Consider the following 135,950-nt stretch of genomic DNA (forward strand, 5'->3'; position numbering starts at 1 on the left):
GACAGTTTGTTTCAAGTGAGGCCGCCATCTACAGAAGCGATTTGGCAGGGCCCACTGGAGAGACTTGACTTTGCAGCCATCCGTCGCTAGTGGCCGACCAAACACCAAGCTCCATCGCAAACAGCAGGACAATCTTGGGCTAGGGGGAACGTCAAAACCTTGCAAGCAATATCAGTGTAGCGTATCGAGCTGTACGTTTCGTTGCAGTAAGTCTTGGAAAAGAATGCACAGCACCTTTCTCATTTGCATTAGACGACACTGCATGTCGATACAATGCTTATTCCTGCAGTAAATAGGTGGGCCGGTGATTTTGCCCCGATCGGATATCGACGTGGACGGATGCTGTCATTAAACGATTCGCGAGTGGGAGCTTGGTCGGCTGCACTGCGGCTTGGAATTAGACGTTAACACCGGCCCAGTACGATGTTTTGAATGCGTTTTCGAATCGACAAATGTCTTCTTTCCGCAAGCACTAGCCCAAGACACAGCTGTTGTACCAGCAGACGAGGTGGCCGAGTGGTTAAGGCGTTGGACTGCTAATCCAATGTGCTCTGCACGCGTGGGTTCGAATCCCATCCTTGTCGATGCATTTTACGTGAAGCACGCGTTTGCGGTCACTCCTCCGTGCGAAACGCCACTCAGTAGTAACAACAACGCGTGTACGTGGCAAATAGCGTGTGAATGAAATACGAGACAAAACTGCCCACCAGATGAAAGCGCACAACATTCCATAGCGTATGCCCTTCGAATTAAACATCATTTCGAGATCTACAAACCAATCAAATTTCGGCTGCAGCTACGAGTATGTTGGTATTTGCGAACGACGAGCTCTAATTTATATTTAAGTGCATACCTGTCGCAGTCATTTTAACGTATCGAGCCTATAATAATCCATCTGTAGCACAACTGTCGCCTTACGACAGTTTGTTTCAAGTGAGGCCGCCATCTACAGAAGCGATTTGGCAGGGCCCACTGGAGAGACTTGACTTTGCAGCCATCCGTCGCTAGTGGCCGACCAAACACCAAGCTCCATCGCAAACAGCAGGACAATCTTGGGCTAGGGGGAACGTCAGTCAAAACCTTGCAAGCAATATCAGTGTAGCGTATCGAGCTGTACGTTTCGTTGCAGTAAGTCTTGGAAAAGAATGCACAGCACCTTTCTCATTTGCATTAGACGACACTGCATGTCGATACAATGCTTATTCCTGCAGTAAATAGGTGGGCCGGTGATTTTGCCCCGATCGGATATCGACGTGGACGGATGCTGTCATTAAACGATTCGCGAGTGGGAGCTTGGTCGGCTGCACTGCGGCTTGGAATTAGACGTTAACACCGGCCCAGTACGATGTTTTGAATGCGTTTTCGAATCGACAAATGTCTTCTTTCCGCAAGCACTAGCCCAAGACACAGCTGTTGTACCAGCAGACGAGGTGGCCGAGTGGTTAAGGCGTTGGACTGCTAATCCAATGTGCTCTGCACGCGTGGGTTCGAATCCCATCCTTGTCGATGCATTTTACGTGAAGCACGCGTTTGCGGTCACTCCTCCGTGCGAAACGCCACTCAGTAGTAACAACAACGCGTGTACGTGGCAAATAGCGTGTGAATGAAATACGAGACAAAACTGCCCACCAGATGAAAGCGCACAACATTCCATAGCGTATGCCCTTCGAATTAAACATCATTTCGAGATCTACAAACCAATCAAATTTCGGCTGCAGCTACGAGTATGTTGGTATTTGCGAACGACGAGCTCTAATTTATATTTAAGTGCATACCTGTCGCAGTCATTTTAACGTATCGAGCCTATAATAATCCATCTGTAGCACAACTGTCGCCTTACGACAGTTTGTTTCAAGTGAGGCCGCCATCTACAGAAGCGATTTGGCAGGGCCCACTGGAGAGACTTGACTTTGCAGCCATCCGTCGCTAGTGGCCGACCAAACACCAAGCTCCATCGCAAACAGCAGGACAATCTTGGGCTAGGGGGAACGTCAAAACCTTGCAAGCAATATCAGTGTAGCGTATCGAGCTGTACGTTTCGTTGCAGTAAGTCTTGGAAAAGAATGCACAGCACCTTTCTCATTTGCATTAGACGACACTGCATGTCGATACAATGCTTATTCCTGCAGTAAATAGGTGGGCCGGTGATTTTGCCCCGATCGGATATCGACGTGGACGGATGCTGTCATTAAACGATTCGCGAGTGGGAGCTTGGTCGGCTGCACTGCGGCTTGGAATTAGACGTTAACACCGGCCCAGTACGATGTTTTGAATGCGTTTTCGAATCGACAAATGTCTTCTTTCCGCAAGCACTAGCCCAAGACACAGCTGTTGTACCAGCAGACGAGGTGGCCGAGTGGTTAAGGCGTTGGACTGCTAATCCAATGTGCTCTGCACGCGTGGGTTCGAATCCCATCCTTGTCGATGCATTTTACGTGAAGCACGCGTTTGCGGTCACTCCTCCGTGCGAAACGCCACTCAGTAGTAACAACAACGCGTGTACGTGGCAAATAGCGTGTGAATGAAATACGAGACAAAACTGCCCACCAGATGAAAGCGCACAACATTCCATAGCGTATGCCCTTCGAATTAAACATCATTTCGAGATCTACAAACCAATCAAATTTCGGCTGCAGCTACGAGTATGTTGGTATTTGCGAACGACGAGCTCTAATTTATATTTAAGTGCATACCTGTCGCAGTCATTTAACGTATCGAGCCTATAATAATCCATCTGTAGCACAACTGTCGCCTTACGACAGTTTGTTTCAAGTGAGGCCGCCATCTACAGAAGCGATTTGGCAGGGCCCACTGGAGAGACTTGACTTTGCAGCCATCCGTCGCTAGTGGCCGACCAAACACCAAGCTCCATCGCAAACAGCAGGACAATCTTGGGCTAGGGGGAACGTCAAAACCTTGCAAGCAATATCAGTGTAGCGTATCGAGCTGTACGTTTCGTTGCAGTAAGTCTTGGAAAAGAATGCACAGCACCTTTCTCATTTGCATTAGACGACACTGCATGTCGATACAATGCTTATTCCTGCAGTAAATAGGTGGGCCGGTGATTTTGCCCCGATCGGATATCGACGTGGACGGATGCTGTCATTAAACGATTCGCGAGTGGGAGCTTGGTCGGCTGCACTGCGGCTTGGAATTAGACGTTAACACCGGCCCAGTACGATGTTTTGAATGCGTTTTCGAATCGACAAATGTCTTCTTTCCGCAAGCACTAGCCCAAGACACAGCTGTTGTACCAGCAGACGAGGTGGCCGAGTGGTTAAGGCGTTGGACTGCTAATCCAATGTGCTCTGCACGCGTGGGTTCGAATCCCATCCTTGTCGATGCATTTTACGTGAAGCACGCGTTTGCGGTCACTCCTCCGTGCGAAACGCCACTCAGTAGTAACAACAACGCGTGTACGTGGCAAATAGCGTGTGAATGAAATACGAGACAAAACTGCCCACCAGATGAAAGCGCACAACATTCCATAGCGTATGCCCTTCGAATTAAACATCATTTCGAGATCTACAAACCAATCAAATTTCGCTGCAGCTACGAGTATGTTGGTATTTGCGAACGACGAGCTCTAATTTATATTTAAGTGCATACCTGTCGCAGTCATTTTAACGTATCGAGCCTATAATAATCCATCTGTAGCACAACTGTCGCCTTACGACAGTTTGTTTCAAGTGAGGCCGCCATCTACAGAAGCGATTTGGCAGGGCCCACTGGAGAGACTTGACTTTGCAGCCATCCGTCGCTAGTGGCCGACCAAACACCAAGCTCCATCGCAACAGCAGGACAATCTTGGGCTAGGGGGAACGTCAAAACCTTGCAAGCAATATCAGTGTAGCGTATCGAGCTGTACGTTTCGTTGCAGTAAGTCTTGGAAAAGAATGCACAGCACCTTTCTCATTTGCATTAGACGACACTGCATGTCGATACAATGCTTATTCCTGCAGTAAATAGGTGGGCCGGTGATTTTGCCCCGATCGGATATCGACGTGGACGGATGCTGTCATTAAACGATTCGCGAGTGGGAGCTTGGTCGGCTGCACTGCGGCTTGGAATTAGACGTTAACACCGGCCCAGTACGATGTTTTGAATGCGTTTTCGAATCGACAAATGTCTTCTTTCCGCAAGCACTAGCCCAAGACACAGCTGTTGTACCAGCAGACGAGGTGGCCGAGTGGTTAAGGCGTTGGACTGCTAATCCAATGTGCTCTGCACGCGTGGGTTCGAATCCCATCCTTGTCGATGCATTTTACGTGAAGCACGCGTTTGCGGTCACTCCTCCGTGCGAAACGCCACTCAGTAGTAACAACAACGCGTGTACGTGGCAAATAGCGTGTGAATGAAATACGAGACAAAACTGCCCACCAGATGAAAGCGCACAACATTCCATAGCGTATGCCCTTCGAATTAAACATCATTTCGAGATCTACAAACCAATCAAATTTCGGCTGCAGCTACGAGTATGTTGGTATTTGCGAACGACGAGCTCTAATTTATATTTAAGTGCATACCTGTCGCAGTCATTTTAACGTATCGAGCCTATAATAATCCATCTGTAGCACAACTGTCGCCTTACGACAGTTTGTTTCAAGTGAGGCCGCCATCTACAGAAGCGATTTGGCAGGGCCCACTGGAGAGACTTGACTTTGCAGCCATCCGTCGCTAGTGGCCGACCAAACACCAAGCTCCATCGCAAACAGCAGGACAATCTTGGGCTAGGGGGAACGTCAAAACCTTGCAAGCAATATCAGTGTAGCGTATCGAGCTGTACGTTTCGTTGCAGTAAGTCTTGGAAAAGAATGCACAGCACCTTTCTCATTTGCATTAGACGACACTGCATGTCGATACAATGCTTATTCCTGCAGTAAATAGGTGGGCCGGTGATTTTGCCCCGATCGGATATCGACGTGGACGGATGCTGTCATTAAACGATTCGCGAGTGGGAGCTTGGTCGGCTGCACTGCGGCTTGGAATTAGACGTTAACACCGGCCCAGTACGATGTTTGAATGCGTTTTCGAATCGACAAATGTCTTCTTTCCGCAAGCACTAGCCCAAGACACAGCTGTTGTACCAGCAGACGAGGTGGCCGAGTGGTTAAGGCGTTGGACTGCTAATCCAATGTGCTCTGCACGCGTGGGTTCGAATCCCATCCTTGTCGATGCATTTTACGTGAAGCACGCGTTTGCGGTCACTCCTCCGTGCGAAACGCCACTCAGTAGTAACAACAACGCGTGTACGTGGCAAATAGCGTGTGAATGAAATACGAGACAAAAACTGCCCACCAGATGAAAGCGCACAACATTCCATAGCGTATGCCCTTCGAATTAAACATCATTTCGAGATCTACAAACCAATCAAATTTCGGCTGCAGCTACGAGTATGTTGGTATTTGCGAACGACGAGCTCTAATTTATATTTAAGTGCATACCTGTCGCAGTCATTTTAACGTATCGAGCCTATAATAATCCATCTGTAGCACAACTGTCGCCTTACGACAGTTTGTTTCAAGTGAGGCCGCCATCTACAGAAGCGATTTGGCAGGGCCCACTGGAGAGACTTGACTTTGCAGCCATCCGTCGCTAGTGGCCGACCAAACACCAAGCTCCATCGCAAACAGCAGGACAATCTTGGGCTAGGGGGAACGTCAAAACCTTGCAAGCAATATCAGTGTAGCGTATCGAGCTGTACGTTTCGTTGCAGTAAGTCTTGGAAAAGAATGCACAGCACCTTTCTCATTTGCATTAGACGACACTGCATGTCGATACAATGCTTATTCCTGCAGTAAATAGGTGGGCCGGTGATTTTGCCCCGATCGGATATCGACGTGGACGGATGCTGTCATTAAACGATTCGCGAGTGGGAGCTTGGTCGGCTGCACTGCGGCTTGGAATTAGACGTTAACACCGGCCCAGTACGATGTTTTGAATGCGTTTTCGAATCGACAAATGTCTTCTTTCCGCAAGCACTAGCCCAAGACACAGCTGTTGTACCAGCAGACGAGGTGGCCGAGTGGTTAAGGCGTTGGACTGCTAATCCAATGTGCTCTGCACGCGTGGGTTCGAATCCATCCTTGTCGATGCATTTTACGTGAAGCACGCGTTTGCGGTCACTCCTCCGTGCGAAACGCCACTCAGTAGTAACAACAACGCGTGTACGTGGCAAATAGCGTGTGAATGAAATACGAGACAAAACTGCCCACCAGATGAAAGCGCACAACATTCCATAGCGTATGCCCTTCGAATTAAACATCATTTCGAGATCTACAAACCAATCAAATTTCGGCTGCAGCTACGAGTATGTTGGTATTTGCGAACGACGAGCTCTAATTTATATTTAAGTGCATACCTGTCGCAGTCATTTTAACGTATCGAGCCTATAATAATCCATCTGTAGCACAACTGTCGCCTTACGACAGTTTGTTTCAAGTGAGGCCGCCATCTACAGAAGCGATTTGGCAGGGCCCACTGGAGAGACTTGACTTTGCAGCCATCCGTCGCTAGTGGCCGACCAAACACCAAGCTCCATCGCAAACAGCAGGACAATCTTGGGCTAGGGGGAACGTCAAAACCTTGCAAGCAATATCAGTGTAGCGTATCGAGCTGTACGTTTCGTTGCAGTAAGTCTTGGAAAAGAATGCACAGCACCTTTCTCATTTGCATTAGACGACACTGCATGTCGATACAATGCTTATTCCTGCAGTAAATAGGTGGGCCGGTGATTTTGCCCCGATCGGATATCGACGTGGACGGATGCTGTCATTAAACGATTCGCGAGTGGGAGCTTGGTCGGCTGCACTGCGGCTTGGAATTAGACGTTAACACCGGCCCAGTACGATGTTTTGAATGCGTTTTCGAATCGACAAATGTCTTCTTTCCGCAAGCACTAGCCCAAGACACAGCTGTTGTACCAGCAGACGAGGTGGCCGAGTGGTTAAGGCGTTGGACTGCTAATCCAATGTGCTCTGCACGCGTGGGTTCGAATCCCATCCTTGTCGATGCATTTTACGTGAAGCACGCGTTTGCGGTCACTCCTCCGTGCGAAACGCCACTCAGTAGTAACAACAACGCGTGTACGTGGCAAATAGCGTGTGAATGAAATACGAGACAAAACTGCCCACCAGATGAAAGCGCACAACATTCCATAGCGTATGCCCTTCGAATTAAACATCATTTCGAGATCTACAAACCAATCAAATTTCGGCTGCAGCTACGAGTATGTTGGTATTTGCGAACGACGAGCTCTAATTTATATTTAAGTGCATACCTGTCGCAGTCATTTTAACGTATCGAGCCTATAATAATCCATCTGTAGCACAACTGTCGCCTTACGACAGTTTGTTTCAAGTGAGGCCGCCATCTACAGAAGCGATTTGGCAGGGCCCACTGGAGAGACTTGACTTTGCAGCCATCCGTCGCTAGTGGCCGACCAAACACCAAGCTCCATCGCAAACAGCAGGACAATCTTGGGCTAGGGGGAACGTCAAAACCTTGCAAGCAATATCAGTGTAGCGTATCGAGCTGTACGTTTCGTTGCAGTAAGTCTTGGAAAAGAATGCACAGCACCTTTCTCATTTGCATTAGACGACACTGCATGTCGATACAATGCTTATTCCTGCAGTAAATAGGTGGGCCGGTGATTTTGCCCCGATCGGATATCGACGTGGACGGATGCTGTCATTAAACGATTCGCGAGTGGGAGCTTGGTCGGCTGCACTGCGGCTTGGAATTAGACGTTAACACCGGCCCAGTACGATGTTTTGAATGCGTTTTCGAATCGACAAATGTCTTCTTTCCGCAAGCACTAGCCCAAGACACAGCTGTTGTACCAGCAGACGAGGTGGCCGAGTGGTTAAGGCGTTGGACTGCTAATCCAATGTGCTCTGCACGCGTGGGTTCGAATCCCATCCTTGTCGATGCATTTTACGTGAAGCACGCGTTTGCGGTCACTCCTCCGTGCGAAACGCCACTCAGTAGTAACAACAACGCGTGTACGTGGCAAATAGCGTGTGAATGAAATACGAGACAAAACTGCCCACCAGATGAAAGCGCACAACATTCCATAGCGTATGCCCTTCGAATTAAACATCATTTCGAGATCTACAAACCAATCAAATTTCGGCTGCAGCTACGAGTATGTTGGTATTTGCGAACGACGAGCTCTAATTTATATTTAAGTGCATACCTGTCGCAGTCATTTTAACGTATCGAGCCTATAATAATCCATCTGTAGCACAACTGTCGCCTTACGACAGTTTGTTTCAAGTGAGGCCGCCATCTACAGAAGCGATTTGGCAGGGCCCACTGGAGAGACTTGACTTTGCAGCCATCCGTCGCTAGTGGCCGACCAAACACCAAGCTCCATCGCAAACAGCAGGACAATCTTGGGCTAGGGGGAACGTCAAAACCTTGCAAGCAATATCAGTGTAGCGTATCGAGCTGTACGTTTCGTTGCAGTAAGTCTTGGAAAAGAATGCACAGCACCTTTCTCATTTGCATTAGACGACACTGCATGTCGATACAATGCTTATTCCTGCAGTAAATAGGTGGGCCGGTGATTTTGCCCCGATCGGATATCGACGTGGACGGATGCTGTCATTAAACGATTCGCGAGTGGGAGCTTGGTCGGCTGCACTGCGGCTTGGAATTAGACGTTAACACCGGCCCAGTACGATGTTTTGAATGCGTTTTCGAATCGACAAATGTCTTCTTTCCGCAAGCACTAGCCCAAGACACAGCTGTTGTACCAGCAGACGAGGTGGCCGAGTGGTTAAGGCGTTGGACTGCTAATCCAATGTGCTCTGCACGCGTGGGTTCGAATCCCATCCTTGTCGATGCATTTTACGTGAAGCACGCGTTTGCGGTCACTCCTCCGTGCGAAACGCCACTCAGTAGTAACAACAACGCGTGTACGTGGCAAATAGCGTGTGAATGAAATACGAGACAAAACTGCCCACCAGATGAAAGCGCACAACATTCCATAGCGTATGCCCTTCGAATTAAACATCATTTCGAGATCTACAAACCAATCAAATTTCGGCTGCAGCTACGAGTATGTTGGTATTTGCGAACGACGAGCTCTAATTTATATTTAAGTGCATACCTGTCGCAGTCATTTTAACGTATCGAGCCTATAATAATCCATCTGTAGCACAACTGTCGCCTTACGACAGTTTGTTTCAAGTGAGGCCGCCATCTACAGAAGCGATTTGGCAGGGCCCACTGGAGAGACTTGACTTTGCAGCCATCCGTCGCTAGTGGCCGACCAAACACCAAGCTCCATCGCAAACAGCAGGACAATCTTGGGCTAGGGGGAACGTCAAAACCTTGCAAGCAATATCAGTGTAGCGTATCGAGCTGTACGTTTCGTTGCAGTAAGTCTTGGAAAAGAATGCACAGCACCTTTCTCATTTGCATTAGACGACACTGCATGTCGATACAATGCTTATTCCTGCAGTAAATAGGTGGGCCGGTGATTTTGCCCCGATCGGATATCGACGTGGACGGATGCTGTCATTAAACGATTCGCGAGTGGGAGCTTGGTCGGCTGCACTGCGGCTTGGAATTAGACGTTAACACCGGCCCAGTACGATGTTTTGAATGCGTTTTCGAATCGACAAATGTCTTCTTTCCGCAAGCACTAGCCCAAGACACAGCTGTTGTACCAGCAGACGAGGTGGCCGAGTGGTTAAGGCGTTGGACTGCTAATCCAATGTGCTCTGCACGCGTGGGTTCGAATCCCATCCTTGTCGATGCATTTTACGTGAAGCACGCGTTTGCGGTCACTCCTCCGTGCGAAACGCCACTCAGTAGTAACAACAACGCGTGTACGTGGCAAATAGCGTGTGAATGAAATACGAGACAAAACTGCCCACCAGATGAAAGCGCACAACATTCCATAGCGTATGCCCTTCGAATTAAACATCATTTCGAGATCTACAAACCAATCAAATTTCGGCTGCAGCTACGAGTATGTTGGTATTTGCGAACGACGAGCTCTAATTTATATTTAAGTGCATACCTGTCGCAGTCATTTTAACGTATCGAGCCTATAATAATCCATCTGTAGCACAACTGTCGCCTTACGACAGTTTGTTTCAAGTGAGGCCGCCATCTACAGAAGCGATTTGGCAGGGCCCACTGGAGAGACTTGACTTTGCAGCCATCCGTCGCTAGTGGCCGACCAAACACCAAGCTCCATCGCAAACAGCAGGACAATCTTGGGCTAGGGGGAACGTCAAAACCTTGCAAGCAATATCAGTGTAGCGTATCGAGCTGTACGTTTCGTTGCAGTAAGTCTTGGAAAAGAATGCACAGCACCTTTCTCATTTGCATTAGACGACACTGCATGTCGATACAATGCTTATTCCTGCAGTAAATAGGTGGGCCGGTGATTTTGCCCCGATCGGATATCGACGTGGACGGATGCTGTCATTAAACGATTCGCGAGTGGGAGCTTGGTCGGCTGCACTGCGGCTTGGAATTAGACGTTAACACCGGCCCAGTACGATGTTTTGAATGCGTTTTCGAATCGACAAATGTCTTCTTTCCGCAAGCACTAGCCCAAGACACAGCTGTTGTACCAGCAGACGAGGTGGCCGAGTGGTTAAGGCGTTGGACTGCTAATCCAATGTGCTCTGCACGCGTGGGTTCGAATCCCATCCTTGTCGATGCATTTTACGTGAAGCACGCGTTTGCGGTCACTCCTCCGTGCGAAACGCCACTCAGTAGTAACAACAACGCGTGTACGTGGCAAATAGCGTGTGAATGAAATACGAGACAAAACTGCCCACCAGATGAAAGCGCACAACATTCCATAGCGTATGCCCTTCGAATTAAACATCATTTCGAGATCTACAAACCAATCAAATTTCGGCTGCAGCTACGAGTATGTTGGTATTTGCGAACGACGAGCTCTAATTTATATTTAAGTGCATACCTGTCGCAGTCATTTTAACGTATCGAGCCTATAATAATCCATCTGTAGCACAACTGTCGCCTTACGACAGTTTGTTTCAAGTGAGGCCGCCATCTACAGAAGCGATTTGGCAGGGCCCACTGGAGAGACTTGACTTTGCAGCCATCCGTCGCTAGTGGCCGACCAAACACCAAGCTCCATCGCAAACAGCAGGACAATCTTGGGCTAGGGGGAACGTCAAAACCTTGCAAGCAATATCAGTGTAGCGTATCGAGCTGTACGTTTCGTTGCAGTAAGTCTTGGAAAAGAATGCACAGCACCTTTCTCATTTGCATTAGACGACACTGCATGTCGATACAATGCTTATTCCTGCAGTAAATAGGTGGGCCGGTGATTTTGCCCCGATCGGATATCGACGTGGACGGATGCTGTCATTAAACGATTCGCGAGTGGGAGCTTGGTCGGCTGCACTGCGGCTTGGAATTAGACGTTAACACCGGCCCAGTACGATGTTTTGAATGCGTTTTCGAATCGACAAATGTCTTCTTTCCGCAAGCACTAGCCCAAGACACAGCTGTTGTACCAGCAGACGAGGTGGCCGAGTGGTTAAGGCGTTGGACTGCTAATCCAATGTGCTCTGCACGCGTGGGTTCGAATCCCATCCTTGTCGATGCATTTTACGTGAAGCACGCGTTTGCGGTCACTCCTCCGTGCGAAACGCCACTCAGTAGTAACAACAACGCGTGTACGTGGCAAATAGCGTGTGAATGAAATACGAGACAAAACTGCCCACCAGATGAAAGCGCACAACATTCCATAGCGTATGCCCTTCGAATTAAACATCATTTCGAGATCTACAAACCAATCAAATTTCGGCTGCAGCTACGAGTATGTTGGTATTTGCGAACGACGAGCTCTAATTTATATTTAAGTGCATACCTGTCGCAGTCATTTTAACGTATCGAGCCTATAATAATCCATCTGTAGCACAACTGTCGCCTTACGACAGTTTGTTTCAAGTGAGGCCGCCATCTACAGAAGCGATTTGGCAGGGCCCACTGGAGAGACTTGACTTTGCAGCCATCCGTCGCTAGTGGCCGACCAAACACCAAGCTCCATCGCAAACAGCAGGACAATCTTGGGCTAGGGGGAACGTCAAAACCTTGCAAGCAATATCAGTGTAGCGTATCGAGCTGTACGTTTCGTTGCAGTAAGTCTTGGAAAAGAATGCACAGCACCTTTCTCATTTGCATTAGACGACACTGCATGTCGATACAATGCTTATTCCTGCAGTAAATAGGTGGGCCGGTGATTTTGCCCCGATCGGATATCGACGTGGACGGATGCTGTCATTAAACGATTCGCGAGTGGGAGCTTGGTCGGCTGCACTGCGGCTTGGAATTAGACGTTAACACCGGCCCAGTACGATGTTTTGAATGCGTTTTCGAATCGACAAATGTCTTCTTTCCGCAAGCACTAGCCCAAGACACAGCTGTTGTACCAGCAGACGAGGTGGCCGAGTGGTTAAGGCGTTGGACTGCTAATCCAATGTGCTCTGCACGCGTGGGTTCGAATCCCATCCTTGTCGATGCATTTTACGTGAAGCACGCGTTTGCGGTCACTCCTCCGTGCGAAACGCCACTCAGTAGTAACAACAACGCGTGTACGTGGCAAATAGCGTGTGAATGAAATACGAGACAAAACTGCCCACCAGATGAAAGCGCACAACATTCCATAGCGTATGCCCTTCGAATTAAACATCATTTCGAGATCTACAAACCAATCAAATTTCGGCTGCAGCTACGAGTATGTTGGTATTTGCGAACGACGAGCTCTAATTTATATTTAAGTGCATACCTGTCGCAGTCATTTTAACGTATCGAGCCTATAATAATCCATCTGTAGCACAACTGTCGCCTTACGACAGTTTGTTTCAAGTGAGGCCGCCATCTACAGAAGCGATTTGGCAGGGCCCACTGGAGAGACTTGACTTTGCAGCCATCCGTCGCTAGTGGCCGACCAAACACCAAGCTCCATCGCAAACAGCAGGACAATCTTGGGCTAGGGGGAACGTCAAAACCTTGCAAGCAATATCAGTGTAGCGTATCGAGCTGTACGTTTCGTTGCAGTAAGTCTTGGAAAAGAATGCACAGCACCTTTCTCATTTGCATTAGACGACACTGCATGTCGATACAATGCTTATTCCTGCAGTAAATAGGTGGGCCGGTGATTTTGCCCCGATCGGATATCGACGTGGACGGATGCTGTCATTAAACGATTCGCGAGTGGGAGCTTGGTCGGCTGCACTGCGGCTTGGAATTAGACGTTAACACCGGCCCAGTACGATGTTTTGAATGCGTTTTCGAATCGACAAATGTCTTCTTTCCGCAAGCACTAGCCCAAGACACAGCTGTTGTACCAGCAGACGAGGTGGCCGAGTGGTTAAGGCGTTGGACTGCTAATCCAATGTGCTCTGCACGCGTGGCTTCGAATCCCATCCTTGTCGATGCATTTTACGTGAAGCACGCGTTTGCGGTCACTCCTCCGTGCGAAACGCCACTCAGTAGTAACAACAACGCGTGTACGTGGCAAATAGCGTGTGAATGAAATACGAGACAAAACTGCCCACCAGATGAAAGCGCACAACATTCCATAGCGTATGCCCTTCGAATTAAACATCATTTCGAGATCTACAAACCAATCAAATTTCGGCTGCAGCTACGAGTATGTTGGTATTTGCGAACGACGAGCTCTAATTTATATTTAAGTGCATACCTGTCGCAGTCATTTTAACGTATCGAGCCTATAATAATCCATCTGTAGCACAACTGTCGCCTTACGACAGTTTGTTTCAAGTGAGGCCGCCATCTACAGAAGCGATTTGGCAGGGCCCACTGGAGAGACTTGACTTTGCAGCCATCCGTCGCTAGTGGCCGACCAAACACCAAGCTCCATCGCAAACAGCAGGACAATCTTGGGCTAGGGGGAACGTCAAAACCTTGCAAGCAATATCAGTGTAGCGTATCGAGCTGTACGTTTCGTTGCAGTAAGTCTTGGAAAAGAATGCACAGCACCTTTCTCATTTGCATTAGACGACACTGCATGTCGATACAATGCTTATTCCTGCAGTAAATAGGTGGGCCGGTGATTTTGCCCCGATCGGATATCGACGTGGACGGATGCTGTCATTAAACGATTCGCGAGTGGGAGCTTGGTCGGCTGCACTGCGGCTTGGAATTAGACGTTAACACCGGCCCAGTACGATGTTTTGAATGCGTTTTCGAATCGACAAATGTCTTCTTTCCGCAAGCACTAGCCCAAGACACAGCTGTTGTACCAGCAGACGAGGTGGCCGAGTGGTTAAGGCGTTGGACTGCTAATCCAATGTGCTCTGCACGCGTGGGTTCGAATCCCATCCTTGTCGATGCATTTTACGTGAAGCACGCGTTTGCGGTCACTCCTCCGTGCGAAACGCCACTCAGTAGTAACAACAACGCGTGTACGTGGCAAATAGCGTGTGAATGAAATACGAGACAAAACTGCCCACCAGATGAAAGCGCACAACATTCCATAGCGTATGCCCTTCGAATTAAACATCATTTCGAGATCTACAAACCAATCAAATTTCGGCTGCAGCTACGAGTATGTTGGTATTTGCGAACGACGAGCTCTAATTTATATTTAAGTGCATACCTGTCGCAGTCATTTTAACGTATCGAGCCTATAATAATCCATCTGTAGCACAACTGTCGCCTTACGACAGTTTGTTTCAAGTGAGGCCGCCATCTACAGAAGCGATTTGGCAGGGCCCACTGGAGAGACTTGACTTTGCAGCCATCCGTCGCTAGTGGCCGACCAAACACCAAGCTCCATCGCAAACAGCAGGACAATCTTGGGCTAGGGGGAACGTCAAAACCTTGCAAGCAATATCAGTGTAGCGTATCGAGCTGTACGTTTCGTTGCAGTAAGTCTTGGAAAAGAATGCACAGCACCTTTCTCATTTGCATTAGACGACACTGCATGTCGATACAATGCTTATTCCTGCAGTAAATAGGTGGGCCGGTGATTTTGCCCCGATCGGATATCGACGTGGACGGATGCTGTCATTAAACGATTCGCGAGTGGGAGCTTGGTCGGCTGCACTGCGGCTTGGAATTAGACGTTAACACCGGCCCAGTACGATGTTTTGAATGCGTTTTCGAATCGACAAATGTCTTCTTTCCGCAAGCACTAGCCCAAGACACAGCTGTTGTACCAGCAGACGAGGTGGCCGAGTGGTTAAGGCGTTGGACTGCTAATCCAATGTGCTCTGCACGCGTGGCTTCGAATCCCATCCTTGTCGATGCATTTTACGTGAAGCACGCGTTTGCGGTCACTCCTCCGTGCGAAACGCCACTCAGTAGTAACAACAACGCGTGTACGTGGCAAATAGCGTGTGAATGAAATACGAGACAAAACTGCCCACCAGATGAAAGCGCACAACATTCCATAGCGTATGCCCTTCGAATTAAACATCATTTCGAGATCTACAAACCAATCAAATTTCGGCTGCAGCTACGAGTATGTTGGTATTTGCGAACGACGAGCTCTAATTTATATTTAAGTGCATACCTGTCGCAGTCATTTTAACGTATCGAGCCTATAATAATCCATCTGTAGCACAACTGTCGCCTTACGACAGTTTGTTTCAAGTGAGGCCGCCATCTACAGAAGCGATTTGGCAGGGCCCACTGGAGAGACTTGACTTTGCAGCCATCCGTCGCTAGTGGCCGACCAAACACCAAGCTCCATCGCAAACAGCAGGACAATCTTGGGCTAGGGGGAACGTCAAAACCTTGCAAGCAATATCAGTGTAGCGTATCGAGCTGTACGTTTCGTTGCAGTAAGTCTTGGAAAAGAATGCACAGCACCTTTCTCATTTGCATTAGACGACACTGCATGTCGATACAATGCTTATTCCTGCAGTAAATAGGTGGGCCGGTGATTTTGCCCCGATCGGATATCGACGTGGACGGATGCTGTCATTAAACGATTCGCGAGTGGGAGCTTGGTCGGCTGCACTGCGGCTTGGAATTAGACGTTAACACCGGCCCAGTACGATGTTTTGAATGCGTTTTCGAATCGACAAATGTCTTCTTTCCGCAAGCACTAGCCCAAGACACAGCTGTTGTACCAGCAGACGAGGTGGCCGAGTGGTTAAGGCGTTGGACTGCTAATCCAATGTGCTCTGCACGCGTGGGTTCGAATCCCATCCTTGTCGATGCATTTTACGTGAAGCACGCGTTTGCGGTCACTCCTCCGTGCGAAACGCCACTCAGTAGTAACAACAACGCGTGTACGTGGCAAATAGCGTGTGAATGAAATACGAGACAAAACTGCCCACCAGATGAAAGCGCACAACATTCCATAGCGTATGCCCTTCGAATTAAACATCATTTCGAGATCTACAAACCAATCAAATTTCGGCTGCAGCTACGAGTATGTTGGTATTTGCGAACGACGAGCTCTAATTTATATTTAAGTGCATACCTGTCGCAGTCATTTTAACGTATCGAGCCTATAATAATCCATCTGTAGCACAACTGTCGCCTTACGACAGTTTGTTTCAAGTGAGGCCGCCATCTACAGAAGCGATTTGGCAGGGCCCACTGGAGAGACTTGACTTTGCAGCCATCCGTCGCTAGTGGCCGACCAAACACCAAGCTCCATCGCAAACAGCAGGACAATCTTGGGCTAGGGGGAACGTCAAAACCTTGCAAGCAATATCAGTGTAGCGTATCGAGCTGTACGTTTCGTTGCAGTAAGTCTTGGAAAAGAATGCACAGCACCTTTCTCATTTGCATTAGACGACACTGCATGTCGATACAATGCTTATTCCTGCAGTAAATAGGTGGGCCGGTGATTTTGCCCCGATCGGATATCGACGTGGACGGATGCTGTCATTAAACGATTCGCGAGTGGGAGCTTGGTCGGCTGCACTGCGGCTTGGAATTAGACGTTAACACCGGCCCAGTACGATGTTTTGAATGCGTTTTCGAATCGACAAATGTCTTCTTTCCGCAAGCACTAGCCCAAGACACAGCTGTTGTACCAGCAGACGAGGTGGCCGAGTGGTTAAGGCGTTGGACTGCTAATCCAATGTGCTCTGCACGCGTGGCTTCGAATCCCATCCTTGTCGATGCATTTTACGTGAAGCACGCGTTTGCGGTCACTCCTCCGTGCGAAACGCCACTCAGTAGTAACAACAACGCGTGTACGTGGCAAATAGCGTGTGAATGAAATACGAGACAAAACTGCCCACCAGATGAAAGCGCACAACATTCCATAGCGTATGCCCTTCGAATTAAACATCATTTCGAGATCTACAAACCAATCAAATTTCGGCTGCAGCTACGAGTATGTTGGTATTTGCGAACGACGAGCTCTAATTTATATTTAAGTGCATACCTGTCGCAGTCATTTTAACGTATCGAGCCTATAATAATCCATCTGTAGCACAACTGTCGCCTTACGACAGTTTGTTTCAAGTGAGGCCGCCATCTACAGAAGCGATTTGGCAGGGCCCACTGGAGAGACTTGACTTTGCAGCCATCCGTCGCTAGTGGCCGACCAAACACCAAGCTCCATCGCAAACAGCAGGACAATCTTGGGCTAGGGGGAACGTCAAAACCTTGCAAGCAATATCAGTGTAGCGTATCGAGCTGTACGTTTCGTTGCAGTAAGTCTTGGAAAAGAATGCACAGCACCTTTCTCATTTGCATTAGACGACACTGCATGTCGATACAATGCTTATTCCTGCAGTAAATAGGTGGGCCGGTGATTTTGCCCCGATCGGATATCGACGTGGACGGATGCTGTCATTAAACGATTCGCGAGTGGGAGCTTGGTCGGCTGCACTGCGGCTTGGAATTAGACGTTAACACCGGCCCAGTACGATGTTTTGAATGCGTTTTCGAATCGACAAATGTCTTCTTTCCGCAAGCACTAGCCCAAGACACAGCTGTTGTACCAGCAGACGAGGTGGCCGAGTGGTTAAGGCGTTGGACTGCTAATCCAATGTGCTCTGCACGCGTGGCTTCGAATCCCATCCTTGTCGATGCATTTTACGTGAAGCACGCGTTTGCGGTCACTCCTCCGTGCGAAACGCCACTCAGTAGTAACAACAACGCGTGTACGTGGCAAATAGCGTGTGAATGAAATACGAGACAAAACTGCCCACCAGATGAAAGCGCACAACATTCCATAGCGTATGCCCTTCGAATTAAACATCATTTCGAGATCTACAAACCAATCAAATTTCGGCTGCAGCTACGAGTATGTTGGTATTTGCGAACGACGAGCTCTAATTTATATTTAAGTGCATACCTGTCGCAGTCATTTTAACGTATCGAGCCTATAATAATCCATCTGTAGCACAACTGTCGCCTTACGACAGTTTGTTTCAAGTGAGGCCGCCATCTACAGAAGCGATTTGGCAGGGCCCACTGGAGAGACTTGACTTTGCAGCCATCCGTCGCTAGTGGCCGACCAAACACCAAGCTCCATCGCAAACAGCAGGACAATCTTGGGCTAGGGGGAACGTCAAAACCTTGCAAGCAATATCAGTGTAGCGTATCGAGCTGTACGTTTCGTTGCAGTAAGTCTTGGAAAAGAATGCACAGCACCTTTCTCATTTGCATTAGACGACACTGCATGTCGATACAATGCTTATTCCTGCAGTAAATAGGTGGGCCGGTGATTTTGCCCCGATCGGATATCGACGTGGACGGATGCTGTCATTAAACGATTCGCGAGTGGGAGCTTGGTCGGCTGCACTGCGGCTTGGAATTAGACGTTAACACCGGCCCAGTACGATGTTTTGAATGCGTTTTCGAATCGACAAATGTCTTCTTTCCGCAAGCACTAGCCCAAGACACAGCTGTTGTACCAGCAGACGAGGTGGCCGAGTGGTTAAGGCGTTGGACTGCTAATCCAATGTGCTCTGCACGCGTGGGTTCGAATCCCATCCTTGTCGATGCATTTTACGTGAAGCACGCGTTTGCGGTCACTCCTCCGTGCGAAACGCCACTCAGTAGTAACAACAACGCGTGTACGTGGCAAATAGCGTGTGAATGAAATACGAGACAAAACTGCCCACCAGATGAAAGCGCACAACATTCCATAGCGTATGCCCTTCGAATTAAACATCATTTCGAGATCTACAAACCAATCAAATTTCGGCTGCAGCTACGAGTATGTTGGTATTTGCGAACGACGAGCTCTAATTTATATTTAAGTGCATACCTGTCGCAGTCATTTTAACGTATCGAGCCTATAATAATCCATCTGTAGCACAACTGTCGCCTTACGACAGTTTGTTTCAAGTGAGGCCGCCATCTACAGAAGCGATTTGGCAGGGCCCACTGGAGAGACTTGACTTTGCAGCCATCCGTCGCTAGTGGCCGACCAAACACCAAGCTCCATCGCAAACAGCAGGACAATCTTGGGCTAGGGGGAACGTCAAAACCTTGCAAGCAATATCAGTGTAGCGTATCGAGCTGTACGTTTCGTTGCAGTAAGTCTTGGAAAAGAATGCACAGCACCTTTCTCATTTGCATTAGACGACACTGCATGTCGATACAATGCTTATTCCTGCAGTAAATAGGTGGGCCGGTGATTTTGCCCCGATCGGATATCGACGTGGACGGATGCTGTCATTAAACGATTCGCGAGTGGGAGCTTGGTCGGCTGCACTGCGGCTTGGAATTAGACGTTAACACCGGCCCAGTACGATGTTTTGAATGCGTTTTCGAATCGACAAATGTCTTCTTTCCGCAAGCACTAGCCCAAGACACAGCTGTTGTACCAGCAGACGAGGTGGCCGAGTGGTTAAGGCGTTGGACTGCTAATCCAATGTGCTCTGCACGCGTGGCTTCGAATCCCATCCTTGTCGATGCATTTTACGTGAAGCACGCGTTTGCGGTCACTCCTCCGTGCGAAACGCCACTCAGTAGTAACAACAACGCGTGTACGTGGCAAATAGCGTGTGAATGAAATACGAGACAAAACTGCCCACCAGATGAAAGCGCACAACATTCCATAGCGTATGCCCTTCGAATTAAACATCATTTCGAGATCTACAAACCAATCAAATTTCGGCTGCAGCTACGAGTATGTTGGTATTTGCGAACGACGAGCTCTAATTTATATTTAAGTGCATACCTGTCGCAGTCATTTTAACGTATCGAGCCTATAATAATCCATCTGTAGCACAACTGTCGCCTTACGACAGTTTGTTTCAAGTGAGGCCGCCATCTACAGAAGCGATTTGGCAGGGCCCACTGGAGAGACTTGACTTTGCAGCCATCCGTCGCTAGTGGCCGACCAAACACCAAGCTCCATCGCAAACAGCAGGACAATCTTGGGCTAGGGGGAACGTCAAAACCTTGCAAGCAATATCAGTGTAGCGTATCGAGCTGTACGTTTCGTTGCAGTAAGTCTTGGAAAAGAATGCACAGCACCTTTCTCATTTGCATTAGACGACACTGCATGTCGATACAATGCTTATTCCTGCAGTAAATAGGTGGGCCGGTGATTTTGCCCCGATCGGATATCGACGTGGACGGATGCTGTCATTAAACGATTCGCGAGTGGGAGCTTGGTCGGCTGCACTGCGGCTTGGAATTAGACGTTAACACCGGCCCAGTACGATGTTTTGAATGCGTTTTCGAATCGACAAATGTCTTCTTTCCGCAAGCACTAGCCCAAGACACAGCTGTTGTACCAGCAGACGAGGTGGCCGAGTGGTTAAGGCGTTGGACTGCTAATCCAATGTGCTCTGCACGCGTGGGTTCGAATCCCATCCTTGTCGATGCATTTTACGTGAAGCACGCGTTTGCGGTCACTCCTCCGTGCGAAACGCCACTCAGTAGTAACAACAACGCGTGTACGTGGCAAATAGCGTGTGAATGAAATACGAGACAAAACTGCCCACCAGATGAAAGCGCACAACATTCCATAGCGTATGCCCTTCGAATTAAACATCATTTCGAGATCTACAAACCAATCAAATTTCGGCTGCAGCTACGAGTATGTTGGTATTTGCGAACGACGAGCTCTAATTTATATTTAAGTGCATACCTGTCGCAGTCATTTTAACGTATCGAGCCTATAATAATCCATCTGTAGCACAACTGTCGCCTTACGACAGTTTGTTTCAAGTGAGGCCGCCATCTACAGAAGCGATTTGGCAGGGCCCACTGGAGAGACTTGACTTTGCAGCCATCCGTCGCTAGTGGCCGACCAAACACCAAGCTCCATCGCAAACAGCAGGACAATCTTGGGCTAGGGGGAACGTCAAAACCTTGCAAGCAATATCAGTGTAGCGTATCGAGCTGTACGTTTCGTTGCAGTAAGTCTTGGAAAAGAATGCACAGCACCTTTCTCATTTGCATTAGACGACACTGCATGTCGATACAATGCTTATTCCTGCAGTAAATAGGTGGGCCGGTGATTTTGCCCCGATCGGATATCGACGTGGACGGATGCTGTCATTAAACGATTCGCGAGTGGGAGCTTGGTCGGCTGCACTGCGGCTTGGAATTAGACGTTAACACCGGCCCAGTACGATGTTTTGAATGCGTTTTCGAATCGACAAATGTCTTCTTTCCGCAAGCACTAGCCCAAGACACAGCTGTTGTACCAGCAGACGAGGTGGCCGAGTGGTTAAGGCGTTGGACTGCTAATCCAATGTGCTCTGCACGCGTGGGTTCGAATCCCATCCTTGTCGATGCATTTTACGTGAAGCACGCGTTTGCGGTCACTCCTCCGTGCGAAACGCCACTCAGTAGTAACAACAACGCGTGTACGTGGCAAATAGCGTGTGAATGAAATACGAGACAAAACTGCCCACCAGATGAAAGCGCACAACATTCCATAGCGTATGCCCTTCGAATTAAACATCATTTCGAGATCTACAAACCAATCAAATTTCGGCTGCAGCTACGAGTATGTTGGTATTTGCGAACGACGAGCTCTAATTTATATTTAAGTGCATACCTGTCGCAGTCATTTTAACGTATCGAGCCTATAATAATCCATCTGTAGCACAACTGTCGCCTTACGACAGTTTGTTTCAAGTGAGGCCGCCATCTACAGAAGCGATTTGGCAGGGCCCACTGGAGAGACTTGACTTTGCAGCCATCCGTCGCTAGTGGCCGACCAAACACCAAGCTCCATCGCAAACAGCAGGACAATCTTGGGCTAGGGGGAACGTCAAAACCTTGCAAGCAATATCAGTGTAGCGTATCGAGCTGTACGTTTCGTTGCAGTAAGTCTTGGAAAAGAATGCACAGCACCTTTCTCATTTGCATTAGACGACACTGCATGTCGATACAATGCTTATTCCTGCAGTAAATAGGTGGGCCGGTGATTTTGCCCCGATCGGATATCGACGTGGACGGATGCTGTCATTAAACGATTCGCGAGTGGGAGCTTGGTCGGCTGCACTGCGGCTTGGAATTAGACGTTAACACCGGCCCAGTACGATGTTTTGAATGCGTTTTCGAATCGACAAATGTCTTCTTTCCGCAAGCACTAGCCCAAGACACAGCTGTTGTACCAGCAGACGAGGTGGCCGAGTGGTTAAGGCGTTGGACTGCTAATCCAATGTGCTCTGCACGCGTGGGTTCGAATCCCATCCTTGTCGATGCATTTTACGTGAAGCACGCGTTTGCGGTCACTCCTCCGTGCGAAACGCCACTCAGTAGTAACAACAACGCGTGTACGTGGCAAATAGCGTGTGAATGAAATACGAGACAAAACTGCCCACCAGATGAAAGCGCACAACATTCCATAGCGTATGCCCTTCGAATTAAACATCATTTCGAGATCTACAAACCAATCAAATTTCGGCTGCAGCTACGAGTATGTTGGTATTTGCGAACGACGAGCTCTAATTTATATTTAAGTGCATACCTGTCGCAGTCATTTTAACGTATCGAGCCTATAATAATCCATCTGTAGCACAACTGTCGCCTTACGACAGTTTGTTTCAAGTGAGGCCGCCATCTACAGAAGCGATTTGGCAGGGCCCACTGGAGAGACTTGACTTTGCAGCCATCCGTCGCTAGTGGCCGACCAAACACCAAGCTCCATCGCAAACAGCAGGACAATCTTGGGCTAGGGGGAACGTCAAAACCTTGCAAGCAATATCAGTGTAGCGTATCGAGCTGTACGTTTCGTTGCAGTAAGTCTTGGAAAAGAATGCACAGCACCTTTCTCATTTGCATTAGACGACACTGCATGTCGATACAATGCTTATTCCTGCAGTAAATAGGTGGGCCGGTGATTTTGCCCCGATCGGATATCGACGTGGACGGATGCAGTCATTAAACGATTCGCGAGTGGGAGCTTGGTCGGCTGCACTGCGGCTTGGAATTAGACGTTAACACCGGCCCAGTACGATGTTTTGAATGCGTTTTCGAATCGACAAATGTCTTCTTTCCGCAAGCACTAGCCCAAGACACAGCTGTTGTACCAGCAGACGAGGTGGCCGAGTGGTTAAGGCGTTGGACTGCTAATCCAATGTGCTCTGCACGCGTGGGTTCGAATCCCATCCTTGTCGATGCATTTTACGTGAAGCACGCGTTTGCGGTCACTCCTCCGTGCGAAACGCCACTCAGTAGTAACAACAACGCGTGTACGTGGCAAATAGCGTGTGAATGAAATACGAGACAAAACTGCCCACCAGATGAAAGCGCACAACATTCCATAGCGTATGCCCTTCGAATTAAACATCATTTCGAGATCTACAAACCAATCAAATTTCGGCTGCAGCTACGAGTATGTTGGTATTTGCGAACGACGAGCTCTAATTTATATTTAAGTGCATACCTGTCGCAGTCATTTTAACGTATCGAGCCTATAATAATCCATCTGTAGCACAACTGTCGCCTTACGACAGTTTGTTTCAAGTGAGGCCGCCATCTACAGAAGCGATTTGGCAGGGCCCACTGGAGAGACTTGACTTTGCAGCCATCCGTCGCTAGTGGCCGACCAAACACCAAGCTCCATCGCAAACAGCAGGACAATCTTGGGCTAGGGGGAACGTCAAAACCTTGCAAGCAATATCAGTGTAGCGTATCGAGCTGTACGTTTCGTTGCAGTAAGTCTTGGAAAAGAATGCACAGCACCTTTCTCATTTGCATTAGACGACACTGCATGTCGATACAATGCTTATTCCTGCAGTAAATAGGTGGGCCGGTGATTTTGCCCCGATCGGATATCGACGTGGACGGATGCTGTCATTAAACGATTCGCGAGTGGGAGCTTGGTCGGCTGCACTGCGGCTTGGAATTAGACGTTAACACCGGCCCAGTACGATGTTTTGAATGCGTTTTCGAATCGACAAATGTCTTCTTTCCGCAAGCACTAGCCCAAGACACAGCTGTTGTACCAGCAGACGAGGTGGCCGAGTGGTTAAGGCGTTGGACTGCTAATCCAATGTGCTCTGCACGCGTGGGTTCGAATCCCATCCTTGTCGATGCATTTTACGTGAAGCACGCGTTTGCGGTCACTCCTCCGTGCGAAACGCCACTCAGTAGTAACAACAACGCGTGTACGTGGCAAATAGCGTGTGAATGAAATACGAGACAAAACTGCCCACCAGATGAAAGCGCACAACATTCCATAGCGTATGCCCTTCGAATTAAACATCATTTCGAGATCTACAAACCAATCAAATTTCGGCTGCAGCTACGAGTATGTTGGTATTTGCGAACGACGAGCTCTAATTTATATTTAAGTGCATACCTGTCGCAGTCATTTTAACGTATCGAGCCTATAATAATCCATCTGTAGCACAACTGTCGCCTTACGACAGTTTGTTTCAAGTGAGGCCGCCATCTACAGAAGCGATTTGGCAGGGCCCACTGGAGAGACTTGACTTTGCAGCCATCCGTCGCTAGTGGCCGACCAAACACCAAGCTCCATCGCAAACAGCAGGACAATCTTGGGCTAGGGGGAACGTCAAAACCTTGCAAGCAATATCAGTGTAGCGTATCGAGCTGTACGTTTCGTTGCAGTAAGTCTTGGAAAAGAATGCACAGCACCTTTCTCATTTGCATTAGACGACACTGCATGTCGATACAATGCTTATTCCTGCAGTAAATAGGTGGGCCGGTGATTTTGCCCCGATCGGATATCGACGTGGACGGATGCTGTCATTAAACGATTCGCGAGTGGGAGCTTGGTCGGCTGCACTGCGGCTTGGAATTAGACGTTAACACCGGCCCAGTACGATGTTTTGAATGCGTTTTCGAATCGACAAATGTCTTCTTTCCGCAAGCACTAGCCCAAGACACAGCTGTTGTACCAGCAGACGAGGTGGCCGAGTGGTTAAGGCGTTGGACTGCTAATCCAATGTGCTCTGCACGCGTGGGTTCGAATCCCATCCTTGTCGATGCATTTTACGTGAAGCACGCGTTTGCGGTCACTCCTCCGTGCGAAACGCCACTCAGTAGTAACAACAACGCGTGTACGTGGCAAATAGCGTGTGAATGAAATACGAGACAAAACTGCCCACCAGATGAAAGCGCACAACATTCCATAGCGTATGCCCTTCGAATTAAACATCATTTCGAGATCTACAAACCAATCAAATTTCGGCTGCAGCTACGAGTATGTTGGTATTTGCGAACGACGAGCTCTAATTTATATTTAAGTGCATACCTGTCGCAGTCATTTTAACGTATCGAGCCTATAATAATCCATCTGTAGCACAACTGTCGCCTTACGACAGTTTGTTTCAAGTGAGGCCGCCATCTACAGAAGCGATTTGGCAGGGCCCACTGGAGAGACTTGACTTTGCAGCCATCCGTCGCTAGTGGCCGACCAAACACCAAGCTCCATCGCAAACAGCAGGACAATCTTGGGCTAGGGGGAACGTCAAAACCTTGCAAGCAATATCAGTGTAGCGTATCGAGCTGTACGTTTCGTTGCAGTAAGTCTTGGAAAAGAATGCACAGCACCTTTCTCATTTGCATTAGACGACACTGCATGTCGATACAATGCTTATTCCTGCAGTAAATAGGTGGGCCGGTGATTTTGCCCCGATCGGATATCGACGTGGACGGATGCTGTCATTAAACGATTCGCGAGTGGGAGCTTGGTCGGCTGCACTGCGGCTTGGAATTAGACGTTAACACCGGCCCAGTACGATGTTTTGAATGCGTTTTCGAATCGACAAATGTCTTCTTTCCGCAAGCACTAGCCCAAGACACAGCTGTTGTACCAGCAGACGAGGTGGCCGAGTGGTTAAGGCGTTGGACTGCTAATCCAATGTGCTCTGCACGCGTGGGTTCGAATCCCATCCTTGTCGATGCATTTTACGTGAAGCACGCGTTTGCGGTCACTCCTCCGTGCGAAACGCCACTCAGTAGTAACAACAACGCGTGTACGTGGCAAATAGCGTGTGAATGAAATACGAGACAAAACTGCCCACCAGATGAAAGCGCACAACATTCCATAGCGTATGCCCTTCGAATTAAACATCATTTCGAGATCTACAAACCAATCAAATTTCGGCTGCAGCTACGAGTATGTTGGTATTTGCGAACGACGAGCTCTAATTTATATTTAAGTGCATACCTGTCGCAGTCATTTTAACGTATCGAGCCTATAATAATCCATCTGTAGCACAACTGTCGCCTTACGACAGTTTGTTTCAAGTGAGGCCGCCATCTACAGAAGCGATTTGGCAGGGCCCACTGGAGAGACTTGACTTTGCAGCCATCCGTCGCTAGTGGCCGACCAAACACCAAGCTCCATCGCAAACAGCAGGACAATCTTGGGCTAGGGGGAACGTCAAAACCTTGCAAGCAATATCAGTGTAGCGTATCGAGCTGTACGTTTCGTTGCAGTAAGTCTTGGAAAAGAATGCACAGCACCTTTCTCATTTGCATTAGACGACACTGCATGTCGATACAATGCTTATTCCTGCAGTAAATAGGTGGGCCGGTGATTTTGCCCCGATCGGATATCGACGTGGACGGATGCTGTCATTAAACGATTCGCGAGTGGGAGCTTGGTCGGCTGCACTGCGGCTTGGAATTAGACGTTAACACCGGCCCAGTACGATGTTTTGAATGCGTTTTCGAATCGACAAATGTCTTCTTTCCGCAAGCACTAGCCCAAGACACAGCTGTTGTACCAGCAGACGAGGTGGCCGAGTGGTTAAGGCGTTGGACTGCTAATCCAATGTGCTCTGCACGCGTGGGTTCGAATCCCATCCTTGTCGATGCATTTTACGTGAAGCACGCGTTTGCGGTCACTCCTCCGTGCGAAACGCCACTCAGTAGTAACAACAACGCGTGTACGTGGCAAATAGCGTGTGAATGAAATACGAGACAAAACTGCCCACCAGATGAAAGCGCACAACATTCCATAGCGTATGCCCTTCGAATTAAACATCATTTCGAGATCTACAAACCAATCAAATTTCGGCTGCAGCTACGAGTATGTTGGTATTTGCGAACGACGAGCTCTAATTTATATTTAAGTGCATACCTGTCGCAGTCATTTTAACGTATCGAGCCTATAATAATCCATCTGTAGCACAACTGTCGCCTTACGACAGTTTGTTTCAAGTGAGGCCGCCATCTACAGAAGCGATTTGGCAGGGCCCACTGGAGAGACTTGACTTTGCAGCCATCCGTCGCTAGTGGCCGACCAAACACCAAGCTCCATCGCAAACAGCAGGACAATCTTGGGCTAGGGGGAACGTCAAAACCTTGCAAGCAATATCAGTGTAGCGTATCGAGCTGTACGTTTCGTTGCAGTAAGTCTTGGAAAAGAATGCACAGCACCTTTCTCATTTGCATTAGACGACACTGCATGTCGATACAATGCTTATTCCTGCAGTAAATAGGTGGGCCGGTGATTTTGCCCCGATCGGATATCGACGTGGACGGATGCTGTCATTAAACGATTCGCGAGTGGGAGCTTGGTCGGCTGCACTGCGGCTTGGAATTAGACGTTAACACCGGCCCAGTACGATGTTTTGAATGCGTTTTCGAATCGACAAATGTCTTCTTTCCGCAAGCACTAGCCCAAGACACAGCTGTTGTACCAGCAGACGAGGTGGCCGAGTGGTTAAGGCGTTGGACTGCTAATCCAATGTGCTCTGCACGCGTGGGTTCGAATCCCATCCTTGTCGATGCATTTTACGTGAAGCACGCGTTTGCGGTCACTCCTCCGTGCGAAACGCCACTCAGTAGTAACAACAACGCGTGTACGTGGCAAATAGCGTGTGAATGAAATACGAGACAAAACTGCCCACCAGATGAAAGCGCACAACATTCCATAGCGTATGCCCTTCGAATTAAACATCATTTCGAGATCTACAAACCAATCAAATTTCGGCTGCAGCTACGAGTATGTTGGTATTTGCGAACGACGAGCTCTAATTTATATTTAAGTGCATACCTGTCGCAGTCATTTTAACGTATCGAGCCTATAATAATCCATCTGTAGCACGACAGTTTGTTTCAAGTGAGGCCGCCATCTACAGAAGCGATTTGGCAGGGCCCACTGGAGAGACTTGACTTTGCAGCCATCCGTCGCTAGTGGCCGACCAAACACCAAGCTCCATCGCAAACAGCAGGACAATCTTGGGCTAGGGGGAACGTCAAAACCTTGCAAGCAATATCAGTGTAGCGTATCGAGCTGTACGTTTCGTTGCAGTAAGTCTTGGAAAAGAATGCACAGCACCTTTCTCATTTGCATTAGACGACACTGCATGTCGATACAATGCTTATTCCTGCAGTAAATAGGTGGGCCGGTGATTTTGCCCCGATCGGATATCGACGTGGACGGATGCTGTCATTAAACGATTCGCGAGTGGGAGCTTGGTCGGCTGCACTGCGGCTTGGAATTAGACGTTAACACCGGCCCAGTACGATGTTTTGAATGCGTTTTCGAATCGACAAATGTCTTCTTTCCGCAAGCACTAGCCCAAGACACAGCTGTTGTACCAGCAGACGAGGTGGCCGAGTGGTTAAGGCGTTGGACTGCTAATCCAATGTGCTCTGCACGCGTGGGTTCGAATCCCATCCTTGTCGATGCATTTTACGTGAAGCACGCGTTTGCGGTCACTCCTCCGTGCGAAACGCCACTCAGTAGTAACAACAACGCGTGTACGTGGCAAATAGCGTGTGAATGAAATACGAGACAAAACTGCCCACCAGATGAAAGCGCACAACATTCCATAGCGTATGCCCTTCGAATTAAACATCATTTCGAGATCTACAAACCAATCAAATTTCGGCTGCAGCTACGAGTATGTTGGTATTTGCGAACGACGAGCTCTAATTTATATTTAAGTGCATACCTGTCGCAGTCATTTTAACGTATCGAGCCTATAATAATCCATCTGTAGCACAACTGTCGCCTTACGACAGTTTGTTTCAAGTGAGGCCGCCATCTACAGAAGCGATTTGGCAGGGCCCACTGGAGAGACTTGACTTTGCAGCCATCCGTCGCTAGTGGCCGACCAAACACCAAGCTCCATCGCAAACAGCAGGACAATCTTGGGCTAGGGGGAACGTCAAAACCTTGCAAGCAATATCAGTGTAGCGTATCGAGCTGTACGTTTCGTTGCAGTAAGTCTTGGAAAAGAATGCACAGCACCTTTCTCATTTGCATTAGACGACACTGCATGTCGATACAATGCTTATTCCTGCAGTAAATAGGTGGGCCGGTGATTTTGCCCCGATCGGATATCGACGTGGACGGATGCTGTCATTAAACGATTCGCGAGTGGGAGCTTGGTCGGCTGCACTGCGGCTTGGAATTAGACGTTAACACCGGCCCAGTACGATGTTTTGAATGCGTTTTCGAATCGACAAATGTCTTCTTTCCGCAAGCACTAGCCCAAGACACAGCTGTTGTACCAGCAGACGAGGTGGCCGAGTGGTTAAGGCGTTGGACTGCTAATCCAATGTGCTCTGCACGCGTGGGTTCGAATCCCATCCTTGTCGATGCATTTTACGTGAAGCACGCGTTTGCGGTCACTCCTCCGTGCGAAACGCCACTCAGTAGTAACAACAACGCGTGTACGTGGCAAATAGCGTGTGAATGAAATACGAGACAAAACTGCCCACCAGATGAAAGCGCACAACATTCCATAGCGTATGCCCTTCGAATTAAACATCATTTCGAGATCTACAAACCAATCAAATTTCGGCTGCAGCTACGAGTATGTTGGTATTTGCGAACGACGAGCTCTAATTTATATTTAAGTGCATACCTGTCGCAGTCATTTTAACGTATCGAGCCTATAATAATCCATCTGTAGCACAACTGTCGCCTTACGACAGTTTGTTTCAAGTGAGGCCGCCATCTACAGAAGCGATTTGGCAGGGCCCACTGGAGAGACTTGACTTTGCAGCCATCCGTCGCTAGTGGCCGACCAAACACCAAGCTCCATCGCAAACAGCAGGACAATCTTGGGCTAGGGGGAACGTCAAAACCTTGCAAGCAATATCAGTGTAGCGTATCGAGCTGTACGTTTCGTTGCAGTAAGTCTTGGAAAAGAATGCACAGCACCTTTCTCATTTGCATTAGACGACACTGCATGTCGATACAATGCTTATTCCTGCAGTAAATAGGTGGGCCGGTGATTTTGCCCCGATCGGATATCGACGTGGACGGATGCTGTCATTAAACGATTCGCGAGTGGGAGCTTGGTCGGCTGCACTGCGGCTTGGAATTAGACGTTAACACCGGCCCAGTACGATGTTTTGAATGCGTTTTCGAATCGACAAATGTCTTCTTTCCGCAAGCACTAGCCCAAGACACAGCTGTTGTACCAGCAGACGAGGTGGCCGAGTGGTTAAGGCGTTGGACTGCTAATCCAATGTGCTCTGCACGCGTGGGTTCGAATCCCATCCTTGTCGATGCATTTTACGTGAAGCACGCGTTTGCGGTCACTCCTCCGTGCGAAACGCCACTCAGTAGTAACAACAACGCGTGTACGTGGCAAATAGCGTGTGAATGAAATACGAGACAAAACTGCCCACCAGATGAAAGCGCACAACATTCCATAGCGTATGCCCTTCGAATTAAACATCATTTCGAGATCTACAAACCAATCAAATTTCGGCTGCAGCTACGAGTATGTTGGTATTTGCGAACGACGAGCTCTAATTTATATTTAAGTGCATACCTGTCGCAGTCATTTTAACGTATCGAGCCTATAATAATCCATCTGTAGCACAACTGTCGCCTTACGACAGTTTGTTTCAAGTGAGGCCGCCATCTACAGAAGCGATTTGGCAGGGCCCACTGGAGAGACTTGACTTTGCAGCCATCCGTCGCTAGTGGCCGACCAAACACCAAGCTCCATCGCAAACAGCAGGACAATCTTGGGCTAGGGGGAACGTCAAAACCTTGCAAGCAATATCAGTGTAGCGTATCGAGCTGTACGTTTCGTTGCAGTAAGTCTTGGAAAAGAATGCACAGCACCTTTCTCATTTGCATTAGACGACACTGCATGTCGATACAATGCTTATTCCTGCAGTAAATAGGTGGGCCGGTGATTTTGCCCCGATCGGATATCGACGTGGACGGATGCTGTCATTAAACGATTCGCGAGTGGGAGCTTGGTCGGCTGCACTGCGGCTTGGAATTAGACGTTAACACCGGCCCAGTACGATGTTTTGAATGCGTTTTCGAATCGACAAATGTCTTCTTTCCGCAAGCACTAGCCCAAGACACAGCTGTTGTACCAGCAGACGAGGTGGCCGAGTGGTTAAGGCGTTGGACTGCTAATCCAATGTGCTCTGCACGCGTGGGTTCGAATCCCATCCTTGTCGATGCATTTTACGTGAAGCACGCGTTTGCGGTCACTCCTCCGTGCGAAACGCCACTCAGTAGTAACAACAACGCGTGTACGTGGCAAATAGCGTGTGAATGAAATACGAGACAAAACTGCCCACCAGATGAAAGCGCACAACATTCCATAGCGTATGCCCTTCGAATTAAACATCATTTCGAGATCTACAAACCAATCAAATTTCGGCTGCAGCTACGAGTATGTTGGTATTTGCGAACGACGAGCTCTAATTTATATTTAAGTGCATACCTGTCGCAGTCATTTTAACGTATCGAGCCTATAATAATCCATCTGTAGCACAACTGTCGCCTTACGACAGTTTGTTTCAAGTGAGGCCGCCATCTACAGAAGCGATTTGGCAGGGCCCACTGGAGAGACTTGACTTTGCAGCCATCCGTCGCTAGTGGCCGACCAAACACCAAGCTCCATCGCAAACAGCAGGACAATCTTGGGCTAGGGGGAACGTCAAAACCTTGCAAGCAATATCAGTGTAGCGTATCGAGCTGTACGTTTCGTTGCAGTAAGTCTTGGAAAAGAATGCACAGCACCTTTCTCATTTGCATTAGACGACACTGCATGTCGATACAATGCTTATTCCTGCAGTAAATAGGTGGGCCGGTGATTTTGCCCCGATCGGATATCGACGTGGACGGATGCTGTCATTAAACGATTCGCGAGTGGGAGCTTGGTCGGCTGCACTGCGGCTTGGAATTAGACGTTAACACCGGCCCAGTACGATGTTTTGAATGCGTTTTCGAATCGACAAATGTCTTCTTTCCGCAAGCACTAGCCCAAGACACAGCTGTTGTACCAGCAGACGAGGTGGCCGAGTGGTTAAGGCGTTGGACTGCTAATCCAATGTGCTCTGCACGCGTGGGTTCGAATCCCATCCTTGTCGATGCATTTTACGTGAAGCACGCGTTTGCGGTCACTCCTCCGTGCGAAACGCCACTCAGTAGTAACAACAACGCGTGTACGTGGCAAATAGCGTGTGAATGAAATACGAGACAAAACTGCCCACCAGATGAAAGCGCACAACATTCCATAGCGTATGCCCTTCGAATTAAACATCATTTCGAGATCTACAAACCAATCAAATTTCGGCTGCAGCTACGAGTATGTTGGTATTTGCGAACGACGAGCTCTAATTTATATTTAAGTGCATACCTGTCGCAGTCATTTTAACGTATCGAGCCTATAATAATCCATCTGTAGCACAACTGTCGCCTTACGACAGTTTGTTTCAAGTGAGGCCGCCATCTACAGAAGCGATTTGGCAGGGCCCACTGGAGAGACTTGACTTTGCAGCCATCCGTCGCTAGTGGCCGACCAAACACCAAGCTCCATCGCAAACAGCAGGACAATCTTGGGCTAGGGGGAACGTCAAAACCTTGCAAGCAATATCAGTGTAGCGTATCGAGCTGTACGTTTCGTTGCAGTAAGTCTTGGAAAAGAATGCACAGCACCTTTCTCATTTGCATTAGACGACACTGCATGTCGATACAATGCTTATTCCTGCAGTAAATAGGTGGGCCGGTGATTTTGCCCCGATCGGATATCGACGTGGACGGATGCTGTCATTAAACGATTCGCGAGTGGGAGCTTGGTCGGCTGCACTGCGGCTTGGAATTAGACGTTAACACCGGCCCAGTACGATGTTTTGAATGCGTTTTCGAATCGACAAATGTCTTCTTTCCGCAAGCACTAGCCCAAGACACAGCTGTTGTACCAGCAGACGAGGTGGCCGAGTGGTTAAGGCGTTGGACTGCTAATCCAATGTGCTCTGCACGCGTGGGTTCGAATCCCATCCTTGTCGATGCATTTTACGTGAAGCACGCGTTTGCGGTCACTCCTCCGTGCGAAACGCCACTCAGTAGTAACAACAACGCGTGTACGTGGCAAATAGCGTGTGAATGAAATACGAGACAAAACTGCCCACCAGATGAAAGCGCACAACATTCCATAGCGTATGCCCTTCGAATTAAACATCATTTCGAGATCTACAAACCAATCAAATTTCGGCTGCAGCTACGAGTATGTTGGTATTTGCGAACGACGAGCTCTAATTTATATTTAAGTGCATACCTGTCGCAGTCATTTTAACGTATCGAGCCTATAATAATCCATCTGTAGCACAACTGTCGCCTTACGACAGTTTGTTTCAAGTGAGGCCGCCATCTACAGAAGCGATTTGGCAGGGCCCACTGGAGAGACTTGACTTTGCAGCCATCCGTCGCTAGTGGCCGACCAAACACCAAGCTCCATCGCAAACAGCAGGACAATCTTGGGCTAGGGGGAACGTCAAAACCTTGCAAGCAATATCAGTGTAGCGTATCGAGCTGTACGTTTCGTTGCAGTAAGTCTTGGAAAAGAATGCACAGCACCTTTCTCATTTGCATTAGACGACACTGCATGTCGATACAATGCTTATTCCTGCAGTAAATAGGTGGGCCGGTGATTTTGCCCCGATCGGATATCGACGTGGACGGATGCTGTCATTAAACGATTCGCGAGTGGGAGCTTGGTCGGCTGCACTGCGGCTTGGAATTAGACGTTAACACCGGCCCAGTACGATGTTTTGAATGCGTTTTCGAATCGACAAATGTCTTCTTTCCGCAAGCACTAGCCCAAGACACAGCTGTTGTACCAGCAGACGAGGTGGCCGAGTGGTTAAGGCGTTGGACTGCTAATCCAATGTGCTCTGCACGCGTGGGTTCGAATCCCATCCTTGTCGATGCATTTTACGTGAAGCACGCGTTTGCGGTCACTCCTCCGTGCGAAACGCCACTCAGTAGTAACAACAACGCGTGTACGTGGCAAATAGCGTGTGAATGAAATACGAGACAAAACTGCCCACCAGATGAAAGCGCACAACATTCCATAGCGTATGCCCTTCGAATTAAACATCATTTCGAGATCTACAAACCAATCAAATTTCGGCTGCAGCTACGAGTATGTTGGTATTTGCGAACGACGAGCTCTAATTTATATTTAAGTGCATACCTGTCGCAGTCATTTTAACGTATCGAGCCTATAATAATCCATCTGTAGCACAACTGTCGCCTTACGACAGTTTGTTTCAAGTGAGGCCGCCATCTACAGAAGCGATTTGGCAGGGCCCACTGGAGAGACTTGACTTTGCAGCCATCCGTCGCTAGTGGCCGACCAAACACCAAGCTCCATCGCAAACAGCAGGACAATCTTGGGCTAGGGGGAACGTCAAAACCTTGCAAGCAATATCAGTGTAGCGTATCGAGCTGTACGTTTCGTTGCAGTAAGTCTTGGAAAAGAATGCACAGCACCTTTCTCATTTGCATTAGACGACACTGCATGTCGATACAATGCTTATTCCTGCAGTAAATAGGTGGGCCGGTGATTTTGCCCCGATCGGATATCGACGTGGACGGATGCTGTCATTAAACGATTCGCGAGTGGGAGCTTGGTCGGCTGCACTGCGGCTTGGAATTAGACGTTAACACCGGCCCAGTACGATGTTTTGAATGCGTTTTCGAATCGACAAATGTCTTCTTTCCGCAAGCACTAGCCCAAGACACAGCTGTTGTACCAGCAGACGAGGTGGCCGAGTGGTTAAGGCGTTGGACTGCTAATCCAATGTGCTCTGCACGCGTGGGTTCGAATCCCATCCTTGTCGATGCATTTTACGTGAAGCACGCGTTTGCGGTCACTCCTCCGTGCGAAACGCCACTCAGTAGTAACAACAACGCGTGTACGTGGCAAATAGCGTGTGAATGAAATACGAGACAAAACTGCCCACCAGATGAAAGCGCACAACATTCCATAGCGTATGCCCTTCGAATTAAACATCATTTCGAGATCTACAAACCAATCAAATTTCGGCTGCAGCTACGAGTATGTTGGTATTTGCGAACGACGAGCTCTAATTTATATTTAAGTGCATACCTGTCGCAGTCATTTTAACGTATCGAGCCTATAATAATCCATCTGTAGCACAACTGTCGCCTTACGACAGTTTGTTTCAAGTGAGGCCGCCATCTACAGAAGCGATTTGGCAGGGCCCACTGGAGAGACTTGACTTTGCAGCCATCCGTCGCTAGTGGCCGACCAAACACCAAGCTCCATCGCAAACAGCAGGACAATCTTGGGCTAGGGGGAACGTCAAAACCTTGCAAGCAATATCAGTGTAGCGTATCGAGCTGTACGTTTCGTTGCAGTAAGTCTTGGAAAAGAATGCACAGCACCTTTCTCATTTGCATTAGACGACACTGCATGTCGATACAATGCTTATTCCTGCAGTAAATAGGTGGGCCGGTGATTTTGCCCCGATCGGATATCGACGTGGACGGATGCTGTCATTAAACGATTCGCGAGTGGGAGCTTGGTCGGCTGCACTGCGGCTTGGAATTAGACGTTAACACCGGCCCAGTACGATGTTTTGAATGCGTTTTCGAATCGACAAATGTCTTCTTTCCGCAAGCACTAGCCCAAGACACAGCTGTTGTACCAGCAGACGAGGTGGCCGAGTGGTTAAGGCGTTGGACTGCTAATCCAATGTGCTCTGCACGCGTGGGTTCGAATCCCATCCTTGTCGATGCATTTTACGTGAAGCACGCGTTTGCGGTCACTCCTCCGTGCGAAACGCCACTCAGTAGTAACAACAACGCGTGTACGTGGCAAATAGCGTGTGAATGAAATACGAGACAAAACTGCCCACCAGATGAAAGCGCACAACATTCCATAGCGTATGCCCTTCGAATTAAACATCATTTCGAGATCTACAAACGAATCAAATTTCGGCTGCAGCTACGAGTATGTTGGTATTTGCGAACGACGAGCTCTAATTTATATTTAAGTGCATACCTGTCGCAGTCATTTTAACGTATCGAGCCTATAATAATCCATCTGTAGCACAACTGTCGCCTTACGACAGTTTGTTTCAAGTGAGGCCGCCATCTACAGAAGCGATTTGGCAGGGCCCACTGGAGAGACTTGACTTTGCAGCCATCCGTCGCTAGTGGCCGACCAAACACCAAGCTCCATCGCAAACAGCAGGACAATCTTGGGCTAGGGGGAACGTCAAAACCTTGCAAGCAATATCAGTGTAGCGTATCGAGCTGTACGTTTCGTTGCAGTAAGTCTTGGAAAAGAATGCACAGCACCTTTCTCATTTGCATTAGACGACACTGCATGTCGATACAATGCTTATTCCTGCAGTAAATAGGTGGGCCGGTGATTTTGCCCCGATCGGATATCGACGTGGACGGATGCTGTCATTAAACGATTCGCGAGTGGGAGCTTGGTCGGCTGCACTGCGGCTTGGAATTAGACGTTAACACCGGCCCAGTACGATGTTTTGAATGCGTTTTCGAATCGACAAATGTCTTCTTTCCGCAAGCACTAGCCCAAGACACAGCTGTTGTACCAGCAGACGAGGTGGCCGAGTGGTTAAGGCGTTGGACTGCTAATCCAATGTGCTCTGCACGCGTGGGTTCGAATCCCATCCTTGTCGATGCATTTTACGTGAAGCACGCGTTTGCGGTCACTCCTCCGTGCGAAACGCCACTCAGTAGTAACAACAACGCGTGTACGTGGCAAATAGCGTGTGAATGAAATACGAGACAAAACTGCCCACCAGATGAAAGCGCACAACATTCCATAGCGTATGCCCTTCGAATTAAACATCATTTCGAGATCTACAAACCAATCAAATTTCGGCTGCAGCTACGAGTATGTTGGTATTTGCGAACGACGAGCTCTAATTTATATTTAAGTGCATACCTGTCGCAGTCATTTTAACGTATCGAGCCTATAATAATCCATCTGTAGCACAACTGTCGCCTTACGACAGTTTGTTTCAAGTGAGGCCGCCATCTACAGAAGCGATTTGGCAGGGCCCACTGGAGAGACTTGACTTTGCAGCCATCCGTCGCTAGTGGCCGACCAAACACCAAGCTCCATCGCAAACAGCAGGACAATCTTGGGCTAGGGGGAACGTCAAAACCTTGCAAGCAATATCAGTGTAGCGTATCGAGCTGTACGTTTCGTTGCAGTAAGTCTTGGAAAAGAATGCACAGCACCTTTCTCATTTGCATTAGACGACACTGCATGTCGATACAATGCTTATTCCTGCAGTAAATAGGTGGGCCGGTGATTTTGCCCCGATCGGATATCGACGTGGACGGATGCTGTCATTAAACGATTCGCGAGTGGGAGCTTGGTCGGCTGCACTGCGGCTTGGAATTAGACGTTAACACCGGCCCAGTACGATGTTTTGAATGCGTTTTCGAATCGACAAATGTCTTCTTTCCGCAAGCACTAGCCCAAGACACAGCTGTTGTACCAGCAGACGAGGTGGCCGAGTGGTTAAGGCGTTGGACTGCTAATCCAATGTGCTCTGCACGCGTGGGTTCGAATCCCATCCTTGTCGATGCATTTTACGTGAAGCACGCGTTTGCGGTCACTCCTCCGTGCGAAACGCCACTCAGTAGTAACAACAACGCGTGTACGTGGCAAATAGCGTGTGAATGAAATACGAGACAAAACTGCCCACCAGATGAAAGCGCACAACATTCCATAGCGTATGCCCTTCGAATTAAACATCATTTCGAGATCTACAAACCAATCAAATTTCGGCTGCAGCTACGAGTATGTTGGTATTTGCGAACGACGAGCTCTAATTTATATTTAAGTGCATACCTGTCGCAGTCATTTTAACGTATCGAGCCTATAATAATCCATCTGTAGCACAACTGTCGCCTTACGACAGTTTGTTTCAAGTGAGGCCGCCATCTACAGAAGCGATTTGGCAGGGCCCACTGGAGAGACTTGACTTTGCAGCCATCCGTCGCTAGTGGCCGACCAAACACCAAGCTCCATCGCAAACAGCAGGACAATCTTGGGCTAGGGGGAACGTCAAAACCTTGCAAGCAATATCAGTGTAGCGTATCGAGCTGTACGTTTCGTTGCAGTAAGTCTTGGAAAAGAATGCACAGCACCTTTCTCATTTGCATTAGACGACACTGCATGTCGATACAATGCTTATTCCTGCAGTAAATAGGTGGGCCGGTGATTTTGCCCCGATCGGATATCGACGTGGACGGATGCTGTCATTAAACGATTCGCGAGTGGGAGCTTGGTCGGCTGCACTGCGGCTTGGAATTAGACGTTAACACCGGCCCAGTACGATGTTTTGAATGCGTTTTCGAATCGACAAATGTCTTCTTTCCGCAAGCACTAGCCCAAGACACAGCTGTTGTACCAGCAGACGAGGTGGCCGAGTGGTTAAGGCGTTGGACTGCTAATCCAATGTGCTCTGCACGCGTGGGTTCGAATCCCATCCTTGTCGATGCATTTTACGTGAAGCACGCGTTTGCGGTCACTCCTCCGTGCGAAACGCCACTCAGTAGTAACAACAACGCGTGTACGTGGCAAATAGCGTGTGAATGAAATACGAGACAAAACTGCCCACCAGATGAAAGCGCACAACATTCCATAGCGTATGCCCTTCGAATTAAACATCATTTCGAGATCTACAAACCAATCAAATTTCGGCTGCAGCTACGAGTATGTTGGTATTTGCGAACGACGAGCTCTAATTTATATTTAAGTGCATACCTGTCGCAGTCATTTTAACGTATCGAGCCTATAATAATCCATCTGTAGCACAACTGTCGCCTTACGACAGTTTGTTTCAAGTGAGGCCGCCATCTACAGAAGCGATTTGGCAGGGCCCACTGGAGAGACTTGACTTTGCAGCCATCCGTCGCTAGTGGCCGACCAAACACCAAGCTCCATCGCAAACAGCAGGACAATCTTGGGCTAGGGGGAACGTCAAAACCTTGCAAGCAATATCAGTGTAGCGTATCGAGCTGTACGTTTCGTTGCAGTAAGTCTTGGAAAAGAATGCACAGCACCTTTCTCATTTGCATTAGACGACACTGCATGTCGATACAATGCTTATTCCTGCAGTAAATAGGTGGGCCGGTGATTTTGCCCCGATCGGATATCGACGTGGACGGATGCTGTCATTAAACGATTCGCGAGTGGGAGCTTGGTCGGCTGCACTGCGGCTTGGAATTAGACGTTAACACCGGCCCAGTACGATGTTTTGAATGCGTTTTCGAATCGACAAATGTCTTCTTTCCGCAAGCACTAGCCCAAGACACAGCTGTTGTACCAGCAGACGAGGTGGCCGAGTGGTTAAGGCGTTGGACTGCTAATCCAATGTGCTCTGCACGCGTGGGTTCGAATCCCATCCTTGTCGATGCATTTTACGTGAAGCACGCGTTTGCGGTCACTCCTCCGTGCGAAACGCCACTCAGTAGTAACAACAACGCGTGTACGTGGCAAATAGCGTGTGAATGAAATACGAGACAAAACTGCCCACCAGATGAAAGCGCACAACATTCCATAGCGTATGCCCTTCGAATTAAACATCATTTCGAGATCTACAAACCAATCAAATTTCGGCTGCAGCTACGAGTATGTTGGTATTTGCGAACGACGAGCTCTAATTTATATTTAAGTGCATACCTGTCGCAGTCATTTTAACGTATCGAGCCTATAATAATCCATCTGTAGCACAACTGTCGCCTTACGACAGTTTGTTTCAAGTGAGGCCGCCATCTACAGAAGCGATTTGGCAGGGCCCACTGGAGAGACTTGACTTTGCAGCCATCCGTCGCTAGTGGCCGACCAAACACCAAGCTCCATCGCAAACAGCAGGACAATCTTGGGCTAGGGGGAACGTCAAAACCTTGCAAGCAATATCAGTGTAGCGTATCGAGCTGTACGTTTCGTTGCAGTAAGTCTTGGAAAAGAATGCACAGCACCTTTCTCATTTGCATTAGACGACACTGCATGTCGATACAATGCTTATTCCTGCAGTAAATAGGTGGGCCGGTGATTTTGCCCCGATCGGATATCGACGTGGACGGATGCTGTCATTAAACGATTCGCGAGTGGGAGCTTGGTCGGCTGCACTGCGGCTTGGAATTAGACGTTAACACCGGCCCAGTACGATGTTTTGAATGCGTTTTCGAATCGACAAATGTCTTCTTTCCGCAAGCACTAGCCCAAGACACAGCTGTTGTACCAGCAGACGAGGTGGCCGAGTGGTTAAGGCGTTGGACTGCTAATCCAATGTGCTCTGCACGCGTGGGTTCGAATCCCATCCTTGTCGATGCATTTTACGTGAAGCACGCGTTTGCGGTCACTCCTCCGTGCGAAACGCCACTCAGTAGTAACAACAACGCGTGTACGTGGCAAATAGCGTGTGAATGAAATACGAGACAAAACTGCCCACCAGATGAAAGCGCACAACATTCCATAGCGTATGCCCTTCGAATTAAACATCATTTCGAGATCTACAAACCAATCAAATTTCGGCTGCAGCTACGAGTATGTTGGTATTTGCGAACGACGAGCTCTAATTTATATTTAAGTGCATACCTGTCGCAGTCATTTTAACGTATCGAGCCTATAATAATCCATCTGTAGCACAACTGTCGCCTTACGACAGTTTGTTTCAAGTGAGGCCGCCATCTACAGAAGCGATTTGGCAGGGCCCACTGGAGAGACTTGACTTTGCAGCCATCCGTCGCTAGTGGCCGACCAAACACCAAGCTCCATCGCAAACAGCAGGACAATCTTGGGCTAGGGGGAACGTCAAAACCTTGCAAGCAATATCAGTGTAGCGTATCGAGCTGTACGTTTCGTTGCAGTAAGTCTTGGAAAAGAATGCACAGCACCTTTCTCATTTGCATTAGACGACACTGCATGTCGATACAATGCTTATTCCTGCAGTAAATAGGTGGGCCGGTGATTTTGCCCCGATCGGATATCGACGTGGACGGATGCTGTCATTAAACGATTCGCGAGTGGGAGCTTGGTCGGCTGCACTGCGGCTTGGAATTAGACGTTAACACCGGCCCAGTACGATGTTTTGAATGCGTTTTCGAATCGACAAATGTCTTCTTTCCGCAAGCACTAGCCCAAGACACAGCTGTTGTACCAGCAGACGAGGTGGCCGAGTGGTTAAGGCGTTGGACTGCTAATCCAATGTGCTCTGCACGCGTGGGTTCGAATCCCATCCTTGTCGATGCATTTTACGTGAAGCACGCGTTTGCGGTCACTCCTCCGTGCGAAACGCCACTCAGTAGTAACAACAACGCGTGTACGTGGCAAATAGCGTGTGAATGAAATACGAGACAAAACTGCCCACCAGATGAAAGCGCACAACATTCCATAGCGTATGCCCTTCGAATTAAACATCATTTCGAGATCTACAAACCAATCAAATTTCGGCTGCAGCTACGAGTATGTTGGTATTTGCGAACGACGAGCTCTAATTTATATTTAAGTGCATACCTGTCGCAGTCATTTTAACGTATCGAGCCTATAATAATCCATCTGTAGCACAACTGTCGCCTTACGACAGTTTGTTTCAAGTGAGGCCGCCATCTACAGAAGCGATTTGGCAGGGCCCACTGGAGAGACTTGACTTTGCAGCCATCCGTCGCTAGTGGCCGACCAAACACCAAGCTCCATCGCAAACAGCAGGACAATCTTGGGCTAGGGGGAACGTCAAAACCTTGCAAGCAATATCAGTGTAGCGTATCGAGCTGTACGTTTCGTTGCAGTAAGTCTTGGAAAAGAATGCACAGCACCTTTCTCATTTGCATTAGACGACACTGCATGTCGATACAATGCTTATTCCTGCAGTAAATAGGTGGGCCGGTGATTTTGCCCCGATCGGATATCGACGTGGACGGATGCTGTCATTAAACGATTCGCGAGTGGGAGCTTGGTCGGCTGCACTGCGGCTTGGAATTAGACGTTAACACCGGCCCAGTACGATGTTTTGAATGCGTTTTCGAATCGACAAATGTCTTCTTTCCGCAAGCACTAGCCCAAGACACAGCTGTTGTACCAGCAGACGAGGTGGCCGAGTGGTTAAGGCGTTGGACTGCTAATCCAATGTGCTCTGCACGCGTGGGTTCGAATCCCATCCTTGTCGATGCATTTTACGTGAAGCACGCGTTTGCGGTCACTCCTCCGTGCGAAACGCCACTCAGTAGTAACAACAACGCGTGTACGTGGCAAACAGCGTGTGAATGAAATACGAGACAAAACTGCCCACCAGATGAAAGCGCACAACATTCCATAGCGTATGCCCTTCGAATTAAACATCATTTCGAGATCTACAAACCAATCAAATTTCGGCTGCAGCTACGAGTATGTTGGTATTTGCGAACGACGAGCTCTAATTTATATTTAAGTGCATACCTGTCGCAGTCATTTTAACGTATCGAGCCTATAATAATCCATCTGTAGCACAACTGTCGCCTTACGACAGTTTGTTTCAAGTGAGGCCGCCATCTACAGAAGCGATTTGGCAGGGCCCACTGGAGAGACTTGACTTTGCAGCCATCCGTCGCTAGTGGCCGACCAAACACCAAGCTCCATCGCAAACAGCAGGACAATCTTGGGCTAGGGGGAACGTCAAAACCTTGCAAGCAATATCAGTGTAGCGTATCGAGCTGTACGTTTCGTTGCAGTAAGTCTTGGAAAAGAATGCACAGCACCTTTCTCATTTGCATTAGACGACACTGCATGTCGATACAATGCTTATTCCTGCAGTAAATAGGTGGGCCGGTGATTTTGCCCCGATCGGATATCGACGTGGACGGATGCTGTCATTAAACGATTCGCGAGTGGGAGCTTGGTCGGCTGCACTGCGGCTTGGAATTAGACGTTAACACCGGCCCAGTACGATGTTTTGAATGCGTTTTCGAATCGACAAATGTCTTCTTTCCGCAAGCACTAGCCCAAGACACAGCTGTTGTACCAGCAGACGAGGTGGCCGAGTGGTTAAGGCGTTGGACTGCTAATCCAATGTGCTCTGCACGCGTGGGTTCGAATCCCATCCTTGTCGATGCATTTTACGTGAAGCACGCGTTTGCGGTCACTCCTCCGTGCGAAACGCCACTCAGTAGTAACAACAACGCGTGTACGTGGCAAATAGCGTGTGAATGAAATACGAGACAAAACTGCCCACCAGATGAAAGCGCACAACATTCCATAGCGTATGCCCTTCGAATTAAACATCATTTCGAGATCTACAAACCAATCAAATTTCGGCTGCAGCTACGAGTATGTTGGTATTTGCGAACGACGAGCTCTAATTTATATTTAAGTGCATACCTGTCGCAGTCATTTTAACGTATCGAGCCTATAATAATCCATCTGTAGCACAACTGTCGCCTTACGACAGTTTGTTTCAAGTGAGGCCGCCATCTACAGAAGCGATTTGGCAGGGCCCACTGGAGAGACTTGACTTTGCAGCCATCCGTCGCTAGTGGCCGACCAAACACCAAGCTCCATCGCAAACAGCAGGACAATCTTGGGCTAGGGGGAACGTCAAAACCTTGCAAGCAATATCAGTGTAGCGTATCGAGCTGTACGTTTCGTTGCAGTAAGTCTTGGAAAAGAATGCACAGCACCTTTCTCATTTGCATTAGACGACACTGCATGTCGATACAATGCTTATTCCTGCAGTAAATAGGTGGGCCGGTGATTTTGCCCCGATCGGATATCGACGTGGACGGATGCTGTCATTAAACGATTCGCGAGTGGGAGCTTGGTCGGCTGCACTGCGGCTTGGAATTAGACGTTAACACCGGCCCAGTACGATGTTTTGAATGCGTTTTCGAATCGACAAATGTCTTCTTTCCGCAAGCACTAGCCCAAGACACAGCTGTTGTACCAGCAGACGAGGTGGCCGAGTGGTTAAGGCGTTGGACTGCTAATCCAATGTGCTCTGCACGCGTGGGTTCGAATCCCATCCTTGTCGATGCATTTTACGTGAAGCACGCGTTTGCGGTCACTCCTCCGTGCGAAACGCCACTCAGTAGTAACAACAACGCGTGTACGTGGCAAATAGCGTGTGAATGAAATACGAGACAAAACTGCCCACCAGATGAAAGCGCACAACATTCCATAGCGTATGCCCTTCGAATTAAACATCATTTCGAGATCTACAAACCAATCAAATTTCGGCTGCAGCTACGAGTATGTTGGTATTTGCGAACGACGAGCTCTAATTTATATTTAAGTGCATACCTGTCGCAGTCATTTTAACGTATCGAGCCTATAATAATCCATCTGTAGCACAACTGTCGCCTTACGACAGTTTGTTTCAAGTGAGGCCGCCATCTACAGAAGCGATTTGGCAGGGCCCACTGGAGAGACTTGACTTTGCAGCCATCCGTCGCTAGTGGCCGACCAAACACCAAGCTCCATCGCAAACAGCAGGACAATCTTGGGCTAGGGGGAACGTCAAAACCTTGCAAGCAATATCAGTGTAGCGTATCGAGCTGTACGTTTCGTTGCAGTAAGTCTTGGAAAAGAATGCACAGCACCTTTCTCATTTGCATTAGACGACACTGCATGTCGATACAATGCTTATTCCTGCAGTAAATAGGTGGGCCGGTGATTTTGCCCCGATCGGATATCGACGTGGACGGATGCTGTCATTAAACGATTCGCGAGTGGGAGCTTGGTCGGCTGCACTGCGGCTTGGAATTAGACGTTAACACCGGCCCAGTACGATGTTTTGAATGCGTTTTCGAATCGACAAATGTCTTCTTTCCGCAAGCACTAGCCCAAGACACAGCTGTTGTACCAGCAGACGAGGTGGCCGAGTGGTTAAGGCGTTGGACTGCTAATCCAATGTGCTCTGCACGCGTGGGTTCGAATCCCATCCTTGTCGATGCATTTTACGTGAAGCACGCGTTTGCGGTCACTCCTCCGTGCGAAACGCCACTCAGTAGTAACAACAACGCGTGTACGTGGCAAATAGCGTGTGAATGAAATACGAGACAAAACTGCCCACCAGATGAAAGCGCACAACATTCCATAGCGTATGCCCTTCGAATTAAACATCATTTCGAGATCTACAAACCAATCAAATTTCGGCTGCAGCTACGAGTATGTTGGTATTTGCGAACGACGAGCTCTAATTTATATTTAAGTGCATACCTGTCGCAGTCATTTTAACGTATCGAGCCTATAATAATCCATCTGTAGCACAACTGTCGCCTTACGACAGTTTGTTTCAAGTGAGGCCGCCATCTACAGAAGCGATTTGGCAGGGCCCACTGGAGAGACTTGACTTTGCAGCCATCCGTCGCTAGTGGCCGACCAAACACCAAGCTCCATCGCAAACAGCAGGACAATCTTGGGCTAGGGGGAACGTCAAAACCTTGCAAGCAATATCAGTGTAGCGTATCGAGCTGTACGTTTCGTTGCAGTAAGTCTTGGAAAAGAATGCACAGCACCTTTCTCATTTGCATTAGACGACACTGCATGTCGATACAATGCTTATTCCTGCAGTAAATAGGTGGGCCGGTGATTTTGCCCCGATCGGATATCGACGTGGACGGATGCTGTCATTAAACGATTCGCGAGTGGGAGCTTGGTCGGCTGCACTGCGGCTTGGAATTAGACGTTAACACCGGCCCAGTACGATGTTTTGAATGCGTTTTCGAATCGACAAATGTCTTCTTTCCGCAAGCACTAGCCCAAGACACAGCTGTTGTACCAGCAGACGAGGTGGCCGAGTGGTTAAGGCGTTGGACTGCTAATCCAATGTGCTCTGCACGCGTGGGTTCGAATCCCATCCTTGTCGATGCATTTTACGTGAAGCACGCGTTTGCGGTCACTCCTCCGTGCGAAACGCCACTCAGTAGTAACAACAACGCGTGTACGTGGCAAATAGCGTGTGAATGAAATACGAGACAAAACTGCCCACCAGATGAAAGCGCACAACATTCCATAGCGTATGCCCTTCGAATTAAACATCATTTCGAGATCTACAAACCAATCAAATTTCGGCTGCAGCTACGAGTATGTTGGTATTTGCGAACGACGAGCTCTAATTTATATTTAAGTGCATACCTGTCGCAGTCATTTTAACGTATCGAGCCTATAATAATCCATCTGTAGCACAACTGTCGCCTTACGACAGTTTGTTTCAAGTGAGGCCGCCATCTACAGAAGCGATTTGGCAGGGCCCACTGGAGAGACTTGACTTTGCAGCCATCCGTCGCTAGTGGCCGACCAAACACCAAGCTCCATCGCAAACAGCAGGACAATCTTGGGCTAGGGGGAACGTCAAAACCTTGCAAGCAATATCAGTGTAGCGTATCGAGCTGTACGTTTCGTTGCAGTAAGTCTTGGAAAAGAATGCACAGCACCTTTCTCATTTGCATTAGACGACACTGCATGTCGATACAATGCTTATTCCTGCAGTAAATAGGTGGGCCGGTGATTTTGCCCCGATCGGATATCGACGTGGACGGATGCTGTCATTAAACGATTCGCGAGTGGGAGCTTGGTCGGCTGCACTGCGGCTTGGAATTAGACGTTAACACCGGCCCAGTACGATGTTTTGAATGCGTTTTCGAATCGACAAATGTCTTCTTTCCGCAAGCACTAGCCCAAGACACAGCTGTTGTACCAGCAGACGAGGTGGCCGAGTGGTTAAGGCGTTGGACTGCTAATCCAATGTGCTCTGCACGCGTGGGTTCGAATCCCATCCTTGTCGATGCATTTTACGTGAAGCACGCGTTTGCGGTCACTCCTCCGTGCGAAACGCCACTCAGTAGTAACAACAACGCGTGTACGTGGCAAACAGCGTGTGAATGAAATACGAGACAAAACTGCCCACCAGATGAAAGCGCACAACATTCCATAGCGTATGCCCTTCGAATTAAACATCATTTCGAGATCTACAAACCAATCAAATTTCGGCTGCAGCTACGAGTATGTTGGTATTTGCGAACGACGAGCTCTAATTTATATTTAAGTGCATACCTGTCGCAGTCATTTTAACGTATCGAGCCTATAATAATCCATCTGTAGCACAACTGTCGCCTTACGACAGTTTGTTTCAAGTGAGGCCGCCATCTACAGAAGCGATTTGGCAGGGCCCACTGGAGAGACTTGACTTTGCAGCCATCCGTCGCTAGTGGCCGACCAAACACCAAGCTCCATCGCAAACAGCAGGACAATCTTGGGCTAGGGGGAACGTCAAAACCTTGCAAGCAATATCAGTGTAGCGTATCGAGCTGTACGTTTCGTTGCAGTAAGTCTTGGAAAAGAATGCACAGCACCTTTCTCATTTGCATTAGACGACACTGCATGTCGATACAATGCTTATTCCTGCAGTAAATAGGTGGGCCGGTGATTTTGCCCCGATCGGATATCGACGTGGACGGATGCTGTCATTAAACGATTCGCGAGTGGGAGCTTGGTCGGCTGCACTGCGGCTTGGAATTAGACGTTAACACCGGCCCAGTACGATGTTTTGAATGCGTTTTCGAATCGACAAATGTCTTCTTTCCGCAAGCACTAGCCCAAGACACAGCTGTTGTACCAGCAGACGAGGTGGCCGAGTGGTTAAGGCGTTGGACTGCTAATCCAATGTGCTCTGCACGCGTGGGTTCGAATCCCATCCTTGTCGATGCATTTTACGTGAAGCACGCGTTTGCGGTCACTCCTCCGTGCGAAACGCCACTCAGTAGTAACAACAACGCGTGTACGTGGCAAATAGCGTGTGAATGAAATACGAGACAAAACTGCCCACCAGATGAAAGCGCACAACATTCCATAGCGTATGCCCTTCGAATTAAACATCATTTCGAGATCTACAAACCAATCAAATTTCGGCTGCAGCTACGAGTATGTTGGTATTTGCGAACGACGAGCTCTAATTTATATTTAAGTGCATACCTGTCGCAGTCATTTTAACGTATCGAGCCTATAATAATCCATCTGTAGCACAACTGTCGCCTTACGACAGTTTGTTTCAAGTGAGGCCGCCATCTACAGAAGCGATTTGGCAGGGCCCACTGGAGAGACTTGACTTTGCAGCCATCCGTCGCTAGTGGCCGACCAAACACCAAGCTCCATCGCAAACAGCAGGACAATCTTGGGCTAGGGGGAACGTCAAAACCTTGCAAGCAATATCAGTGTAGCGTATCGAGCTGTACGTTTCGTTGCAGTAAGTCTTGGAAAAGAATGCACAGCACCTTTCTCATTTGCATTAGACGACACTGCATGTCGATACAATGCTTATTCCTGCAGTAAATAGGTGGGCCGGTGATTTTGCCCCGATCGGATATCGACGTGGACGGATGCTGTCATTAAACGATTCGCGAGTGGGAGCTTGGTCGGCTGCACTGCGGCTTGGAATTAGACGTTAACACCGGCCCAGTACGATGTTTTGAATGCGTTTTCGAATCGACAAATGTCTTCTTTCCGCAAGCACTAGCCCAAGACACAGCTGTTGTACCAGCAGACGAGGTGGCCGAGTGGTTAAGGCGTTGGACTGCTAATCCAATGTGCTCTGCACGCGTGGGTTCGAATCCCATCCTTGTCGATGCATTTTACGTGAAGCACGCGTTTGCGGTCACTCCTCCGTGCGAAACGCCACTCAGTAGTAACAACAACGCGTGTACGTGGCAAATAGCGTGTGAATGAAATACGAGACAAAACTGCCCACCAGATGAAAGCGCACAACATTCCATAGCGTATGCCCTTCGAATTAAACATCATTTCGAGATCTACAAACCAATCAAATTTCGGCTGCAGCTACGAGTATGTTGGTATTTGCGAACGACGAGCTCTAATTTATATTTAAGTGCATACCTGTCGCAGTCATTTTAACGTATCGAGCCTATAATAATCCATCTGTAGCACAACTGTCGCCTTACGACAGTTTGTTTCAAGTGAGGCCGCCATCTACAGAAGCGATTTGGCAGGGCCCACTGGAGAGACTTGACTTTGCAGCCATCCGTCGCTAGTGGCCGACCAAACACCAAGCTCCATCGCAAACAGCAGGACAATCTTGGGCTAGGGGGAACGTCAAAACCTTGCAAGCAATATCAGTGTAGCGTATCGAGCTGTACGTTTCGTTGCAGTAAGTCTTGGAAAAGAATGCACAGCACCTTTCTCATTTGCATTAGACGACACTGCATGTCGATACAATGCTTATTCCTGCAGTAAATAGGTGGGCCGGTGATTTTGCCCCGATCGGATATCGACGTGGACGGATGCTGTCATTAAACGATTCGCGAGTGGGAGCTTGGTCGGCTGCACTGCGGCTTGGAATTAGACGTTAACACCGGCCCAGTACGATGTTTTGAATGCGTTTTCGAATCGACAAATGTCTTCTTTCCGCAAGCACTAGCCCAAGACACAGCTGTTGTACCAGCAGACGAGGTGGCCGAGTGGTTAAGGCGTTGGACTGCTAATCCAATGTGCTCTGCACGCGTGGGTTCGAATCCCATCCTTGTCGATGCATTTTACGTGAAGCACGCGTTTGCGGTCACTCCTCCGTGCGAAACGCCACTCAGTAGTAACAACAACGCGTGTACGTGGCAAATAGCGTGTGAATGAAATACGAGACAAAACTGCCCACCAGATGAAAGCGCACAACATTCCATAGCGTATGCCCTTCGAATTAAACATCATTTCGAGATCTACAAACCAATCAAATTTCGGCTGCAGCTACGAGTATGTTGGTATTTGCGAACGACGAGCTCTAATTTATATTTAAGTGCATACCTGTCGCAGTCATTTTAACGTATCGAGCCTATAATAATCCATCTGTAGCACAACTGTCGCCTTACGACAGTTTGTTTCAAGTGAGGCCGCCATCTACAGAAGCGATTTGGCAGGGCCCACTGGAGAGACTTGACTTTGCAGCCATCCGTCGCTAGTGGCCGACCAAACACCAAGCTCCATCGCAAACAGCAGGACAATCTTGGGCTAGGGGGAACGTCAAAACCTTGCAAGCAATATCAGTGTAGCGTATCGAGCTGTACGTTTCGTTGCAGTAAGTCTTGGAAAAGAATGCACAGCACCTTTCTCATTTGCATTAGACGACACTGCATGTCGATACAATGCTTATTCCTGCAGTAAATAGGTGGGCCGGTGATTTTGCCCCGATCGGATATCGACGTGGACGGATGCTGTCATTAAACGATTCGCGAGTGGGAGCTTGGTCGGCTGCACTGCGGCTTGGAATTAGACGTTAACACCGGCCCAGTACGATGTTTTGAATGCGTTTTCGAATCGACAAATGTCTTCTTTCCGCAAGCACTAGCCCAAGACACAGCTGTTGTACCAGCAGACGAGGTGGCCGAGTGGTTAAGGCGTTGGACTGCTAATCCAATGTGCTCTGCACGCGTGGGTTCGAATCCCATCCTTGTCGATGCATTTTACGTGAAGCACGCGTTTGCGGTCACTCCTCCGTGCGAAACGCCACTCAGTAGTAACAACAACGCGTGTACGTGGCAAATAGCGTGTGAATGAAATACGAGACAAAACTGCCCACCAGATGAAAGCGCACAACATTCCATAGCGTATGCCCTTCGAATTAAACATCATTTCGAGATCTACAAACCAATCAAATTTCGGCTGCAGCTACGAGTATGTTGGTATTTGCGAACGACGAGCTCTAATTTATATTTAAGTGCATACCTGTCGCAGTCATTTTAACGTATCGAGCCTATAATAATCCATCTGTAGCACAACTGTCGCCTTACGACAGTTTGTTTCAAGTGAGGCCGCCATCTACAGAAGCGATTTGGCAGGGCCCACTGGAGAGACTTGACTTTGCAGCCATCCGTCGCTAGTGGCCGACCAAACACCAAGCTCCATCGCAAACAGCAGGACAATCTTGGGCTAGGGGGAACGTCAAAACCTTGCAAGCAATATCAGTGTAGCGTATCGAGCTGTACGTTTCGTTGCAGTAAGTCTTGGAAAAGAATGCACAGCACCTTTCTCATTTGCATTAGACGACACTGCATGTCGATACAATGCTTATTCCTGCAGTAAATAGGTGGGCCGGTGATTTTGCCCCGATCGGATATCGACGTGGACGGATGCTGTCATTAAACGATTCGCGAGTGGGAGCTTGGTCGGCTGCACTGCGGCTTGGAATTAGACGTTAACACCGGCCCAGTACGATGTTTTGAATGCGTTTTCGAATCGACAAATGTCTTCTTTCCGCAAGCACTAGCCCAAGACACAGCTGTTGTACCAGCAGACGAGGTGGCCGAGTGGTTAAGGCGTTGGACTGCTAATCCAATGTGCTCTGCACGCGTGGGTTCGAATCCCATCCTTGTCGATGCATTTTACGTGAAGCACGCGTTTGCGGTCACTCCTCCGTGCGAAACGCCACTCAGTAGTAACAACAACGCGTGTACGTGGCAAATAGCGTGTGAATGAAATACGAGACAAAACTGCCCACCAGATGAAAGCGCACAACATTCCATAGCGTATGCCCTTCGAATTAAACATCATTTCGAGATCTACAAACCAATCAAATTTCGGCTGCAGCTACGAGTATGTTGGTATTTGCGAACGACGAGCTCTAATTTATATTTAAGTGCATACCTGTCGCAGTCATTTTAACGTATCGAGCCTATAATAATCCATCTGTAGCACAACTGTCGCCTTACGACAGTTTGTTTCAAGTGAGGCCGCCATCTACAGAAGCGATTTGGCAGGGCCCACTGGAGAGACTTGACTTTGCAGCCATCCGTCGCTAGTGGCCGACCAAACACCAAGCTCCATCGCAAACAGCAGGACAATCTTGGGCTAGGGGGAACGTCAAAACCTTGCAAGCAATATCAGTGTAGCGTATCGAGCTGTACGTTTCGTTGCAGTAAGTCTTGGAAAAGAATGCACAGCACCTTTCTCATTTGCATTAGACGACACTGCATGTCGATACAATGCTTATTCCTGCAGTAAATAGGTGGGCCGGTGATTTTGCCCCGATCGGATATCGACGTGGACGGATGCTGTCATTAAACGATTCGCGAGTGGGAGCTTGGTCGGCTGCACTGCGGCTTGGAATTAGACGTTAACACCGGCCCAGTACGATGTTTTGAATGCGTTTTCGAATCGACAAATGTCTTCTTTCCGCAAGCACTAGCCCAAGACACAGCTGTTGTACCAGCAGACGAGGTGGCCGAGTGGTTAAGGCGTTGGACTGCTAATCCAATGTGCTCTGCACGCGTGGGTTCGAATCCCATCCTTGTCGATGCATTTTACGTGAAGCACGCGTTTGCGGTCACTCCTCCGTGCGAAACGCCACTCAGTAGTAACAACAACGCGTGTACGTGGCAAATAGCGTGTGAATGAAATACGAGACAAAACTGCCCACCAGATGAAAGCGCACAACATTCCATAGCGTATGCCCTTCGAATTAAACATCATTTCGAGATCTACAAACCAATCAAATTTCGGCTGCAGCTACGAGTATGTTGGTATTTGCGAACGACGAGCTCTAATTTATATTTAAGTGCATACCTGTCGCAGTCATTTTAACGTATCGAGCCTATAATAATCCATCTGTAGCACAACTGTCGCCTTACGACAGTTTGTTTCAAGTGAGGCCGCCATCTACAGAAGCGATTTGGCAGGGCCCACTGGAGAGACTTGACTTTGCAGCCATCCGTCGCTAGTGGCCGACCAAACACCAAGCTCCATCGCAAACAGCAGGACAATCTTGGGCTAGGGGGAACGTCAAAACCTTGCAAGCAATATCAGTGTAGCGTATCGAGCTGTACGTTTCGTTGCAGTAAGTCTTGGAAAAGAATGCACAGCACCTTTCTCATTTGCATTAGACGACACTGCATGTCGATACAATGCTTATTCCTGCAGTAAATAGGTGGGCCGGTGATTTTGCCCCGATCGGATATCGACGTGGACGGATGCTGTCATTAAACGATTCGCGAGTGGGAGCTTGGTCGGCTGCACTGCGGCTTGGAATTAGACGTTAACACCGGCCCAGTACGATGTTTTGAATGCGTTTTCGAATCGACAAATGTCTTCTTTCCGCAAGCACTAGCCCAAGACACAGCTGTTGTACCAGCAGACGAGGTGGCCGAGTGGTTAAGGCGTTGGACTGCTAATCCAATGTGCTCTGCACGCGTGGGTTCGAATCCCATCCTTGTCGATGCATTTTACGTGAAGCACGCGTTTGCGGTCACTCCTCCGTGCGAAACGCCACTCAGTAGTAACAACAACGCGTGTACGTGGCAAATAGCGTGTGAATGAAATACGAGACAAAACTGCCCACCAGATGAAAGCGCACAACATTCCATAGCGTATGCCCTTCGAATTAAACATCATTTCGAGATCTACAAACCAATCAAATTTCGGCTGCAGCTACGAGTATGTTGGTATTTGCGAACGACGAGCTCTAATTTATATTTAAGTGCATACCTGTCGCAGTCATTTTAACGTATCGAGCCTATAATAATCCATCTGTAGCACAACTGTCGCCTTACGACAGTTTGTTTCAAGTGAGGCCGCCATCTACAGAAGCGATTTGGCAGGGCCCACTGGAGAGACTTGACTTTGCAGCCATCCGTCGCTAGTGGCCGACCAAACACCAAGCTCCATCGCAAACAGCAGGACAATCTTGGGCTAGGGGGAACGTCAAAACCTTGCAAGCAATATCAGTGTAGCGTATCGAGCTGTACGTTTCGTTGCAGTAAGTCTTGGAAAAGAATGCACAGCACCTTTCTCATTTGCATTAGACGACACTGCATGTCGATACAATGCTTATTCCTGCAGTAAATAGGTGGGCCGGTGATTTTGCCCCGATCGGATATCGACGTGGACGGATGCTGTCATTAAACGATTCGCGAGTGGGAGCTTGGTCGGCTGCACTGCGGCTTGGAATTAGACGTTAACACCGGCCCAGTACGATGTTTTGAATGCGTTTTCGAATCGACAAATGTCTTCTTTCCGCAAGCACTAGCCCAAGACACAGCTGTTGTACCAGCAGACGAGGTGGCCGAGTGGTTAAGGCGTTGGACTGCTAATCCAATGTGCTCTGCACGCGTGGGTTCGAATCCCATCCTTGTCGATGCATTTTACGTGAAGCACGCGTTTGCGGTCACTCCTCCGTGCGAAACGCCACTCAGTAGTAACAACAACGCGTGTACGTGGCAAATAGCGTGTGAATGAAATACGAGACAAAACTGCCCACCAGATGAAAGCGCACAACATTCCATAGCGTATGCCCTTCGAATTAAACATCATTTCGAGATCTACAAACCAATCAAATTTCGGCTGCAGCTACGAGTATGTTGGTATTTGCGAACGACGAGCTCTAATTTATATTTAAGTGCATACCTGTCGCAGTCATTTTAACGTATCGAGCCTATAATAATCCATCTGTAGCACAACTGTCGCCTTACGACAGTTTGTTTCAAGTGAGGCCGCCATCTACAGAAGCGATTTGGCAGGGCCCACTGGAGAGACTTGACTTTGCAGCCATCCGTCGCTAGTGGCCGACCAAACACCAAGCTCCATCGCAAACAGCAGGACAATCTTGGGCTAGGGGGAACGTCAAAACCTTGCAAGCAATATCAGTGTAGCGTATCGAGCTGTACGTTTCGTTGCAGTAAGTCTTGGAAAAGAATGCACAGCACCTTTCTCATTTGCATTAGACGACACTGCATGTCGATACAATGCTTATTCCTGCAGTAAATAGGTGGGCCGGTGATTTTGCCCCGATCGGATATCGACGTGGACGGATGCTGTCATTAAACGATTCGCGAGTGGGAGCTTGGTCGGCTGCACTGCGGCTTGGAATTAGACGTTAACACCGGCCCAGTACGATGTTTTGAATGCGTTTTCGAATCGACAAATGTCTTCTTTCCGCAAGCACTAGCCCAAGACACAGCTGTTGTACCAGCAGACGAGGTGGCCGAGTGGTTAAGGCGTTGGACTGCTAATCCAATGTGCTCTGCACGCGTGGGTTCGAATCCCATCCTTGTCGATGCATTTTACGTGAAGCACGCGTTTGCGGTCACTCCTCCGTGCGAAACGCCACTCAGTAGTAACAACAACGCGTGTACGTGGCAAATAGCGTGTGAATGAAATACGAGACAAAACTGCCCACCAGATGAAAGCGCACAACATTCCATAGCGTATGCCCTTCGAATTAAACATCATTTCGAGATCTACAAACCAATCAAATTTCGGCTGCAGCTACGAGTATGTTGGTATTTGCGAACGACGAGCTCTAATTTATATTTAAGTGCATACCTGTCGCAGTCATTTTAACGTATCGAGCCTATAATAATCCATCTGTAGCACAACTGTCGCCTTACGACAGTTTGTTTCAAGTGAGGCCGCCATCTACAGAAGCGATTTGGCAGGGCCCACTGGAGAGACTTGACTTTGCAGCCATCCGTCGCTAGTGGCCGACCAAACACCAAGCTCCATCGCAAACAGCAGGACAATCTTGGGCTAGGGGGAACGTCAAAACCTTGCAAGCAATATCAGTGTAGCGTATCGAGCTGTACGTTTCGTTGCAGTAAGTCTTGGAAAAGAATGCACAGCACCTTTCTCATTTGCATTAGACGACACTGCATGTCGATACAATGCTTATTCCTGCAGTAAATAGGTGGGCCGGTGATTTTGCCCCGATCGGATATCGACGTGGACGGATGCTGTCATTAAACGATTCGCGAGTGGGAGCTTGGTCGGCTGCACTGCGGCTTGGAATTAGACGTTAACACCGGCCCAGTACGATGTTTTGAATGCGTTTTCGAATCGACAAATGTCTTCTTTCCGCAAGCACTAGCCCAAGACACAGCTGTTGTACCAGCAGACGAGGTGGCCGAGTGGTTAAGGCGTTGGACTGCTAATCCAATGTGCTCTGCACGCGTGGGTTCGAATCCCATCCTTGTCGATGCATTTTACGTGAAGCACGCGTTTGCGGTCACTCCTCCGTGCGAAACGCCACTCAGTAGTAACAACAACGCGTGTACGTGGCAAATAGCGTGTGAATGAAATACGAGACAAAACTGCCCACCAGATGAAAGCGCACAACATTCCATAGCGTATGCCCTTCGAATTAAACATCATTTCGAGATCTACAAACCAATCAAATTTCGGCTGCAGCTACGAGTATGTTGGTATTTGCGAACGACGAGCTCTAATTTATATTTAAGTGCATACCTGTCGCAGTCATTTTAACGTATCGAGCCTATAATAATCCATCTGTAGCACAACTGTCGCCTTACGACAGTTTGTTTCAAGTGAGGCCGCCATCTACAGAAGCGATTTGGCAGGGCCCACTGGAGAGACTTGACTTTGCAGCCATCCGTCGCTAGTGGCCGACCAAACACCAAGCTCCATCGCAAACAGCAGGACAATCTTGGGCTAGGGGGAACGTCAAAACCTTGCAAGCAATATCAGTGTAGCGTATCGAGCTGTACGTTTCGTTGCAGTAAGTCTTGGAAAAGAATGCACAGCACCTTTCTCATTTGCATTAGACGACACTGCATGTCGATACAATGCTTATTCCTGCAGTAAATAGGTGGGCCGGTGATTTTGCCCCGATCGGATATCGACGTGGACGGATGCTGTCATTAAACGATTCGCGAGTGGGAGCTTGGTCGGCTGCACTGCGGCTTGGAATTAGACGTTAACACCGGCCCAGTACGATGTTTTGAATGCGTTTTCGAATCGACAAATGTCTTCTTTCCGCAAGCACTAGCCCAAGACACAGCTGTTGTACCAGCAGACGAGGTGGCCGAGTGGTTAAGGCGTTGGACTGCTAATCCAATGTGCTCTGCACGCGTGGGTTCGAATCCCATCCTTGTCGATGCATTTTACGTGAAGCACGCGTTTGCGGTCACTCCTCCGTGCGAAACGCCACTCAGTAGTAACAACAACGCGTGTACGTGGCAAATAGCGTGTGAATGAAATACGAGACAAAACTGCCCACCAGATGAAAGCGCACAACATTCCATAGCGTATGCCCTTCGAATTAAACATCATTTCGAGATCTACAAACCAATCAAATTTCGGCTGCAGCTACGAGTATGTTGGTATTTGCGAACGACGAGCTCTAATTTATATTTAAGTGCATACCTGTCGCAGTCATTTTAACGTATCGAGCCTATAATAATCCATCTGTAGCACAACTGTCGCCTTACGACAGTTTGTTTCAAGTGAGGCCGCCATCTACAGAAGCGATTTGGCAGGGCCCACTGGAGAGACTTGACTTTGCAGCCATCCGTCGCTAGTGGCCGACCAAACACCAAGCTCCATCGCAAACAGCAGGACAATCTTGGGCTAGGGGGAACGTCAAAACCTTGCAAGCAATATCAGTGTAGCGTATCGAGCTGTACGTTTCGTTGCAGTAAGTCTTGGAAAAGAATGCACAGCACCTTTCTCATTTGCATTAGACGACACTGCATGTCGATACAATGCTTATTCCTGCAGTAAATAGGTGGGCCGGTGATTTTGCCCCGATCGGATATCGACGTGGACGGATGCTGTCATTAAACGATTCGCGAGTGGGAGCTTGGTCGGCTGCACTGCGGCTTGGAATTAGACGTTAACACCGGCCCAGTACGATGTTTTGAATGCGTTTTCGAATCGACAAATGTCTTCTTTCCGCAAGCACTAGCCCAAGACACAGCTGTTGTACCAGCAGACGAGGTGGCCGAGTGGTTAAGGCGTTGGACTGCTAATCCAATGTGCTCTGCACGCGTGGGTTCGAATCCCATCCTTGTCGATGCATTTTACGTGAAGCACGCGTTTGCGGTCACTCCTCCGTGCGAAACGCCACTCAGTAGTAACAACAACGCGTGTACGTGGCAAATAGCGTGTGAATGAAATACGAGACAAAACTGCCCACCAGATGAAAGCGCACAACATTCCATAGCGTATGCCCTTCGAATTAAACATCATTTCGAGATCTACAAACCAATCAAATTTCGGCTGCAGCTACGAGTATGTTGGTATTTGCGAACGACGAGCTCTAATTTATATTTAAGTGCATACCTGTCGCAGTCATTTTAACGTATCGAGCCTATAATAATCCATCTGTAGCACAACTGTCGCCTTACGACAGTTTGTTTCAAGTGAGGCCGCCATCTACAGAAGCGATTTGGCAGGGCCCACTGGAGAGACTTGACTTTGCAGCCATCCGTCGCTAGTGGCCGACCAAACACCAAGCTCCATCGCAAACAGCAGGACAATCTTGGGCTAGGGGGAACGTCAAAACCTTGCAAGCAATATCAGTGTAGCGTATCGAGCTGTACGTTTCGTTGCAGTAAGTCTTGGAAAAGAATGCACAGCACCTTTCTCATTTGCATTAGACGACACTGCATGTCGATACAATGCTTATTCCTGCAGTAAATAGGTGGGCCGGTGATTTTGCCCCGATCGGATATCGACGTGGACGGATGCTGTCATTAAACGATTCGCGAGTGGGAGCTTGGTCGGCTGCACTGCGGCTTGGAATTAGACGTTAACACCGGCCCAGTACGATGTTTTGAATGCGTTTTCGAATCGACAAATGTCTTCTTTCCGCAAGCACTAGCCCAAGACACAGCTGTTGTACCAGCAGACGAGGTGGCCGAGTGGTTAAGGCGTTGGACTGCTAATCCAATGTGCTCTGCACGCGTGGGTTCGAATCCCATCCTTGTCGATGCATTTTACGTGAAGCACGCGTTTGCGGTCACTCCTCCGTGCGAAACGCCACTCAGTAGTAACAACAACGCGTGTACGTGGCAAATAGCGTGTGAATGAAATACGAGACAAAACTGCCCACCAGATGAAAGCGCACAACATTCCATAGCGTATGCCCTTCGAATTAAACATCATTTCGAGATCTACAAACCAATCAAATTTCGGCTGCAGCTACGAGTATGTTGGTATTTGCGAACGACGAGCTCTAATTTATATTTAAGTGCATACCTGTCGCAGTCATTTTAACGTATCGAGCCTATAATAATCCATCTGTAGCACAACTGTCGCCTTACGACAGTTTGTTTCAAGTGAGGCCGCCATCTACAGAAGCGATTTGGCAGGGCCCACTGGAGAGACTTGACTTTGCAGCCATCCGTCGCTAGTGGCCGACCAAACACCAAGCTCCATCGCAAACAGCAGGACAATCTTGGGCTAGGGGGAACGTCAAAACCTTGCAAGCAATATCAGTGTAGCGTATCGAGCTGTACGTTTCGTTGCAGTAAGTCTTGGAAAAGAATGCACAGCACCTTTCTCATTTGCATTAGACGACACTGCATGTCGATACAATGCTTATTCCTGCAGTAAATAGGTGGGCCGGTGATTTTGCCCCGATCGGATATCGACGTGGACGGATGCTGTCATTAAACGATTCGCGAGTGGGAGCTTGGTCGGCTGCACTGCGGCTTGGAATTAGACGTTAACACCGGCCCAGTACGATGTTTTGAATGCGTTTTCGAATCGACAAATGTCTTCTTTCCGCAAGCACTAGCCCAAGACACAGCTGTTGTACCAGCAGACGAGGTGGCCGAGTGGTTAAGGCGTTGGACTGCTAATCCAATGTGCTCTGCACGCGTGGGTTCGAATCCCATCCTTGTCGATGCATTTTACGTGAAGCACGCGTTTGCGGTCACTCCTCCGTGCGAAACGCCACTCAGTAGTAACAACAACGCGTGTACGTGGCAAATAGCGTGTGAATGAAATACGAGACAAAACTGCCCACCAGATGAAAGCGCACAACATTCCATAGCGTATGCCCTTCGAATTAAACATCATTTCGAGATCTACAAACCAATCAAATTTCGGCTGCAGCTACGAGTATGTTGGTATTTGCGAACGACGAGCTCTAATTTATATTTAAGTGCATACCTGTCGCAGTCATTTTAACGTATCGAGCCTATAATAATCCATCTGTAGCACAACTGTCGCCTTACGACAGTTTGTTTCAAGTGAGGCCGCCATCTACAGAAGCGATTTGGCAGGGCCCACTGGAGAGACTTGACTTTGCAGCCATCCGTCGCTAGTGGCCGACCAAACACCAAGCTCCATCGCAAACAGCAGGACAATCTTGGGCTAGGGGGAACGTCAAAACCTTGCAAGCAATATCAGTGTAGCGTATCGAGCTGTACGTTTCGTTGCAGTAAGTCTTGGAAAAGAATGCACAGCACCTTTCTCATTTGCATTAGACGACACTGCATGTCGATACAATGCTTATTCCTGCAGTAAATAGGTGGGCCGGTGATTTTGCCCCGATCGGATATCGACGTGGACGGATGCTGTCATTAAACGATTCGCGAGTGGGAGCTTGGTCGGCTGCACTGCGGCTTGGAATTAGACGTTAACACCGGCCCAGTACGATGTTTTGAATGCGTTTTCGAATCGACAAATGTCTTCTTTCCGCAAGCACTAGCCCAAGACACAGCTGTTGTACCAGCAGACGAGGTGGCCGAGTGGTTAAGGCGTTGGACTGCTAATCCAATGTGCTCTGCACGCGTGGGTTCGAATCCCATCCTTGTCGATGCATTTTACGTGAAGCACGCGTTTGCGGTCACTCCTCCGTGCGAAACGCCACTCAGTAGTAACAACAACGCGTGTACGTGGCAAATAGCGTGTGAATGAAATACGAGACAAAACTGCCCACCAGATGAAAGCGCACAACATTCCATAGCGTATGCCCTTCGAATTAAACATCATTTCGAGATCTACAAACCAATCAAATTTCGGCTGCAGCTACGAGTATGTTGGTATTTGCGAACGACGAGCTCTAATTTATATTTAAGTGCATACCTGTCGCAGTCATTTTAACGTATCGAGCCTATAATAATCCATCTGTAGCAAGCAATATCAGTGTAGCGTATCGAGCTGTACGTTTCGTTGCAGTAAGTCTTGGAAAAGAATGCACAGCACCTTTCTCATTTGCATTAGACGACACTGCATGTCGATACAATGCTTATTCCTGCAGTAAATAGGTGGGCCGGTGATTTTGCCCCGATCGGATATCGACGTGGACGGATGCTGTCATTAAACGATTCGCGAGTGGGAGCTTGGTCGGCTGCACTGCGGCTTGGAATTAGACGTTAACACCGGCCCAGTACGATGTTTTGAATGCGTTTTCGAATCGACAAATGTCTTCTTTCCGCAAGCACTAGCCCAAGACACAGCTGTTGTACCAGCAGACGAGGTGGCCGAGTGGTTAAGGCGTTGGACTGCTAATCCAATGTGCTCTGCACGCGTGGGTTCGAATCCCATCCTTGTCGATGCATTTTACGTGAAGCACGCGTTTGCGGTCACTCCTCCGTGCGAAACGCCACTCAGTAGTAACAACAACGCGTGTACGTGGCAAATAGCGTGTGAATGAAATACGAGACAAAACTGCCCACCAGATGAAAGCGCACAACATTCCATAGCGTATGCCCTTCGAATTAAACATCATTTCGAGATCTACAAACCAATCAAATTTCGGCTGCAGCTACGAGTATGTTGGTATTTGCGAACGACGAGCTCTAATTTATATTTAAGTGCATACCTGTCGCAGTCATTTTAACGTATCGAGCCTATAATAATCCATCTGTAGCACAACTGTCGCCATCTACAGAAGCGATTTGGCAGGGCCCACTGGACAGACTTGACTTTGCAGCCATCCGTCGCTAGTGGCCGACCAAACACCAAGCTCCATCGCAAACAGCAGGACAATCTTGGGCTAGGGGGAACGTCAAAACCTTGCAAGCAATATCAGTGTAGCGTATCGAGCTGTACGTTTCGTTGCAGTAAGTCTTGGAAAAGAATGCACAGCACCTTTCTCATTTGCATTAGACGACACTGCATGTCGATACAATGCTTATTCCTGCAGTAAATAGGTGGGCCGGTGATTTTGCCCCGATCGGATATCGACGTGGACGGATGCTGTCATTAAACGATTCGCGAGTGGGAGCTTGGTCGGCTGCACTGCAGCTTGGAATTAGACGTTAACACCGGCCCAGTACGATGTTTTGAATGCGTTTTCGAATCGACAAATGTCTTCTTTCCGCAAGCACTAGCCCAAGACACAGCTGTTGTACCAGCAGACGAGGTGGCCGAGTGGTTAAGGCGTTGGACTGCTAATCCAATGTGCTCTGCACGCGTGGGTTCGAATCCCATCCTCGTCGATGAATTTTACGTGAAGCACGCGTTTGCGGTCACTCCTTCTCCGTGCGAAACGCCACTCAGTAGTAACAACGACGCGTGTACGTGGCAAATAGCGTGTGTATGAAATACGAGACAAAACTGCCCACCAGATGAAAGCGCACAACATTCCATAGCGTATGCCCTTCGAATTAAACATCATTTCGAGATCTACAAACCAATCAAATTTCGGCTGCAGCTACGAGTATGTTGGTATTTGCGAACGACGAGCTCTAATTTATATTTAAGTGCATACCTGTCGCAGTCATTTTAACGTATCGAGCCTATAATAATCCATCTGTAGCACAACTGTCGCCTTACGACAGTTTGTTTCAAGTGAGGCCGCCATCTACAGAAGCGATTTGGCAGGGCCCACTGGAGAGACTTGACTTTGCAGCCATCCGTCGCTAGTGGCCGACCAAACACCAAGCTCCATCGCAAACAGCAGGACAATCTTGGGCTAGGGGGAACGTCAAAACCTTGCAAGCAATATCAGTGTAGCGTATCGAGCTGTACGTTTCGTTGCAGTAAGTCTTGGAAAAGAATGCACAGCACCTTTCTCATTTGCATTAGACGACACTGCATGTCGATACAATGCTTATTCCTGCAGTAAATAGGTGGGCCGGTGATTTTGCCCCGATCGGATATCGACGTGGACGGATGCTGTCATTAAACGATTCGCGAGTGGGAGCTTGGTCGGCTGCACTGCGGCTTGGAATTAGACGTTAACACCGGCCCAGTACGATGTTTTGAATGCGTTTTCGAATCGACAAATGTCTTCTTTCCGCAAGCACTAGCCCAAGACACAGCTGTTGTACCAGCAGACGAGGTGGCCGAGTGGTTAAGGCGTTGGACTGCTAATCCAATGTGCTCTGCACGCGTGGGTTCGAATCCCATCCTTGTCGATGCATTTTACGTGAAGCACGCGTTTGCGGTCACTCCTCCGTGCGAAACGCCACTCAGTAGTAACAACAACGCGTGTACGTGGCAAATAGCGTGTGAATGAAATACGAGACAAAACTGCCCACCAGATGAAAGCGCACAACATTCCATAGCGTATGCCCTTCGAATTAAACATCATTTCGAGATCTACAAACCAATCAAATTTCGGCTGCAGCTACGAGTATGTTGGTATTTGCGAACGACGAGCTCTAATTTATATTTAAGTGCATACCTGTCGCAGTCATTTTAACGTATCGAGCCTATAATAATCCATCTGTAGCACAACTGTCGCCTTACGACAGTTTGTTTCAAGTGAGGCCGCCATCTACAGAAGCGATTTGGCAGGGCCCACTGGAGAGACTTGACTTTGCAGCCATCCGTCGCTAGTGGCCGACCAAACACCAAGCTCCATCGCAAACAGCAGGACAATCTTGGGCTAGGGGGAACGTCAAAACCTTGCAAGCAATATCAGTGTAGCGTATCGAGCTGTACGTTTCGTTGCAGTAAGTCTTGGAAAAGAATGCACAGCACCTTTCTCATTTGCATTAGACGACACTGCATGTCGATACAATGCTTATTCCTGCAGTAAATAGGTGGGCCGGTGATTTTGCCCCGATCGGATATCGACGTGGACGGATGCTGTCATTAAACGATTCGCGAGTGGGAGCTTGGTCGGCTGCACTGCGGCTTGGAATTAGACGTTAACACCGGCCCAGTACGATGTTTTGAATGCGTTTTCGAATCGACAAATGTCTTCTTTCCGCAAGCACTAGCCCAAGACACAGCTGTTGTACCAGCAGACGAGGTGGCCGAGTGGTTAAGGCGTTGGACTGCTAATCCAATGTGCTCTGCACGCGTGGGTTCGAATCCCATCCTTGTCGATGCATTTTACGTGAAGCACGCGTTTGCGGTCACTCCTCCGTGCGAAACGCCACTCAGTAGTAACAACAACGCGTGTACGTGGCAAATAGCGTGTGAATGAAATACGAGACAAAACTGCCCACCAGATGAAAGCGCACAACATTCCATAGCGTATGCCCTTCGAATTAAACATCATTTCGAGATCTACAAACCAATCAAATTTCGGCTGCAGCTACGAGTATGTTGGTATTTGCGAACGACGAGCTCTAATTTATATTTAAGTGCATACCTGTCGCAGTCATTTTAACGTATCGAGCCTATAATAATCCATCTGTAGCACAACTGTCGCCTTACGACAGTTTGTTTCAAGTGAGGCCGCCATCTACAGAAGCGATTTGGCAGGGCCCACTGGAGAGACTTGACTTTGCAGCCATCCGTCGCTAGTGGCCGACCAAACACCAAGCTCCATCGCAAACAGCAGGACAATCTTGGGCTAGGGGGAACGTCAAAACCTTGCAAGCAATATCAGTGTAGCGTATCGAGCTGTACGTTTCGTTGCAGTAAGTCTTGGAAAAGAATGCACAGCACCTTTCTCATTTGCATTAGACGACACTGCATGTCGATACAATGCTTATTCCTGCAGTAAATAGGTGGGCCGGTGATTTTGCCCCGATCGGATATCGACGTGGACGGATGCTGTCATTAAACGATTCGCGAGTGGGAGCTTGGTCGGCTGCACTGCGGCTTGGAATTAGACGTTAACACCGGCCCAGTACGATGTTTTGAATGCGTTTTCGAATCGACAAATGTCTTCTTTCCGCAAGCACTAGCCCAAGACACAGCTGTTGTACCAGCAGACGAGGTGGCCGAGTGGTTAAGGCGTTGGACTGCTAATCCAATGTGCTCTGCACGCGTGGGTTCGAATCCCATCCTTGTCGATGCATTTTACGTGAAGCACGCGTTTGCGGTCACTCCTCCGTGCGAAACGCCACTCAGTAGTAACAACAACGCGTGTACGTGGCAAATAGCGTGTGAATGAAATACGAGACAAAACTGCCCACCAGATGAAAGCGCACAACATTCCATAGCGTATGCCCTTCGAATTAAACATCATTTCGAGATCTACAAACCAATCAAATTTCGGCTGCAGCTACGAGTATGTTGGTATTTGCGAACGACGAGCTCTAATTTATATTTAAGTGCATACCTGTCGCAGTCATTTTAACGTATCGAGCCTATAATAATCCATCTGTAGCACAACTGTCGCCTTACGACAGTTTGTTTCAAGTGAGGCCGCCATCTACAGAAGCGATTTGGCAGGGCCCACTGGAGAGACTTGACTTTGCAGCCATCCGTCGCTAGTGGCCGACCAAACACCAAGCTCCATCGCAAACAGCAGGACAATCTTGGGCTAGGGGGAACGTCAAAACCTTGCAAGCAATATCAGTGTAGCGTATCGAGCTGTACGTTTCGTTGCAGTAAGTCTTGGAAAAGAATGCACAGCACCTTTCTCATTTGCATTAGACGACACTGCATGTCGATACAATGCTTATTCCTGCAGTAAATAGGTGGGCCGGTGATTTTGCCCCGATCGGATATCGACGTGGACGGATGCTGTCATTAAACGATTCGCGAGTGGGAGCTTGGTCGGCTGCACTGCGGCTTGGAATTAGACGTTAACACCGGCCCAGTACGATGTTTTGAATGCGTTTTCGAATCGACAAATGTCTTCTTTCCGCAAGCACTAGCCCAAGACACAGCTGTTGTACCAGCAGACGAGGTGGCCGAGTGGTTAAGGCGTTGGACTGCTAATCCAATGTGCTCTGCACGCGTGGGTTCGAATCCCATCCTTGTCGATGCATTTTACGTGAAGCACGCGTTTGCGGTCACTCCTCCGTGCGAAACGCCACTCAGTAGTAACAACAACGCGTGTACGTGGCAAATAGCGTGTGAATGAAATACGAGACAAAACTGCCCACCAGATGAAAGCGCACAACATTCCATAGCGTATGCCCTTCGAATTAAACATCATTTCGAGATCTACAAACCAATCAAATTTCGGCTGCAGCTACGAGTATGTTGGTATTTGCGAACGACGAGCTCTAATTTATATTTAAGTGCATACCTGTCGCAGTCATTTTAACGTATCGAGCCTATAATAATCCATCTGTAGCACAACTGTCGCCTTACGACAGTTTGTTTCAAGTGAGGCCGCCATCTACAGAAGCGATTTGGCAGGGCCCACTGGAGAGACTTGACTTTGCAGCCATCCGTCGCTAGTGGCCGACCAAACACCAAGCTCCATCGCAAACAGCAGGACAATCTTGGGCTAGGGGGAACGTCAAAACCTTGCAAGCAATATCAGTGTAGCGTATCGAGCTGTACGTTTCGTTGCAGTAAGTCTTGGAAAAGAATGCACAGCACCTTTCTCATTTGCATTAGACGACACTGCATGTCGATACAATGCTTATTCCTGCAGTAAATAGGTGGGCCGGTGATTTTGCCCCGATCGGATATCGACGTGGACGGATGCTGTCATTAAACGATTCGCGAGTGGGAGCTTGGTCGGCTGCACTGCGGCTTGGAATTAGACGTTAACACCGGCCCAGTACGATGTTTTGAATGCGTTTTCGAATCGACAAATGTCTTCTTTCCGCAAGCACTAGCCCAAGACACAGCTGTTGTACCAGCAGACGAGGTGGCCGAGTGGTTAAGGCGTTGGACTGCTAATCCAATGTGCTCTGCACGCGTGGGTTCGAATCCCATCCTTGTCGATGCATTTTACGTGAAGCACGCGTTTGCGGTCACTCCTCCGTGCGAAACGCCACTCAGTAGTAACAACAACGCGTGTACGTGGCAAATAGCGTGTGAATGAAATACGAGACAAAACTGCCCACCAGATGAAAGCGCACAACATTCCATAGCGTATGCCCTTCGAATTAAACATCATTTCGAGATCTACAAACCAATCAAATTTCGGCTGCAGCTACGAGTATGTTGGTATTTGCGAACGACGAGCTCTAATTTATATTTAAGTGCATACCTGTCGCAGTCATTTTAACGTATCGAGCCTATAATAATCCATCTGTAGCACAACTGTCGCCTTACGACAGTTTGTTTCAAGTGAGGCCGCCATCTACAGAAGCGATTTGGCAGGGCCCACTGGAGAGACTTGACTTTGCAGCCATCCGTCGCTAGTGGCCGACCAAACACCAAGCTCCATCGCAAACAGCAGGACAATCTTGGGCTAGGGGGAACGTCAAAACCTTGCAAGCAATATCAGTGTAGCGTATCGAGCTGTACGTTTCGTTGCAGTAAGTCTTGGAAAAGAATGCACAGCACCTTTCTCATTTGCATTAGACGACACTGCATGTCGATACAATGCTTATTCCTGCAGTAAATAGGTGGGCCGGTGATTTTGCCCCGATCGGATATCGACGTGGACGGATGCTGTCATTAAACGATTCGCGAGTGGGAGCTTGGTCGGCTGCACTGCGGCTTGGAATTAGACGTTAACACCGGCCCAGTACGATGTTTTGAATGCGTTTTCGAATCGACAAATGTCTTCTTTCCGCAAGCACTAGCCCAAGACACAGCTGTTGTACCAGCAGACGAGGTGGCCGAGTGGTTAAGGCGTTGGACTGCTAATCCAATGTGCTCTGCACGCGTGGGTTCGAATCCCATCCTTGTCGATGCATTTTACGTGAAGCACGCGTTTGCGGTCACTCCTCCGTGCGAAACGCCACTCAGTAGTAACAACAACGCGTGTACGTGGCAAATAGCGTGTGAATGAAATACGAGACAAAACTGCCCACCAGATGAAAGCGCACAACATTCCATAGCGTATGCCCTTCGAATTAAACATCATTTCGAGATCTACAAACCAATCAAATTTCGGCTGCAGCTACGAGTATGTTGGTATTTGCGAACGACGAGCTCTAATTTATATTTAAGTGCATACCTGTCGCAGTCATTTTAACGTATCGAGCCTATAATAATCCATCTGTAGCAAGCAATATCAGTGTAGCGTATCGAGCTGTACGTTTCGTTGCAGTAAGTCTTGGAAAAGAATGCACAGCACCTTTCTCATTTGCATTAGACGACACTGCATGTCGATACAATGCTTATTCCTGCAGTAAATAGGTGGGCCGGTGATTTTGCCCCGATCGGATATCGACGTGGACGGATGCTGTCATTAAACGATTCGCGAGTGGGAGCTTGGTCGGCTGCACTGCGGCTTGGAATTAGACGTTAACACCGGCCCAGTACGATGTTTTGAATGCGTTTTCGAATCGACAAATGTCTTCTTTCCGCAAGCACTAGCCCAAGACACAGCTGTTGTACCAGCAGACGAGGTGGCCGAGTGGTTAAGGCGTTGGACTGCTAATCCAATGTGCTCTGCACGCGTGGGTTCGAATCCCATCCTTGTCGATGCATTTTACGTGAAGCACGCGTTTGCGGTCACTCCTCCGTGCGAAACGCCACTCAGTAGTAACAACAACGCGTGTACGTGGCAAATAGCGTGTGAATGAAATACGAGACAAAACTGCCCACCAGATGAAAGCGCACAACATTCCATAGCGTATGCCCTTCGAATTAAACATCATTTCGAGATCTACAAACCAATCAAATTTCGGCTGCAGCTACGAGTATGTTGGTATTTGCGAACGACGAGCTCTAATTTATATTTAAGTGCATACCTGTCGCAGTCATTTTAACGTATCGAGCCTATAATAATCCATCTGTAGCACAACTGTCGCCATCTACAGAAGCGATTTGGCAGGGCCCACTGGACAGACTTGACTTTGCAGCCATCCGTCGCTAGTGGCCGACCAAACACCAAGCTCCATCGCAAACAGCAGGACAATCTTGGGCTAGGGGGAACGTCAAAACCTTGCAAGCAATATCAGTGTAGCGTATCGAGCTGTACGTTTCGTTGCAGTAAGTCTTGGAAAAGAATGCACAGCACCTTTCTCATTTGCATTAGACGACACTGCATGTGGTTACAATGCTTATTCCTGCAGTAAATAGGTGGGCCGGTGATTTTGCCCCGATCGGATATCGACGTGGACGGATGCTGTCATTAAACGATTCGCGAGTGGGAGCTTGGTCGGCTGCACTGCAGCTTGGAATTAGACGTTAACACCGGCCCAGTACGATGTTTTGAATGCGTTTTCGAATCGACAAATGTCTTCTTTCCGCAAGCACTAGCCCAAGACACAGCTGTTGTACCAGCAGACGAGGTGGCCGAGTGGTTAAGGCGTTGGACTGCTAATCCAATGTGCTCTGCACGCGTGGGTTCGAATCCCATCCTCGTCGATGAATTTTACGTGAAGCACGCGTTTGCGGTCACTCCTTCTCCGTGCGAAACGCCACTCAGTAGTAACAACGACGCGTGTACGTGGCAAATAGCGTGTGTATGAAATACGAGACAAAACTGCCCACCAGAAGAAAGCGCACAACATTCCATAGCGTATGCCCTTCGAATTAAACATCATTTCGAGATCTACAAACCAATCAAATTTCGGCTGCAGCTACGAGTATGTTGGTATTTGCGAACGACGAGCTCTAATTTATATTTAAGTGCATACCTGTCCCAGTCATTTTAACGTATCGAGCCTATAATAATCCATCTGTAGCACAACTGTCGCCATCTACAGAAGCGATTTGGCAGGGCCCACTGGAGAGACTTGACTTTGCAGCCATCCGTCGCTAGTGGCCGACCAAACACCAAGCTCCATCGCAAACAGCAGGACAATCTTGGGCTAGGGGGAACGTCAAAACCTTGCAAGCAATATCAGTGTAGCGTATCGAGCTGTACGTTTCGTTGCAGTAAGTCTTGGAAAAGAATGCACAGCACCTTTCTCATTTGCATTAGACGACACTGCATGTCGATACAATGCTTATTCCTGCAGTAAATAGGTGGGCCGGTGATTTTGCCCCGATCGGATATCGACGTGGACGGATGCTGTCATTAAACGATTCGCGAGTGGTAGCTTGGTCGGCTGCACTGCAGCTTGGAATTAGACGTTAACACCGGCCCAGTACGATGTTTTGAATGCGTTTTCGAATCGACAAATGTCTTCTTTCCGCAAGCACTAGCCCAAGACACAGCTGTTGTACCAGCAGACGAGGTGGCCGAGTGGTTAAGGCGTTGGACTGCTAATCCAATGTGCTCTGCACGCGTGGGTTCGAATCCCATCCTCGTCGATGAATTTTACGTGAAGCACGCGTTTGCGGTCACTCCTTCTCCGTGCGAAACGCCACTCAGTGGTAACAACGACGCGTGTACGTGGCAAATAGCGTGTGTATGAAATACGAGACAAAACTGCCCACCAGAAGAAAGCGCACAACATTCCATAGCGTATGCCCTTCGAATTAAACATCATTTCGAGATCTACAAACCAATCAAATTTCGGCTGCAGCTACGAGTATGTTGGTATTTGCGAACGACGAGCTCTAATTTATACTTAAGTGCATACCTGTCCCAGTCATTTTAACGTATCGAGCCTATAATAATCCATCTGTAGCACAACTGTCGCCATCTACAGAAGCGATTTGGCAGGGCCCACTGGAGAGACTTGACTTTGCAGCCATCCGTCGCTAGTGGCCGACCAAACACCAAGCTCCATCGCAAACAGCAGGACAATCTTGGGCTAGGGGGAACGTCAAAACCTTGCAAGCAATATCAGTGTAGCGTATCGAGCTGTACGTTTCGTTGCAGTAAGTCTTGGAAAAGAATGCACAGCACCTTTCTCATTTGCATTAGACGACACTGCATGTCGATACAATGCTTATTCCTGCAGTAAATAGGTGGGCCGGTGATTTTGCCCCGATCGGATATCGACGTGGACGGATGCTGTCATTAAACGATTCGCGAGTGGGAGCTTGGTCGGCTGCACTGCGGCTTGGAATTAGACGTTAACACCGGCCCAGTACGATGTTTTGAATGCGTTTTCGAATCGACAAATGTCTTCTTTCCGCAAGCACTAGCCCAAGACACAGCTGTTGTACCAGCAGACGAGGTGGCCGAGTGGTTAAGGCGTTGGACTGCTAATCCAATGTGCTCTGCACGCGTGGGTTCGAATCCCATCCTTGTCGATGCATTTTACGTGAAGCACGCGTTTGCGGTCACTCCTCCGTGCGAAACGCCACTCAGTAGTAACAACAACGCGTGTACGTGGCAAATAGCGTGTGAATGAAATACGAGACAAAACTGCCCACCAGATGAAAGCGCACAACATTCCATAGCGTATGCCCTTCGAATTAAACATCATTTCGAGATCTACAAACCAATCAAATTTCGGCTGCAGCTACGAGTATGTTGGTATTTGCGAACGACGAGCTCTAATTTATATTTAAGTGCATACCTGTCGCAGTCATTTTAACGTATCGAGCCTATAATAATCCATCTGTGTGAGGCCGCCATCTACAGAAGCGATTTGGCAGGGCCCACTGGAGAGACTTGACTTTGCAGCCATCCGTCGCTAGTGGCCGACCAAACACCAAGCTCCATCGCAAACAGCAGGACAATCTTGGGCTAGGGGGAACGTCAAAACCTTGCAAGCAATATCAGTGTAGCGTATCGAGCTGTACGTTTCGTTGCAGTAAGTCTTGGAAAAGAATGCACAGCACCTTTCTCATTTGCATTAGACGACACTGCATGTCGATACAATGCTTATTCCTGCAGTAAATAGGTGGGCCGGTGATTTTGCCCCGATCGGATATCGACGTGGACGGATGCTGTCATTAAACGATTCGCGAGTGGGAGCTTGGTCGGCTGCACTGCAGCTTGGAATTAGACGTTAACACCGGCCCAGTACGATGTTTTGAATGCGTTTTCGAATCGACAAATGTCTTCTTTCCGCAAGCACTAGCCCAAGACACAGCTGTTGTACCAGCAGACGAGGTGGCCGAGTGGTTAAGGCGTTGGACTGCTAATCCAATGTGCTCTGCACGCGTGGGTTCGAATCCCATCCTCGTCGATGAATTTTACGTGAAGCACGCGTTTGCGGTCACTCCTTCTCCGTGCGAAACGCCACTCAGTAGTAACAACGACGCGTGTACGTGGCAAATAGCGTGTGTATGAAATACGAGACAAAACTGCCCACCAGAAGAAAGCGCACAACATTCCATAGCGTATGCCCTTCGAATTAAACATCATTTCGAGATCTACAAACCAATCAAATTTCGGCTGCAGCTACGAGTATGTTGGTATTTGCGAACGACGAGCTCTAATTTATATTTAAGTGCATACCTGTCCCAGTCATTTTAACGTATCGAGCCTATAATAATCCATCTGTAGCACAACTGTCGCCATCTACAGAAGCGATTTGGCAGGGCCCACTGGAGAGACTTGACTTTGCAGCCATCCGTCGCTAGTGGCCGACCAAACACCAAGCTCCATCGCAAACAGCAGGACAATCTTGGGCTAGGGGGAACGTCAAAACCTTGCAAGCAATATCAGTGTAGCGTATCGAGCTGTACGTTTCGTTGCAGTAAGTCTTGGAAAAGAATGCACAGCACCTTTCTCATTTGCATTAGACGACACTGCATGTCGATACAATGCTTATTCCTGCAGTAAATAGGTGGGCCGGTGATTTTGCCCCGATCGGATATCGACGTGGACGGATGCTGTCATTAAACGATTCGCGAGTGGGAGCTTGGTCGGCTGCACTGCAGCTTGGAATTAGACGTTAACACCGGCCCAGTACGATGTTTTGAATGCGTTTTCGAATCGACAAATGTCTTCTTTCCGCAAGCACTAGCCCAAGACACAGCTGTTGTACCAGCAGACGAGGTGGCCGAGTGGTTAAGGCGTTGGACTGCTAATCCAATGTGCTCTGCACGCGTGGGTTCGAATCCCATCCTCGTCGATGAATTTTACGTGAAGCACGCGTTTGCGGTCACTCCTTCTCCGTGCGAAACGCCACTCAGTAGTAACAACGACGCGTGTACGTGGCAAATAGCGTGTGTATGAAATACGAGACAAAACTGCCCACCAGAAGAAAGCGCACAACATTCCATAGCGTATGCCCTTCGAATTAAACATCATTTCGAGATCTACAAACCAATCAAATTTCGGCTGCAGCTACGAGTATGTTGGTATTTGCGAACGACGAGCTCTAATTTATATTTAAGTGCATACCTGTCGCAGTCATTTTAACGTATCGAGCCTATAATAATCCATCTGTAGCACAACTGTCGCCATCTACAGAAGCGATTTGGCAGGGCCCACTGGAGAGACTTGACTTTGCAGCCATCCGTCGCTAGTGGCCGACCAAACACCAAGCTCCATCGCAAACAGCAGGACAATCTTGGGCTAGGGGGAACGTCAAAACCTTGCAAGCAATATCAGTGTAGCGTATCGAGCTGTACGTTTCGTTGCAGTAAGTCTTGGAAAAGAATGCACAGCACCTTTCTCATTTGCATTAGACGACACTGCATGTCGATACAATGCTTATTCCTGCAGTAAATAGGTGGGCCGGTGATTTTGCCCCGATCGGATATCGACGTGGACGGATGCTGTCATTAAACGATTCGCGAGTGGGAGCTTGGTCGGCTGCACTGCGGCTTGGAATTAGACGTTAACACCGGCCCAGTACGATGTTTTGAATGCGTTTTCGAATCGACAAATGTCTTCTTTCCGCAAGCACTAGCCCAAGACACAGCTGTTGTACCAGCAGACGAGGTGGCCGAGTGGTTAAGGCGTTGGACTGCTAATCCAATGTGCTCTGCACGCGTGGGTTCGAATCCCATCCTTGTCGATGCATTTTACGTGAAGCACGCGTTTGCGGTCACTCCTCCGTGCGAAACGCCACTCAGTAGTAACAACAACGCGTGTACGTGGCAAATAGCGTGTGAATGAAATACGAGACAAAACTGCCCACCAGATGAAAGCGCACAACATTCCATAGCGTATGCCCTTCGAATTAAACATCATTTCGAGATCTACAAACCAATCAAATTTCGGCTGCAGCTACGAGTATGTTGGTATTTGCGAACGACGAGCTATAATTTATATTTAAGTGCATACCTGTCGCAGTCATTTTAACGTATCGAGCCTATAATAATCCATCTGTGTGAGGCCGCCATCTACAGAAGCGATTTGGCAGGGCCCACTGGAGAGACTTGACTTTGCAGCCATCCGTCGCTAGTGGCCGACCAAACACCAAGCTCCATCGCAAACAGCAGGACAATCTTGGGCTAGGGGGAACGTCAAAACCTTGCAAGCAATATCAGTGTAGCGTATCGAGCTGTACGTTTCGTTGCAGTAAGTCTTGGAAAAGAATGCACAGCACCTTTCTCATTTGCATTAGACGACACTGCATGTCGATACAATGCTTATTCCTGCAGTAAATAGGTGGGCCGGTGATTTTGCCCCGATCGGATATCGACGTGGACGGATGCTGTCATTAAACGATTCGCGAGTGGGAGCTTGGTCGGCTGCACTGCAGCTTGGAATTAGACGTTAACACCGGCCCAGTACGATGTTTTGAATGCGTTTTCGAATCGACAAATGTCTTCTTTCCGCAAGCACTAGCCCAAGACACAGCTGTTGTACCAGCAGACGAGGTGGCCGAGTGGTTAAGGCGTTGGACTGCTAATCCAATGTGCTCTGCACGCGTGGGTTCGAATCCCATCCTCGTCGATGAATTTTACGTGAAGCACGCGTTTGCGGTCACTCCTTCTCCGTGCGAAACGCCACTCAGTAGTAACAACGACGCGTGTACGTGGCAAATAGCGTGTGTATGAAATACGAGACAAAACTGCCCACCAGAAGAAAGCGCACAACATTCCATAGCGTATGCCCTTCGAATTAAACATCATTTCGAGATCTACAAACCAATCAAATTTCGGCTGCAGCTACGAGTATGTTGGTATTTGCGAACGACGAGCTCTAATTTATATTTAAGTGCATACCTGTCGCAGTCATTTTAACGTATCGAGCCTATAATAATCCATCTGTAGCACAACTGTCGCCATCTACAGAAGCGATTTGGCAGGGCCCACTGGAGAGACTTGACTTTGCAGCCATCCGTCGCTAGTGGCCGACCAAACACCAAGCTCCATCGCAAACAGCAGGACAATCTTGGGCTAGGGGGAACGTCAAAACCTTGCAAGCAATATCAGTGTAGCGTATCGAGCTGTACGTTTCGTTGCAGTAAGTCTTGGAAAAGAATGCACAGCACCTTTCTCATTTGCATTAGACGACACTGCATGTCGATACAATGCTTATTCCTGCAGTAAATAGGTGGGCCGGTGATTTTGCCCCGATCGGATATCGACGTGGACGGATGCTGTCATTAAACGATTCGCGAGTGGGAGCTTGGTCGGCTGCACTGCAGCTTGGAATTAGACGTTAACACCGGCCCAGTACGATGTTTTGAATGCGTTTTCGAATCGACAAATGTCTTCTTTCCGCAAGCACTAGCCCAAGACACAGCTGTTGTACCAGCAGACGAGGTGGCCGAGTGGTTAAGGCGTTGGACTGCTAATCCAATGTGCTCTGCACGCGTGGGTTCGAATCCCATCCTCGTCGATGAATTTTACGTGAAGCACGCGTTTGCGGTCACTCCTTCTCCGTGCGAAACGCCACTCAGTAGTAACAACGACGCGTGTACGTGGCAAATAGCGTGTGTATGAAATACGAGACAAAACTGCCCACCAGAAGAAAGCGCACAACATTCCATAGCGTATGCCCTTCGAATTAAACATCATTTCGAGATCTACAAACCAATCAAATTTCGGCTGCAGCTACGAGTATGTTGGTATTTGCGAACGACGAGCTCTAATTTATATTTAAGTGCATACCTGTCCCAGTCATTTTAACGTATCGAGCCTATAATAATCCATCTGTAGCACAACTGTCGCCATCTACAGAAGCGATTTGGCAGGGCCCACTGGAGAGACTTGACTTTGCAGCCATCCGTCGCTAGTGGCCGACCAAACACCAAGCTCCATCGCAAACAGCAGGACAATCTTGGGCTAGGGGGAACGTCAAAACCTTGCAAGCAATATCAGTGTAGCGTATCGAGCTGTACGTTTCGTTGCAGTAAGTCTTGGAAAAGAATGCACAGCACCTTTCTCATTTGCATTAGACGACACTGCATGTCGATACAATGCTTATTCCTGCAGTAAATAGGTGGGCCGGTGATTTTGCCCCGATCGGATATCGACGTGGACGGATGCTGTCATTAAACGATTCGCGAGTGGGAGCTTGGTCGGCTGCACTGCAGCTTGGAATTAGACGTTAACACCGGCCCAGTACGATGTTTTGAATGCGTTTTCGAATCGACAAATGTCTTCTTTCCGCAAGCACTAGCCCAAGACACAGCTGTTGTACCAGCAGACGAGGTGGCCGAGTGGTTAAGGCGTTGGACTGCTAATCCAATGTGCTCTGCACGCGTGGGTTCGAATCCCATCCTCGTCGATGAATTTTACGTGAAGCACGCGTTTGCGGTCACTCCTTCTCCGTGCGAAACGCCACTCAGTAGTAACAACGACGCGTGTACGTGGCAAATAGCGTGTGTATGAAATACGAGACAAAACTGCCCACCAGAAGAAAGCGCACAACATTCCATAGCGTATGCCCTTCGAATTAAACATCATTTCGAGATCTACAAACCAATCAAATTTCGGCTGCAGCTACGAGTATGTTGGTATTTGCGAACGACGAGCTCTAATTTATATTTAAGTGCATACCTGTCGCAGTCATTTTAACGTATCGAGCCTATAATAATCCATCTGTAGCACAACTGTCGCCATCTACAGAAGCGATTTGGCAGGGCCCACTGGAGAGACTTGACTTTGCAGCCATCCGTCGCTAGTGGCCGACCAAACACCAAGCTCCATCGCAAACAGCAGGACAATCTTGGGCTAGGGGGAACGTCAAAACCTTGCAAGCAATATCAGTGTAGCGTATCGAGCTGTACGTTTCGTTGCAGTAAGTCTTGGAAAAGAATGCACAGCACCTTTCTCATTTGCATTAGACGACACTGCATGTCGATACAATGCTTATTCCTGCAGTAAATAGGTGGGCCGGTGATTTTGCCCCGATCGGATATCGACGTGGACGGATGCTGTCATTAAACGATTCGCGAGTGGGAGCTTGGTCGGCTGCACTGCAGCTTGGAATTAGACGTTAACACCGGCCCAGTACGATGTTTTGAATGCGTTTTCGAATCGACAAATGTCTTCTTTCCGCAAGCACTAGCCCAAGACACAGCTGTTGTACCAGCAGACGAGGTGGCCGAGTGGTTAAGGCATTGGACTGCTAATCCAATGTGCTCTGCACGCGTGGGTTCGAATCCCATCCTCGTCGATGAATTTTACGTGAAGCACGCGTTTGCGGTCACTCCTTCTCCGTGCGAAACGCCACTCAGTAGTAACAACGACGCGTGTACGTGGCAAATAGCGTGTGTATGAAATACGAGACAAAACTGCCCACCAGAAGAAAGCGCACAACATTCCATAGCGTATGCCCTTCGAATTAAACATCATTTCGAGATCTACAAACCAATCAAATTTCGGCTGCAGCTACGAGTATGTTGGTATTTGCGAACGACGAGCTCTAATTTATATTTAAGTGCATACCTGTCGCAGTCATTTTAACGTATCGAGCCTATAATAATCCATCTGTAGCACAACTGTCGCCATCTACAGAAGCGATTTGGCAGGGCCCACTGGAGAGACTTGACTTTGCAGCCATCCGTCGCTAGTGGCCGACCAAACACCAAGCTCCATCGCAAACAGCAGGACAATCTTGGGCTAGGGGGAACGTCAAAACCTTGCAAGCAATATCAGTGTAGCGTATCGAGCTGTACGTTTCGTTGCAGTAAGTCTTGGAAAAGAATGCACAGCACCTTTCTCATTTGCATTAGACGACACTGCATGTCGATACAATGCTTATTCCTGCAGTAAATAGGTGGGCCGGTGATTTTGCCCCGATCGGATATCGACGTGGACGGATGCTGTCATTAAACGATTCGCGAGTGGGAGCTTGGTCGGCTGCACTGCAGCTTGGAATTAGACGTTAACACCGGCCCAGTACGATGTTTTGAATGCGTTTTCGAATCGACAAATGTCTTCTTTCCGCAAGCACTAGCCCAAGACACAGCTGTTGTACCAGCAGACGAGGTGGCCGAGTGGTTAAGGCGTTGGACTGCTAATCCAATGTGCTCTGCACGCGTGGGTTCGAATCCCATCCTCGTCGATGAATTTTACGTGAAGCACGCGTTTGCGGTCACTCCTTCTCCGTGCGAAACGCCACTCAGTAGTAACAACGACGCGTGTACGTGGCAAATAGCGTGTGTATGAAATACGAGACAAAACTGCCCACCAGAAGAAAGCGCACAACATTCCATAGCGTATGCCCTTCGAATTAAACATCATTTCGAGATCTACAAACCAATCAAATTTCGGCTGCAGCTACGAGTATGTTGGTATTTGCGAACGACGAGCTCTAATTTATATTTAAGTGCATACCTGTCGCAGTCATTTTAACGTATCGAGCCTATAATAATCCATCTGTAGCACAACTGTCGCCATCTACAGAAGCGATTTGGCAGGGCCCACTGGAGAGACTTGACTTTGCAGCCATCCGTCGCTAGTGGCCGACCAAACACCAAGCTCCATCGCAAACAGCAGGACAATCTTGGGCTAGGGGGAACGTCAAAACCTTGCAAGCAATATCAGTGTAGCGTATCGAGCTGTACGTTTCGTTGCAGTAAGTCTTGGAAAAGAATGCACAGCACCTTTCTCATTTGCATTAGACGACACTGCATGTCGATACAATGCTTATTCCTGCAGTAAATAGGTGGGCCGGTGATTTTGCCCCGATCGGATATCGACGTGGACGGATGCTGTCATTAAACGATTCGCGAGTGGGAGCTTGGTCGGCTGCACTGCAGCTTGGAATTAGACGTTAACACCGGCCCAGTACGATGTTTTGAATGCGTTTTCGAATCGACAAATGTCTTCTTTCCGCAAGCACTAGCCCAAGACACAGCTGTTGTACCAGCAGACGAGGTGGCCGAGTGGTTAAGGCGTTGGACTGCTAATCCAATGTGCTCTGCACGCGTGGGTTCGAATCCCATCCTCGTCGATGAATTTTACGTGAAGCACGCGTTTGCGTTCACTCCTTCTCCGTGCGAAACGCCACTCAGTAGTAACAACGACGCGTGTACGTGGCAAATAGCGTGTGTATGAAATACGAGACAAAACTGCCCACCAGAAGAAAGCGCACAACATTCCATAGCGTATGCCCTTCGAATTAAACATCATTTCGAGATCTACAAACCAATCAAATTTCGGCTGCAGCTACGAGTATGTTGGTATTTGCGAACGACGAGCTCTAATTTATATTTAAGTGCATACCTGTCGCAGTCATTTTAACGTATCGAGCCTATAATAATCCATCTGTAGCACAACTGTCGCCATCTACAGAAGCGATTTGGCAGGGCCCACTGGAGAGACTTGACTTTGCAGCCATCCGTCGCTAGTGGCCGACCAAACACCTAGCTCCATCGCAAACAGCAGGACAATCTTGGGCTAGGGGGAACGTCAAAACCTTGCAAGCAATATCAGTGTAGCGTATCGAGCTGTACGTTTCGTTGCAGTAAGTCTTGGAAAAGAATGCACAGCACCTTTCTCATTTGCATTAGACGACACTGCATGTCGATACAATGCTTATTCCTGCAGTAAATAGGTGGGCCGGTGATTTTGCCCCGATCGGATATCGACGTGGACGGATGCTGTCATTAAACGATTCGCGAGTGGGAGCTTGGTCGGCTGCACTGCAGCTTGGAATTAGACGTTAACACCGGCCCAGTACGATGTTTTGAATGCGTTTTCGAATCGACAAATGTCTTCTTTCCGCAAGCACTAGCCCAAGACACAGCTGTTGTACCAGCAGACGAGGTGGCCGAGTGGTTAAGGCGTTGGACTGCTAATCCAATGTGCTCTGCACGCGTGGGTTCGAATCCCATCCTCGTCGATGAATTTTACGTGAAGCACGCGTTTGCGGTCACTCCTTCTCCGTGCGAAACGCCACTCAGTAGTAACAACGACGCGTGTACGTGGCAAATAGCGTGTGTATGAAATACGAGACAAAACTGCCCACCAGAAGAAAGCGCACAACATTCCATAGCGTATGCCCTTCGAATTAAACATCATTTCGAGATCTACAAACCAATCAAATTTCGGCTGCAGCTACGAGTATGTTGGTATTTGCGAACGACGAGCTCTAATTTATATTTAAGTGCATACCTGTCGCAGTCATTTTAACGTATCGAGCCTATAATAATCCATCTGTAGCACAACTGTCGCCATCTACAGAAGCGATTTGGCAGGGCCCACTGGAGAGACTTGACTTTGCAGCCATCCGTCGCTAGTGGCCGACCAAACACCAAGCTCCATCGCAAACAGCAGGACAATCTTGGGCTAGGGGGAACGTCAAAACCTTGCAAGCAATATCAGTGTAGCGTATCGAGCTGTACGTTTCGTTGCAGTAAGTCTTGGAAAAGAATGCACAGCACCTTTCTCATTTGCATTAGACGACACTGCATGTCGATACAATGCTTATTCCTGCAGTAAATAGGTGGGCCGGTGATTTTGCCCCGATCGGATATCGACGTGGACGGATGCTGTCATTAAACGATTCGCGAGTGGGAGCTTGGTCGGCTGCACTGCAGCTTGGAATTAGACGTTAACACCGGCCCAGTACGATGTTTTGAATGCGTTTTCGAATCGACAAATGTCTTCTTTCCGCAAGCACTAGCCCAAGACACAGCTGTTGTACCAGCAGACGAGGTGGCCGAGTGGTCAGTGCGGCTCTCGCAGCCGAGCGAAGCAGACGTGCGGTGTGTGCTCTCCGCTGTCAGAGAGAGCCCGCGCGCCTTGTTTACTTTTTTCGGCCGACACTAACGTGACGCCGTAGCGCTACAAGACCATGGCAAACCAATACAGAAGATCAACCTTGAAATTCACATTTCGGAACGACTTTACCCGACCAAAGGCGCTCGAAGTGGAACGCTTTTTAAAAGAGGAAGCCAAGATCCCGGCTGCCGACATTGTCGGCATTCACTTTTCGATCGTCAGTAGCACGGTCTATGTAAAGCTCATAAACGAAATTACATGCGACAAGGTACTTCGTGAGATGAAACAAGAACTCCGCTTCTGCCACGCAGATGGCAATGTTGGCAACGTCGAGGTCGGCCATGCCGCAATGGGACTGCGGACTATCCGCATATTCGAACTTCCATTTGAACTCCCGGCGGCAGAAGTTGTAGCGGCGCTCCGCCCCTACGGCACGGTACACGAACACGTGGCTGAAAAATGGACCCAGTTTAAGACGTATCCAGTACTCAATGGAGTACGCCAAGTGCGCATAGATCTCCAACGACACGTGCCATCCTATCTACAGATAGGAGGATGCCGGGCCATAGTTATTTATGACGGCCAGCCGAAGACGTGTTCCGGATGCGGCAAAGAAGGACACCTTCGTTCCGAGTGCCTCCAGCGTCGGATCACACAACTCCCACCGAAGGACGTTGCGCCACCAGCGGCGAAGACTGTTCTACCCGTGACTTACGCGGCGGCGCTCACGACGTTCTCCACACAACAGACACGGCCGACCGCTTCAGCGGTACAAGAATCACTTTCCACGGACAAAAACCTGGATGATCCGCCGACCTGGCCAGTGGTGGAAAATAGTACTACGACTCTGGAGCTACCGAACGCGACAGACATTGACGCCGGCAAGATGGCAATTGATTCCCTTATTGTACCGACCGAAGCGTTTGTTCCGGCGGAGCGTGAGTCAGTGCCGTCTTCTGACAATGAAGGCCATGTACGGAAACAGCGATCACCGAAACGCCGAAAGCGCCGTCGTCGGACCGTGTCGGAACATAGCGGTTCGCATTCGGCCGGGGAAGAACAACTAACCACTCAAGAAGCCAGCCGCGAAGCTGAGGCTGTTTCCACTGACTCCAACCTTGCAGAACAGACAGAAAAACATGCAGCTTTCGAACATCAGCCCATTGACAGAAACAGTGAGCAGCGGGAAGGTACCAGTGCAGGCAGCGAAGTCGCCCGGTCCCTTACTACCAAACATTCCGAGGCTATGGAACATGAACAGACATCCGCGCCCGCTTCGTGGGCCGAGGACGTCGAGACACAAGATCCCGACCCGCGGCCAGCTGAGGCGCCGCCGGATCAAGCAGCATAAGCAGCACAAGGAGGACCGCGTTTGGCGGGGGGTGACATCACTTCCGATGTTCGCTTCTCTCCAACTTCAACATGGATAACCTCGCCCAAACAACGCGTTGCCAGGCTTACCGCCTGGCGACAATGAATATCAACATGATCAGTTCTCCTGTCAAGATCCAACTTTTGATAGAAACCATACGAGCCATGGGAGTTGACTTTGCTTTCCTACAAGAAGTGAAAGCGACTGCACTCCCGCACTTTTACGGTTACGCCACACATGTGACGCCCGGAAGCCCTGCAGACACCGGAGTGGCAATATTAGTGCGTGAAGGTATTGAAGTTACCGACGTCACGTTTCTTCCCTCCGCGAGAGGAATAGCATTTACGGCACTCAACACCCGATTCATTAATGTTTACGCGCCGTCGGGTACCACAAGACGTCACGACCGCGCCAGATTCTACTCCACAGATGTCGCTCCCCTTTTCCTTGGACGATACGAGCACAGCGTCTTCGCCGGCGATTTTAATTGCGTACTTCACCCCAAGGACCAAATCCCACATTACATGCCTTGTCCGGAACTGGGTGCGATGATCCAAGAACTTCACTTGTGCGACACGTGGGAAAAAGTCCACGGTAACCGCTCTGGCCACACTCATCTTACCAGTCATTCGGCCAGCCGACTTGACCGCATATATGTGTCACAAGATCTCACACACGGTGTGGTGGACGCCGAATTATGGCCTCAAGCCTATTCCGATCACAGTGCCTATATCTGCACTATACACCTACGCCCCCAACAAGTCTGGCGCAGCAATGGCTTTTGGAAGCTCAACATAACTCATCTCCAGGACCTGGACTGCCGTCGGCAAGTTGCAGCAACGTGGACTGACTGTGAACGCCGCCACCCACGATACACCTCGACCCTGGAGTGGTGGCTCCTCTGTGCCAAACCAGCAATCCGTAGGACACTTATGCGTTATGGCAAGGACGTGACTGCGTGGCATCGACAGACCCTCGATTTTTACTACGCGGCACTCAGGGACCTCGACGCCTTACCCCCTTCCCCGGAGAGACAACATGACCAAAGCAGAATCAAGGCTCACATACTATCATTGACGAAGCGTCGACTAGAAGGTGCAGTAGTCCGCTCGCGACGGCACGACCGAACGGTTGCAGAGGAACCCACTATGCACCACGTTGTGGCGGATAAGCGTCGACAACGTCAACATTTAATCACACAACTCAGGACACATGACGGTCGCTTATGTACGACCCAAGCAACCATAGTAAAGGCGGTGGAGGATCATTTTCGTCATCTTTACAAGGAAAGAACCGTCATTGACGAGGCCACTACTGAAGTGTTACAGCAGTAACCCGTACTATCGACGAGGCTACCGTGAATGCACTAACAGAGGAAATCTCACTCGAAGAAGTCGAAGACGCCGTGGACAAAGGTGCGGCCAATAAATCTCCTGGACCTGATGGATTGCCCATCGAATTCTACCGGACTTTCCGTGACATCATGATGCCTCGCTGGGTTACAATGTTCCGCGAACTTATGTCTCCAGACTGTGTTGTGCCGCCAGCGTTTGTAGAAGGTCTCCTCATACCAGTACACAAGCCAGGTGGAGGGCTATCGATTAACGACTATCGGCCGCTTACAATGTTGAACGCCGATTACAAGATTTTCACCAGGATTATGGTGAGCCGTATTAAGACGACTTTGCCGATGATCCTCGCTCCAGAACAGACGTCGCAGGGGGGAGAAGCCAATATACACATGGCCACCGGTGACTGCAGGGACTTAATAGCGATCGCTTCTGCGTGCCGTCTGAGAGCGGCGATCGTCTCCGTCGATTGCCACCGCGCCTTTGATAGAGTGCACCACAACTTCCTCCTACGAGTGATGGACTGTATGGGATTCCCCCCGGGCCTCATCGACACCCTACGGCGTCTTTGGACCGCAGCCAGCTCACACGTTCAGGTCAATGGAAGGACGGCAGGACCAGTACCCATTAAGAGGTCTCTACGACAGGGTTGTCCCCTTTCTACCTACCTTTATGCAATCGCACTCGAGCCACTCCTTGGGGGCCTTAACCACCGCCTATCTGGTATCACGCTGCGGGACGTCACCTTTCGCTATAGGACATACGCTGACGACCTGCTACTGCTGGTTCGTTCCAATGACGAAGTTCAAAGCGTACTAACCTGGATTGAGCGATACGGACAGGCCGCAGGCAGTCTTCTGAACATCAACAAGTCGGCGGCGTTGGACATTGGGCGTGGTCTCGGACCGGAAGCCCTCGCTCCCCTCCCACCAGTTTCTGATCTGCGATATTTGGGAATCACGTTCAAGAAAGATGTACGTAAAACAGCTGCAGCAAACTACCGACGGTTATTACAGATCATACGCGCAATGGTGCGACAGAACCTACTCCGGGACTTGAATCTGCTACAACGTGTTGAATACCTGAACCTCTACGTGGCATCAAAACTCAACCACGTGGCACAGGTCCTCCCACTACCGCTGCAGATAGGTCGCCGGCTTCAGGCGGCCTTCAGTTACTACGTTTCCGCAGGTCATATCTTTAAAGTACGATATGACACTCTTACCCTCCCAGTGCACAAAGGAGGGCTGGGATTGGTCAACGTCAGGGCGAGAGCAGCTGCTCTTTACATGAGCAACATGAGGAAACGATGGAAAAGTCAATATGCCTCTCTCACGGGTCGTTTACTGCAGGTTCTGATGCCAGCCTCTAACGTCCCGCCGGTGTCGGTTGCGCACGTCGCACCACAGCTCTCCCATGTGTCGACCTTCATTCTTGATTACAGCTATGTCAGCTCGAACCTCTCCGCCACACGTCCACCAAAGGCGAAAGATTTTTATACCAACCTTCTGCGGGCTGTTCACCATAACGTGGTGGAAAACAAGTACCCTACGGTTCACTGGCCAAGAGTGTGGAAAACGATACACCACCACTTTCTGTCATCCACGGTGCGTTCGAAGTGGTATCAGATCGCCAACAAAAAATATGCCACACGCCAGCGACTTCACACTATTGGACTGGCAGACTCCCCTTATTGCCCAGATTGTCACCTTTTGGATACCGATGAACATCGTTTTACTTGCGCATCATCGTCCGGAGTTTGGCGACTAACACAGAAGATATTGGCTTGTTACCTCCGGGTCACACCTGATATGATTGACCCGCAGACCCTACTCTGTCCCGATGAAACTTACTTTCCGGCTGCAAAATATCATGCGCTTACATGGTTCAAAGGATTTACCGTCGCCTACATCTTTAGCGACGGAGAGAAAGAGCAGCTTGATTACTGGTGGTTCCTACAAAATGCTCACAACGCCCTCGAACGCACACCGAAATACCGTACGCTCTTCGCAAATTATTTACGCAGCGTTTTCGTTAACCCCCCACTCAGCTGGGGAGTGCCAGGCTGTGGTTAATGTGCTGTGCCGCATCACACTAACGGCTCCGCCTTGCCAGCCATGACCAAAGAAGAGACAAGCTGCTGCAAGGATACTGTTTTCCTTGAGGCACTAGCGAAGCAGAATGCCTCCGTTGCAGATGCCCTTCAAAGGCGCTATTGGAGATTTCAGATAACGATGCCAAGGCTCCAAGTGGAACCAGTTACATTATTGAAGAACCTTTTAGTTAGAATTACAACAGTGGTTTATATTTTATTTTTTTGATTACTCTTTTATGCCACCTTTGTTGTTGTAACACTTACTTGTAACACTTAGTTACTAGAATTCTCATTTGTACACGCTCCCTAAATGTAATCATATAAAAGAAAAGTGGCAACGGATAGCCCTAAACTTGATTCCCATACTTCCCCTGGTCTATAGGCAGCTCTCTGGGGTGGGTTTACTCAGGAGCTAGCGCCTGAAGTGGATCAAATTTTTTTGTTATAGGATGACAAGTGGCGGTGGCACTTAGGTTGTTTTATTTTTTTATTTATTTATTTTTTTAGTTCCATTTTCCTAAGGGGCTTCTTAAGGGAAGAAAGTGGTTCAACAAGGGGGTAAAAAAAAATAAAAATAAAAAAAAAATAAAAAGAAATAAAAAAACAAAAATAAAAAAAAGGGGAATGAGAAAAAAAAATGGTTAAGATGTTTGACTGCTATGCGGAAAGTTTTGAGTTCAAACCTTGTTCGGTTCTTAATATTTTGTTTATTTAAAAACAATGTCTGAGTGTATTACTTCATGAATTTCATTCGTTTGAATGTAATTTTTTGAAATTTCTAGTTCTTTGTCTTTTCATTATAATCATAATAGGTTTTCAAAAAAAAAAAAAACAAAAAAAAAATAAAAAATAAAAAAAATAAATAAAAAAAACGAAAAAAAAAAAACAAAAAAATAAAAAAAAAAAGTGGTTAAGGCGTTGGACTGCTAATCCAATGTGCTCTGCACGCGTGGGTTCGAATCCCATCCTCGTCGATGAATTTTACGTGAAGCACGCGTTTGCGGTCACTCCTTCTCCGTGCGAAACGCCACTCAGTAGTAACAACGACGCGTGTACGTGGCAAATAGCGTGTGTATGAAATACGAGACAAAACTGCCCACCAGAAGAAAGCGCACAACATTCCATAGCGTATGCCCTTCGAATTAAACATCATTTCGAGATCTACAAACCAATCAAATTTCGGCTGCAGCTAAGAGTATGTTGGTATTTGCGAACTACGAGCTCTAATTTATATTTAAGTGCATACCTGTCGCAGTCATTTTAACGTATCGAGCCTATAATAATCCATCTGTTTCGTTGCAGTAAGTCTTGGAAAAGAATGCACAGCACCTTTCTCATTTGCATTAGACGACACTGCATGTCGATACAATGCTTATTCCTGCAGTAAATAGGTGGGCCGGTCATTTTGCCCCGATCGGATATCGACGTGGACGGATGCTGTCATTAAACGATTCGCGAGTGGGAGCTTGGTCGGCTGCACTGCAGCTTGGAATTAGACGTTAACACCGGCCCAGTACGATGTTTTGAATGCGTTTTCGAATCGACAAATGTCTTCTTTCCGCAAGCACTAGCCCAAGACACAGCTGTTGTACCAGCAGACGAGGTGGCCGAGTGGTTAAGGCGTTGGACTGCTTATCCAATGTGCTCTGCACGCGTGGGTTCGAATCCCATCCTCGTCGATGAATTTTACGAGAAGCACGCGTTTGCGGTAACTCCTTCTCCGTGCGAAACGCCACTCAGTAGTAACAACGACGCGTGTACGTGGCAAATAGCGTGTGTATGAAATACGAGACAAAACTGCCCACCAGGTGAAAGCGCACAACATTCCATAGCGTATGCCCTTCGAATTAAACATCATTTCGAGATTTACAAACCAATCAAATTTCGGCTGCAGCTACGAGTATGTTGGTATTTGCGAACGACGAGCTCTAATTTATATTTAAGTGCATACCTGTCGCAGTCATTTTAACGTATCGAGCCTATAATAATCCATCTGTAGCACAACTGTCGCCATCTACAGAAGCGATTTGGCAGGGCCCACTGGAGAGACTTGACTTTGCAGCCATCCGTCGCTAGTGGCCGACCAAACACCAAGCTCCATCGCAAACAGCAGGACAATCTTGGGCTAGGGGGAACGTCAAAACCTTGCAAGCAATATCAGTGTAGCGTATCGAGCTGTACGTTTCGTTGCAGTAAGTCTTGGAAAAGAATGCACAGCACCTTTCTCATTTGCATTAGACGACACTGCATGTCGATACAATGCTTATTCCTGCAGTAAATAGGTGGGCCGGTGATTTTGCCCCGATCGGATATCGACGTGGACGGATGCTGTCATTAAACGATTCGCGAGTGGGAGCTTGGTCGGCTGCACTGCAGCTTGGAATTAGACGTTAACACCGGCCCAGTACGATGTTTTGAATGCGTTTTCGAATCGACAAATGTCTTCTTTCCGCAAGCACTAGCCCAAGACACAGCTGTTGTACCAGCAGACGAGGTGGCCGAGTGGTTAAGGCGTTGGACTGCTTATCCAATGTGCTCTGCACGCGTGGGTTCGAATCCCATCCTCGTCGATGAATTTTACGTGAAGCACGCGTTTGCGGTCACTCCTTCTCCGTGCGAAACGCCACTCAGTAGTAACAACGACGCGTGTACGTGGCAAATAGCGTGTGTCTGAAATACGAGACAAAACTGCCCACCAGAAGAAAGCGCACAACATTCCATAGCGTATGCCCTTCGAATTAAACATCATTTCGAGATCTACAAACCAATCAAATTTCGGCTGCAGCTACGAGTATGTTGGTATTTGCGAACGACGAGCTCTAATTTATATTTAAGTGCATACCTGTCGCAGTCATTTTAACGTATCGAGCCTATAATAATCCATCTGTAGCACAACTGTCGCCATCTACAGAAGCGATTTGGCAGGGCCCACTGGAGAGACTTGACTTTGCAGCCATCCGTCGCTAGTGGCCGACCAAACACCAAGCTCCATCGCAAACAGCAGGACAATCTTGGGCTAGGGGGAACGTCAAAACCTTGCAAGCAATATCAGTGTAGCGTATCGAGCTGTACGTTTCGTTGCAGTAAGTCTTGGAAAAGAATGCACAGCACCTTTCTCATTTGCATTAGACGACACTGCATGTCGATACAATGCTTATTCCTGCAGTAAATAGGTGGGCCTGTGATTTTGCCGCGATCGGATATCGACGTGGACGGATGCTGTCATTAAACGATTCGCGAGTGGGAGCTTGGTCGGCTGCACTGCAGCTTGGAATTAGACGTTAACACCGGCCCAGTACGATGTTTTGAATGCGTTTTCGAATCGACAAATGTCTTCTTTCCGCAAGCACTAGCCCAAGACACAGCTGTTGTACCAGCAGACGAGGTGGCCGAGTGGTTAAGGCGTTGGACTGCTAATCCAATGTGCTCTGCACGCGTGGGTTCGAATCCCATCCTCGTCGATGAATTTTACGTGAAGCACGCGTTTGCGGTCACTCCTTCTCCGTGCGAAACGCCACTCAGTAGTAACAACGACGCGTGTACGTGGCAAATAGCGTGTGTATGAAATACGAGACAAAACTGCCCACCAGGTGAAAGCGCACAACATTCCATAGCGTATGCCCTTCGAATTAAACATCATTTCGAGATCTACAAACCAATCAAATTTCGGCTGCAGCTACGAGTATGTTGGTATTTGCGAACGACGAGCTCTAATTTATATTTAAGTGCATACCTGTCGCAGTCATTTTAACGTATCGAGCCTATAATAATCCATCTGTAGCACAACTGTCGCCATCTACAGAAGCGATTTGGCAGGGCCCACTGGAGAGACTTGACTTTGCAGCCATCCGTCGCTAGTGGCCGACCAAACACCAAGCTCCATCGCAAACAGCAGGACAATCTTGGGCTAGGGGGAACGTCAAAACCTTGCAAGCAATATCAGTGTAGCGTATCGAGCTGTACGTTTCGTTGCAGTAAGTCTTGGAAAAGAATGCACAGCACCTTTCTCATTTGCATTAGACGACACTGCATGTCGATACAATGCTTATTCCTGCAGTAAATAGGTGGGCCGGTGATTTTGCCCCGATCGGATATCGACGTGGACGGATGCTGTCATTAAACGATTCGCGAGTGGGAGCTTGGTCGGCTGCACTGCAGCTTGGAGTTAGACGTTAACACCGGCCCAGTACGATGTTTTGAATGCGTTTTCGAATCGACAAATGTCTTCTATCCGCAAGCACTAGCCCAAGACACAGCTGTTGTACCAGCAGACGAGGTGGCCGAGTGGTTAAGGCGTTGGACTGCTTATCCAATGTGCTCTGAACGCGTGGGTTCGAATCCCATCCTCGTCGATGAATTTTACGTGAAGCACGCGTTTGCGGTCACTCCTTCTCCGTGCGAAACGCCACTCAGTAGTAACAACGACGCGTGTACGTGGCAAATAGCGTGTGTATGAAATACGAGACAAAACTGCCCACCAGAAGAAAGCGCACAACATTCCATAGCGTATGCCCTTCGAATTAAACATCATTTCGAGATCTACAAACCAATCAAATTTCGGCTGCAGCTACGAGTATGTTGGTATTTGCGAACGACGAGCTCTAATTTATATTTAAGTGCATACCTGTCGCAGTCATTTTAACGTATCGGGCCTATAATAATCCATCTGTAGCACAACTGTCGCCATCTACAGAAGCGATTTGGCAGGGCCCACTGGAGAGACTTGACTTTGCAGCCATCCGTCGCTAGTGGCCGACCAAACACCAAGCTCCATCGCAAACAGCAGGACAATCTTGGGCTAGGGGGAACGTCAAAACCTTGCAAGCAATATCAGTGTAGCGTATCGAGCTGTACGTTTCGTTGCAGTAAGTCTTGGAAAAGAATGCACAGCACCTTTCTCATTTGCATTAGACGACACTGCATGTCGATACAATGTTTATTCCTGCAGTAAATAGGTGGGCCGGTGATTTTGCCCCGATCGGATATCGACGTGGACGGATGCTGTCATTAAACGATTCGCGAGTGGGAGCTTGGTCGGCTGCACTGCAGCTTGGAATTAGACGTTAACACCGGCCCAGTACGATGTTTTGAATGCGTTTTCGAATCGACAAATGTCTTCTTTCCGCAAGCACTAGCCCAAGACACAGCTGTTGTACCAGCAGACGAGGTGGCCGAGTGGTTAAGGCGTTGGACTGCTTATCCAATGTGCTCTGCACGCGTGGGTTCGAATCCCATCCTCGTCGATGAATTTTACGTGAAGCACGCGTTTGCGGTCACTCCTTCTCCGTGCGAAACGCCACTCAGTAGTAACAACGACGCGTGTACGTGGCAAATAGCGTGTGTATGAAATACGAGACAAAACTGCCCACCAGAAGAAAGCGCACAACATTCCATAGCGTATGCCCTTCGAATTAAACATCATTTCGAGATCTACAAACCAATCAAATTTCGGCTGCAGCTACGAGTATGTTGGTATTTGCGAACGACGAGCTCTAATTTATATTTAAGTGCATACCTGTCGCAGTCATTTTAACGTATCGAGCCTATAATAATCCATCTGTAGCACAACTGTCGCCTTACGACAGTTTGTTTCAAGTGAGGCCGCCATCTACAGAAGCGATTTGGCAGGGCCCACTGGAGAGACTTGACTTTGCAGCCATCCGTCGCTAGTGGCCGACCAAACACCAAGCTCCATCGCAAACAGCAGGACAATCTTGGGCTAGGGGGAACGTCAAAACCTTGCAAGCAATATCAGTGTAGCGTATCGAGCTGTACGTTTCGTTGCAGTAAGTCTTGGAAAAGAATGCACAGCACCTTTCTCATTTGCATTAGACGACACTGCATGTCGATACAATGCTTATTCCTGCAGTAAATAGGTGGGCCGGTGATTTTGCCCCGATCGGATATCGACGTGGACGGATGCTGTCATTAAACGATTCGCGAGTGGGAGCTTGGTCGGCTGCACTGCAGCTTGGAATTAGACGTTAACACCGGCCCAGTACGATGTTTTGAATGCGTTTTCGAATCGACAAATGTCTTCTTTCCGCAAGCACTAGCCCAAGACACAGCTGTTGTACCAGCAGACGAGGTGGCCGAGTGGTTAAGGCGTTGGACTGCTAATCCAATGTGCTCTGCACGCGTGGGTTCGAATCCCATCTTCGTCGATGAATAAGACGCATTCGGACAGCGTATCCGTGCGCATCGCGCGGGGCAGCGGGACGGTTGCGGCTTTGTTTACGTCGCCGGGATTTTGGCGCTTCGTTCTTCGTGATTGCTGCTTTCAAGGTTTGTAAGTAACAAAATGTCGACATTTTCGAGAGCTAACACCGTTCAGTGTGTCTTTGATAGAAGTGCTGTCCGCCCTACCGCATTTGAAATACACGAATGGTTATTCGAAGACTTAAAGATACCGGAAGAAATCGTAGACACCTTTCAATTGGACTTTGTTCAGTATTGCTTGTTCTTGAAATTTACGTCTGGGGACTTGTGTGAAAAATTTGTTGCTAAATTTGGTGGCAGTCGCCGTTTTAAACATGCAGACGGCAGTATTAGTAATGTGCAAATTGTGGCATCAGGGTTTGGAATTCGAACTGTCCGTGTTTTTAATGTACCACCTGAATGCCCTGATCAAGTTTTATCTCGTGCCTTGTCGCGGTTTGGTGACGTTCTGACCATTACGATGGAGAAATGGTCTAGTGCATACCGTTATAAAGTTGCTAGTGGTGTCCGTAGTGTCCGGATGGACCTGAAACAACATATTCCTTCCTACTTTGTAATCGGTGGGGTTCGTGCACAGATCTCATATATCGGGCAACCGCCGACATGTGCCGTATGTCATTCCACGGAACATTTAAGGGGTGACTTCCCTCGACGGCGGCCTGTTCAGTTACCGCGCCAAGATGTTGTGGGTGGTAGCGATAAATTTGTGCCCCTTATGAGTGAGATTGTAGCAGGAACATCCTTTACCGGTCCGACCGACCGACCGACCGTGCGACCTTCGGCCGTTTCTTCTGTCGAAGACAGGTCCGTCGCGGAAAATAATAACACGACTGTCGGGCAGGAGGAAATGGAGGTTGTCCAGGACCCGCCTGCCCCGACCGACCGGGTTGATGACGAACGGGACGTACGCCCTGTTAATACTGATCCCGTTCAATCGGAATCGGTGGAGGCAACAGACGCTTCTTTACCCCCGCCGCCCCTCCCGGTGCCAACTTCTGCCGAAACTGTAACGCCTTCAGCGGAAAGTAAAAAGCAACGCCGCCAGCGGGGCAAGGGTAAACAGGTCAGGGATCCGAACCCGGCCGCCCTCGCGAATCCGCCAGCCACGGAGAGTGGCAGTGAAAGTGAGCCAATGTCACAGGGTTCCTCCCGTAATAGCAGCCCCGCCAGGACAGAGAAGATTCGAGCACACACTGCTCACTTGAAACAATTTCTCAGTGCCGGGAAGGAACAGGACATTGCTGCTGCTAAGCGCAAATTAGAACAGGGCAGTGAGCAGTTACCACAGCGCCCGCGCAAATATTCGGTGCCGTCACAGCCGGCCGTAACATCGCGCGGCGGCCAGGCGGAAGCCGCCCAGTCGTCGGGCGACGCACGACCACCCCCGCCACCTGATAGTCACAGCCCGTGGTGGCAACAGCAGGAGGACGAGGGGGGCCAGTAGAGTGTGCGAAGACCTACATCGTTGTCATGAGTCCACCTACATTGCACTTGACATGGAAACTACTGTATCTTGTACTGCGTCCAGTGTATTGTCGTGCCATGTTTTTGTAGAATTGCTACTAACCACTACAGTGTTTTAAGACCTACTGAAATTTCCATTTTTATGCCAGCTGCTGTTCGTTTACGTGTAAGTCCGGCATTTTATCACTTCGTTGGTTTTTTTTCTCTTGCTCTGTATTGTCCATCTGCTTAAAATGTCAACGCAATCACACCCCACGGGTATGTTTTCTGTTTTGACATTAAACGTTGCCGGTATCTCAGCGGCGCACAAGATAGCAGCTTTTACAGACGTTTTATTTCATGGAAATTTTAGTATTGCCCTTCTTCAAGAGGTATCTAGTGACGTTTTTAGCAATATCCCAGGTTATGATGTTGTTTACAATCTGAATAGTGATAATAATTGTGGCACTGCGATTTTATATAAGTCGTCTTTAGAGCCTACGGACATCCAACTTCTCCCAAATGGTCGTATCTTAGCGTGTGTGATTGAGGGAGTCCAATTTGTCAACGTCTATGTGCCCTCGGGGACTGATCAAAAACGCACACGCGCTCGTTTTTTTACCACGGACATATGCCCCTTTTTGGCTACGGCTCGCCCCATCATATTGGGTGGCGATTTTAATTGTGTTGTTGCCTCTGCTGACCAATACCCCACCCCCACAAAATGTGCTGAACTGACTACCCTTTTAAATGCAGTGGACTTGCGTGATACGTGGCGTCACTACCATCCCATTATGACGCAGTATACGCACTTTTCTACTAGGGGGGCCAGTCGAATTGATAGGATCTACGTTTCACGGGAGCTAACAGGCGCTTTATGTGCAGTCGAAGTTCTGCCTGTCGCCGTGAGTGATCACTGTGGCTACGTGTGCGTTTTGCGGTTGCCGTGCTGTCGCACGAAATCTCTTCCGGCATATTGGAAATTCAATACCGGCTATCTGGGTGCCGAAGGGCTCCGTGCGGAGATACGTGTCGCATGGCAGCAGTGTTTAACAAAGTTCCATACTTACGGGTCCTGCATCGAGTGGTGGGTGGCGCATGCCAAACCAATTTTGCGGAAGGCGGCGCAATTATATAGTCGAGAAACGAGTTACTGGCACAGGCGTACTTTAGCATTTTATCAGCAGTGCTTACAGGATGCTATCCATGCACCTGCTGGCCCGGACGCAAATATTAGACTCCGCCTGAGCAAAATTAAAACCCAGATTCTGAGGCTGCACCGGGAAAGGTCGCGGGGTTTAACGGTTCGGAGCCGTCCGTTATGCCACATCGATGACGAGGAGCCATCGCTCTATCATCTTGCCCGGGAGAAGACACAGGCTCGCAAAAAGTATATTGATGCGCTAGAAACTGATGGGGGGATTGTCTTATCGCAGCGGCACGAAATTGTACGTCATATCTCCGACTATTATACTTCGCTCTTTCACGACACTACCGTGGACGGGGAGGCCATGCGACTTTTATTACATGACTTAGTCGACTGCATGTCCGAACCTGACCGTGAAGAGCTGGTTGCAGAGGTGTCTAATCAGGACGTGTTACAGATCTTGAAAGCCAGCACGACAGGCAAGTCGCCTGGACCCGACGGTCTTCCTACAGAATTTTATATTACTTTCTGGGATATTGTAGGGGACAAGTTTACGGTACTGGTGAACGAAGTGCTTCGCGGCTTCGTCATCCCGAGTCAGTTTCTCGAAGGGCACATTGTTCTTATCCCCAAAAAACGGGGTCCGTGTCGTGTCACCGATCTGCGGCCCATTACGCTGCTGAATGCTGATTACAAGTTGGCGGCCAGATGTGTTGCAGCGAAGTTACAGGCAGTCATGGATAAAGTCATCTGCCCGTTTCAATCCTGCGGCGTTAAGAGGCGGACCATTTTCAATGCAGCGTCTACCTATCGCGACATCATCGCTTACTCGGCCGTCCATCGGCTTTCAGCCGCTGTTCTTTCTCTGGACTTTGCCAACGCGTTTGACAGGATGAGCCACGATTATTTGATGCATGTTATGGACAGAATGGGCTTTGGCCCCCGCTTCATTTGCGTGATTCGCCATTTCCTGACAGGAGCCAGCTCGGTGGTGACAATTAATGGATGGAGAACACCACCTATAGTTCTTCGTAGGTCGGTGCGACAGGGCTGTCCCTTATCTATGTACCTTTTTGTCATTGCTTTGGACCCACTGCTGCGTGCGCTCGACCGCACGATAGGCGGCGTGGATATTCATCTTGCCACTGTGAAATGTCTCGCTTATGCTGATGACGTAGGTGTTTTTATCGGCGACGACGACGATTTTCATCACATCCGGCCCTTACTGAGGAGGTATGAGCGTGCGTCGGGTGCCTTGATAAATCCAAGGAAGACCGTAATGATTCCTTTAGGAAATTGTGAAGTGGATCCCGATCAGACTTGGTTTCGCGTAGCCCGTCATCACATTATCTTGGGCCTTGACGTTACTGCTAATCCCCAACAGATGCGGGCGCGCACCTGGCGCCGGCTGCTCAATCATGTCAAAGGCCTTTGTAAGACTTACGCCAGTCGACGCCTCACCCTCCTCCAGAAGGTCGACCTAATTAACAACGCCGTGTATTCCAAGGCCTGGTACGTGGCACAGCTCCTGGACGTTCCACGCCCACTCGCCCGATCATTTTCGCAGGCCGCTTACTGGCTCCTGTGGCGCCACGAAATCTTCAAGGTTCGGGCGGCAACGTGCGTCCTCGACACCACCTTCGGGGGACTCGGCCTCGTCGATTTTTCCAGGAAGTGTTCGGCGCTGCTGGTGCACCGCATGGCCACCTTGCACGCTAACAGCCCGGATGGAACGGCGGCGGCCATGCTCGTCGCTTACCGGCCGCCCTCCGAGAGCGCACCGGTGTCCGTGGTGGGCATCCCGTATCAACTCGGCTACGTCAGAGCTTACTACCTGCAGCGGAGCTACGTACTGGAAACGGCGCTGGACAGAAACAGGAATGTTCGCCGACTGTATGCGGCAATGGTGGGGAGGCCACCCCCTCACAAGCTCGCTCTTCGTTTCCCCGCGACCGACTGGCGGCAAGTGTGGTTTAATATTCATCATTCCGTGTTGCCCTCCGGCGTTCGGTCCCAGTGGTATAAACTGGTTAACAATACGGTGGCCACTAACCAACGTCTCTCGGACATCCGCCTGCTACCGTCTGCCAACTGTGGTGCATGCGGCGTTCCAGACACACGGGAGCATCGCTTTCAATGTGGCCTTGTGTCGGCCATCTGGGAACTGTGTAGGGTCATGGTGGCTCTGATCAACAGGACGACACCCTCGCACGTGACTCTCAATGATGTTCTTGCGCCAGGGTTTAAACCCTTCCCTCGCGCGAAGCACAATACCATGGTGTGGCTCTTAGGTCACACAGTCTTCGCCATTCTGGATTGCCAAGTCCAGGACGTATATACATATTTAGCATACTTGTGGGATGCACATTCCCATGTCCAGCGGCTGAAACATTATAACGAACTTTTTGCCAATTTTCTGTGTGCGGCGTTAAAACATGGTTACGCGAAGATGTTCAATAATTGATACATTGAAAACTCCACTTACGACTGAAGAGGCTATCTCTTATTTTTCGTTTTTTTTTTTTTTTTCAATCATTTTTGTTTGGATTTGACCAGATGGTTTTGATGGATCTGTGAGACAATTATGCGCTAAAGAAGAAGATTATCTTTTATTTATTTTATTTGACTTATGGCAGTGGTGCATTTCGTTTTCCACATGGAAGTGACAATATTATTTTAATTCCCATTTACTACCTTCTTCTTCCGATCTTAGGAGTGCGTTTTTAATTTGTCTTCTCCACGCGCATCCTTTTCTCCGAGAATGGACATGGAACTTAATTGTGTGTTTTTTGTATAAGTACGAACTTTCCTACGACTTTTAGTTACTCGTCGTCTGTGGCATCTTTTAGGATGGATCTTTTATTTTGCCATTTTCTTTGTTTGCAGAGGACCATTGTCTTTTATTGTGCATTTCATTGATGGACGGAAGATTAGAGTTTGTGGAAGAATTTTAATTTCTTTTTTGATTTTCACGATATGATCCACGAGAGCAGCCGTCGGCGACGAGCGTATACCACAACCGATATGATAGCGTTGAAGCTCGCCGATGAAGGCATATTTTGGTGAGAGCAAGGAGGGCTATAAGGGGAGTTGGGAGGCCCTAAAAAATAAATAAAAAAAAAAAAAAGAACAAAAAAAAAAAAAAAAAAAAAGAAAAGTGGTTAAGGCGTTGGACTGCTTATCCAATGTGCTCTGCACGCGTGGGTTCGAATCCCATCCTCGTCGATGAATTTTACGTGAAGCACGCGTTTGCGGTCTCTCCTTCTCCGTGCGAAACGCCACTCAGTAGTAACAACGACGCGTGTACGTGGCAAATAGCGTGTGTATGAAATACGAGACAAAACTGCCCACCAGAAGAAAGCGCACAACATTCCATAGCGTATGCCCTTCGAATTAAACATCATTTCGAGATCTACAAACCAATCAAATTTCGGCTGCAGCTACGAGTATGTTGGTATTTGCGAACGACGAGCTCTAATTTATATTTAAGTGCATACCTGTCGCAGTCATTTTAACGTATCGAGCCTATAATAATCCATCTGTAGCACAACTGTCGCCATCTACAGAAGCGATTTGGCAGGGCCCACTGGAGAGACTTGACTTTGCAGCCATCCGTCGCTAGTGGCCGACCAAACACCAAGCTCCATCGCAAACAGCAGGACAATCTTGGGCTAGGGGGAACGTCAAAACCTTGCAAGCAATATCAGTGTAGCGTATCGAGCTGTACGTTTCGTTGCAGTAAGTCTTGGAAAAGAATGCACAGCACCTTTCTCATTTGCATTAGACGACACTGCATGTCGATACAATGCTTATTCCTGCAGTAAATAGGTGGGCCGGTGATTTTGCCCCGATCGGATATCGACGTGGACGGATGCTGTCATTAAACGATTCGCGAGTGGGAGCTTGGTCGGCTGCACTGCAGCTTGGCATTAGACGTTAACACCGGCCCAGTACGATGTTTTGAATGCGTTTTCGAATCGACAAATGTCTTCTTTCCGCAAGCACTAGCCCAAGACACAGCTGTTGTACCAGCAGACGAGGTGGCCGAGTGGTTAAGGCGTTGGACTGCTAATCCAATGTGCTCTGCACGCGTGGGTTCGAATCCCATCCTCGTCGATGAATTTTACGTGAAGCACGCGTTTGCGGTCACTCCTTCTCCGTGCGAAACGCCACTCAGTAGTAACAACGACGCGTGTACGTGGCAAATAGCGTGTGTATGAAATACGAGACAAAACTGCCCACCAGAAGAAAGCGCACAACATTCCATAGCGTATGCCCTTCGAATTAAACATCATTTCGAGATCTACAAACCAATCAAATTTCGGCTGCAGCTACGAGTATGTTGGTATTTGCGAACGACGAGCTCTAATTTATATTTAAGTGCATACCTGTCGCAGTCATTTTAACGTATCGAGCCTATAATCATCCATCTGTAGCACAACTGTCGCCATCTACAGAAGCGATTTGGCAGGGCCCACTGGAGAGACTTGACTTTGCAGCCATCCGTCGCTAGTGGCCGACCAAACACCAAGCTCCATCGCAAACAGCAGGACAATCTTGGGCTAGGGGGAACGTCAAAACCTTGCAAGCAATATCAGTGTAGCGTATCGAGCTGTACGTTTCGTTGCAGTAAGTCTTGGAAAAGAATGCACAGCACCTTTCTCATTTGCATTAGACGACACTGCATGTCGATACAATGCTTATTCCTGCAGTAAATAGGTGGGCCTGTGATTTTGCCGCGATCGGATATCGACGTGGACGGATGCTGTCATTAAACGATTCGCGAGTGGGAGCTTGGTCGGCTGCACTGCAGCTTGGAATTAGACGTTAACACCGGCCCAGTACGATGTTTTGAATGCGTTTTCGAATCGACAAATGTCTTCTTTCCGCAAGCACTAGCCCAAGACACAGCTGTTGTACCAGCAGACGAGGTGGCCGAGTGGTTAAGGCGTTGGACTGCTAATCCAATGTGCTCTGCACGCGTGGGTTCGAATCCCATCCTCGTCGATGAATTTTACGTGAAGCACGCGTTTGCGGTCACTCCTTCTCCGTGCGAAACGCCACTCAGTAGTAACAACGACGCGTGTACGTGGCAAATAGCGTGTGTATGAAATACGAGACAAAACTGCCCACCAGAAGAAAGCGCACAACATTCCATAGCGTATGCCCTTCGAATTAAACATCATTTCGAGATCTACAAACCAATCAAATTTCGGCTGCAGCTACGAGTATGTTGGTATTTGCGAACGACGAGCTCTAATTTATATTTAAGTGCATACCTGTCGCAGTCATTTTAACGTATCGAGCCTATAATAATCCATCTGTAGCACAACTGTCGCCATCTACAGAAGCGATTTGGCAGGGCCCACTGGAGAGACTTGACTTTGCAGCCATCCGTCGCTAGTGGCCGACCAAACACCAAGCTCCATCGCAAACAGCAGGACAATCTTGGGCTAGGGGGAACGTCAAAACCTTGCAAGCAATATCAGTGTAGCGTATCGAGCTGTACGTTTCGTTGCAGTAAGTCTTGGAAAAGAATGCACAGCACCTTTCTCATTTGCATTAGACGACACTGCATGTCGATACAATGCTTATTCCTGCAGTAAATAGGTGGGCCGGTGATTTTGCCCCGATCGGATATCGACGTGGACGGATGCTGTCATTAAACGATTCGCGAGTGGGAGCTTGGTCGGCTGCACTGCAGCTTGGAATTAGACGTTAACACCGGCCCAGTACGATGTTTTGAATGCGTTTTCGAATCGACAAATGTCTTCTTTCCGCAAGCACTAACCCAAGACACAGCTGTTGTACCAGCAGACGAGGTGGCCGAGTGGTTAAGGCGTTGGACTGCTAATCCAATGTGCTCTGCACGCGTGGGTTCGAATCCCATCCTCGTCGATGAATTTTACGTGAAGCACGCGTTTGCGGTCACTCCTTCTCCGTGCGAAACGCCACTCAGTAGTAACAACGACGCGTGTACGTGGCAAATAGCGTGTGTATGAAATACGAGACAAAACTGCCCACCAGAAGAAAGCGCACAACATTCCATAGCGTATGCCCTTCGAATTAAACATCATTTCGAGATCTACAAACCAATCAAATTTCGGCTGCAGCTACGAGTATGTTGGTATTTGCGAACGACGAGCTCTAATTTATATTTAAGTGCATACCTGTCGCAGTCATTTTAACGTATCGAGCCTATAATAATCCATCTGTAGCACAACTGTCGCCTTACGACAGTTTGTTTCAAGTGAGGCCGCCATCTACAGAAGCGATTTGGCAGGGCCCACTGGAGAGACTTGACTTTGCAGCCATCCGTCGCTAGTGGCCGACCAAACACCAAGCTCCATCGCAAACAGCAGGACAATCTTGGGCTAGGGGGAACGTCAAAACCTTGCAAGCAATATCAGTGTAGCGTATCGAGCTGTACGTTTCGTTGCAGTAAGTCTTGGAAAAGAATGCACAGCACCTTTCTCATTTGCATTAGACGACACTGCATGTCGATACAATGCTTATTCCTGCAGTAAATAGGTGGGCCTGTGATTTTGCCGCGATCGGATATCGACGTGGACGGATGCTGTCATTAAGCGATTCGCGAGTGGGAGCTTGTTCGGCTGCACTGCAGCTTGGAATTAGACGTTAACACCGGCCCAGTACGATGTTTTGAATGCGTTTTCGAATCGACAAATGTCTTCTTTCCGCAAGCACTAGCCCAAGACACAGCTGTTGTACCAGCAGACGAGGTGGCCGAGTGGTTAAGGCGTTGGACTGCTAATCCAATGTGCTCTGCACGCGTGGGTTCGAATCCCATCCTCGTCGATGAATTTTACGTGAAGCACGCGTTTGCGGTCACTCCTTCTCCGTGCGAAACGCCACTCAGTAGTAACAACGACGCGTGTACGTGGCAAATAGCGTGTGTATGAAATACGAGACAAAACTGCCCACCAGAAGAAAGCGCACAACATTCCATAGCGTATGCCCTTCGAATTAAACATCATTTCGAGATCTACAAACCAATCAAATTTCGGCTGCAGCTACGAGTATGTTGGTATTTGCGAACGACGAGCTCTAATTTATATTTAAGTGCATACCTGTCGCAGTCATTTTAACGTATCGAGCCTATAATAATCCATCTGTAGCACAACTGTCGCCATCTACAGAAGCGATTTGGCAGGGCCCACTGGAGAGACTTGACTTTGCAGCCATCCGTCGCTAGTGGCCGACCAAACACCAAGCTCCATCGCAAACAGCAGGACAATCTTGGGCTAGGGGGAACGTCAAAACCTTGCAAGCAATATCAGTGTAGCGTATCGAGCTGTACGTTTCGTTGCAGTAAGTCTTGGAAAAGAATGCACAGCACCTTTCTCATTTGCATTAGACGACACTGCATGTCGATACAATGCTTATTCCTGCAGTAAATAGGTGGGCCGGTGATTTTGCCCCGATCGGATATCGACGTGGACGGATGCTGTCATTAAACGATTCGCGAGTGGGAGCTTGGTCGGCTGCACTGCAGCTTGGAATTAGACGTTAACACCGGCCCAGTACGATGTTTTGAATGCGTTTTCGAATCGACAAATGTCTTCTTTCCGCAAGCACTAGCCCAAGACACAGCTGTTGTACCAGCAGACGAGGTGGCCGAGTGGTTAAGGCGTTGGACTGCTAATCCAATGTGCGTCTCGCCGCGTCAGCCGTGCTGTGCGGACGTGTGCTGAGTTTCGTGCGCCGCGGTTTGCTGTGCTTCGGCGTGGTAAGTCGCAGTGCTTCTTGCATCGTTGCAGAACTTCTATGCATATTGAAATTTGAAATATGAATCCGTGATGGCCCACTTGAACAGACAAGATACTTTGAAATTCTCGTTTGATCGTAATTACGCCCGACCTAAACTACACGAAATCGAAGATTGGTTGGAATACGAAGTGAAAGTTGATTCAGAGGATGTCATTGGAATGCATCTTTCGATAGTGAGCAGCGTTGTATTTGTGAAATTGAGGAATGCTAACTTATGTGACAAAATAGTTGAGTCTTGCGGAGGAATTATGAAATTTAAACATTGTGATGGAAACGTAGGCGAAGTCACCGTAACGCATGCAGGGTTTGGAATACGAACTATCAGGATATTCGAACTACCATTCGAAGTACCGGCAGAACAAATAAACGCAGTGATAGCGCCGTACGGTAAAGTTCTCAGCAATGTTGCCGAACGGTGGTCCAACGCGCGCAAATTCCAAGTTCTCAACGGAGTGAGGCAATTAAAGGTCCATTTGCACAAACATGTACCGTCATACATCAGCGTCTGTGGATACCGAGGTATCGTCATATACGACGGCCAGCCGAGGACGTGCGCGGCGTGCAACTCTCCCGGCCACGTCCGCGCGGAGTGTTTACAGCGGCGAGTGGCGCAGCTGCCGGCTGGTGAGGCGCCGCGACCACCGGCTATGACTGCGCTGCCAGCGACTTACGCTACGGCAGCCCGCGGCCAAGTCCTGACCCCAAGCCCTGATGTGAACACGGAGAACCATCCAACCCGAGAAGAAGCCCAGATTGCCACCACTGACACGACAGAAGCTAGACCACCCGAACCTAAGGAAATCGTGACAGCTGTAACGGTTTCAACACAACAGACACCGAAAGATATTGGGAGCCACAGCAAATTACCCGATTCCTCCGCTGTTGAGAATGACATGCAAGAACCATCCCGGAATGAGCAACCTCATAGTGAACCGATTTCTCTATTGACCCCATCATCCACCAAGAGCACGGTCGACAATTTAGCTCGAAACACCACCCGCTTAGAAGATTTGAAGAATGCTGAGGAAGACAACATCAGACAGCAGCCGGTGAAACCTAAACGGCAAACACGAAAACAGAGCCCTGAAGAGATCCAAGAACTGGAGAAAAAACTCTCCCGTACCAAAAAAATTCTTAAAACAGATCGAAGCGGAAAGCAAGGCGTGGTAGACATCGGAAAACCAGACATCCCCAACCCGAATGAGGACGTACAGATGAACCTCGCCCCTCCAATTGAAGAACCAATGGACACTGTTGACCGCTGCGGAACTGATACGGGGACAGCATGGTCTGACGACACTGAATGCGCTTAGTTGGACTAGCGAATGACGCAGGCGTATAAAATCGCCACTCTCAATGTAAACCGAATAGTTTCGGACGTAAAGTTACAATCTGTGAAGGACTACTTATATGCCGCCGACATTGACATAGCGATGTTACAAGAGGTAGTTACGACCAAAATAGCGGATGTGTATGGATATGAGGCGATCTTAAACATAGGCAATGAATGTGGAACAGGAATACTGTTCAAACACGGCATACCATGTACAGCAAAAGCATTACTTGAATCTGGACGAGGCATAACTGCACAAATATATGATCTGCTTCTTGTTAATATATATGCTCCCTCTGGATCCAGCGGAAAACGAGCAAGGGGCAACCTGTTCCGGGACGAAATTGTCCCATTAATAACGGATCCTCGACTGCACATAATTTTGGGTGGAGATTTTAACTGCGTATTGCGTCCAGAAGATCAAATCCCGAACTTCAACTTTTGTGAGGAGCTGTTGCTGTTAATTAACGGGCTAGATATGATAGATGCTTGGTGCCACCTTCGCCCGCACACCCGAGGATACACGTACGTATCCAGTACTTCGGCAAGCAGACTAGACAGGCTGTATGTAACGAAAGGTTTTATCCATAATATAACTGACTGTGAAATTTGGCCTCTTAACTTCTCGGATCACTGCGCATTTCATATAACCGCGAAGCATACTAAACAAAAAACATTCCTGGGAAGGGGCGTATGGCAGCTAAACGTGTCACTTTTGGAGGACGCAGAACTGAAACAGGAGGTCCATGCTACATGGCAGCGTTGTCTTCGGATGCAATCCAGATATCCAACACGCATCATGTGGTGGCTACAGTCTGCGAAACCGCAGATAAAAAAATGCATCGCACGATATGGTCGCATGAAAGCGTACTGGCGAAAACGCACCTTGGAGTATCACTTTCTTTGCCTCCGCGAACTATATGATGACCCCATGGGATTAGTAGCAAACAGCTCTAGAATAAAACGCACTAAAGCAAGAATAACGGCGTTGGTACGACAATCACTAGAGGGGAAAAAAGTTCGATCGCGTCCTCCGATTGAACTGACGCAGGAGAATACGTCCGTATATCACGTGATACGGGAAGCCAAGAGAGGTAAACAAAAGTTAATCCACACTCTCAGTGATGAACAGGGGAACGAATACGATCAACAGGTCACAGTAAAAAACTACGTGGTGCAACATTACACAGATTTTTACTCCGCATCGGCGACTGACGCGACGGCAAGTGAGCCGCTTTTATCCAACTATCAATCCACGGTCCATCCGACTGACAACGCCGACCTTGTAGCCCACATAACTGAGGAAGAAGTATGTGCCATAATCAAAGACTCGCCTACAAAGAAATCTGCTGGTTTAGATGGCCTACCCATAGAATTTTATGCTTGTTTTTGGCACATCATAGTACCGGATTTCACCAAAATATGCAATGAATTATTGGGAGACGTGCAGATGCCATCTCAGTTTACCGAAGGAATGATTGTACTGATCCCCAAAAAACCACGTAGCGCTACGCTGAAGGATTTTCGACCACTAACACTCCTCAATTCCGACTATAAAATCTTCACCCGACTCATAAACTGTAGACTGAAGATGGTACTGCCGAAAGTACTTGGCCCTTATCAAATGAGTGCTGCCCCAGGGAGATCAATGTCGAATGCATTATGTGAATATAGAGACATAATATATTTGTCGTGGCTATGCAAATGCAATGTTGGTCTCATGTTTTTAGACTTCGATAAGGCTTTTGACCGCATCAACCACCACTTTCTACTAACTGTAATGCAACGGATGGGATTCAGTGCTCATTTTATTCAGATCATACGCAAATGTATAGTCGGCACTTCCTCTCGAATCAAAATTAACGGTCAGCTAAGTTCACCAGTCCCGATCAAGCAATCAGTGAGACAAGGCTGCCCCCTTTCTATGGCACTATACGCAATCGCCGTAGAACCGTTACTGTTAAACCTGCATCACAGGTTACAAGGTCTACAGGTGTTGGGTACAAAAACAGTGTGTCACGCTTATGCTGATGACGTCAGTGTAGTAGTTAACACGCACTCAGAAATGGAAGTCGTTCAACAAATAATCCACGCTTACGCCACTTCTTCCGGAGCCAAACTCAATGAACAAAAATCGAAAATTTTACCTGTCGGACCCCATACGGAGACCATTCAAAGAACATGGCTACAAAGAACAGAGAAGACGAACTACTTAGGTATGATTCTAATGGCCAACCCCAGAGAGATGACAGTAGCCAACTGGGACCATAAACTACATATATTCAGGGCTACTCTCCGTGAACACAAAACTAGAACGCTCAATCGGATACAGAGAGCTCTATTGATTAACAGCTATGTGCTAAGCAAAATATACCACATCGCAGCAGTGTTACCAGTACCCAAGGATACAGCGCAAAAGCTTTTAGCTGCAGCGTATTGGTTCATATGGAGCGGAAACATCTTTAAAGTCGCCATGCCAACCATAGTGTTAACCCGCGCCGCTGGTGGGTTGGGCGTCAAAGACATCAAGAACCAATGCACTGCCCTATATATGGACCGAATCCGCAAAATACTGCAGTCACCCCATCCGACAATTACGAAAACTTTATTCAACAGGTTAGCCCCAACGAGCAAAAAGGCCCCAGTCGATGTTGGTCGCATCAGCGCTCAACTCGATCACGTCCGGACTTATTACCTGGAAATGAGCTATATTCAAGATACTTCAGAGCTGCTTAACACCAGAAGGACCTATTACCACCTCACGAGACACCATAGGCAAAACCCAATTGAAGCGAAATATCCAGCGGTCAACTGGAGTAACGTCTGGAAAAACATTAACAATCCCATCCTACACTCCAAAGTAGTGTCCACGTGGTATGACATTGTGAACGAGAAGGTCCCCACAGGTGAAAAGTTGCACAATATCAAAATGAAGCAGAGTCCGTACTGCGGTCATTGCCATACTGTAGATACCTTGGCACACATTCTCATCTGCCGCGACCAATACTACATATGGAACTGGACTAGAAAAAAACTCGCAATAATTACTAGAACCACAGACTCTGCTATAACACTTAAAGATGTACTTCAACCAGACTGGCATTTCTTTCCTGCAACAAAGCACAATAGCTATGCTTGGATTATCGGCCAGTTTGCATATTTTGCAGTTACGAATACACATGCGAGTGTAGACGAGTATATACAGTATATAATGGAAGAACACTACAACCTTAAAACGAGTCGGAAATACAAAGCTTTGTTTCAAAATTTCTTACTTCACACTTTGCCATAATGAAGCGGTAAATTTTATTTTATTTTATTTTTGGTTGGCGCACAACACTACAGCGAGTCGGTACTAATTGTGCTTCATTATAATTAAGTTGGCATTTATTTATTTACTTATTTTTATAGTACAGCAAGTGAAAGTGCCTCAGGAAAACTAATTTTGCCAGAAGCCGTAACATAAAACAAATCAGAAGTGCTTGATTGATTTCGTGTTCTTCTGTTTCACGGGTATTGGACAGATTGTCACGGCAAGAAGAATTATTCAGTTCCTTTATATATTTATAAAAAAAAATAATGAAAAAAATAAATAAAAAAGTAGGTTAAGTTAGGGTGAAAGTGGCGGTGGCAACAGATTTTTTTTTTTTTTTTTTTAGGTTAGATAGGATTTTGGGGGTGATATGGATGATAGGGGCCAACGCCTGAAGTGGAAGAGGTCCAGGAAAAAAAAAAAAAAAAAACAAAAAAAAACAAAAAAAAGTGGGTTCGGTCAGAGGGCTGCGTGCTCTGTGTAGTAAAAAAGCTGAGTCAAAGAAAAAAAGGTCCTTGGTTCAAATCTTCCAGCGAGTGAAAAGTTTAGTTTTTTATTTTCATTTTATGTGACAAACTCTTAAAAAAAAAAAAAAAGAAAAGAAAAAAAAGGTGTAGCGTCTAAAAAAAAAAAAAAAAATGTGCTCTGCACGCGTGGGTTCGAATCCCATCCTCGTCGATGAATTTTACGTGAAGCACGCGTTTGCGGTCACTCCTTCTCCGTGCGAAACGCCACTCAGTAGTAACAACGACGCGTGTACGTGGCAAATAGCGAGTGTATGAAATACGAGACAAAACTGCCCACCAGAAGAAAGCGCACAACATTCCATAGCGTATGCCCTTCGAATTAAACATCATTTCGAGATCTACAAACCAATCAAATTTCGGCTGCAGCTACGAGTATGTTGGTATTTGCGAACGACGAGCTCTAATTTATATTTAAGTGCATACCTGTCGCAGTCATTTTAACGTATCGAGCCTATAATAATCCATCTGTAGCACAACTGTCGCCATCTACAGAAGCGATTTGGCAGGGCCCACTGGAGAGACTTGACTTTGCAGCCATCCGTCGCTAGTGGCCGACCAAACACCAAGCTCCATCGCAAACAGCAGGACAATCTTGGGCTAGGGGGAACGTCAAAACCTTGCAAGCAATATCAGTGTAGCGTATCGAGCTGTACGTTTCGTTGCAGTAAGTCTTGGAAAAGAATGCACAGCACCTTTCTCATTTGCAATAGACGACACTGCATGTCGATACAATGCTTATTCCTGCAGTAAATAGGTGGGCCGGTGATTTTGCCCCGATCGGATATCGACGTGGACGGATGCTGTCATTAAACGATTCGCGAGTGGGAGCTTGGTCGGCTGCACTGCAGCTTGGCATTAGACGTTAACACCGGCCCAGTACGATGTTTTGAATGCGCAGTTCCGCTTTAGACGCCGTGCCGTGTGGACGTGCCTAGTCTTCCGCTCCGCCGTAGCGTTACGTATAGTGGACTATCGTTTTTGTTACGTGTTGTGTTGCAACTTCTGAGAGTATTTCTCCGTCGTTGTTTCGTACCTTGTGTTACTTTCTGTCCTTATTTCAGTGTTTTTTGTGTAGCGGTTTCGACCGCGTATTTTGAAAATGTCGTCGCAGGTTATTCCTCGTCAGGCTACAGTTAGTTTTGCTTTTGACAAGTCAACCCGCCATGTGCAACCTAGTTCTCTTGAGATTCATGATTGGTTGGTAGATACCTTTGGTGTTCATTCGCATCAGGTGCACACTGCTTATTTTGATACCGAACTGTATGTTTTCTTTGTTAAGTTTATGGACCCACTTCAGGTTGATAAAATTCTTTCTAAATATGGTCATCAAGTTCTCTTTCGGCATCGGGATGATTCTGTAAGTACCGTGCTGCTTTCGAATGCTTCCATCACGTATACCAATGTTCGTGTTTACAACCTTCCACCGGAGGTGGATAATGTCTATCTTAAGGAGGGTCTACAGAAGTATGGTGATGTAAAGAGCATTCGCCTTGAACGCTGGTCAAGCCAACATCGCCTGCAATGTTACAGTGGTATTCGTTCAGTCGAAATGCACGTTAAGCAGAATATTCCATCCCACCTGCAGATCGGTGGATATCGTCTCCATGTAACATATAGTGGTCAGGTTGGCACCTGTTTTTTGTGCAATGAAAGTGGTCACGTGCGTACCGACTGTCCGCGGAGAGTTTTTGTTTTAAAAAATTCTCTCGAACAGCGTCGCAAGTTAACGGTCGCTGACCTCGTTGCAGGTGGTTCTGCTCTTGGTGTAGCACAGTCCAGTGGTAGTAGCGCCCCGCCACAGGTTTTGCGCACCCCTGATACAGAATTTCCTCCTTTGCGTGCTAAATCTGATGTTGTTCCGTCTGTCCCTCAGGTGGGTGTGCCACTTTTGAATAATAAGAGGCGTCGCCCACACGATGGAAATAGTACGGATGAGGATCTCCCTGAGATGCCCCAGTCCGAGCGACCGGCATCCTCCGAGCCACTGTGTATTGTAGCTGCTCCCTGCCCTCCTGAGGTAGCGGTTCCGGTGGCGGCTGCTGGCGCCCCTCCGGCCTCCGACGCAGCTTCTCTCGAGTCGGGTCGTCGGTCGGGCCTGTTGGCGCCGTCTTCCGAACCGTCTTCGATGTCACAACAAGTGGAGCCGCGACAACTTCCTGCTTCGCTGCCCCATACCTCTGCCAGCGGAGCTGCTCCGCTTCTTTCCAACTCTGCGGCCTCGGACCTTCCTGCTCACGTTTCGCCTCCGTGCAGTCCATGTTTGCCGGAAGCTAGTGCAGGTGTTGACCATTCCGTTTTGTCGGATGTTTCCCCCGCGACCCCGGATCCCGCATGTGGACCGGCGCGGGTGGTGTCGGATACAGAACTTGACCCTCCTACGTCACCGGCGGCTGAAGTTTCCTTGCCCGTCAGCCGACGCAAGTTACGCGTTCAGCCGAACGTTAATGCTGTTCGTAAAAAACCGAAACGTAAGGGATCCGCGGAACGGGGTAGCAGTCCCCCTCCCTCGGATGCCTCCGTCACCCCTGCTATGGACTGTGACGCTGGTGCGTCGGTGTAGGTGATTTGTTTTCTCGCTTTTCTCTCTATGGTTCAAGCATACACCTTTCTTACCTTAAATGTTAACCGTATTGAGTCCGACGTTCGCATTGCCTCTTTGCGGCAGTTTATTTACGACGCCTGTGCGGACGTAGTGTTTTTGCAGGAAGTGTTGTTTTCTGATCTCTCTCTACCTGGATTTCAAACTGTTTTTAATGTCGCGCCGGAATATTCAACAGGAACTGCTCTTTTCTTTCGAGAGGGCATTCCTATTACTGACATTGAATTCCTTGACTCTGGCCGTGGGATTGGTTGTCGTCTTTTTGATCTCCGCCTCGTTGTTTTGTATGCCCCCTCTGGTTCGGGTCACACTGTGGCTCGATCGCGCTTTTATAAAGAAGAGCTTATTTATCTTTTGCGCCAGAGTCCTCGGAGTCTCCTGCTCGGAGGCGATTTTAATTGTGTTTTACGCCCTGCAGACCAGTCCCCCAATTTTAATTATTGCCGTGATTTACATGACTTAGTTCGTACGATGCATCTGCGTGATGTTTGGGAACACAAATATCCAACCCTAGTGAAATATACGTTTTTTACCGCGTCCTCATGCAGTAGACTCGACAGATTCTATTTATCTGATTTTTTATGTGATAAAATTCTTTCTGTCGATGTTATTCCTACTAGTTTTTCTGACCATTGTGCTTTTACTGCAACTGTAAATCTTAGTCGCCAACCTGCAAAACTTTATCGTTCCCAGTGGATGTTAAATGTTTCCCACCTTGCCGACAGTGCTATGGATGATGTTATAAGTGGCGTGTGGGAGCGATGTCTTCGCTCTGTCCCGCGATACCCTTCCTTGCTGGTTTGGTGGACTGCGTTTGCCAAGCCCAAGATTCGTCAGACTTTGATTTTCTACTGTGCTGCTAGGACGCGTGATTTTAAGAACACGTATGAATATTACTACTCTGTCCTGCGTGAACTATATGACGCGGCGGGTACCTCTCCACTGCGGATCCATGATGTTCGTCGTATTAAAGCCAAGCTCTTGAGCCTTAAACGACGACAGATGGATGGTCTGCGAGTTAAGTCGAAACCTCACTCTCTTGTTGAAGGTGAACTGACATCCTTGTACCACCTGCTACGGCATCAGACTCGTCGTCGTCGCTCCTTCATCTCTTCTCTTACGGTGGATAATGGGCGACAGCTTAGTGCACAGGAGGAAATGGTTCGTGCTCTTCATCAGTATTACACTAGTCTCTATTCTGCCGATGATTCTGGTGAGTCTCTTTCGGATGATGTCTTTGGGGATCTAACTGCGACGATCGCGCCTGACGCGAACGGCGAATTTCTCCGGGAGTTCCAGGTAGATGATGTTTTCGATTTTATTGCTCGCTCTCCGTCCAGTAAATCGCCGGGTCCAGACGGCCTGCCTAAAGAATTTTATCTCCGTTTTTGGCCTCTTTTGGGTGGCATTTTTACGCAGATTTTAAATGAGATTGTCAGAGGGATGGATGTGCCTGCCGATTTTAAAGTAGGGAAAATTGTTTTAATTCCGAAGTCCTCTGGTCGTTTATCTGCTGCCAATCTTCGTCCGCTCACATTGCTGAATTTTGACTATAAGACAGCTGCTAGAGCGCTCAATAGCCGGCTGTCTTCTCTGCTTCGGGGTGTGATTGGTGCACATCAATGTTGTTTTCATGATAGATCTATTCTGACACCAGTAGCCGAATATCGGGATGTTGTCTCGGTTGCGGCGGTTACAAACGTACATTGTGCCTTTGCCTTCCTTGATTTTTATAAGGCTTTTGATCACGTCAGTCATGTGTTTTTAGATCGTGTTTTAGGTACAATAGGTTTTAACGCTTCATCACGTGGTGTTCTTGGCAATTTGTACAGGGGAATAACAGCTCGGGTGTCAGTCAATGGGCAGCTGACGCCGCCCATTGCTATCCGCCGCGGAGTGCCTCAGGGTAGTCCGCTGTCTATGTCTTTATTCGTTTTGTCCCTGGAACCGCTGCTTCGGACTATTGCTCTCAAGCTTCAGGGTATGTCCCTCTCTGGTGGGAAGCTCTCGGTTAAGGCATATGCGGATGATGTCGTTGTTCTCCTCCGTCAACGAGATGATATCCCGTTGTTGAAAGGGGCAGTTGATGCATACTGTCGTGTCTCTGGAGCGCGTCTCAATCAGGGTAAATGTAAGTTCCTTGATATTCGAGGATTTCGCGATGCTGACGTCCCTTGGGCCACTTTTGTCGATCGCCATACGTCCTTGGGGATTATCATTGATCGGTGTCCTCTAAAAATGGCGGCTCTCAATTGGAAATCTGTCACCGAGAAGATACAGGGGGCTCTGATGGTCCATGAGCAGCGCTCTGCTACCATTTTGCAAAAAGTCAGAATTTTAGACACCTACGTCCTATGTAAAGCTTATTATGTTGCTCAGCTGTTCCCACTTCCCATGATGGTGGCGAAAAGGTTGCGCCAATTGTCTAGCAGGTTTATATGGAAGGGCCACCTATTCAAGTTACGTTACGAGGTAATGACGAAACCGCGTCTCTCCGGAGGCTTGGGCCTCTCTGACATTACTCGCAAGGCGTCTGCTTTGTACGTCCGCCGAACGACTCTAATTGTTACGCAAGAAGTGACTTCAATTACATCCAGGCTTTTTACTGTTGTGCGTCCGGCGAGCCTTGCTCCACCTGTCGATGTCGGACGCCTCAATTTTAAGTTGAAACACATTCGGGAATTTTACATTGCGGTGAGTTACCTCGGTGACGTCTTCTTGCGGCGACCGGTGCCAACGACCAAGGGCTTGATTGCCCGCTGGGAGGGGCTGGCCGGTCCCAATCCAATAGAACTGGCGTCTCCATCTGTGTCCTGGAGGAACGTCTGGAAGAACGTTAGTCTGCCGATCCACTCTATGGCCGTGGCGTCCACGTGGTATAGGGTAATAAATAATTTGGTTCCCACCAATGTACGACTGCACCGTATTGGTCTTTCTGACACGGACACCTGTACTCGGTGTGGTCTCCTGGATACCCTTGAACATCGATTCACCTGCTGTGGGCACCTTGCTAATTGGCGTTGGCTCAGGAAACAACTTGCTTTTGTCACTAGGTCTGCTGAAGCCGCTTATACTATTGACATCATCGTCCGGCCCGATTCTTCCTTTTTTCCGCGGACGAAGCTCCATACCGTCATGTGGTTGATTGGCCATTTCGTACATTTTGTCAACAGTTGTCATGAAGAGGATGGACACCTAGCGTTTCGGCAGTACATGCTTACTGCTTACTGGCAGCGCTTGCGATTGCCAGGCCTCCGAGATGATTTTGCCAATATGCTTAGCCTGACATTTGAAAGAGAGGGTGTTGGCTAAGGTCACCTGTGTGAGCCATTTTCTTTTATACTGTTTCTGAATTTGCCGCCTTTATGTATGTTTCTTCTCTACACCAGGACTGAAGTTTTCGTGTTTTAACCTTTATTTCAGTAAGCAGTCTACATTATATAGTCATGTTTTAGGATTTTAATTTCAGTACTGTACTTCTTTTGAAGTGGCTGTGTGGTGGATATTCTTTAATATTTTTTTCAATAGATATATTCGTTCGAGTGGTAGAGTGTCTGCTTCAAAAAAAAAAAAAAAAAAGTGGTTAAGGCGTCTAAAAATCAAAAAAAAAAAAAAAAAAAAAAAAAGTGGTTAAGGCGTTGGACTGCTAATCCAATGTGCTCTGCACGCGTGGGTTCGAATCCCATCCTCGTCGATGAATTTTACGTGAAGCACGCGTTTGCGGTCACTCCTTCTCCGTGCGAAACGCCACTCAATAGTAACAACAACGCGTGTACGTGGCAAATAGCGTGTGTATGAAATACGAGACAAAACTGCCCACCAGAAGAAAGCGCACAACATTCCATAGCGTATGCCCTTCGAATTAAACATCATTTCGAGATCTACAAACCAATCAAATTTCGGCTGCAGCTACGAGTATGTTGGTATTTGCGAACGACGAGCTCTAATTTATATTTAAGTGCATACCTGTCGCAGTCATTTTAACGTATCGAGCCTATAATAATCCATCTGTAGCACAACTGTCGCCATCTACAGAAGCGATTTGGCAGGGCCCACTGGAGAGACTTGACTTTGCAGCCATCCGTCGCTAGTGGCCGACCAAACACCAAGCTCCATCGCAAACAGCAGGACAATCTTGGGCTAGGGGGAACGTCAAAACCTTGCAAGCAATATCAGTGTAGCGTATCGAGCTGTACGTTTCGTTGCAGTAAGTCTTGGAAAAGAATGCACAGCACCTTTCTCATTTGCATTAGACGACACTGCATGTCGATACAATGCTTATTCCTGCAGTAAATAGGTGGGCCGGTGATTTTGCCCCGATCGGATATCGACGTGGACGGATGCTGTCATTAAACGATTCGCGAGTGGGAGCTTGGTCGGCTGCACTGCAGCTTGGCATTAGACGTTAACACCGGCCCAGTACGATGTTTTGAATGCGTTTTCGAATCGACAAATGTCTTCTTTCCGCAAGCACTAGCCCAAGACACAGCTGTTGTACCAGCAGACGAGGTGGCCGAGTGGTTAAGGCGTTGGTCTGCTAATCCAATGTGCTCTGCACGCGTGGGTTCGAATCCCATCCTCGTCGATGAATTTTACGTGAAGCACGCGTTTGCGGTCACTCCTTCTCCGTGCGAAACGCCACTCAGTAGTAACAACGACGCGTGTACGTGGCAAATAGCGTGTGTATGAAATACGAGACAAAACTGCCCACCAGAAGAAAGCGCACAACATTCCATAGCGTATGCCCTTCGAATTAAACATCATTTCGACATCTACAAACCAATCAAATTTCGGCTGCAGCTACGAGTATGTTGGTATTTGCGAACGACGAGCTCTAATTTATATTTAAGTGCATACCTGTCGCAGTCATTTTAACGTATCGAGCCTATAATAATCCATCTGTAGCACAACTGTCGCCATCTACAGAAGCGATTTGGCAGGGCCCACTGGAGAGACTTGACTTTGCAGCCATCCGTCGCTAGTGGCCGACCAAACACCAAGCTCCATCGCAAACAGCAGGACAATCTTGGGCTAGGGGGAACGTCAAAACCTTGCAAGCAATATCAGTGTAGCGTATCGAGCTGTACGTTTCGTTGCAGTAAGTCTTGGAAAAGAATGCACAGCACCTTTCTCATTTGCATTAGACGACACTGCATGTCGATACAATGCTTATTCCTGCAGTAAATAGGTGGGCCGGTGATTTTGCCCCGATCGGATATCGACGTGGACGGATGCTGTCATTAAACGATTCGCGAGTGGGAGCTTGGTCGGCTGCACTGCAGCTTGGAATTAGACGTTAACACCGGCCCAGTACGATGTTTTGAATGCGTTTTTCGAATCGACAAATGTCTTCTTTCCACAAGCACTAGCCCAAGACGCGGCTGTTGTACCAGCAGACGAGGTGGCAGTCTGCTTTCGGCCGGTGAGCGGCGAGGACGTCTTGTTTACGTCCCGTCCGCAGTGTCGCGGTCCCGTCGGCAGAGTCGCGAGCGCGCGTAGTTTGTTTACTTCCTCGCCGCAGCTAATACTCGCGTCCGTTAACACTGAGTCGCCATGGCTCATTCGTACAGAAAAGCTACCATCAAGATCAGCTTCCAGCCCGACTACGCACGACCACGAGCCTTTGAAGTCGAACGATTTATCCGTGACGAAGTTCAAATACCAACACAGCACATCATCGGTATCCACCTATCCATCACAAGCAGCGTCGTTTACGTCAAGATGGTCGATGACGAGTTATGTCACGCAGTTGTGAACAGATGCGCGAACACTCTCAAGTTCAAACACTCCGATGGTCACATCGGAGAGGTTACTGTTGACCATGCAGGACTAGGATTACGCACACTAAGAGTCTTCGAACTCCCTTTCGAAGTACCACCGGACGTCGTTACCTCAGCTTTCCGCCCTTATGGGACGGTAATTAGCCACGTGGCCGAAAAATGGAACACCTTCGAGACGTACCAAGTCCTCAACGGCGTCCGACAAGTGAAAATTGAATTAAAGAAACATGTGCCGTCCTACTTAGTCATAGGTGGTTGTCGAGCAAAAATAATGTACGACGGCCAACCTCGTACTTGTTCTGGTTGCGGTCAGGAGGGTCATGTCCGCTCGGCGTGTATTCAACGTCGGATTACACAACTTCCATTGCATGACACGACACCACCTCCTACGCTCACGGCCCTCCCCCTCAATTACGCAGAGGTGACACGATCGACCGTCATGACAGACGATAACCCCCCCGGAAGACAGGAAGCGTTAGAATGCGCACCTGTCGCCGGTCCTGGATTGACCAACACCATTACGGTGTCTGCAGGGGTTGAAGAACGCCGCCCATCGACTCCACAAGAAGATTCGGACGAGAGAATGGAACTCGACGCTAGGGTTGTACCGACCTCTGCCTTTCTCCCTGAGGGGGATGCTATACGGGAACCACAAACTCTTTCGGACTCAGAAACCCACGTCCGCAAACAAAGGTCACCGAGAAAACATAAAAAGCGACGTCGCACACCCTCAGACGATTGCCTCCAGCGGACGTCTTCTCCAGTTGACGACCGGACGGCCGACGAAACGACGAGGAGAATGGATGACACGAGATCGCCCTCACCTGTCACTTTGTCTGATTTTGACAAATCCGTTTCCGCTCCCTCGGACAAACGGATGGCCAGCACAGCGCCCGCCGTTGGTACACAACCGGAAACAACTGCGGATTCACCCTTAGTCACTCAGCCCACAAGTGTTCTGCCGCAGCCACCGTTAACTTGCGGACCTTGGGCGGATGACATTGAAGACGATTCTACGGCCGCTGTGGTGGATGAGGAGAGGGGTCTCTCCTCCCACACCTCGGCCCCTCCCGAGTAGCAACAGATGACGGCGCGGACGCGGCCAGCAGATCACAGGCCCCACCTTTTACGGCGACACTGACGGCAGCCCCCACCGCAGGAGACGATCTACAAACCTATCGCTTAACGACCATCAACATTAACACCATTCGGACACGTACGAAGTTGTCGCTGCTCCAAGACATGCTCAATGCCGCAGACGTTGACATTGTCTTTCTCCAAGAAGTCTTCGTCGAAGATTTCCCGGGTATGTATGGTTATACGGCTCATGTGTCCCACGCCTCGCCAACTAACAGTGGAGTCGCCATTCTCCTCAGAGAGGGCCTCGAGGCGGACGAAGTCCGATATCTCCCCGACGCTAGAGGAATGGCCGTAACGGTGCAAGGCGTCCGGTTTATCAATGTGTACGCCCCTTCCGGAACGAATCGCCGTCGTGACCGATCGCTCTTCTTCGCAGAAGGAATAGCACCGCTTTTTCAGGGCAGGCACGATGACTTGATATTAGGGGGCGATTTCAATTGCACCCAAGCACCTAAAGATCAGCTGCCACGCCATTCACCGTGCCCCGAACTTGGGACACTCATCGGCGATCTCCAGCTGGTAGATACATGGGAACATGTCCGAGGAAATAGACAGGGATACACCCATTTCACGAGTCACTCGTCTAGTCACATCGATAGGATTTACGTCTCCCGTTCTCTCGCGGCAACGGTGAGTGACGCGGAGGTGTGGCCAGTAGCCTTCTCTGATCACGAGGCCTATATATGTGCCGTCACCCTTCGTCGCCAACGGGTGTGGCGCAGCCGACATCCCTGGAAATTAAACCTTGCTCATCTCGCTTCTCCGGATTGTCGACGCGCCATCGAAGACACGTGGAGTTTGTGCGTCCGCCGCCTCCCAACGTATCCTACGTCGATTAGTTGGTGGTTAACCTGCGCCAAGCCGGCCCTACGGCGAACCTTTATTACGTATGGTCGTGAGACTGCTGCTTGGAGGCGGCAGACCCTTGATTTTTATTTCACCGTCCTTCGCGAATGCGCCTCCTTGCCACCCACACCGGAACGACAGCTGACAGTTCAGCGTGCGAAAGCACAGATCGTAGCCCATATGCGCCGACACCTCGAAGGGACGATCGTCCGAGCGCGGACACCAGACAGACTCGCAACGGAACGACCCACCATGTACCACGTCATCCGAGAACGTACACTGCGAAGACGGGCGCTAATACATGCCATCACCACTGAGGACGGCCTTCATCACAGCACACAACGCGATATTGCTGCAGCCTTCTTCGACCATTACGCACGACTTTATTCTGCTCAATGTTCCGACCCGATGACGGTGACAGCAGTCTCACAACTGGTTTACGGCATTGTCCCACAGGATTTACAAACTGAATTATTGAACGACATTACGGAAGACGAAGTTATCGACGCCATCGGTAAAGGAGCGGCGAATAAGTCTCCTGGCCCCGACGGGCTCCCTGTGGAGTTTTATAGAACTTTTCAGTATTTACTGGCTCCCAAGTTAACAGACATCTGTCGGGAGCTTATGTCCCCCGCGGTGCCGCTCCCTGCGGCCTTCGTAGAAGGAATAATTATACCGGTTCACAAGCCTAAAGGTGGGGCTCGGATACAAGATTACCGCCCGCTAACACTCGTCAACTGCGACATGAAGATATTCACCAGACTATTAGCAAACCGTCTACGACCGACCCTACCTTACGTCATCTCGCCAGATCAGACTTCCCTAGGGGGTATCAACAACATCCACACAGCACTGTGTCGATACCGTGACTTAATAGCCCTAGCCAGGGCACGCCGCGTCCCGGGAGCGCTGGCATCACTAGATTCTAGCCAAGCGTTTGATCGAGTGGATCACGCATACCTAACGTCCGTTCTCCAGCACATGCAGTACCCACAGCAATTCACAGCCGTCGTGATGCGCCTACTCCGAGGAGCGACTTCCAAAGTGCTCGTTAACGGGCGTCTCTCGCAGTCCCTCCCGATTTTCCGCTCCGTCCGTCAAGGCTGCCCCTTGTCGACGATACTATATGCTCTGGCACTGGAACCGCTCCTCTGTGGTCTCCGTCAACGCCTCACCGGTCTTACCCTACGTGACGTCACATTTCGCTGTACAGCATATGCAGACGACCTAGTTCTCGTGTTCCGCAATCGCGATGATGTCAACAGAGCACTAGAATGGATTACCACGTACGGTGTGGCTTCCGGCAGCTGTCTCAACGTCGCCAAATCAGTCGCCATGGCCATAGGAGACGGGTTGACCCCAGCGTGTGTCGAACCCCTACAGCTTCGTGGCACTATCAAATGTCTCGGAATAGAGTTTCATGACGACATACGGCGCACCGCGGCTCTTAACTACCGCCGCTTATTACAACAAATTCGGGTCCAGATCTTCAACCTTCGTCTGCGGACCCTCGACATTCTCCAAAGGACACACTTCGTTAATGTTTACCTCGCATCGCGCCTTCCACACATAGCGCGTGTTCTCCCAATACCGTTACTGATGGCTCGACGTCTATTAGCGGCATTCGGAGCCTACGTCAGTACAGGCATGCTCTTCAAAGTCAGTTATGAGTCACTGACCCTTCCCCCAGAAAGGGGAGGTCTTGGCCTAGTCCATGTCCACGACAGAGCTGTGTCCCTGTATGTCAGCTCACACATCAAGCTGTGGCGCCACCACCCGGAAAGTTTGACAGGTTTGCTGTTGGAGTCCTTAGCTCCGCCGTCCATTATGCCCCCACTGACGACGCAAGACATACCCCCACCCTTCTACTACTTCGGGAACTTTTACATTGAACACAGCTATTTCCGTATCGCAGTACCACCGACGAAACAGGCGTCGGCGCGGGATATATATCATGTCCTACAGCAGAGGCGCCCACCAAACATCGTGGAGACGAAAAGCCCTCAGGTTCATTGGAAGGTGGTGTGGAAGACGATTCACGCAATTCCACTGGACACAGCCGTCCGATCCACATGGTACATCACAGTCAATGGTAAACAGATCACCCGATCACGCCTCCACAAGATAAACATGGCGGAATCGCCTCTCTGCGTAGACTGCGGGATACCAGACACGGACGAACACCGTCTCACACGTGGCGCGGCAGAAGACGTATGGCGCTTGGTGCGACAAATTTTGTCGTATTTTCTACGAGTGACTCCGGAACACATTACACCTCGGTTTCTACTATTTCCGGATCAACAGTATTTCCCGCGCGCCAAGACCAACGCTGTCACGTGGATCCGTGCGCATGCGGTACACTACTTATTTCACGATGGACCTAAAGATGTATTAGACTTTTGGAACTACCTACAAGAACGTCATTGCAAGATCGTACGGAACCCAAAATACAGACAGTATTTTTCTAACTACTTAGGGAGTGCCCTACGCGACCCTCCACGCAGCTGGATCATCAACAGGTAGGAGAAGATACCCATTGAGTGAGCTGACATGACTAAGTTCGATTCTCGGTGGAACAACATGATATACGTGAAGACGTACCTGGATGATGAAGCGTAAGGAGTGCAGCGACACACCCTTCTGTATCCTGTATGAAGCACTTTTTTTTTTCGTTTTCCCCATATACATTACCTCTGTGTAGGAACGTGCCGAGATATTGTTTTCTTTTTCTCAGAGCACGATGCGGTGCTAGATACATTTATTTTTGTTGTGGTATAAAGTAAAACCACATTACGAATGTATTAAAACAGTAAATAAAAATAAATAAATAAACAATAATTCCTACAAAAGATTTCCCCTTCCCATCCCTGATTCCTTGACGGACGAGGGAGACACTGCGACCAGGCCTAGAAAAAAAAAAAAAAAAAAAAAAGGTGGCCGAGTGGTTAAGGCGTTGGACTGCTAATCCAATGTGCTCTGCACGCGTGGGTTCGAATCCCATCCTCGTCGATGAATTTTACGTGAAGCACGCGTTTGCGGTCACTCCTTCTCCGTGCGAAACGCCACTCAGTAGTAACAACGACGCGTGTACGTGGCAAATAGCGTGTGTATGAAATACGAGACAAAACTGCCCACCAGAAGAAAGCGCCCAACATTCCATAGCGTATGCCCTTCGAATTAAACATCATTTCGACATCTACAAACCAATCAAATTTCGGCTGCAGCTACGAGTATGTTGGTATTTGCGAACGACGAGCTCTAATTTATATTTAAGTGCATACCTGTCGCAGTCATTTTAACGTATCGAGCCTATAATAATCCATCTGTAGCACAACTGTCGCCATCTACAGAAGCGATTTGGCAGGGCCCACTGGAGAGACTTGACTTTGCAGCCATCCGTCGCTAGTGGCCGACCAAACACCAAGCTCCATCGCAAACAGCAGGACAATCTTGGGCTAGGGGGAACGTCAAAACCTTGCAAGCAATATCAGTGTAGCGTATCGAGCTGTACGTTTCGTTGCAGTAAGTCTTGGAAAAGAATGCACAGCACCTTTCTCATTTGCATTAGACGACACTGCATGTCGATACAATGCTTATTCCTGCAGTAAATAGGTGGGCCGGTGATTTTGCCCCGATCGGATATCGACGTGGACGGATGCTGTCATTAAACGATTCGCGAGTGCGAGCTTGGTCGGCTGCACTGCAGCTTGGAATTAGACGTTAACACCGGCCCAGTACGATGTTTTGAATGCGTTTTCGAATCGACAAATGTCTTCTTTCCGTAAGCACTAGCCCAAGACACAGCTGTTGTACCAGCAGACGAGGTGGCCGAGTGGTTAAGGCGTTGGACTGCTAACCCAATGTGCTCTGCACGCGTGGGTTCGAATCCCATCCTCGTCGATGAATTTTACGTGAAGCACGCGTTTGCGGTCACTCCTTCTCCGTGCGAAACGCCACTCAGTAGTAACAACGACGCGTGTACGTGGCAAATAGCGAGTGTATGAAATACGAGACAAAACTGCCCACCAGAAGAAAGCGCACAACATTCCATAGCATATGCCATTCGAATTAAACATCATTTCGAGATCTACAAACCAATCAAATTTCGGCTGCAGCTACGAGTATGTTGGTATTTGCGAACGACGAGCTCTAATTTATATTTAAGTGCATACCTGTCGCAGTCATTTTAACGTATCGAGCCTATAATAATCCATCTGTAGCACAACTGTCGCCATCTACAGAAGCGATTTGGCAGGGCCCACTGGAGAGACTTGACTTTGCAGCCATCCGTCGCTAGTGGCCGACCAAACACCAAGCTCCATCGCAAACAGCAGGACAATCTTGGGCTAGGGGGAACATCAAAACCTTGCAAGCAATATCAGTGTAGCGTATCGAGCTGTACGTTTCGTTGCAGTAAGTCTTGGAAAAGAATGCACAGCACCTTTCTCATTTGCATTAGACGACACTGCATGTCGATACAATGCTTATTCCTGCAGTAAATAGGTGGGCCGGTGATTTTGCCCCGATCGGATATCGACGTGGACGGATGCTGTCATTAAACGATTCGCGAGTGGGAGCTTGGTCGGCTGCACTGCAGCTTGGAATTAGACGTTAACACCGGCCCAGTACGATGTTTTGAATGCGTTTTCGAATCGACAAATGTCTTCTTTCCGCAAGCACTAGCCCAAGACACAGCTGTTGTACCAGCAGACGAGGTGGCCGAGTGGTTAAGGCGTTGGACTGCTAATCCAATGTGCTCTGCACGCGTGGGTTCGAATCCCATCCTCGTCGATGAATTTTACGTGAAGCACGCGTTTGCGGTCACTCCTTCTCCGTGCGAAACGCCACTCAGTAGTAACAACGACGCGTGTACATGGCAAATAGCGAGTGTATGAAATACGAGACAAAACTGCCCACCAGAAGAAAGCGCACAACATTCCATAGCGTATGCCCTTCGAATTAAACATCATTTCGAGATCTACAAACCAATCAAATTTCGGCTGCAGCTACGAGTATGTTGGTATTTGCGAACGACGAGCTCTAATTTATATTTAAGTGCATACCTGTCGCAGTCATTTTAACGTATCGAGCCTATAATAATCCATCTGTAGCACAACTGTCGCCATCTACAGAAGCGATTTGGCAGGGCCCACTGGAGAGACTTGACTTTGCAGCCATCCGTCGCTAGTGGCCGACCAAACACCAAGCTCCATCGCAAACAGCAGGACAATCTTGGGCTAGGGGGAACGTCAAAACCTTGCAAGCAATATCAGTGTAGCGTATCGAGCTGTACGTTTCGTTGCAGTAAGTCTTGGAAAAGAATGCACAGCACCTTTCTCATTTGCATTAGACGACACTGCATGTCGATACAATGCTTATTCCTGCAGTAAATAGGTGGGCCGGTGATTTTGCCCCGATCGGATATCGACGTGGACGGATGCTGTCATTAAACGATTCGCGAGTGGGAGCTTGGTCGGCTGCACTGCCGCTTGGAATTAGACGTTAACACCGGCCCAGTACGATGTTTTGAATGCGTTTTCGAATCGACAAATGTCTTCTTTCCGCAAGCACTAGCCCAAGACACAGCTGTTGTACCAGCAGACGAGGTGGCCGAGTGGTTAAGGCGTTGGACTGCTAATCCAATGTGCTCTGCACGCGTGGGTTCGAATCCCATCCTCGTCGATGAATTTTACGTGAAGCACGCGTTTGCGGTCACTCCTTCTCCGTGCGATACGCCACTCAGTAGTAACAACAACGCGTGTACGTGGCAAATAGCGTGTGTATGAAATACGAGACAAAACTGCCCACCAGATGAAAGCGCACAACATTCCATAGCATATGCCCTTCGAATTAAACATCATTTCGAGATCTACAAACCAATCAAATTTCGGCTGCAGCTACGAGTATGTTGGTATTTGCGAACGACGAGCTCTAATTTATATTTAAGTGCATACCTGTCGCAGTCATTTTAACGTAACGAGCCTATAATAATCCATCTGTAGCACAACTGTCGCCATCTACAGAAGCGATTTGGCAGGGCCCACTGGAGAGACTTGACTTTGCAGCCATCCGTCGCTAGTGGCCGACCAAACACCAAGCTCCATCGCAAACAGCAGGACAATCTTGGGCTAGGGGGAACGTCAAAACCTTGCAAGCAATATCAGTGTAGCGTATCGAGCTGTACGTTTCGTTGCAGTAAGTCTTGGAAAAGAATGCACAGCACCTTTCTCATTTGCATTAGACGACACTGCATGTCGATACAATGCTTATTCCTGCAGTAAATAGGTGGGCCGGTAATTTTGCCCCGATCGGATATCGACGTGGACGGATGCTGTCATTAAACGATTCGCGAGTGGGAGCTTGGTCGGCTGCACTGCAGCTTGGCATTAGACGTTAACACCGGCCCAGTACGATGTTTTGAATGCGTTTTCGAATCGACAAATGTCTTCTTTCCGCAAACACTAACCCAAGACACAGCTGTTGTACCAGCAGACGAGGTGGCCGAGTGGTTAAGGCGTTGGACTGCTAATCCAATGTGCTCTGCACGCGTGGGTTCGAATCCCATCCTCGTCGATGAATTTTACGTGAAGCACGCGTTTGCGGTCACTCCTTCTCCGTGCGAAACGCCACTCAATAGTAACAACAACGCGTGTACGTGGCAAATAGCGTGTGTATGGAATACGAGACAAAACTGCCCACCAGAAGAAAGCGCACAACATTCCATAGCGTATGCCCTTCGAATTAAACATCATTTCGAGATCTACAAACCAATCAAATTTCGGCTGCAGCTACGAGTATGTTGGTATTTGCGAACGACGAGCTCTAATTTATATTTAAGTGCATACCTGTCGCAGTCATTTTAACGTATCGAGCCTATAATAATCCATCTGTAGCACAACTGTCGCCTTACGACAGTTTGTTTCAAGTGAGGCCGCCATCTACAGAAGCGATTTGGCAGGGCCCACTGGAGAGACTTGACTTTGCAGCCATCCGTCGCTAGTGGCCGACCAAACACCAAGCTCCATCGCAAACAGCAGGACAATCTTGGGCTAGGGGGAACGTCAAGACCTTGCAAGCAATATCAGTGTAGCGTATCGAGCTGTACGTTTCGTTGCAGTAAGTCTTGGAAAAGAATGCACAGCACCTTTCTCATTTGCATTAGACGACACTGCATGTCGATACAATGCTTATTCCTGCAGTAAATAGGTGGGCCGTTGATTTTGCCCCGATCGGATATCGACGTGGACGGATGCTGTCATTAAACGATTCGCGAGTGGGAGCTTGGTCGGCTGCACTGCAGCTTGGAATTAGACGTTAACACCGGCCCAGTACGATGTTTTGAATGCGTTTTCGAATCGACAAATGTCTTCTTTCCGCAAGCACTAGCCCAAGACACAGCTGTTGTACCAGCAGACGAGGTGGCCGAGTGATCTCAATCAGGGTAAATGTAAGTTCCTTGATATTCGAGGATTTCGCGATGCTGACGTCCCTTGGGCCACTTTTGTCGATCGCCATACGTCCTTGGGGATTATCATTGATCGGTGTCCTCTAAAAATGGCGGCTCTCAATTGGAAATCTGTCACCGAGAAGATACAGGGGGCTCTGATGGTCCATGAGCAGCGCTCTGCTACCATTTTGCAAAAAGTCAGAATTTTAGACACCTACGTTCTATGTAAAGCTTATTATGTTGCTCAGCTGTTCCCACTTCCCATGATGGTGGCGAAAAGGTTGCGCCAATTGTCTAGCAGGTTTATATGGAAGGGCCATCTATTCAAGTTACGTTACGAGGTAATGACGAAACCGCGTCTCTCCGGAGGCTTGGGCCTCTCTGACATTACTCGCAAGGCGTCTGCTTTGTACGTCCGCCGAACGACTCTAATTGTTACGCAAGAAGTGACTTCAATTACATCCAGGCTTTTTACTGTTGTGCGTCCGGCGAGCCTTGCTCCACCTGTCGATGTCGGACGCCTAAATTTTAAGTTGAAACACATTCGGGAATTTTACATTGCGGTGAGTTACCTCGGTGACGTCTTCTTGCGGCGACCGGTGCCAACGACCAAGGGCTTGATTGCCCGCTGGGAGGGGCTGGCCGGTACCAATCCAATAGAACTGGCGTCTCCATCTGTGTCCTGGAGGAACGTCTGGAAGAACGTTAGTCTGCCGATCCACTCTATGGCCGTGGCGTCCACGTGGTATAGGGTAATAAATAATTTGGTTCCCACCAATGTACGACAGCACCGTATTGGTCTTTCTGACACGGACACCTGTACTCGGTGTGATCTCCTGGATACCCTTGAACATCGATTCACCTGCTGTGGGCACCTTGCTAATTGGCGTTGGCTCAGGAAACAACTTGCTTTTGTCACTAGGTCTGCTGAAGCCGCTTATACTATTGACATCATCGTCCGGCCCGATTCTTCCTTTTTTCCGCGGACGAAGCTCCATACCGTCATGTGGTTGATTGGCCATTTCGTACATTTTGTCAACAGTTGTCATGAAGAGGATGGACACCTAGCGTTTCGGCAGTACATGCTTACTGCTTACTGGCAGCGCTTGCGATTGCCAGGCCTCCGAGATGATTTTGCCAATATGCTTAGCCTGACATTTGAAAGAGAGGGTGTTGGCTAAGGTCACCTGTGTGAGCCATTTTCTTTTATACTGTTTCTGGATTTGCCGCCTTTATATATGTTTCTTCTCTACACCAGGACTGAAGTTTTCGTTTTTTAATCTTTATTTCAGTCAGCAGTCTACATTATATAGTCATGTTTTAGGATTTTAATTTCAGTACTGTAAAAAAAAAAAAAAAAAAAAAAAGTTGGGAGAGCGTTAGACTGAAGATCTAAAGGTCCCTGGTTCAATTAAAATTAAAAAAAAAAGTGGTTAAGGCGTTGGACTGCTAATCCAATGTGCTCTGCACGCGTGGGTTCGAATCCCATCCTCGTCGATGAATTTTACGTGAAGCACGCGTTTGCGGTCACTCCTTCTCCGTGCGAAACGCCACTCAGTAGTAACAACAACGCGTGTACGTGGCAAATAGCGTGTGTATGAAATACGAGACAAAACTGCCCACCAGATGAAAGCGCACATCATTCCATAGCATATGCCCTTCGAATTAAACATCATTTCGAGATCTACAAACCAATCAAATTTCGGCTGCAGCTACGAGTATGTTGGTATTTGCGAACGACGAGCTCTAATTTATATTTAAGTGCATACCTGTCGCAGTCATTTTAACGTATCGAGCCTATAATAATCCATCTGTAGCACAACTGTCGCCACCTACAGAAGCGATTTGGCAGGGCCCACTGGAGAGACTTGACTTTGCAGCCATCCGTCGCTAGTGGCCGACCAAACACCAAGCTCCATCGAAAACAGCAGGACAATCTTGGGCTAGGGGGAACGTCAAAACCTTGCAAGCAATATCAGTGTAGCGTATCGAGCTGTACGTTTCGTTGCAGTAAGTCTTGGAAAAGAATGCACAGCACCTTTCTCATTTGCATTAGACGACACTGCATGTCGATACAATGCTTATTCCTGCAGTAAATAGGTGGGCCGGTGATTTTGCTCCGATCGGATATCGACGTGGACGGATGCTGTCATTAAACGATTCGCGAGTGGGAGCTTGGTCGGCTGCACTGCAGCTTGGCATTAGACGTTAACACCGGCCCAGTACGATGTTTTGAATGCGTTTTCGAATCGACAAATGTCTTCTTTCCGCAAGCACTAGCCCAAGACACAGCTGTTGTACCAGCAGACGAGGTGGCCGAGTGGTTAAGGCGTTGGACTGCTAATCCAATATGCTCTGCGCGCGTGGGTTCGAATCCCATCCTCGTCGATGAATTTTACGTGAAGCACGCGTTTGCGGTCACTCCTTCTCCGTGCGAAACGCCACTCAGTAGTAACAACGACGCGTGTACGTGGCAAATAGCGTGTGTATGAAATACGAGACAAAACTGCCCACCAGAAGAAAGCGCACAACATTCCATAGCGTATGCCCTTCGAATTAAACATCATTTCGAGATCTACAAACCAATCAAATTTCGGCTGCAGCTACGAGTATGTTGGTATTTGCGAACGACGAGCTCTAATTTATATTTAAGTGCATACCTGTCGCAGTCATTTTAACGTATCGAGCCTATAATAATCCATCTGTAGCACAACTGTCGCCATCTACAGAAGCGATTTGGCAGGGCCCACTGGAGAGACTTGACTTTGCAGCCATCCGTCGCTAGTGGCCGACCGAACACCAAGCTCCATCGCAAACAGCAGGACAATCTTGGGCTAGGAGGAACGTCAAAACCTTGCAAGCAATATCAGTGTAGCGTATCGAGCTGTACGTTTCGTTGCAGTAAGTCTTGGAAAAGAATGCACAGCACCTTTCTCATTTGCATTAGACGACACTGCATGTCGATACAATGCTTATTCCTGCTGTAAATAGGTGGGCCGGTGATTTTGCCCCGATCGGATATCGACGTGGACGGATGCTGTCATTAAACGATTCGCGAGTGGGAGCTTGGTCGGCTGCACTGCAGCTTGGCATTAGACGTTAACACCGGCCCAGTACGATGTTTTGAATGCGTTTTCGAATCGACAAATGTCTTCTTTCCGCAAGCACTAGCCCAAGACACAGCTGTTGTACCAGCAGACGACGTGGCCGAGTGGCGAGTTCCGCTTTAGACGCCGTGCAGTGTGGACGTGCCTAGTCTTCCGCTCCGCCGTAGCGTTACGTATAGTGGACTATCGTTTTTGTTACGTGTTGTGTTGCAACTTCTGAGAGTGTTTCTCCGTCGTTGTTTCGTACCTTGTGTTACTTTCTGTCCTTATTTCAGTGTTTTTTGTGTAGCGGTTTCGACCGCATATTTTGAAAATGTCGTCCCAGGTTATTCCTCGTCAGGCTACAGTTAGTTTTGCTTTTGACAAGTCAACCCGCCATGTGCAACCTAGTTCTCTTGAGATTCATGATTGGTTGGTAGATACCTTTGGTGTTCATTCGGATCAGGTGCACACTGCTTATTTTGATACCGAACTGTATGTTTTCTTTGTTAAGTTTATGGACCCACTTCAGGTTGATAAACTTCTTTCTAAATATGGTCATCAAGTTCTCTTTCGGCATCGGGATGATTCTGTAAGTACCGTGCTGCTTTCCAATGCTTCCATCACGTATATCAATGTTCGTGTTTACAACCTTCCACCGGAGGTGGATAATGTCTATCTTAAGGAGGGTCTACAGAAGTATGGTGATGTAAAGAGCATTCGCCTTGAACGCTGGTCAAGCCAACATCGCCTGCAATGTTACAGTGGTATTCGTTCAGTCGAAATGCACGTTAAGCAGAATATTCCATCTCACCTGCAGATCGGTGGATATCGTGTCCATGTAACATATAGTGGTCAGGTTGGCACCTGTTTTTTGTGCAATGAAAGTGGTCACGTGCGTACCGACTGTCCGCGGAAAGTTTTTGTTTTAAAAAATTCTCTCGAACAGCGTCGCAAGTTAACGGTCGCTGACCTCGTTGCAGGTGGTTCTGCTCTTGGTGTAGCACAGTCCAGTGGTAGTAGCGCCCCTCCACAGGTTTTGCGCACCCCTGATACAGAATTTCCTCCTTTGCGTGCTAAATCTGATGTTGTTCCGTCTGTCCCTCAGGTGGGTGTGCCACTTTTGAATAATAAGAGGCGTCGCCCACACGATGGAAATAGTACGGATGAGGATCTCCCTGAGATGCCCCAGTCCGAGCGACCGGCATCCTCCGAGCCACTGTGTACTGTAGCTGCTCCCTGCCCTCCTGAGGTAGCGGTTCCGGTGGCGGCTGCTGGCGCCCCTCCGGCCTCCGACGCAGCTTCTCTCGAGTCGGGTCGTCGGTCGGGCCTGTTGGCGCCGTCTTCCGAACCGACTTCGATGTCACAACAAGTGGAGCCGCGACAACTTCCTGCTTCGCTGCCCCATACCTCTGCCAGCGGAGCTGCTCCGCTTCCTTCCAACTCTGCGGCCTCGGACCTTCCTGCTCACGTTTCGCCTCCGTGCAGTCCATGTTTGCCGGAAGCTAGTGCAGGTGTTGACCATTCCGTTTTGTCGGATGTTTCCCCCACGACCTCGGATCCCGCATGTGGACCGGCGCGGGTGGTGTCGGATACAGAACTTGACCCTCCTACGTCACCGGCGGCTGAAGTTTCCTTGCCCGTCAGCCGACGCAAGTTACGCGTTCAGCCGAACGTTAATGCTGTTCGTAAAAAACCGAAACGTAAGGGATCCGCGGAACGGGGTAGCAGTCCCCCTCCCTCGGATGCCTCTGTCACCCCTGCTATGGACTGTGACGCTGGTGCGTCGGTGTAGGTGATTTGTTTTCTCGCTTTTCTCTCTATGGTTCAAGCATACACCTTTCTTGCCTTAAATGTTAACCGTATTGAGTCCGACGTTCGCATTGCCTCTTTGCGGCAGTTTATTTACGACGCCTGTGCGGACGTAGTGTTTTTGCAGGAAGTGTTGTTTTCTGATCTCTCTCTACCTGGATTTCAAACTGTTTTTAATGTCGCGCCGGAATATTCAACAGGAACTGCTCTTTTCTTTCGAGAGGGCATTCCTATTACTGACATTGAATTCCTTGACTCTGGCCGTGGGATTGGTTGTCGTCTTTTTGATCTCCGCCTCGTTGTTTTGTATGCCCCCTCTGGTTCGGGTCACACTGTGGCTCGATCGCGCTTTTATAAAGAAGAGCTTATTTATCTTTTGCGCCAGAGTCCTCGGAGTCTCCTGCTCGGAGGCGATTTTAATTGTGTTTTACGCCCTGCAGACCAGTCCCCCAATTTTAATTATTGCCGTGATTTACATGACTTAGTTCGTACGATGCATCTGCGTGATGTTTGGGAACACAAATATCCAACCCTGGTGAAATATACGTTTTTTACCGCGTCCTCATGCAGTAGACTCGACAGATTCTATTTATCTGATTTTTTGTGTGATAAAATTCTTTCTGTCGATGTTATTCCTACTAGTTTTTCTGACCATTGTGCTTTTACTGCAACTGTAAATCTTAGTCGCCAACCTACAAAACTTTATCGTTCCCAGTGGATGTTAAATGTTTCCCACCTTGCCGACAGTGCTATGGATGATGTTATAAGTGGCGTGTGGGAGCGATGTCTTCGCTCTGTCCCGCGATACCCCTCCTTGCTGGTTTGGTGGACTGCGTTTGCCAAGCCCAAGATTCGTCAGACTTTGATTTTCTACTGTGCTGCTAGGACGCGTGATTTTAAGAACACGTATGAATATTACTACTCTGTCCTGCGTGAACTATATGACGCGGCGGGTACCTCTCCACTGCGGATCCATGATGTTCGTCGTATTAAAGCCAAGCTCTTGAGCCTTAAACGACGACAGATGGATGGTCTGCGAGTTAAGTCGAAACCTCACTCTCTTGTTGAAGGTGAACTGACATCCTTGTACCACCTGCTACGGCATCAGACTCGTCGTCGTCGCTCCTTCATCTCTTCTCTTACGGTGGATGATGGGCGACAGCTTATTGCACAGGAGGAAATGGTTCGTGCTCTTCATCAGTATTACACTAGTCTATATTCTGCCGATGATTCTGGTGAGTCTCTTTCGGATGATGTCTTTGGGGATCTAACTGCGACGATCGCGCCTGACGCGAACGGCGAATTTCTCCGGGAGTTCCAGGTAGATGATGTTTTCGATTTTATTGCTCGCTCTCCGTCCAGTAAATCGCCGGGTCCAGACGGCCTGCCTAAAGAATTTTATCTCCGTTTTTGGCCTCTTTTGGGTGACATTTTTACGCAGATTTTAAATGAGATTGTCAGGGGGATGGATGTGCCTGCCGATTTTAAAGTAGGGAAAATTGTTTTAATCCCGAAGTCCTCTGGTCGTTTATCTGCTGCCAATCTTCGTCCGCTCACATTGCTGAATTTTGACTATAAGACAGCTGCTAGAGCGCTCAATAGCCGGTTGTCTTCTCTGCTTCGGGGTGTGATTGGTGCACATCAATGTTGTTTTCATGATAGATCTATTCAGACACCAGTAGCCGAATATCGGGATGTTGTCTCGGTTGCGGCGGTTACAAACGTACATTGTGCCTTTGCCTTCCTTGATTTTTATAAGGCTTTTGATCACGTCAGTCATGTGTTTTTAGATCGTGTTTTAGGTACAATAGGTTTTAACGCTTCATCACGTGGTGTTCTTGGCAATTTGTATAGGGGAATAACAGCTCGGGTGTCAGTCAATGGGCAGCTGACGCCGCCCATTGCTATCCGCCGCGGAGTGCCTCAGGGTAGTCCGCTCTCTATGTCTTTATTCGTATTGTCCCTGGAACCGCTGCTTCGGACTATTGCTCTCAAGCTTCAGGGTATGTCCCTCTCTGGTGGGAAGCTCTCTGTTAAGGCATATGCGGATGATGTCGTTGTTCTCCTCCGTCAACGTGATGATATCCCGTTGTTGAAAGGGGCAGTTGATGCATACTGTCGTGTCTCTGGAGCGCGTCTCAATCAGGGTAAATGTAAGTTCCTTGATATTCGAGGATTTCGCGATGCTGACGTCCCTTGGGCCACTTTTGTCGATCGCCATACGTCCTTGGGGATTATCATTGATCGGTGTCCTCTAAAAATGGCGGCTCTCAATTGGAAATCTGTCACCGAGAAGATACAGGGGGCTCTGATGGTCCATGAGCAGCGCTCTGCTACCATTTTGCAAAAAGTCAGAATTTTAGACACCTACGTTCTATGTAAAGCTTATTATGTTGCTCAGCTGTTCCCACTTCCCATGATGGTGGCGAAAAGGTTGCGCCAATTGTCTAGCAGGTTTATATGGAAGGGCCATCTATTCAAGTTACGTTACGAGGTAATGACGAAACCGCGTCTCTCCGGAGGCTTGGGCCTCTCTGACATTACTCGCAAGGCGTCTGCTTTGTACGTCCGCCGAACGACTCTAATTGTTACGCAAGAAGTGACTTCAATTACATCCAGGCTTTTTACTGTTGTGCGTCCGGCGAGCCTTGCTCCACCTGTCGATGTCGGACGCCTAAATTTTAAGTTGAAACACATTCGGGAATTTTACATTGCGGTGAGTTACCTCGGTGACGTCTTCTTGCGGCGACCGGTGCCAACGACCAAGGGCTTGATTGCCCGCTGGGAGGGGCTGGCCGGTCCCAATCCAATAGAACTGGCGTCTCCATCTGTGTCCTGGAGGAACGTCTGGAAGAACGTTAGTCTGCCGATCCACTCTATGGCCGTGGCGTCCACGTGGTATAGGGTAATAAATCATTTGGTACCCACCAATGTACGACTGCACCGTATTGGTCTTTCTGACACGGACACCTGTACTCGGTGTGGTCTCCTGGATACCCTTGAACATCGATTCACCTGCTGTGGGCACCTTGCTAATTGGCGTTGGCTCAGGAAACAACTTGCTTTTGTCACTAGGTCTGCTGAAGCCGCTTATACTATTGACATCATCGTCCGGCCCGATTCTTCCTTTTTTCCGCGGACGAAGCTCCATACCGTCATGTGGTTGATTGGCCATTTCGTACATTTTGTCAACAGTTGTCATGGAGAGGATGGACACCTAGCGTTTCGGCAGTACATGCTTACTGCTTACTGGCAGCGCTTGCGATTGCCAGGCCTCCGAGATGATTTTGCCAATATGCTTAGCCTGACATTTGAAAGAGAGGGTGTTGGCTAAGGTCACTTGTGTGAGCCATTTTCTTTTATACTGTTTCTGGATTTGCCGCCTTTATGTATGTTTCTTCTCTACACCAGGACTGAAGTTTTCGTGTTTTAATCTTTATTTCAGTCAGCAGTCTACATTATATAAAAAAAAAAAAGAAAAAAAAAAAAAAAGTGGTTAAGGCGTTGGACTGCTAATCCAATACGCTCTGCACGCGTGGGTTCGAATCCCATCCTCGTCGATGAATTTTACGTGAAGCACGCGTTTGCGGTCACTCCTTCTCCGTGCGAAACGCCACTCAGTAGTAACAACGACGCGTGTACGTGGCAAATAGCGAGTGTATGAAATACGAGACAAAACTGCCCACCAGAAGAAAGCGCACAACATTCCATAGCGTATGCCCTTCGAATTAAACATCATTTCGAGATCTACAAACCAATCAAATTTCGGCTGCAGCTACGAGTATGTTGGTATTTGCGAACGACGAGCTCCGCTTTATATTTAAGTGCATACCTGTCGCAGTCATTTTAACGTATCGAGCCTATAATAATCCACCTGTAGCACAACTGTCGCCATCTACAGAAGCGATTTGGCAGGGCCCACTGGAGAGACTTGACTTTGCAGCCATCCGTCGCTAGTGGCCGACCAAACACCAAGCTCCATCGCAAACAGCAGGACAATCTTGGGCTAGGGGGAACGTCAAAACCTTGCAAGCAATATCAGTGTAGCGTATCGAGCTGTACGTTTCGTTGCAGTAAGTCTTGGAAAAGAATGCACAGCACCTTTCTCATTTGCATTAGACGACACTGCATGTCGATACAATGCTTATTCCTGCAGTAAATAGGTGGGCCGGTGATTTTGCCCCGATCGGATATCGACGTGGACGGATGCTGTCATTAAACGATTCGCGAGTGGGAGCTTGGTCGGCTGCACTGCAGCTTGGCATTAGACGTTAACACCGGCCCAGTACGATGTTTTGAATGCGTTTTCGAATCGACAAATGTCTTCTTTCCGCAAGCACTAGCCCAAGACACAGCTGTTGTACCAGCAGACGAGGTGGCCGAGTGGTTAAGGCGTTGGACTGCTAATCCAATGTGCTCTGCACGCGTGGGTTCGAACCCCATCCTCGTCGATGAATTTTACGTGAAGCACGCGTTTGCGGTCACTCCTTCTCCGTGCGAAACGCCACTCAGTAGTAACAACGACGCGTGTACGTGGCAAATAGCGAGTGTATGAAATACGAGACAAAACTGCCCACCAGAAGAAAGCGCACAACATTCCATAGCGTATGCCCTTCGAATTAAACATCATTTCGAGATCTACAAACCAATCAAATTTCGGCTGCAGCTACGAGTATGTTGGTATTTGCGAACGACGAGCTCTAATTTATATTTAAGTGCATACCTGTCGCAGTCATTTTAACGTATCGAGCCTATAATAATCCATCTGTAGCACAACTGTCGCCATCTACAGAAGCGATTTGGCAGGGCCCACTGGAGAGACTTGACTTTGCAGCCATCCGTCGCTAGTGGCCGACCAAACACCAAGCTCCATCGCAAACAGCAGGACAATCTTGGGCTAGGGGGAACGTCAAAACCTTGCAAGCAATATCAGTGTAGCGTATCGAGCTGTACGTTTCGTTGCAGTAAGTCTTGGAAAAGAATGCACAGCACCTTTCTCATTTGCATTAGACGACACTGCATGTCGATACAATGCTTATTCCTGCAGTAAATAGGTGGGCCGGTGATTTTGCCCCGATCGGATATCGACGTGGACGGATGCTGTCATTAAACGATTCGCGAGTGGGAGCTTGGTTGGCTGCACTGCAGCTTGGAATTAGACGTTAACAC

The 135,950-nt window shown here is 48.6% G+C and overlaps 107 non-coding genes across 107 annotated transcripts; all 107 read left to right on the forward strand.

Moving 5' to 3' along the window:
* Positions 1-502: 502 nt before the first annotated feature.
* Trnas-gcu lies at positions 503-584 on the forward strand. The gene has a single exon. It is a non-coding gene; the product is annotated as a tRNA-Ser (tRNA).
* Positions 585-1,424: 840 nt separating this feature from the next.
* On the forward strand, positions 1,425-1,506 carry Trnas-gcu. The gene has a single exon. It is a non-coding gene; the product is annotated as a tRNA-Ser (tRNA).
* An 836-nt stretch (positions 1,507-2,342) lies between these two features.
* On the forward strand, positions 2,343-2,424 carry Trnas-gcu. Its single transcript has one exon. It is a non-coding gene; the product is annotated as a tRNA-Ser (tRNA).
* An 835-nt stretch (positions 2,425-3,259) lies between these two features.
* On the forward strand, positions 3,260-3,341 carry Trnas-gcu. The gene has a single exon. It is a non-coding gene; the product is annotated as a tRNA-Ser (tRNA).
* Positions 3,342-4,175: 834 nt separating this feature from the next.
* On the forward strand, positions 4,176-4,257 carry Trnas-gcu. Its single transcript has one exon. It is a non-coding gene; the product is annotated as a tRNA-Ser (tRNA).
* An 835-nt stretch (positions 4,258-5,092) lies between these two features.
* Positions 5,093-5,174, forward strand: Trnas-gcu. Its single transcript has one exon. It is a non-coding gene; the product is annotated as a tRNA-Ser (tRNA).
* Positions 5,175-6,011: 837 nt separating this feature from the next.
* On the forward strand, positions 6,012-6,092 carry Trnas-gcu. Its single transcript has one exon. It is a non-coding gene; the product is annotated as a tRNA-Ser (tRNA).
* An 836-nt stretch (positions 6,093-6,928) lies between these two features.
* On the forward strand, positions 6,929-7,010 carry Trnas-gcu. Its single transcript has one exon. It is a non-coding gene; the product is annotated as a tRNA-Ser (tRNA).
* Positions 7,011-7,846: 836 nt separating this feature from the next.
* Positions 7,847-7,928, forward strand: Trnas-gcu. The gene has a single exon. It is a non-coding gene; the product is annotated as a tRNA-Ser (tRNA).
* Positions 7,929-8,764: 836 nt separating this feature from the next.
* Positions 8,765-8,846, forward strand: Trnas-gcu. Its single transcript has one exon. It is a non-coding gene; the product is annotated as a tRNA-Ser (tRNA).
* Positions 8,847-9,682: 836 nt separating this feature from the next.
* Trnas-gcu lies at positions 9,683-9,764 on the forward strand. The gene has a single exon. It is a non-coding gene; the product is annotated as a tRNA-Ser (tRNA).
* Positions 9,765-10,600: 836 nt separating this feature from the next.
* Positions 10,601-10,682, forward strand: Trnas-gcu. The gene has a single exon. It is a non-coding gene; the product is annotated as a tRNA-Ser (tRNA).
* An 836-nt stretch (positions 10,683-11,518) lies between these two features.
* Trnas-gcu lies at positions 11,519-11,600 on the forward strand. Its single transcript has one exon. It is a non-coding gene; the product is annotated as a tRNA-Ser (tRNA).
* Positions 11,601-12,436: 836 nt separating this feature from the next.
* On the forward strand, positions 12,437-12,518 carry Trnas-gcu. Its single transcript has one exon. It is a non-coding gene; the product is annotated as a tRNA-Ser (tRNA).
* Positions 12,519-13,354: 836 nt separating this feature from the next.
* Positions 13,355-13,436, forward strand: Trnas-gcu. The gene has a single exon. It is a non-coding gene; the product is annotated as a tRNA-Ser (tRNA).
* Positions 13,437-14,272: 836 nt separating this feature from the next.
* Positions 14,273-14,354, forward strand: Trnas-gcu. Its single transcript has one exon. It is a non-coding gene; the product is annotated as a tRNA-Ser (tRNA).
* Positions 14,355-15,190: 836 nt separating this feature from the next.
* On the forward strand, positions 15,191-15,272 carry Trnas-gcu. The gene has a single exon. It is a non-coding gene; the product is annotated as a tRNA-Ser (tRNA).
* An 836-nt stretch (positions 15,273-16,108) lies between these two features.
* Positions 16,109-16,190, forward strand: Trnas-gcu. The gene has a single exon. It is a non-coding gene; the product is annotated as a tRNA-Ser (tRNA).
* Positions 16,191-17,026: 836 nt separating this feature from the next.
* Trnas-gcu lies at positions 17,027-17,108 on the forward strand. Its single transcript has one exon. It is a non-coding gene; the product is annotated as a tRNA-Ser (tRNA).
* An 836-nt stretch (positions 17,109-17,944) lies between these two features.
* On the forward strand, positions 17,945-18,026 carry Trnas-gcu. Its single transcript has one exon. It is a non-coding gene; the product is annotated as a tRNA-Ser (tRNA).
* An 836-nt stretch (positions 18,027-18,862) lies between these two features.
* Positions 18,863-18,944, forward strand: Trnas-gcu. The gene has a single exon. It is a non-coding gene; the product is annotated as a tRNA-Ser (tRNA).
* An 836-nt stretch (positions 18,945-19,780) lies between these two features.
* On the forward strand, positions 19,781-19,862 carry Trnas-gcu. The gene has a single exon. It is a non-coding gene; the product is annotated as a tRNA-Ser (tRNA).
* Positions 19,863-20,698: 836 nt separating this feature from the next.
* Positions 20,699-20,780, forward strand: Trnas-gcu. The gene has a single exon. It is a non-coding gene; the product is annotated as a tRNA-Ser (tRNA).
* An 836-nt stretch (positions 20,781-21,616) lies between these two features.
* Positions 21,617-21,698, forward strand: Trnas-gcu. The gene has a single exon. It is a non-coding gene; the product is annotated as a tRNA-Ser (tRNA).
* Positions 21,699-22,534: 836 nt separating this feature from the next.
* Trnas-gcu lies at positions 22,535-22,616 on the forward strand. Its single transcript has one exon. It is a non-coding gene; the product is annotated as a tRNA-Ser (tRNA).
* An 836-nt stretch (positions 22,617-23,452) lies between these two features.
* Trnas-gcu lies at positions 23,453-23,534 on the forward strand. The gene has a single exon. It is a non-coding gene; the product is annotated as a tRNA-Ser (tRNA).
* Positions 23,535-24,370: 836 nt separating this feature from the next.
* Trnas-gcu lies at positions 24,371-24,452 on the forward strand. Its single transcript has one exon. It is a non-coding gene; the product is annotated as a tRNA-Ser (tRNA).
* Positions 24,453-25,288: 836 nt separating this feature from the next.
* On the forward strand, positions 25,289-25,370 carry Trnas-gcu. Its single transcript has one exon. It is a non-coding gene; the product is annotated as a tRNA-Ser (tRNA).
* An 836-nt stretch (positions 25,371-26,206) lies between these two features.
* Positions 26,207-26,288, forward strand: Trnas-gcu. The gene has a single exon. It is a non-coding gene; the product is annotated as a tRNA-Ser (tRNA).
* Positions 26,289-27,124: 836 nt separating this feature from the next.
* Positions 27,125-27,206, forward strand: Trnas-gcu. Its single transcript has one exon. It is a non-coding gene; the product is annotated as a tRNA-Ser (tRNA).
* An 836-nt stretch (positions 27,207-28,042) lies between these two features.
* Trnas-gcu lies at positions 28,043-28,124 on the forward strand. The gene has a single exon. It is a non-coding gene; the product is annotated as a tRNA-Ser (tRNA).
* An 822-nt stretch (positions 28,125-28,946) lies between these two features.
* Positions 28,947-29,028, forward strand: Trnas-gcu. Its single transcript has one exon. It is a non-coding gene; the product is annotated as a tRNA-Ser (tRNA).
* Positions 29,029-29,864: 836 nt separating this feature from the next.
* On the forward strand, positions 29,865-29,946 carry Trnas-gcu. The gene has a single exon. It is a non-coding gene; the product is annotated as a tRNA-Ser (tRNA).
* An 836-nt stretch (positions 29,947-30,782) lies between these two features.
* On the forward strand, positions 30,783-30,864 carry Trnas-gcu. The gene has a single exon. It is a non-coding gene; the product is annotated as a tRNA-Ser (tRNA).
* Positions 30,865-31,700: 836 nt separating this feature from the next.
* On the forward strand, positions 31,701-31,782 carry Trnas-gcu. The gene has a single exon. It is a non-coding gene; the product is annotated as a tRNA-Ser (tRNA).
* An 836-nt stretch (positions 31,783-32,618) lies between these two features.
* Positions 32,619-32,700, forward strand: Trnas-gcu. The gene has a single exon. It is a non-coding gene; the product is annotated as a tRNA-Ser (tRNA).
* An 836-nt stretch (positions 32,701-33,536) lies between these two features.
* On the forward strand, positions 33,537-33,618 carry Trnas-gcu. The gene has a single exon. It is a non-coding gene; the product is annotated as a tRNA-Ser (tRNA).
* An 836-nt stretch (positions 33,619-34,454) lies between these two features.
* Positions 34,455-34,536, forward strand: Trnas-gcu. The gene has a single exon. It is a non-coding gene; the product is annotated as a tRNA-Ser (tRNA).
* Positions 34,537-35,372: 836 nt separating this feature from the next.
* On the forward strand, positions 35,373-35,454 carry Trnas-gcu. The gene has a single exon. It is a non-coding gene; the product is annotated as a tRNA-Ser (tRNA).
* Positions 35,455-36,290: 836 nt separating this feature from the next.
* Trnas-gcu lies at positions 36,291-36,372 on the forward strand. Its single transcript has one exon. It is a non-coding gene; the product is annotated as a tRNA-Ser (tRNA).
* An 836-nt stretch (positions 36,373-37,208) lies between these two features.
* Positions 37,209-37,290, forward strand: Trnas-gcu. Its single transcript has one exon. It is a non-coding gene; the product is annotated as a tRNA-Ser (tRNA).
* An 836-nt stretch (positions 37,291-38,126) lies between these two features.
* Positions 38,127-38,208, forward strand: Trnas-gcu. The gene has a single exon. It is a non-coding gene; the product is annotated as a tRNA-Ser (tRNA).
* Positions 38,209-39,044: 836 nt separating this feature from the next.
* Positions 39,045-39,126, forward strand: Trnas-gcu. The gene has a single exon. It is a non-coding gene; the product is annotated as a tRNA-Ser (tRNA).
* An 836-nt stretch (positions 39,127-39,962) lies between these two features.
* Positions 39,963-40,044, forward strand: Trnas-gcu. The gene has a single exon. It is a non-coding gene; the product is annotated as a tRNA-Ser (tRNA).
* Positions 40,045-40,880: 836 nt separating this feature from the next.
* Trnas-gcu lies at positions 40,881-40,962 on the forward strand. Its single transcript has one exon. It is a non-coding gene; the product is annotated as a tRNA-Ser (tRNA).
* An 836-nt stretch (positions 40,963-41,798) lies between these two features.
* Positions 41,799-41,880, forward strand: Trnas-gcu. The gene has a single exon. It is a non-coding gene; the product is annotated as a tRNA-Ser (tRNA).
* An 836-nt stretch (positions 41,881-42,716) lies between these two features.
* Trnas-gcu lies at positions 42,717-42,798 on the forward strand. Its single transcript has one exon. It is a non-coding gene; the product is annotated as a tRNA-Ser (tRNA).
* Positions 42,799-43,634: 836 nt separating this feature from the next.
* Trnas-gcu lies at positions 43,635-43,716 on the forward strand. The gene has a single exon. It is a non-coding gene; the product is annotated as a tRNA-Ser (tRNA).
* An 836-nt stretch (positions 43,717-44,552) lies between these two features.
* Positions 44,553-44,634, forward strand: Trnas-gcu. The gene has a single exon. It is a non-coding gene; the product is annotated as a tRNA-Ser (tRNA).
* Positions 44,635-45,470: 836 nt separating this feature from the next.
* Positions 45,471-45,552, forward strand: Trnas-gcu. The gene has a single exon. It is a non-coding gene; the product is annotated as a tRNA-Ser (tRNA).
* An 836-nt stretch (positions 45,553-46,388) lies between these two features.
* Trnas-gcu lies at positions 46,389-46,470 on the forward strand. The gene has a single exon. It is a non-coding gene; the product is annotated as a tRNA-Ser (tRNA).
* Positions 46,471-47,306: 836 nt separating this feature from the next.
* On the forward strand, positions 47,307-47,388 carry Trnas-gcu. Its single transcript has one exon. It is a non-coding gene; the product is annotated as a tRNA-Ser (tRNA).
* An 836-nt stretch (positions 47,389-48,224) lies between these two features.
* Trnas-gcu lies at positions 48,225-48,306 on the forward strand. Its single transcript has one exon. It is a non-coding gene; the product is annotated as a tRNA-Ser (tRNA).
* Positions 48,307-49,142: 836 nt separating this feature from the next.
* On the forward strand, positions 49,143-49,224 carry Trnas-gcu. The gene has a single exon. It is a non-coding gene; the product is annotated as a tRNA-Ser (tRNA).
* An 836-nt stretch (positions 49,225-50,060) lies between these two features.
* Trnas-gcu lies at positions 50,061-50,142 on the forward strand. Its single transcript has one exon. It is a non-coding gene; the product is annotated as a tRNA-Ser (tRNA).
* Positions 50,143-50,978: 836 nt separating this feature from the next.
* Positions 50,979-51,060, forward strand: Trnas-gcu. Its single transcript has one exon. It is a non-coding gene; the product is annotated as a tRNA-Ser (tRNA).
* Positions 51,061-51,896: 836 nt separating this feature from the next.
* Positions 51,897-51,978, forward strand: Trnas-gcu. The gene has a single exon. It is a non-coding gene; the product is annotated as a tRNA-Ser (tRNA).
* An 836-nt stretch (positions 51,979-52,814) lies between these two features.
* Positions 52,815-52,896, forward strand: Trnas-gcu. Its single transcript has one exon. It is a non-coding gene; the product is annotated as a tRNA-Ser (tRNA).
* Positions 52,897-53,732: 836 nt separating this feature from the next.
* Trnas-gcu lies at positions 53,733-53,814 on the forward strand. The gene has a single exon. It is a non-coding gene; the product is annotated as a tRNA-Ser (tRNA).
* An 836-nt stretch (positions 53,815-54,650) lies between these two features.
* On the forward strand, positions 54,651-54,732 carry Trnas-gcu. The gene has a single exon. It is a non-coding gene; the product is annotated as a tRNA-Ser (tRNA).
* Positions 54,733-55,568: 836 nt separating this feature from the next.
* Positions 55,569-55,650, forward strand: Trnas-gcu. Its single transcript has one exon. It is a non-coding gene; the product is annotated as a tRNA-Ser (tRNA).
* Positions 55,651-56,486: 836 nt separating this feature from the next.
* On the forward strand, positions 56,487-56,568 carry Trnas-gcu. The gene has a single exon. It is a non-coding gene; the product is annotated as a tRNA-Ser (tRNA).
* An 836-nt stretch (positions 56,569-57,404) lies between these two features.
* Trnas-gcu lies at positions 57,405-57,486 on the forward strand. The gene has a single exon. It is a non-coding gene; the product is annotated as a tRNA-Ser (tRNA).
* An 836-nt stretch (positions 57,487-58,322) lies between these two features.
* Positions 58,323-58,404, forward strand: Trnas-gcu. The gene has a single exon. It is a non-coding gene; the product is annotated as a tRNA-Ser (tRNA).
* Positions 58,405-59,240: 836 nt separating this feature from the next.
* Positions 59,241-59,322, forward strand: Trnas-gcu. The gene has a single exon. It is a non-coding gene; the product is annotated as a tRNA-Ser (tRNA).
* An 836-nt stretch (positions 59,323-60,158) lies between these two features.
* Trnas-gcu lies at positions 60,159-60,240 on the forward strand. The gene has a single exon. It is a non-coding gene; the product is annotated as a tRNA-Ser (tRNA).
* Positions 60,241-61,076: 836 nt separating this feature from the next.
* On the forward strand, positions 61,077-61,158 carry Trnas-gcu. The gene has a single exon. It is a non-coding gene; the product is annotated as a tRNA-Ser (tRNA).
* Positions 61,159-61,815: 657 nt separating this feature from the next.
* On the forward strand, positions 61,816-61,897 carry Trnas-gcu. Its single transcript has one exon. It is a non-coding gene; the product is annotated as a tRNA-Ser (tRNA).
* Positions 61,898-62,703: 806 nt separating this feature from the next.
* Trnas-gcu lies at positions 62,704-62,785 on the forward strand. The gene has a single exon. It is a non-coding gene; the product is annotated as a tRNA-Ser (tRNA).
* Positions 62,786-63,624: 839 nt separating this feature from the next.
* Positions 63,625-63,706, forward strand: Trnas-gcu. Its single transcript has one exon. It is a non-coding gene; the product is annotated as a tRNA-Ser (tRNA).
* An 836-nt stretch (positions 63,707-64,542) lies between these two features.
* Positions 64,543-64,624, forward strand: Trnas-gcu. Its single transcript has one exon. It is a non-coding gene; the product is annotated as a tRNA-Ser (tRNA).
* Positions 64,625-65,460: 836 nt separating this feature from the next.
* Trnas-gcu lies at positions 65,461-65,542 on the forward strand. Its single transcript has one exon. It is a non-coding gene; the product is annotated as a tRNA-Ser (tRNA).
* An 836-nt stretch (positions 65,543-66,378) lies between these two features.
* Trnas-gcu lies at positions 66,379-66,460 on the forward strand. Its single transcript has one exon. It is a non-coding gene; the product is annotated as a tRNA-Ser (tRNA).
* An 836-nt stretch (positions 66,461-67,296) lies between these two features.
* Trnas-gcu lies at positions 67,297-67,378 on the forward strand. The gene has a single exon. It is a non-coding gene; the product is annotated as a tRNA-Ser (tRNA).
* Positions 67,379-68,214: 836 nt separating this feature from the next.
* Positions 68,215-68,296, forward strand: Trnas-gcu. The gene has a single exon. It is a non-coding gene; the product is annotated as a tRNA-Ser (tRNA).
* A 657-nt stretch (positions 68,297-68,953) lies between these two features.
* Trnas-gcu lies at positions 68,954-69,035 on the forward strand. Its single transcript has one exon. It is a non-coding gene; the product is annotated as a tRNA-Ser (tRNA).
* An 806-nt stretch (positions 69,036-69,841) lies between these two features.
* Positions 69,842-69,923, forward strand: Trnas-gcu. The gene has a single exon. It is a non-coding gene; the product is annotated as a tRNA-Ser (tRNA).
* Positions 69,924-70,732: 809 nt separating this feature from the next.
* Positions 70,733-70,814, forward strand: Trnas-gcu. Its single transcript has one exon. It is a non-coding gene; the product is annotated as a tRNA-Ser (tRNA).
* An 809-nt stretch (positions 70,815-71,623) lies between these two features.
* On the forward strand, positions 71,624-71,705 carry Trnas-gcu. The gene has a single exon. It is a non-coding gene; the product is annotated as a tRNA-Ser (tRNA).
* Positions 71,706-72,507: 802 nt separating this feature from the next.
* On the forward strand, positions 72,508-72,589 carry Trnas-gcu. The gene has a single exon. It is a non-coding gene; the product is annotated as a tRNA-Ser (tRNA).
* Positions 72,590-73,398: 809 nt separating this feature from the next.
* Positions 73,399-73,480, forward strand: Trnas-gcu. The gene has a single exon. It is a non-coding gene; the product is annotated as a tRNA-Ser (tRNA).
* An 809-nt stretch (positions 73,481-74,289) lies between these two features.
* Trnas-gcu lies at positions 74,290-74,371 on the forward strand. Its single transcript has one exon. It is a non-coding gene; the product is annotated as a tRNA-Ser (tRNA).
* Positions 74,372-75,173: 802 nt separating this feature from the next.
* On the forward strand, positions 75,174-75,255 carry Trnas-gcu. Its single transcript has one exon. It is a non-coding gene; the product is annotated as a tRNA-Ser (tRNA).
* An 809-nt stretch (positions 75,256-76,064) lies between these two features.
* Trnas-gcu lies at positions 76,065-76,146 on the forward strand. Its single transcript has one exon. It is a non-coding gene; the product is annotated as a tRNA-Ser (tRNA).
* An 809-nt stretch (positions 76,147-76,955) lies between these two features.
* Trnas-gcu lies at positions 76,956-77,037 on the forward strand. Its single transcript has one exon. It is a non-coding gene; the product is annotated as a tRNA-Ser (tRNA).
* An 809-nt stretch (positions 77,038-77,846) lies between these two features.
* Positions 77,847-77,928, forward strand: Trnas-gcu. Its single transcript has one exon. It is a non-coding gene; the product is annotated as a tRNA-Ser (tRNA).
* Positions 77,929-78,737: 809 nt separating this feature from the next.
* On the forward strand, positions 78,738-78,819 carry Trnas-gcu. Its single transcript has one exon. It is a non-coding gene; the product is annotated as a tRNA-Ser (tRNA).
* An 809-nt stretch (positions 78,820-79,628) lies between these two features.
* Positions 79,629-79,710, forward strand: Trnas-gcu. Its single transcript has one exon. It is a non-coding gene; the product is annotated as a tRNA-Ser (tRNA).
* Positions 79,711-80,519: 809 nt separating this feature from the next.
* Positions 80,520-80,601, forward strand: Trnas-gcu. Its single transcript has one exon. It is a non-coding gene; the product is annotated as a tRNA-Ser (tRNA).
* A 7,294-nt stretch (positions 80,602-87,895) lies between these two features.
* On the forward strand, positions 87,896-87,977 carry Trnas-gcu. Its single transcript has one exon. It is a non-coding gene; the product is annotated as a tRNA-Ser (tRNA).
* Positions 87,978-88,786: 809 nt separating this feature from the next.
* On the forward strand, positions 88,787-88,868 carry Trnas-gcu. The gene has a single exon. It is a non-coding gene; the product is annotated as a tRNA-Ser (tRNA).
* Positions 88,869-89,677: 809 nt separating this feature from the next.
* Trnas-gcu lies at positions 89,678-89,759 on the forward strand. Its single transcript has one exon. It is a non-coding gene; the product is annotated as a tRNA-Ser (tRNA).
* Positions 89,760-90,568: 809 nt separating this feature from the next.
* On the forward strand, positions 90,569-90,650 carry Trnas-gcu. The gene has a single exon. It is a non-coding gene; the product is annotated as a tRNA-Ser (tRNA).
* Positions 90,651-91,459: 809 nt separating this feature from the next.
* Trnas-gcu lies at positions 91,460-91,541 on the forward strand. The gene has a single exon. It is a non-coding gene; the product is annotated as a tRNA-Ser (tRNA).
* Positions 91,542-92,380: 839 nt separating this feature from the next.
* Trnas-gcu lies at positions 92,381-92,462 on the forward strand. Its single transcript has one exon. It is a non-coding gene; the product is annotated as a tRNA-Ser (tRNA).
* Positions 92,463-99,141: 6,679 nt separating this feature from the next.
* Positions 99,142-99,223, forward strand: Trnas-gcu. Its single transcript has one exon. It is a non-coding gene; the product is annotated as a tRNA-Ser (tRNA).
* An 809-nt stretch (positions 99,224-100,032) lies between these two features.
* Trnas-gcu lies at positions 100,033-100,114 on the forward strand. The gene has a single exon. It is a non-coding gene; the product is annotated as a tRNA-Ser (tRNA).
* An 809-nt stretch (positions 100,115-100,923) lies between these two features.
* Positions 100,924-101,005, forward strand: Trnas-gcu. Its single transcript has one exon. It is a non-coding gene; the product is annotated as a tRNA-Ser (tRNA).
* Positions 101,006-101,844: 839 nt separating this feature from the next.
* On the forward strand, positions 101,845-101,926 carry Trnas-gcu. The gene has a single exon. It is a non-coding gene; the product is annotated as a tRNA-Ser (tRNA).
* A 13,247-nt stretch (positions 101,927-115,173) lies between these two features.
* Positions 115,174-115,255, forward strand: Trnas-gcu. The gene has a single exon. It is a non-coding gene; the product is annotated as a tRNA-Ser (tRNA).
* Positions 115,256-121,363: 6,108 nt separating this feature from the next.
* On the forward strand, positions 121,364-121,445 carry Trnas-gcu. Its single transcript has one exon. It is a non-coding gene; the product is annotated as a tRNA-Ser (tRNA).
* An 809-nt stretch (positions 121,446-122,254) lies between these two features.
* Trnas-gcu lies at positions 122,255-122,336 on the forward strand. The gene has a single exon. It is a non-coding gene; the product is annotated as a tRNA-Ser (tRNA).
* Positions 122,337-123,145: 809 nt separating this feature from the next.
* Trnas-gcu lies at positions 123,146-123,227 on the forward strand. The gene has a single exon. It is a non-coding gene; the product is annotated as a tRNA-Ser (tRNA).
* An 809-nt stretch (positions 123,228-124,036) lies between these two features.
* Positions 124,037-124,118, forward strand: Trnas-gcu. Its single transcript has one exon. It is a non-coding gene; the product is annotated as a tRNA-Ser (tRNA).
* Positions 124,119-124,927: 809 nt separating this feature from the next.
* On the forward strand, positions 124,928-125,009 carry Trnas-gcu. Its single transcript has one exon. It is a non-coding gene; the product is annotated as a tRNA-Ser (tRNA).
* A 3,180-nt stretch (positions 125,010-128,189) lies between these two features.
* Positions 128,190-128,271, forward strand: Trnas-gcu. Its single transcript has one exon. It is a non-coding gene; the product is annotated as a tRNA-Ser (tRNA).
* Positions 128,272-135,150: 6,879 nt separating this feature from the next.
* On the forward strand, positions 135,151-135,232 carry Trnas-gcu. Its single transcript has one exon. It is a non-coding gene; the product is annotated as a tRNA-Ser (tRNA).
* Positions 135,233-135,950: the final 718 nt, after the last annotated feature.

This window comes from Schistocerca piceifrons, unplaced genomic scaffold (genome assembly GCF_021461385.2).
Source record: "Schistocerca piceifrons isolate TAMUIC-IGC-003096 unplaced genomic scaffold, iqSchPice1.1 HiC_scaffold_478, whole genome shotgun sequence".
Taxonomy (NCBI): domain Eukaryota; kingdom Metazoa; phylum Arthropoda; class Insecta; order Orthoptera; family Acrididae; genus Schistocerca; species Schistocerca piceifrons.